We start from the raw sequence: 144,179 nt of genomic DNA on the forward strand, positions 1-144,179 counted from the left end.
AAGCAGTGCATGTATTCTGTTTGGTTTGGTTTTCTTTCTATCTAAAAGCCGCAGCGCATTCTACCAGCAGCTATAACATTTCAGATTAATCCCGTCTACCATCACAAGTGAAGCATTTATCTGAAGAATATTTCCATCAAAGTGTGTGATGATTGATGAGGAGATGTACTGTTGCGGCTTCGGTTTATTTTGATTCATCTATAGGTTTCTAATCGGCCACGACAGCAGATGTTGTACTTTTTTTTAAATTCATGTAAAGCCATGCATAAATAAAGTTTTGAACCTTTTTTTTGCATGAGCTGATATCAGCAAGGTTGTATTAGCTTTTGGTTCGATTTGTGAAAAAATGCCTCGTCAGGAGTCTAAATAACTCAAGGCATTGCCATGACATGGCTCTCCTATCCCGAATAATAAAAATGACATGGTACGGTGAGAAAGTCTCTGTTATGGCAGGGAGTCTCTTCAAATCATCAGTACATGAAATCAGGTCTGAAACGTCAAGGTTAAACGTGATTAACTGTAACGTTACAGCGTTGGGTGAGACTCGGGACAAAGGAATATTCGCTACGCCCTATATAGGCCTTATCATGACAGAGAAACGCCATTTGTAAGTGCCATTTTGCATTCATGTTTTCTCTCTTTACAGGAGAGTGCTTAGATATCTCGGTTCACCAATCCATGGGCCTCTATATACGAGCTTTTAATAGGCGAATAACAATGCTGGTGGTATAAGTAGACGATGTACCATGTGAATTGTGTCAGATTGCTCAGTTCTTGACACACTGAGACAATATTTTTGTTCATCCATCCTATTTTAAAGCAAGGTGACAGACACATCCTGTGAAATTATTTACTGGTGACAATCATATCAAACAGTATACTGCATGCGTAGTATAATTAATATCATTAATTGAATAACATTTCATGATTACGCAAAGGTTTGAATACGAAAAAAAAAAGTGCAGTGTTTGAATACAAGACGGATTCACTAGTTGACAAACTGGAATCAAACGTGTAGTTCTAACATTTTGATTGTCTCTACCGTTGATACATCAGTACTGATTTGCAGCACATTCCACATCACGTGCAAAAATGCAGCCATTACAAGCAGACATTATTTTGACAAGTCACGTGACAAGTTAGCCCAAACCGCCTTTTAACCCCTTCTTCCTCAATCATACAACAAGATCACGCGCGAGTGATAGAAAGGACATGCAGCTGGTCTTCTCGTGGCGGCGAATGGCTTAATTAGGCAGCTTCGCAAGGGATGCGCAAAACCTAGACGTGGGCTGCGGAGGCATTGACGTAGCATGGCACGGTGAGAATAGTGACGCCGTCCGATATGTTGAATTTGGTGTAGTAGATTAGACCTCCAATAATCATGATGTAGGCTGGTATTGTAAGGATGCACACCAGCTTGTCCGGCATGGAGACGCCTCTGCAATTAGAAATAGTTTATACGACGTTAGTGTGTACATACTAAATATGATGAAGTTTTTAGACCATGGATTTCAGACATATGTTTGAAACTCATTATTTTCAAATTCATTTTTGCGAGCCATAGGTCTCACCCACGTGAAATGATCCCTATCAGGAAAAGCAAATAAACACTTTTTGAATTTCATCAAGCTTGAATTCATAACAACAGAGATGTGATGATGGAAAATATTTGAGCTGAAGCTTTTTGCTTGATTGTTTGTTTGTTTCAAGCGATGTTTTCTAACTTCAATTTTAATTTATTTTCACAAACCATTCACATGTAACACAGACCCCTTGTGGAGACAAGTACGTTGTTTTGTATAATTACAAAAATTGAACCAGGTTGATGTTTACATGGAATGTTGTATGGGACCTTGAAAAATCACAGCTTGTTAAACAAGGTCTCCCCCAAATATTACATACATGTAAATATCACATATCAACTTGACACATACCCTGCAAATCCCGACCCAAGACTACCCCCTTCTACCCCCCACCCCCCCCCCCCCCCATCTTTCACCCTCCATGCTATTTATTACTCACGCCTCCATGCTATTTATTACTCACGCCTCGTCCGGATCGTCAGCCGTCTCCAAGAGGCGGAGCTTGAGATGAATGAAGATGGGCGCGATCAGGGCCAGCGCGGTCATACAGATGCCACCAGTGAGTGACGTCACAATAGCGAAGTGCGGGAACGACTCGACGATCAGGAGTTCGACCATGAAGATGAGGGTTCGAAGAACTACTCGCTTCCAGCTGAACTCTGTGATAGGCAGGGCAGCATTTCATGAATCTTGTTACTGACAATGAAAGGAAACCAAAACCCAAACAATTGCCAAAGAGAAACGTGGATTGAGTGAAAGCAGCAACATTAGCCGAACCAAGGAGGTTTGAGAGATGGAGTTTCAACTGGCTGTATATTATTCAAACAGCCCTCATTTTTCTATTGATGCACAGAAGAATTCCACAGGTGCACTTGTGCCTTTGACGATCGGGGTTCCATGCCGCCGTCTGTTTGAGCAATCTGAAGATTCAATAATAACTCTTAACATAATATCGGCTATATTCTGCTTGTTTACTTCTCAAATAGAATGAATGGTCACTTAATAATAAAGCATATGAAACAAAAGTAACTCCTGTCCAGGATTATGTACAGAAGTGTAAACCTGAGCTGTATGTCGTGGAAATATTTGAAACTGTACCCTCACTACAAAGCCGATTTTATCATCTTTCCGATCACTTCCGACAAATGAAACTGATAATGGTATAATTTTCAAGTATAATTCTTTATTCATTTATAATAGATTAGTGTAAAGCACTTAGAAGAATACTTGAAGGAGTGAGAGATAGGAGCCTCCCTGCAGTGATCACATTTATCGATTTCAAGAAGGTCTTTGACAGCATCCATCGGGGGAAGCTCCTAGAGATTCTCAACGCTTAAGGCATTCCTGAGAAACTAGTTCGTGCGATTGATGTCATTTACTCCAAGACGCATGCAAAGGTGTGCTCGCCTGATGGAGAGACAGAGTATTTTGAAATACTGGCTGGGGTACTTCAAGGAGACACATTGGCACCCTTTCTGTTTATCGTAGCCCTTGACTATGCTTTGAGACTTGCCATCAATGGCAAGGAGGAGGAGCTTGGATTTACATTGGTGCCCCGTCAAAGCCGTCGTGTTCCGTCCGTAATCATCACTGACCTTGATTTTGCTGACGATATTGCCTTAATATCATATACATGTACGACTGAAAAGGCAAGGGAGCTGCTATTTGCAGTGGAAAAGGAGTGCAAGAAGATTGGTCTACGGCTCACAGCAAAGAAGACAAAGGTGATGGCATTTAATATCGACGATACCACTATCACAACCTTAGACGGCGCAGTACTCGATGTGAAGAACGACTTCAAGTATCTGGGCTCCTGGATTGCCTCGACAGAACAAGACATCAGGATCAGACGTGGCCACGCATGGAATGCTTTGCACAGTATGAGGAAAGTGTGGAAATCTCAGCTTAGCGACGACATGAAACGGCGACTTTTTGTCACAACAGTGAGTCTGTATTACTGTATGGAGCAGAGACGTGGACACTTACAGCCAGACAAGAGAAAGCATTGGACGGAGTGTACACACGCATGCTCAGGATAGCCCTTAATGTGTCATGGAGTGACTACGTTAGAAATGATGACTTGTATGGTACATTGCCAAAGGTGTCTGACAAAGTGCGTGAGAGAAGGATGCGATTAGCGGGACACTGTGCGCGACATCCTGAGCTATCTGCGAATTCCCTCATACTCTGGGAACCTAAACAGGGAACTGCAAAACGAGGAAGGCGTAAGGCCACTTTGATCAGTGTCCTGAAGAAGGACGCAGGCCTTGATAGCATTAATGACTTATGGACAGTCATGTTAGATAGAGAGGTTTGGAGGCGCAACTTTGTTTATGGAACCCGAGTTGGCATCGGCTGAAGCAAATACATGACCTCGAATAAGTAAGTAGTAGTGTAAAGTCATGTAAACTCGAGTAATTTTGATTTTTATTTCATCACTTTTTGTAAAATTTTTATTCGCACATCCCTGTGTCTGTATACGATATACTGTACCGCTTGTTTTGTAAGAAGGGACGGCGAAAAGTAATTACCATCATAAAGACATATCTTCCTTTGAGAGAGACTAGTCATGGTGCAATGACACATGAATCAATTTATTGTCTTCCTATCTGTGGGGCAGCTCCAGTTTAGCACATACTTCAAATATTTCTGAGAGGCGGCATGAGACATGGGATCAAAGGGAATGAGACTGTTGTTACTCCATTTCTTAAACCTCCTTGGCCGAACACAATGGTGAAAGTTTGAGGAAAATCGGACAATCGACGCATGTTATGAATTTCTAAAGTTTTGGTGTTGGAACCGCTGGATGAGGAGACGACTAGAGGTTATGACGTCATGTGTGGACAACAATATAAAGAAAATAAAAAAGGGAATTCCGCAAAAATTCATTTTCATCAAAATTACGCATTCCATCAACTTGATACTAATATATGTTAAGGGTATAGTAATCATTCCCCTGATTTCTGAAAGCGTTTAGTCAAGTGCTCTTTCATTATGCAAGAAAGGTGAAAGCATGTTGAATTTTCTTTATATTTTCTTTATAATTGTTGTCGACACATGATGTCATAAACTCAAGTAGTCTCCTCATCCAGTGGTTCCAGCACCAAACTTTAAAGATTCATAATTTTTGCTTCGATTGTCCGATTTTGCTCAAACTTTCACTGATGCGTTCTACTAATTAGTACGGTCTGCTATGTCGAAATATTGGATCCCGTGAGATTTTCGTGCCAAAATTGATTTTTTTAGCTAACTTGGTCAATTTGGGGGTGCTGAATCCAAAAAACTTTGGTTCCATTTTTTTCGACCACGTCTTCAGCCGCCATTTTGAATTTCAAAATGGCCGCCATAGCAAACTGTATTTTGACCCAGATCTCATAATGTGCGCATCATGGAAGGTTCAAATTTGATGCAAAAAGCATGTTTATAACGTCAGACATTGTGATACACCATTTCCTGATATTGTAGATTGTTTTGATACAATTTGAGCGCTGCCATGTTGAAATTCAAAATGGCCGCCATAGCTAAATGCATTTTTACCTGTATCTCAGGTTGTAAGCATTATGGAAAGTATAAATTTGGGCCAAAAAGCATGCTTATGATGTCAGATATGCTAATACAAGTATATACATATTTGTTTTAAATGATGGATAATTTTGGTTGGTGGCCATCTTGAAATTCAAAATGGCCACCATAGCAAATGTAATTGGGCCTATATCTCATATTGTATGCATTGTGTAAGGTTCTAACTTGGGGCAAAGAGCATGCGTTTGCTATCATACTTTCTGAAACATCTTTATCTGAAATGATGGTCCAATTTGATATAATAGGTGGCCATCTTGAAATTCAAAATGGCCGCCATACCAGAATGTATATTTTGACCCGTATTTCATGCTGTAAACAATACAGAAAGTTCACATTTCGGGCATAAACCGGGCTCATGATGTTGAACATTCAGATGTACTTTGATCCCCTCCCTAAAATTGCAGATCATTTTTGAGACTGCCATTTTATCATTCAAAATGGCTGCTTTTCAGCTAATATCTGTGGTCGACAAGCAACTTTTAGGCATATCAATGTTTATGGTGGTGTACATTGTACATTATTTTACAAACACAGACACACACACATAATCATATACATTCTGTAATAATGGATTATTCGCATTGGCTGCCACTCATGAAATTCAAGATGATTTCGACCCATATCTGGTACTGTAAGATCTTTACCCTGCAAACTCAAGCATGCTGGAGCACTTTCATGTAGGACCTATGTGTAAGTCAATCACTTCAATAAATAGTGCTATCATTGCATAGGAGGGACTGCTTCCTGTAGGTACACTGCCATGTTGAAATGCAAAATGGCTGCCATGGGAAACATTCCTTTAAGAGCATATACATTTGGGTAAAACTTGTGAATGGGAAATCATGTGATTCCGGTGTCAAAGCAAATGACTTTCAAAAGTGCCTCAATAACTGTGTCTGGGTGACTAAATGCCCCCATTTAGACGATTTGGTTGTAGAGTTTAAATAAACAATATTAGCCGTGTACTAGAAAATTTATTGGAAATTTACTTTAGTTAATGTCTTCTAGGCTCATTCCCTGCATGTGTTCTTAAAGTCACAGCACTTGTATATAGGGCTGTACACAGGGGAGAATTGGTTCTAAATTCTTCCAGAAACAATGACTTTTGCATTTCTTGTCATTATTATGAACATGATAATGAATTATGTGGCCACCGTTGGTGTAGGAAGCTCAAAGCATTTAATTGCACAGTTTATGTATATCTCCTGGAAATAACTACAATGTACCATATTAAATTCCCCTGTATGGTAGAGGCACAAATTAGGTTTTGAAGGTTTACAAGGTTTGTTCTCTGGATGTGTTGTATCAAGACTCTACGAAAGCAAAGCGGGAGATTGTCCAGGTTGAAGTCATCCACGCCCAACTTCTGGAAGGCATGGACTGTGTCATTGGACATTCTGCATGATTCAAGGCTTAGAGAATTCTTGATCCATCTACTCTTTGAGACATCCTCAAATTTTCAACTTCATCCTGTGCCATGAAAGGCATGACCAGGCAGACCTTTGTTTTTCGCAACAATTTGCAGAACATAATCTCTCAACATTGTCAATTGTACTTAATCATCTCCCCTTTTCAAGTGATGGAGCAGACAACATGCGATGCAGTATTAAAAGTAAAGCAAAGATTTATTAGGAGAATGAAAATGTCAGTGTCTATACGTAATAATCATCAATATCTCTGAAATTCCCTGTTGCTCTTGTAGTAGCATTTAATACATGCAACGGAATGAGGATATCTGCTTCCTCATTGTGACGGGTGACAGCCCCCATGGCATCTTTGATGAACCTTTTGTTTCTTTTTTCCCCGTTCTGTGTCAGATGGAATTGATTGATCAGTATTTCAACTTTCAGGCTGATTATTTGGCTCAGTTTTGTGGGTTTCTAAGGCATGTGTATGAAAAATGAACCTTTATTAGTCAGAATGAGGAGAAGGCCATAATTGTGAGATGAAGAGTGATTGTGGTATTACTTGATAGAACAGTAGAACTTATAACTTCCGATAATTGTATCCTCCAGTAATGACTGGATAATGCCAGGTCTATCAGACTGTTGTACCGGTAGAAGTGTTATAAGGAGGTAGTGGTCTTCTTAAGCTTAGTGACTTTTGATCCAATCTTACATGGTGTATTTCAATTGCAAGAGCTGAATGACTGGCCTTTCTCATATTATCCCAGACAGATTTTTTTTAATTCTTTCAGATACAAATTCTTAGTACAGAACATGAAAACATCCATTTTCATCTTTTTCTAGAATATCCTCCTTGAATGTTTCCGATACCTGATTGACAAACACCACGTTCATCAGTTTCAATGCAGTGATAATTTTTGAGATTACCCTCGTGTGATGGAGTTCTAAATTGTTGAGGAATTCTGATGCATCCAAAGTGCCACAGAACTGAGCTATTATTGCTCCTTGGTAGTTTTAGAGTCATTGGCGGTACAGCAGTAAGCATCTTGGAAGTCTTGATAATTGAGGATGACCCAAACAAGGGCAATCAGGAAAAACCTACTCATTGGCATTCCTTATTCATTCTGTGTTATTCCAGAAATACATCCAGCAATTATGAGCTCCCTGATGAGTTGTTTTATTTTGTGGTCAACAAACAAGCTTGTGAATGGGATGCCTGGTAGGGTGACCATGGCATTTCTTGACATTGCGAGACTTTTCCGTGTTTGTCTTCATTCTCTCAAGGCAGCATCAAGTTTTTGAAGATCACCTTTAATCGTATCAATGCTTACTTTTGTACAAATATTTAATAACTGGGATTGAATGTAACTATTGACGAGGTTCCACGAAACCAAATAATGTTTTACCTGAGAGGCAAAAAAAAAATCACGTGTAAGCGAATCACATACCTGCTTGGCGCTATAGATTATGGGACGTGGGATGTAACGCTTATACACGCTTGCCCACACTTATGGGATATGGCATGGGACCCCTCCCCTCCCCCCCCCCCCCCCCCCCACACACACAGTTTTTGCCCCTCAGGATGGCTTGATGACGTCATTGGAACCTCGTCCTTACAGTCTGAATTTATGGTGGCCATTTTGAATTAAGAGATGGCTGTCGTTCTGCGTGACCTGAAAGTGAATTCGGTCTAAGACAATTTTGGCAAATTTATCTAGGGCGCTTACCACAGTATCATATGTTTTTCTTTGGCCACCGTCTTGAATTTCAAGATGGTGGCCTATCTTATGATCGACAATAGGAAACAGCTGTATTGGAACGTTGGACACCACTAGCATGTCTATTACTGAGAATTTGATGCTCCTACAATAATTGCAACATGAGATATGGGTAAAAACGCTATGGCGGCCATTTTGAATTTCAAGATGGCAGCCTATAAATTGTATCAAAACAAGCCACAATATATCAGAGTGGCTGACATCACAACCATGCTATTGCACCAAATTTGAAGCTTCTACAATGCTCACTGCATGAGATATGGTTCAAAATACTGTTTGCTATGGCGGCCATTTTGAAATTCAAGATGGCAGCCTACAAATTGCATCAAAACACTCCACAATATCAGAAAAAGATATACCAGAGTGTCTGACATCACAACCATGCACTTTGCACCAAATTTGAAGCTTCTATAACACTCACTTAATGAGATATAGATAAAATTACAGTTTACTATGGCGGCCATTTTGGAATTCAAAATGGCGGCTGAAGACGTGGTCGGAAAAAATGGAACCAAACTTTTTTGGATTCAGCACCCCCAAATTGACAAAGTTAGCCAAAAAAAATCAATTTTGGCACAAAAATCTCACGGGATTACATAGTAGCCTCTACTAAATGTTGCTGCTTTCACTCAATCCCCATTTCTCTTTGGGTTTTGGCTTCCTTTAATATAAACATGACGTCACCATCAGTCCATCACCAAGGACTCCTAAGACCTGGTAGCGTTGGTACCCAGTATACAATGGAGTGGGAAGGCTGGCCCGGCTCGGATAAATCTATTCGAGAATCCTAGCAAAGAACTGTGCATAGCTTTACCACACTGCAAAAAGTCCGGTATTAAATATGAAAAACCGAGCTGGTGTTAAATTTTCGGTGCTTATTTGTGGTGTTAGATCAACACCTCCGGGTGTCACTTAAAAATATAAGATTCTTTTTTGAAGAGTCTCTTAGTCACTGTTTTTCTCGTTGATTTTGAACTTCAACAAGACGATCAAAAATTTTCCGATAAAATACTTGATTTTTGAAAAAAAAAAGGTGTGAAATATTTACACCACAGTAACACCAGTTGGTGTGGTCTCCTATGAAGCTGGACGGATGTTGTACCATTGACATTAACACCAGCGATATCAAATCAACATGCGGTGTCATTGTTGAATTAACACCAGCGCAGTGTCAAAAATATCACCAGCTATATAGTGTCAAATTAACACCACGAAGTGCCAGGTGAACACTGTTTTCAACACCATCACAACATACTTTCTACACCTGTGGGTGTGGTCCTCTGTTGACATTTGATCGGTGTTAGATTTAACACCCGTGGTGTTAAATCTAACACCGATGTTTTTGCAGTGCACTGATTGATGTAAGTACACACGCGCAGCCGCAGAATCTCGACTAGTCTAGCTTCTGGACTCTTTTTACTCGTAGCGATGATCGTGTACGCGTCAAGCCGTATGAGGGCGTGACACTCGAGGATTGCGATACGCCGAGAACTGCGATACCCGAGAAACCTTCGTTGGGCGCACAGTCTCTCGATTATCGCAATCAGAAAATTTGCGCCCTCTCTTGGTTTATCGCACCAAGGAAAAGGGGACGGAGCCCAGACTAAATCTCGACTTGAGTCGACCGTTACCGATGTGTGTATACGCTGTGAGGAACATTTTCGCCTACCATATGCCTATACCGGGGCTATTCGTGGTTTTCGAATGCCCCTCATACGTAGACAGCGACTGAATCGGGCCACCCATGGATCCCTACACTACTTGGTCTTTATAAGCTACCGTAATCCTTATGCATCTTATTGGCTGAGAGCAAATTTGAAAGTGAAAATCACTGACAAAACACTCAATGAAATGTCCCCTAGAGGTGCAGAGAGTCACAGTAATTGTGTGCAGATCGCCACAATGCGCTTTCAACAATCTAGACGTTATGTTTTGTATGTTCGAGTTTTTATTTGATGAATGCAATACTATTTTGTTCTCTTAGCATATCACACGTTAATAATGACAGCGACAAGGTTGTTTGACTGAAGAGAATGAGTATGAGAGAGAAAGAGGGGGGGGGGGGGGAGAGAAAAACTGAGGGGGTTGAGATGATTGAACCGGAGATATGGCAGAACAATACCTCGAGTTCCTACAACAAAGATAGAAACGGCTGAATACACAACAAACGTAGAATGGCTCATTTCGGTTCATTTCGGTTATGGAGTAACTCTTTAGAATAACAAAATAAGGTCCTTTTGTTGGCACAGCTATTGACTGTGACTGCAAACATGAAATATGTGGTTGTTGTTTTAAATCCATTCCACGTATATACTATATAGACCGCTCCAAGGAAATAGATTACAGAAAGCCTTCTCCTTTGCTATTATTTTATTGTACAAAGCGTTGTACTAAGCACGTAACAAAAGTAAACAGCGTCAGGTCACGCAGGTATTTTAACATGGGAGCTGGTATTCCGACTTAATTGGAAGAAAAAATGAACGAAACTTTGACGTTCTCCCTTTTTCTCTGTTCATACTCAAGCGTGATGGCAGATTTACCTGTGCAATGATAATCATAATTTTCTATGCACACGCACAAACTTCGCTGTACACTATTACACATTATGACGAATAAGCAGGAGCCAAGAGAGAGAGAGAGAGAGAGAGAGAGAGAGAGAGAGACGTTGATTTCAAAGAGATATGACTTCGTCTTACAAAAGGACGAGGGTTCTCAATAAAGGGTATAATAGGCTTCTTTTTGAAAATGTTAGTTAGAGCTTATTTTCATCTTCTTTTTTCACTTATTCATTTCCGCCACTGCCCTTTCCTTCTCTTCCCTTGATTTTCTCGTGTTTGAAGAATGTTTCATCTGTCTGTCTTGTATTCCTTTTTCATTCTTTGAATGTTTGAATTTATATGCAAAGATAAAGGCCAACGTACAGACACTGAAACTTACTTCCTGCTTATAAACCCAGGTGCAATACAACGATATTACTGATAATGATGAATATCTTACCTCATACCTCATATCTTAACCCGTTTCATTTAATGATAATAATAATGATAATGATGGTGATAAATGTAATAATAACAGTGATAATAACAGTCATAGTAATACTCATAATTATTTTTGTTAGTTCATGATATCACTAAAGCATTACTGATCAAGAGGAACAACACAAAAATACTCATGTACAACCAATGAAATATTAAAAGAGGGAGGGAATAGACCTGGAAGTATTTGCAAACACGCATTACAGTGTAGATCATTACATTTTTCTGAGAACACAGTAGGACAGGAATACGAGATCTGTGTGAGGCATCGGGTTGAAAGAGGGACAATTATACTTAACACGTGAATGCCACCACCACCGATACAAAGAGCTCACCGTGCGGAACGTCAAACTTATGCTCCAGCTCGTGGAACAGCGGGTTGTTGCTCATGACGAGCACGGCGACGAAATGGAAGAGGAGGAGGACGGAGACCACGGTCCGGACCGGTCCGGGCTGGACGGCCTGGAGAAGGCTCTCGACGTAGCCGAGTTCGGCGATCGGGGAGCTGTAGGCCAACCAGATGGGGATGACCAACACGTACATGGCTATCACTTGCACTGAATGGGGGAGAACGAATGTCAAGCAGAAAAGAAAAATAACGTCATTAAGGACAAATTTTGGACGACCGCATGCTACTCTCTCACCGATTACGAAAACTCAAACTTAAAAAAACTGCCCAACTTTGACGAAATACTTTATAAGTAGGACGAAATAGAATATTCAGTATACTTTTAACAAAATGTACATAAAATCACTGTCAATGCGGGAGATCAATATGTAAAGGTAAAAAAAAAGATGAAATAAAAAAGTAAATGATTGTACTTGCTTTGATTCACGTAATTGCATTCTAATTTGATTTCAAAGGGTTTACAGAAAATAACGTTCTGTGTACGAAGACATGCAATGTATAACCCTGAAAAAACTACAACTTCAGATTGGAGAGTTTCATCTATTTAAAAATTTAATTTCTTCTAAGGCAATATATGTTATCGCTCGATCAGAAATTAAAACAACAACACATAAACAGTGTAGAGCCCTCGTATATGGTGATATATCTCAACCAGGAAAAAAAAACCCACAAAAACAAACAAGCAAGCATATACATGGTAGAGACCTCGTATATAATAATAATCCTGGTTTGGTAGGCTTATTTCCTCATCACAATGCAGTTCTCGTTCTCATCAACTCTCAGGATATCTTGCTTTCTTTCTTCTCCAATATAACGTAGATAATTTGACTAGAGTAGCATTTGCAATGCAGTTTAGGCCTACACTTTCTTTTTCGTTCTTTTTTTTTTAGATTTCCAGATATCTAATTTGAGTTTCCAAGCAGTATTAACCCATTGAGGATGAGTCCCAAATATATTCGGCGAGTGTCTATGGGAAATGCGGTTTTAGCAATATCACCCCGTCATCAATGGGTTAATTTCGTCAATTCTGTGTCCTGTACGTGCTCTGCGTGGCATTAAAGAATGTGATGTATTGTGTCACAGCAATGTGATTTTGGGCCCTGTTTGCAAAAAAGAAAAAAAAAACAGCTATAATCAAACGTAAGTTAGAAAAACAAAAATAAGTTAGGCATCAGCCAATCAGAACTGAGTATTCATAGACCTATGTTTGAATTTCTGACTTATGTTTCATCGAGACTTTTAAGCAACATGACCCTGGTCATTGGTATTAAGTTCTCCAGGATGAAAAACGCCAGCAGTCCAGGGCGTAGAAACACAATGAACACATAAACCATGGTAAGTGGGTATTTTAGTGCATGCATGTTTATATCTAAATTATAGTAATAAATGTGTTGGTGTGGTCAGGAGCGAACGTACTCCCCATTCCGTTGACCAAGGCCTTGGTGAAGTGTTGAGGTTCGGCCATGTCCCGCTGTATCGTGGGCCAGAGGTAGTGTGGTCCCATGAGGAAGAAAGAGGACCCAATGAGGCCGAAGATTCCACTCCAGCCGCCGTCCGACTTGCTCGAATGGGTGATGATGTGAAGCGGCTTGTTTGACACGCCTCCCAACACGCCCACCGACTTAAGTCCCAGAATGTAAGTACCGAGGAATGTTGCAAACGTTCCCACAGCGGCAATCTCCCTGTAGCAGGGAAAGGGTTTACGAGCAAAGGGGGAGGTTTGAATAAAGAAGAGAAAAGATACACACCTGTCAGTGTTATAGCGTTTCTTCTTCTCGCTGTGCTATCATTCGTGTAAATTATGTTCTGTGCATGTACGCACAATATGCTTACGTGTTCATTTGCACCTAATTGTTGCTTTGATATTGTTTATACATTGTATTTACATTTTGTGTAAATACTAGTATCACATGAACATGTGTTTATTTAAGTATAATTCATAAGTTGGTTATCAAAATTCGCTCTTTAATTATTCATAATTCCCTCATGAACTATCCACGACACACTACCAAAATTGATATGGTTAAAGCTGAACAATGTGTAGGGGCTACAGTTTTATAAGGCGGCTACTGTAAAATGATATATCATTAATCGGTTTGATGACATTCATGGTTATTGATTGGTGAAGTTACGTTTCAGGTTTTGCTCAATGTTAACCCACCTTTGTAAGATTAAAACTTCGTACAGAAGTAAGTAGCACTGGCGGATCCAGAGGGGGCGCACCGGGCGCGCGCCCCCTCTTTATTTTTGTTAGAACAAAAGGAATAAAAACAAAAAATGGGGGTGGGGTGCATGCGCCTCTCTTTGATTTTGTAAAGGCGACTCCCCTTTATGGAATTCCTGGATCCGCCTCTGAATAGGGCCTACGTGTATTCATGAGTGCGTGTGTAATCCCCACACAATAGCCATGAATGGGCAATGGCTAATAATACCACATCTTGGAAGAACTACTAATATAAAATCGTCCAGGTCCAGCGTAGATTAACGTTTTGTCAATAATTCTTACTCGATCATATCAATTACAATATTTATTGATGTTAGGGTCTACATATTTTTAGTCATCAAAAATCAAAAGCCTAAATTGATTGTCAACATCTGACATAAAGCTGAGCATGATATTGTGTATGCCTTGTGTGTTTTGTACATTATGTTGTACCATCAATAAGGTGCGACCATATATGTTTCACAAGCCATGCGCTATAGTAAAATTTACATCAACATCAGTGTCTATTAAACAAAGTCTTGGTATGCAGTTTAAAAGCAACTATGAAACAACTGCATGCAGCAAAGCAACCATTGAATCCCAACACACGTTGTAGAAAATATTTGGTGATTGCTCGATCAGCTTGAAGCTGAAATTGTATACTGTATAGGCAAATTGTAATTGCAAGCGATGTCCGGCATAAATACCGCGCTTTCTAGCTCTTTCCCATCATGTGATTTTATCTATTTGATTCTATTTTGTGGTTTTGCCTTTTGTTTTTTGCTCTTTGATCATACCATAGCTCCTTGGGTCCAGTGAACCACAGCAGAGGACATACAACGATAAATATGATGAGGGGCCAGAGGCAGAAGCTGAACGTTTGATACGGGTAGATAATGGAGAACATCAACTCGGACACGCCCAGAAGAAAGGTGCAGGTAGATGCCAATCCTATCACACCGATCGTGAAGGAGATAACACTCCTGTAAAATGACAGAAGAAAGAAATATATTGAATTTTGGCTGTCACTAAAGTTTGCCGGAAGACCTATAATAATAATGAGTTGTGACTTTCATATATCACCCAGCAGAGCTAGGGACTGAAAATTGTTTGAATTACACTTGCCTGTTATACATTTGCTGTATCTCACTTCTTTGAACATGAACAACCAATACATTATGAGCAAAGTTGCACAACTTGAGCAGAGAGCGGTACTGAGAGCTGACGTCACGTTACCGATCTCCTTATTATATCTAGGTATACACTATTTCCAGGGCTCCCATTTATAGAAACGCATGATTTTAATCACTATATTGGCTTTCTGAAAGTTTTGATGACTATTAACTTTCTAGAAGTTGTGACTAAATATCAATGATCTACGATTTCTAATAGTCCAACTATTTCTTCTTCCTTTTTTTAAACACCCGCTTTTCGGTGTTGAATTCATAATCTCCTATGTTCTTCGCAGAGACCTTGTCGGCAACTTCAGATTGGTATGATAAGCAGGCTGTGCTATAAAGAGTGTTGTCGTTGGGTCAGTGGTGAGAATGTAGACGTATGCCAGTACTTCTATAAATCTGCAATGTGTATGTTGTCGGACACAACCAAGAGAAGAATAGAAATGCCGAGCAACCTCTATACGAAATTTGCGCAACTCAATAGTATTGTGTAGTCATAATAAAATCGTTCGATGCAATCGTCCTTGCTATCCCTTTGCTCAAGTCACGTGAAAATGTCTGGTTTCAATCGCACCATCAATTTTCATGCCCTGGCGACCATGATTCGGACAAGGGGCTTCACCCAAAACGTTATTCCGTACGAATATTCCAAAAATGAACCCATAGGCAGACTGCACGTTCACTGTAGCGTATGCAGAGAAGTTGGAGGAGCATATTTCTGACGATAATTATATCTCATCGACTGTTATACCTGTGCAAGATATACGTGTCCTTATTTGATTTGATGAGCAAATCTTTATACTTTGGCTCAGATGCAAAATGAATGATTAACTTCTTATTGATTGATTATATTATATAGGCTTGACGTTGATAGTAGTATTTGATGGTTCATGACATCGCAGGCACAAACCTTTATGGGTGCTGTTCGTTATTCCGAAGGTTCGCTATCCAAAGGTTCGTTATTCCGAAGGGTCGTTAATCCGAAACACACAAATTCCCTATACCTAGAGGTTCGTTAATCCAAAAAAGAAAAAGGGTTCGTTAATCCGAACATTTGTGCCGTTATTCCGAAGGTTCGTTATTCCGAAGATTCGTTAATCCGAAAATGAAATTCGAAACAATGAACCTTCGGAATAACGAATCTTCGGAATAACGAATCTTCTGACTAAAGAGCTTTCGGAATAACGAGCTGTAACCTATAAGTACTTAGATGGAGAAACCAGAAGAGTGGGATGAGTTCTGATCCGTCATAAATCCGGTTTCTCAAACTAATTATTCATAATTAGCTTACCTTGAAGCCAGTCTAGTTTATTTTTAGTGCAATTTTGCATGAGCTTGGTTCAGTAGAAATTTGCCATGTTTTCTTATATTATTTATCCAATCACGTTCAAAGCCTCACGAACCCCCACGAAAGCCATCGTGGGTTGTCGAAGGTGTTCCACTCCACGAGTAGGAAATAAAAATTGAATTGAATCGTAAGGCTCCTCGAAACAAATAGATACCAACAAAACAAGACAAAACGAAACAAAACAATCAACGACAAAATCAGACACAGTCACAGTCATAATAAAAAAAATGTGTGATATGAATGAACTGCAGTCGATAGCGTTCCCCCTGCTAAACGAATGAGTGCTTATTGTTTGATCTCTACAAACATGTGAACACTCTTTCATGTTATAGACACGATGCATTCCACCTATTCAGCGCTTTTCTGATTGTTCAAAGCACCTTGAGCCGTTCCTGAGTTCGAGAGTATGCAGTAGAGCATGAGACAGTTACAACAAGAACACAAAGATGAAATTGTTCCAACAGATCAGTAGAACGAAAGACTCATGTGGTTTGAATAACAACAACTGCCTTTTGCAGACTCCAAGGCTCACTGAACAATAACACATACAGGGCTCCAGTTTGGGCCTTAATACAGTTATAAAAAAATTCACGATAAATGTACCCCAGTTAGAGCACTGCAGATGGCCATATATTATGTTCACAGACAAACTTGTTATTAAGTGCATTACTAAAAAACTTATCTGGATCCCTAGCTCTAACATTTGGCTTAAAGGGATTGTATAGTATTGATTGAGACCTAACTTTAGGTTTCTAACATTTCTTGATGAGATAATGAAAACCTCTGATGAAATATGAAAGGGCGTATAATTTAAAGGGAGATTCAATGTGTAATTTGATGAAAATTGATTTTGAAATGGCTGAGATATCAAAAACAGAGCTATCCAAATAAAAGGTGGAACCCACTTTTTATCATAGGATTGTTTGCTTTACTTTGTTTTTGGATGTTCGGCCATTCCAAAACGGATTTTCATCTGATAAACTTTGAATTACCCATAGAATAGTATGCTCTGTATCATTTCAAAAGCGGTTTCTTGGTATCTCGCAAAATGTTAAAAGTCCAATCCACATATCCACCAATACCATACCATCCCTTTAAACATAGTATTTCAGATTTACGTATTACATACAGCTTTCATAAAGTTTGTAATTCATACTACCCCGTCGACTATGTTAATACAATTGTAGCTCCTTGTCATTAGACCTACTTCGTTACAGTTCGTGGGCCTATTCTGTTAAGCATATCCTCGTAATCCAAACTTTAATCATGTAAAGTGTATCACAAGGGAAAAATTTAGATGATAATAGAGACAAACTGACAATGAGAATTATTGTATGCTGTACATTGCGGGTTTTTCGTAGCACGCAAAGCGTTTGTCTCAAAAAGTGTTTTGTGGCACGCATTCACTGCTACGCGTGATTATTGTATTTGGATCACATGAACATGGATTAAACGACGATCACTCTGAAATACTGACGTATTCCTTCCCTCTTCACGTCTTTTTCATCAATATCAAAATCATTGTCATTTTCACTTTCTGCGAATTAGATCAGAATTGCTAAGACAAGGTAAGAGTAATGCATCATCTCATCTTCACTCCAAGTCTGCACCGTGTTTGAGATTGAGCACTGGAACACAATATTACCATATAATACCAGTATGATCGAGTGGGACAGTGTGATCGAGGAATGCGCACACCGTGATAACAATGACATTCCCTCCCACGCGAAAGTCTGGCATACTATTTACATTGTACACACCTTTGCATTGATTTTTTTTTAAGCATAGTTTTCATCCAATCAACCAATTAAAGAAGACAATGTAATATACATAGATAAAAGAATAACAATTCAGTAAGACCTGAGATGATGAAAACATCAGTGCTGATATAACACTATATCATACTGATATTGAGCAACCAGGACTGAGAAAAATAACAGGATTGATTGCTCTGATCGCAGGAGGGCATGTGGAAACCTACTTGCCGATGGGGCCGAACGCCTCGCCGGCGAGCGCCGAGTAGGGTAATCGGCAGTCTCGGCACATCTCGGGCTTCCTTCGGCGTAATATGTTCCAGGAGCGACCGAGTAGAACGGCCGTATATATTGCGATGGCCGACACTATTGGGTAGACGAAGAGGCCTGGCCACCCTGCAGACCAGAGTGAAAAAGGGAAACATACACAATTCTTATCAGATTATAAAAGATATTATTATTACATGACAGCACCCCCCAAGATGTTTTCGCCAATCTATTTCAGACGCTTTAAACAATATTATTGTATGACAACACCAGTGGCTTAAACAAAACTAGCTGAACAAGTTACATTTACCTAGCTGTCCGGCACCTACATAGATATTCCATTGACATTGTCTATATTTGGACTTTGTCGACGGTAATGACAGAGTTGCACTGAAAAGTGTACGTTTCCTTTTACACCAACTATAGCACACCAGAAGAATTACATCACCCAAAATCATAATCTTCAAAGTTCAACCAAATATCACCACAATTAGTCATGTAGGCCTACCTGCAGATTAAACAAAAAAGTAAGTATATATATATTCATAAAGGATTGAGCGATGTTTTCCACTTTATCAGTGAGACGATTGCTTGAAAGAAGGGATGTGGAAAAAAGTTACTATGGATTAGCAACATGTGTGAAAATCATCCCGTCCGCTCTAGTATCCAGGAGTAGTAAGAGGCAAAACACTCTGTCCGTCGGATTGGACATTACAAAATGGAGGTCTCACGAGGTCTTGTGAGTAAGTCACAACTCATACACGTATATAGAAGATGCCATTTCATGCATTCATGACAAAGAGCAGAGCGCATAACACGATGAAGTGGTCTCACCCCCCCCCTCCCACACACACACACACACACACACACACACACACACACACACACATCCACCCGGATCCCATGCCATGGATGATCAGCTAGTGCATGATCTGAATAAGGGCTATCCAGCCATCTTCTCAGAGGGAAAATAATGCCAAACGAACAACAGAAGAGCACTTGCAGCATTAACTTTGTTAGTTACTGTGAGGATCTACCGGTAGCTTTCCGTTGAGGTCACTCATTTCGATGTTGAGAAAACCCTTTTTTTGGGAAGGTATATAAGGCTCCTTTTAAGGCACCTTTGGCAGGAGAACTGAATGAGGATGACAGCCACATAGCCACTTAAGGTAGTCACAAAAAAAGGTCAACGTTTGCTTATATTATTTCCATTGTGACTGCCGATTTGATATCGACTTACACCAAAATATCATGCATAGTGGAAGGGGTTCAAGGGATGGTATATTTTTGGTTGACATGGCCGGCTTCAAGTTTCTAGGTTGTTTTTTTTTGTGAGTTAATGAGAAACATCTTTTGAAATATGAAAGAACATACAATTCTAAGAGGAATTCAAAGTTTATTTCAAGAAATTGATTTTGAAATAGATGTGTTATCTAATCCAAAGCAATCCTAGACCCACCTTTAATTAGGATCACTTTGTTTTACTTTGTTTTTGATATCTCAGCCATTTCAAAACCGATTTTCATCAAATACGATTTAAATTCCTCTAAGAATTGTATGATCTTTAATATTTCATTGGTGGTTTTGCAATTATCTCACAAAAAAAGTTAGAAAGCCGAAAATTCGTCTCACCCAAAACTATACCATCCCTTAAGCCGATTGATGTGAGGCGATTGATGAGTTGGTAGGGATGAGGAGATTCACTTACCACTGTCGACAAGCTGGGGCGGGATGACCAGAAAGGTAAGGCCCGACACCTGGCTGGCAATAAAGATGGCCGTCTGGGGTACGTTCATACCGGACTTTAGCTCCTTGTGCTCGGGTGGTGATGATGTTGGATTGCCCTGAATTTGCCCACTGGGGCTAATCGGCTACGAGAGATGAGATCAAGAGGGATTTCACCTTCATTTATACATGTGGATTGAGTGAATACAGTAACAACACATTTACATATATATATATATATATCTATACTCGTATATACAGGGCTCGACACTAACGGTGGCCCGGTGGCCCGGGGCCACCAAAAATGAAAGTCGGGCCACCAAATTTCAAAAAAGGGCAAATATGGTGGCCCGCCTCGGGCCACCAAAATTTTTTGAAAAGTATGTCAATAAATTCGTAACTTTTTACGCAGGAAATTAGCAGTTAAATTTGTTTAAAGGATGGATGAAAAGGACTTAATGAGTGCCTGAGAGTGAGTGTTGCAAGTTTGTTGAAGTTTATTTATGAGTTTTATAATTATGTCCAACTTCTAATTCCTACTCTCATAAAACTGAAATATTCGACTCATTAAAAAAAAGGACTTTTAATGTCTTTTATTTTTTTTTTTCGGGACACCAAATTTTTCTCTCGGGCCACCAAAAATTTGAAATTTAGGATTTTGGTGGCCCCATCGGGCCACCAAACAAAAAAGTTAGTGTCGAGCCATGATATATATATATATATAATTATTTACATTTATAGACCAACTTTGCAGAAGTAACCATTCTCTTAACCTTAATCATGTTAATCAGATCACGGAGATTTAAATTGATTGATTTAAGTAACATATACTTCACGTTAATATCGTTCCAGCTTTAAAGGGGAAATCCAGTCCAAACATAAGTTATTCTGATAAGAGAGAGTAAACAGTACGAGTTCAACGGTATAAATTTGATCGAAATCGGATGAAAAATAAGGAAGTTATGACATTTTGAAGTTTCGTTATTTTTGGGGGAAACAGTTCTTGAACAGTCAATATGAATATGCAAATGGCAAAGTGAGCATGTCATTCCCTCACAACTTACCACATAGTTTGTACATAAGATTTTGAAATTTCCAGTTTTTCATTCAAACGCAATCATGCCCGAGGCTCAAATCCTCATATGTCTAACTGATCACTATTCTGAAGTTATTCAACCAGGAATAACGTCATGTTTCAGACTTAAATGACAGAAACATTGAATTTTCGCATTTTTTTTTTTGTTGTTGTACACGATCAATGGAAAATTGTAAGGGTATGACATGGTTAGCTCACTCATTTGCATATTCATACTCACTGTACAAGAACTGTTTTGCAGAAATTATCAGAACTTCAAAATTTCATAACTTCCTTATTTCATCCTGATGTTAGCCAAATTTTTACCGTTGAACTCGTAAAACTGTACTCATTTTTTATCAGACTAACTTACATTTGGACTGGGTTTCTTCTTTAAATATATGTTAAAGGAGTAGTATATACATCAGAAGTAATAATTTATATACATATAAATGTAATATGGCAGGAGTAATATATACATCGAAGTTTGAAGAAATCGACAAAAGGTTGATACCATGCATTGATTAAAATATTGACAACAATTTGAATATAAAACTGCTGATCATGCGATGGTATACACCCAAATGTCAAGAGGCATTGTGACTTCAAAAGCGGGAAGATGAGTTGCTTTGAAGTGATCCATATCTCTGCAAGGGAGAATGATCACAGTGCAAATAGTCTCTCAGTCGTAGCAATAAATTTGATCTCGGTCATTATCTGCGCCCTTCTAAAACAAAATGAACACTTAATCAGAAACCAATAGCTTTGTTTTTTCATTTCACTTGCCCAGCATAATGTCAATGAAAATTATTTTCCTAATTATACTTACAAAAGTTCTAACTAATGTATTATACATTTTTAGTTTCTCTGACACATCCTACCGTGATCGCATGTAATGCTGATCATGTTTTATCCCAGAGTAATGTCGTGTTTTTAAGATGATAATGATGAACACTTTAACTACATGCTACGGTATTGCTTTGCGCATTTCCTAGAAGAATGCATACCGTATACGTAGTGGCAATATAAGGGTGGCTCTTTATCAATCGACGTTAATGCGCCACGCTTTAACTCATCAGATAGGAGCTGCATGCTTATGTGTTATGATGATACGACATTTGCTCCTGCGACAATAAATTATTATTGCTCCGGTCTAATTTTCTCCAAGAACTTAGGATTAGGATTCGGGTTAAGGTGGCGAAAGGGCTTTTAGGTTTAGTTTCATGTGAGTATTAGGGTTAGGGTTATTATTACATGGGTAAAATTTATATTTGGCTTCCTATAGCGTGGTTATATATTTCATTGGAGGAACTATTGCAGGAGCAAATGTCATGGAATCATGCAGTGTTTAGGCTGCCTTTCTTACACCTACCTGGGCGTCGTCCCTGAATCCATCGTGTTGTGTTGCTGCAAATGTCTTGGTATCGCCCTTAGCGAAGGGCGTGGCCTCTGTAGCTGGCTGGAGGGGAATCCCCGGGTCTTTTTCCTCCACGTTAGCGGCCATGTCGAGCTGGAATGCGGAAACAAGGATTCGAGCGTTGGAAAGATACGGCGTTATACGTGACAGATAATCAAAACTTTATCAAAAACGATTACCATTCATTGCTATGTTTGCTAGATTCTTTAGAAAGAAAATAGCATGACTTGTGATGCTGTTGTGAGTAAGTGCAGGGAGTAGAATGTAATAGTAACGAATGGAAAAGGCACATTTTTTGTCTACTGTTCATCTCAAGTGTTACAGGAGGAGGATGTCACAGCTGCATGGAATATGAATAAAGATGATTTGTAGGGCGTAACAGGGTGCAGAAATAAGAGACATAATTATGTTCAAAAAATATATAATGAATATTCATGAAGTGTTTAGAAATTTGGTTATGTGCAGACTAAAAGGTACCAATAGAGGCCAACACACATTTGGATTGCAGGGAACTAAATGCGAATACAAACTCTAACAGTAACATGGTTGAAGCCCTCGACAGTTCCTTCCTATACTTTTGATCTCCAACTCAATCACTGGCATTTTTGTGGCTATACTGAGCTTAAATTGAAGGTCAAATTTGATCTTCGTTACAGTCATCGATTCTTGATTCCCCCCCCCCCCCCCCCCCCCCAGCCGACATTCTGGTAGTGCAGATTTTATACGTGTAGCTTGACAGCTAAAACAGTTTTCTTATACCATTGAGAATGCTAAATCTGACCTGAAAACAATCGACAAAAAAGCTATTGTCATAGAATTCACTAGCCTTTTGTCAGGGCCCTTTCACTGTATGATGGCTATAACGGATGAGCGAAGCGAGCCCAGTCCAGCTGAGCGCGACAGCGGTGTCCAACCATGGAGCTTACTAGCTCCATGGTCCAACCATGGAGGTCCCAAGGCCTTGGCAAAGGCTAAGAATTTACCGAATTAGAAATAAGGGAATCTATTATATCAGCGTACATGTGCTGATTTGCGATCTTTCCGCATGAACGCTCGATAAGGTCTTCTGAATCTTCGCACCAAAAAAGACCCTAACACTACAAGGGTTAGAATAGTCAAGGAGCTTGAAGTATACTGAGTAGTGCAAGATCTTTTCTGGCACCCACTCGAACACGGGATTCGAAAGTCACGCTTCACTAGAGGTCTAGGAACGAACGTTTCCCGAGCTGTTTCACGGCGTAATAACATGGCACGGTCTGGCTCGTTTCCGACATGCACGGTGTCACCATTAAGCTTTGTGCTTTGTAGCTCAATGGTGTTAAAAAGATAGAGTTCTAACTGGCTGTATTGTTCAAACAGTTGTCAGTTTTCTACAGATGTACAAAAGAATTCTACAGGTGCATTTAACTTTGTGCCTTTGATGATCAACGTTCGATGACGCCGTCGCTGAGCAATCTAAGGATTCATTTTGAACGTTAACATTATAATGTAGGCTGTATTTTGCTTGTTCATTTATTACATGATAAAATCTCACTTAATGATAAAGCATATACAAAAAAAGGCAATTTCGTCTAGTAACATATGGTAAAGTGAAAATCAGAACTGTATCATGTGAACGTGTTTAAATCTGTTCCCTAGTGAAAAGTCGGTTTTATCACTTTTCCAAATAATTCCGACAAATACAACTGATATGAAATAATCTTCAAGCCTAGTTCTCTATCAATAGATATATCAGATTAGTTCCCGGGCATGTACAGTCGAGTAATTTTCATTTCTATTATTCATCTTTTTTTTTTTGCCCAATTTCTTGCGCATCACCAACGTTTATATATATTACCTATCTTTTGCAATTACGAATGGCGAAAAGTAATTACCAAAAAAAAAAAAAAACCCCACATAATCTTCCTTAGAAAGCAGCTGGTGATTACGTAATGAGACACGAGTCAACTGTCTTCCTTTTGCGCGGCAGATCCAGTTTGGCACATGCTTCAAGTGGCGGCATCGAACAGGGGCTCAAAGGAAATAAGACAGTTGTGAATCTATTCTCTTGAACCTCCTTGGTGTCATTGTGGTTTCAATAATTGGATGGCTTTGGTTCATCGGGAGGGATTGAGATCCAAAACCTCATCTATACCAAAGAAAGAAGAAACACGCTTGAAACAGAGGTGTGCGCAAAGCATATACTAACTGCTGGGAACAACGCATGGATTATCGCGTATTATAGAAACTCAGCAAACTTATTGTAACTCTCAACCTAAGTGACTACATTTATATATATATATATATATATATATATATATATGTGTGTGTGTGTGTGTGTGTGTGTGTGTGTGTGTGTGTGCGTGTGTGTGTGTGTGCGTGTGCTTGTGTGTGTGTTTGATACATTTTATGTTTATGAACATGTTAACATACAGTATTATACATAACATAATGAATTATATTATAGTCATAACCTTCTATATATTGAGATATAAGAGAGAGAGAGAGAGAGAGAGAGAGAGATGTATAGCCATCATGTTAACGTAAGCTTTTTTGGACCAATACATTGATCATGACACGTATACATGTGTATAGCACATGACTGTAGGCCTATCATCATCATCATTTCATGCATACGGTGTGTGTGCTGTGTGCCTGGTTCCATCCACTAATTTCCCATAGTTTCCAAGCGACAATATTCCAGAACTCTGAATGGTAAAGACATCTCGACGACACAGACGCACAGAAATATCGTCAACAGAGCTCAGGAAATCCATCTTAACGCGTAATTCAAGCGAATTCTTATTTCTGATGTGTTAGAAAAGGAGTGATGATTGTATGATATGTCATCCACACGCGGCAGTGGATACATAGGCCATTCTGGACTACTTTTTTTTTCTTTGATCAGTATATACACTTTTTTATACAGCACATAAACATTGTTGAATCATTGTATGATATTATTTCATCGACCAAATTGACCCGCATGTGTGTGTGTGTGTGTGCGTGTGTGTGTGTGTGTGTGTGTGTGTGTGTGTGTATGTGTGTGTGTGTGTGGTTAAATCGTTTCACACAGGAGGGGTTGACCAGATTTTGGTCAAACTCAGTCAGAAATTGCAACGCAATGGAAGGAGGTGGGGACCGGGATACTAGTAAACACATGATAATGGGATCAAACAACCAGCATTATATACGCATGATAGGTAAAACCCTGTAAGTGAATGGAGTTGTGTTTTGCGAGAGCCTTCACCTATGACATTTATCGAATCTCTGCGAATTCACTCATAACAATGGATCTAAACTTAACGTCACTTTCACGTTTGCCAAACCATTGACATGAATCATTTTGCTGATCGTTTAACAACTATTGTATACAAATCACTTGTACTTTGCACCCTAGCCCTGCTGATAGGACCTGCTATAAAGATAATACCTGTATATGCAACGGAAAATGTTATATTATGTCTTCTGTGAAGTATATCGTCATATCGATTTGAGAAACAACACGCGGTTTGTTTGGAAAATACACTACATCATAATAGTCAATACTACTCGATAATACCCATTGCACCTGAATGAATTGTGATGGTATGTAGACACCGACAAAGTATACAATTCAGATTTTTGTAGTAGGATGACGCCCTTGTGAGGAAACTGTACACTGCAAAAAGTCCGGTGTTAAATTTGAAACAACGATGTGGTGTTATAGATTAACACCTCCGGGTGTCACGTCAATATATAAAATTGGGGTGTGTTTTTTTTTACAGTTTCTTAGTTACTGTTCTTCTTGTTGATTTTGAACTTCAACAATACGGTCAAGAATTTTCCGATAAAGTACTTGATTTTCGAAAAAAAAAAAGTGTGAAAACATTTACACCACAGTAACACCAGTTGGTGTGGTCTCCTACTGAAGCTGGGCGAGTGTTATACCATTGACATTAACACCAGCAATATCACATAAACACCATGCGGTGTCATTGATGAATTGACACTAGCGCAGTGTCAAAAATATCACCAGGTACAGTGTCAAATCAACACCACGAAGTGACAGGTGAACACTTTTCACCATCATCACAACATACTTTCTTCACCTGTGGGTGTGGCTTTCTATTGACACTTAATCGGTGTTAGATTTAACACCCATGGTGTTGAATCTAACACCTATGTTTTTGCAGTGTATCATTCTAAAAAATACAAGTTATTTCTAAATGAATATTACTTTGGTTTTAAGTATAAAAAGCTGTATATCAATACCATGATCAAAATCAACATCATATAGTTGGTCTGTGTGCTGAAAAGAAATTTGAGGCTAATATGCTAATATAAACATAAACTAGAGTGAATGGCTGCAGCTATACATGGATAGAAAATTGCAAACTGAAATTACTATAGACGTTAACAGCAGATGAAATACGATCATAATACGCCATATAGTTATAAAATAATGGTAGATGTTTGGGAGTCAAGTTTTTGAAAAAGAGCTAGGTCGGGACGTTATTTAAAGGGGCATTCCAGACGATTTTCATAACTTCACATCATGTACCTCATAAATCGACAGCTCCATGTATAGATTTGTGGAATTTTTTGTAGTCTTTGAGCAGAGAAACCAATAATCTGAAAACAATCTTAAACAAATTACATTGAACAGTGTTGATGACATAGGAGTCTCACGTACTTCAGAAATGCAGCGGTGTAATGTATAGCAGTGTAAGGATTATTACCCACCATTTCTTTCTATTTCCCCCTTTCTTGTCCACCTCGGACTCACTACCTTCCTCACTACCTTCCTCACTAATCTTTCTATCTACTTATCTCTTCTTCCCTTACAAGAGAGCTGCCTCGTGATTGTTAATGTGCGTCCTTGTGTGTGCATGTATGTGTTTACTGTCTGTCTTTTTGATTGTCTTTTTTTTTCAATTTGATTTTCCCTCTTTTTTTTTTTTAATGAGGGGACAGCATACTATAGGCCTAAGCTCTGCTTTTTAGCAGTCCCCTCCATTTCCAGCAATTTTTTTCTGATTTTACCATAATGATATCACATTTATTACTTTTGTATCTCTGTTAATAATTTACCTGTGTCTTTATTACATGTTATTATGTTCATCACATTGTGGTACCGATTTCGTGACAATATCTGCATATATGTGAACATTTCATTGTATTCCTAATTATTTTGTTGGAAATGAAACAAATAAACTTTAACTTGAACTTGAATTCCATTACAATACCGCTTGATTGACAAGTTCGCCTGTGTAGAATGTATGCATGCTTTCTTCTTTTGTTCTTGAGCCCCAACTCACGCATTCTTATGTTGAGGCTTGTTCATTGCAATTTGTTATAAATTTTGAATACATTCTTATTCCTCATCCCAATCACTATAAATTCTGAAACTCCGTACTCAGGTAATTTATCGTCGTTCAAAATATCCTGTAAAAATCTGAAAATCATCCGGAGGGTCTCCTGTAAGTGGATTGCTGCAGAGGGACACTGATTCATAAATTGACTATATAGTTTCTTAAAATGGCAAATGTTGAGAATGTTGTCAAGTGAATTACATGAAACAATGACCAACGGAATATGGAGAATTCAAATTTTGTTATTCTGCATTCAACCGGATGATGCTCAGTGTGAAAAAAAAGAAAGAAACGTTCGCACCATTTTGTCTGCATGATGCACGTGACTTTCCACAGAAATTAGACAGGAGTATACAGATTGTGTTTTCCAGCTGTTCAGCGATACAGGGAATTTCATGATTGATGGGCATAGCATATGGAGATGCCTATACTGAAATCATTTAGAGACGTTTTGGGAAAAAGCCCCGTGATTTTACGTCTGGAATCAAGCTGTAGCTCCCTGCTCCAACCTGCACCAGCTGCATAGTGACAATCTTTTGCCATGAGAATCAAACGTTCGGTTCATACAAACAGAATGTTTATGAAAACATGAAATTAGTCGTGCGCTTTAGAAAATGTTTCACACAGAAGTAACAGAAACCAAATGCGTTATTTTGCAGGTTGTAAGGTCGGCGTAGCCATGAACTAGAACACCCTGGGAAAGTGTGTACGTTCTCTCTAAAAAAAAATCGAGTGAAAATTTTCACTCTAGAAAGAGTGAATACAAAAAAGAGTGAATTTCGAGTGAAATTGGAGTGAATTTTGAGTGAAAATGCTCATTTTCACTCATTTAGGAGTGACGTCAGGAATCACTCGAAGATTTTGGAGTGATCCCTGACGTCACTCCAAAATGAGTGAAAATGAACATTTTCACTCAAAATTCACTCCGATTTCACTCGAAATTCACTCTTTTTTGTATTCACTCTTTTAAGAGTGAATATTTTCACTCGATTTTTTTAGAGAGTTCGTAATCATTAGGTTTTATTGTCATATTTCTTTTTTTTTAAAGCTAATCCTTAATATAAAATACAAGTGAATGATACAGTGGAGGTTCACTATAACTTAGCGACTATCATAATTCAGCGGGAGTATATCCCGAAAGGGAATCTTTGAAATAGGCAAAAGACATGAGCATGATCCAATTTTAATAGTGCTCATTTTGAATACGTATGATACTGGAATAGATTAGATGGTCACAAACAACTTAGTAGATGTGCTGTTGTATTAATAAAAGCTGCTATAGGGCATGCCATACACTAATAACTGCCTCATCATTTTCATTGATGTGATTTTATATACATGCCACTGTTCTTGAAGCAGTTCCATGCATAATAATATGGCACCTTGTTTCTCATACTCCAGAAACATGTTTCCTTATTCAAATAAAATAATATTAATACAAGAAAGTACTTTGCAAAATGGATACTACTGTTCTGTTCTTCCCTAGGATCCTGAAATAAATTTTACATCGGCTTGTATTAATGGCAGTATGGGATTATTCTATTTGATGCAATGTACATGTACATTATTTTACAACAATGCATGAATTCGGGAATTGTTATCCAGTCAGCGTCTTTGTTTTTCCTAATAAGCTGGTGAGATTTATTGTTTTGCTCTGGTGGTCATGCATCGTCTGTCATTAAGTAGACAATTCTTTGTCAAAAAAGGGAAAATTCTTGACTGAAGAATTTATGTGTGGAGGACTGGAAGCCATCGAAATATAACAATCAGTGAGAGTGTCAAATTGTAGTTTTTTACTCAAGATTCATTCGGGCGTTTAACAACAGCCACCATAAGGCCCGTGCACTCATTTACTGAGTACTTCATACTCCTGCCCGGGACTTGCGCAGATGTTTATCGAGGAATCCGACTTCAGAGCACTGTAACTTATGGTAGCCATAACTGGGGGGGGGGGGGGGGGGGGGGGGGGCTTCAAAAGAACAAAAGCACTTTCAATGGGTTATGCAATGAGCCAGGTGCGTTGATATGTCAGTGCATAAATTATCTGTTGTTATAAGCATGCTTGAAGCCCACAATTAGAAATTACCATGGAAAACAGTACCCAAACCGAATTGGTCTATAGACAAAGTATCATGTTTAAAAATAACAGAGACTACGTACCAGTAAATACATCCAACAGAAGGATTAGCCTGAAGAATTATTTCGATTACAGCTCCCAGGTGTTTTGGGGCCACACAATCATGTTTGCATCGATACAAGTATGCAAATTCCAAACCATGTAGAACACAAGATTTGCCTTCTCTCATAGACAGGTTCTGTAATGTATTCAGATATGAACTATTATAATGCATGCTCTGTTCAGAAAAGTTGCCCTTAACATACCTCCATTCGACAGAGATTTTCTCTCATCGGTCACTCATCGGAAGCAAAGTTTATTGCTTCGGGCCACCAACCGAAGTGTATCGGATCGCAGTCTATGAGGAATCCGACCTGTGTTGGTAGACTATTGGGTCAGTGTTAGGCATGTCCGATGAGGCAAGATCTCGCGATGAGAATCACGCGCGACATGTCCGACACTCACCTGATACTCGACCAATCAAGTCGGATTCATCAGACTGCGATCCGATACGCTTCGGTGGGTAGCTGGAAGCAACAATCTTTGATGAGATAAAATCTCCGTAGAATATCTGGGGTATAACAATCACAGACCTTGCCGGAGGCTTACCTTACCTAGCTATAACTAGGCAAATTTAGTGAGCAGGTGAACGAAGTATTAATGCTTGAAATGTTTTACTACAGGTTGTTCGAAAAGAAACATCTATAAATTGTAATGAATTGCAGAAACGGTCTATTGACGGAGGCAATTCAAGCCCTCCACAGATTCTCGCAAGTCATGAAGAATAATTCACACTCAACTCTCTTTACGACGTGTGTGTTAACATAATCGCCATGTAATGTATCAAATAAGTACTCTTTGTATAAAAAAAGCGTGTAAATTAAATCTGTTCGACTGGACTTACTTGTGAAAATCACGGAGAAAACAGTTTCGTGACTCGTCCGAGTCACTTCTTCAGCTCTGTCTGGCTGGCGAGCATTCACCCGTGGAGGGTGAATGGGCGATGTTACTGCCTTTATTGTCTGTACGTCGAGGAATTTTTCGGATCACCGACTTGTATGTTGGTGAAAGGTTGTGTCGGAGTCCCCCTCCCCTGTTGAGTGAAGGATTTTCCGCATTCACATACACAGCTTCACGGACTCCTCTTTCAAACCATCTGGTTTCCTTGTCAATGATGTCGACCTCTTTGTCTTCAAAATGGTGCCCCGTGTTCTTCAGGTGGGTGAACACGGCCGACTCGTTCCCAGCGGAGCTGGATCTACGATGTTGGTAGAGACGTTTGTGGAGAGGTTGTTTGGTTTCACCGATGTAGTTTTCTTTGCAGTCTTTTCCCTGACACTTTATCCTGTAAATTACATTGTTCCGTTTGTGTTTTGGGATTTTGTCTTTAGGATGAACTAGTCTCTGTCGAAGAGTGTTGGTCGGCTTGAAATATAGAGGAATTCGGTAGAAGCTGAAAATCCGTTGGATTTTCTCTGACAGTCCTTGGCAGTATGGGACTGAAACCCCTCTGCCTCGTTGCTGGGTTGTGCTACTGGAAGCCCTGTCTCTGACGTCCCGTTTGCGAGGGTGAAGGGCTTTCTCAATGCTCCAGTGTTTGTAACCGCAGTTTTTCAGGACGGTTCGTAGGTGTTGATGTTCCTTTTCCTTTGTCTCTTCAGAGGAAGGGAGGTAGGATGCTCTGTGAAACAGAGTTCTTACAACTCCAAGTTTGTGAATAAGTGGGTGGTGGGAGTCGAACAACAAGTACTGGTCTGTGTGTGTGGGTTTGCGATAAACTGAAGAACACAAGGTGCCGTCCTTGTTGACCGTGATCAAGCAATCCAAGAAAGGGAGACTGTTGTCCCTGATGTTCTCCACGGTGAACTTAATGAACGGATCACAGTTGTTAATGTGCTGAAAGAAACTGTCCAGTTCGGTAGACTGTATCTTGACCCATGTATCGTCAACGTACCAGTACCAGTGGGAGGGCCCTGTTCCATTAAATGAGTCTAGAGCTGATGTTTCAAAGTGTTCCATGTACAGGTTGGCTAGGACTGGAGATAATGGGTGAGCCCATGGCACAGCCATGCTTCTGTTTGAAGAAGGCGCCATTGTACACAAAATACGTTGTGGAAAGACACAGTTCTAACAGCTGGCAAATTTGTTCTGGGCTCAGTTTGGTCCTTTGATGTAAGCTGGTGTCCCTGCTCAGGCGTTCCCTTACTACTTCAATAGCTTTGTCAGGAGGTACACTCGTGAACAGTGCGGACACATCAAAGGAGGCAATGGTCTCATTCTCCTCAACCTTAATGTCCCGCACTTTCTCGATGAAGTCCCCTGAGTTCTGGATGTGATGGTCCGACAAACCAACTAATGGGCTCAAGATGGATGTTAGTTGTTTGGCGATGTTGTAGGTGACACTATTAATACTGCTGACGATAGGTCTGAGGGGTGTATCCGTCTTGTGGATCTTTGGGAGACCATAGAAGGCTGCATGGGATGTCATCCCCAGGGTAGAGACTGTAGTACAGTGGTTTGTCTATGTGACCCCCCTTCTCTAGTCGTTGTAGGCATTCAAGTGCTCTCTTCTTGAAGGCTGCTGACGGATCTCGTTTGAGCCGTTCATAGGTGCTGTTGTCGCTCAAGAGACTGTTAACTTTCTTATCATAGTCAGTCTTATTCAAAACCACGGTACATCTACCTTTGTCTGCTGGTAAAATGACAATATCCTTATCCTTTGAAAGTTCCTCGACGTACAGACAATAAAGGTAGTAACATCGCCCATTCACCCTCCACGGGTGAATGCTCGCCAGCCAGACAGAGCTGAAGAAGTGACTCGGACGAGTCACGAAACTGTTTTCTCCGTGATTTTCACAAGTAAGTCCAGTCGAACAGATTTAATTTACACGCTTTTAGCATACTACCTGGATGAATCAAAATCTACATCGATATACTCTTTGTATACCAAGAGTCAATGCCACATTTTATACATACAACCATAAACAATAGAGACAAATGGATGTGTGTGCGGAGCAATTTTATTCCGGTCAACTACACTGCATGCAGCTGTATAAGTTAAAGGAGAAACTAGCAATAATAATATACTCAGTATAGTAGCATGCGACTATACGGGGATGCGCATTGTCGTCTGTGCATCAAGTTGCAGTCTTTTCCCCGGCTATTGATTTCATTATCATCAGAATCGTGTTCTATCAATGATCTTGCGTAACACTATACCAAGAATATACAGCGAAAGGGTTTTGCAGGGAGAGGTACACAACTTAATTATGCTCGGAGTCACACTTTCATGCGATGAATTTTACGGCCCACAGCATCATTCGCTCTCATTTTAACAAGGTAAAGCCCCACAGAAGTGTCGGTTATGACCTTAATGCGGCATAATTTAAGCTACGTCGCCGCTCTATCGAAAATCCCTGATAATTATGACTGATGCCATATGGCCGTTTAGCCTACTCGATAGTATACCACAGCACGCAAGATATTATGTAAACCGGTTATCTATTAATATAATGATAATGTTTCAAAGCTATGTTCTTACCGAGCTGTATGCAAAATTAATCAATGTCCAGCTTCTCGTTCAGCCTTTCTCATTATTGCGCAGTAAGCCCGAAGAAGACAAAGGAGAAAAACCGGTTGCTTGGAGGTTGATACTATATCCCCTTATCTCGTAGCAGTCGTCATCTCACGTACGAAAATACCGCAGGAAGATCCTTTCCTACGGCGCCTTCAGCTGGGCGTCGTTTTCACCATCAAAAACGCAGCAAGCAGCAAGCTGGAAAAAAGTGTGATGTCGCCAGATGCGCGGTGTAATTTAAGGTCTCGAATGGGGGATTGATCGCAGGCATTCGTCACTGTGGGCTGTGTGCAAATGTGTCGCGAAGCCGCGAAGGATCGACGACAGCGCGCTTGTGAATGCGATCTTGTGTGTGTACGTGTGCTCCCGTACGCGTGTGTGTGAAAGTGTGTGTGTATCAAAGAGGTTCTACAGAACCTCTTTGGTGTGTATTGATTGCACGCTCGGGCTCCCTTAGCTCGGTGTGTGTGTGGTGCATGTCCCTTGTCTGTTTTGCTTATTCACCTGCTGTGTGTTCCCGCTGTCTGCAGGTGTGTGTATGTGGCCAGTGTGTGTTGTGTGTGTCTTTCTCTCTCCCTCTCCCACTTCACGATTTCCGTTGCTCAATTTTTCACTTATAGCAGGGCAGATATGTAGCAAAAATTGGTCGAAATGCTCACATCCGGCGGAAAGTATGAAATTTTGCGTAAGGGGTATTTTGGGGCGCTGATTTCAAATATTGCCGGATCCAAGAGATCTGACCACGGGATCGGCGGCCATTTTGAATTCCAATATGGCCGCCATCACAAAACAAATTCAAAGATCCCCATCTTTAGTTCTGAATGACCTGTGGCACCAAAATTTGGTACACATGAGCGTTTTGACACATTGAATTTGATGACAGATTGATTTGGAGTGTCTGACAAACATCGAATGGGCGCCATTTTGAATTCCAATATGGCCACCTCGACGAAATATTCAAAATCCTTATCTCGATTTCTAAGTGGTGAGTGACCCTGAAATTAGGTGTAAACAAGTATTTTAACATACTGAGTTAAAATATTAACTGATGTGATGTGTCTGACAAACGCAATGCGTTATTTTGAATTTCAATGTGGCAACGAAGACAAACATTACGACTAACATTCACGGGCATGTCAAAGAGTGCAGCAAAAAGGAAGCATAATGCACCTTTCACTGACGTCACAATGTAAATACAGCAGCGCGCACTCTATCAGTGACAAACGCGCGCTCAATCAGGTAGCCTAATAATTTACAAACCCGAGATAGAGATTTTCAACACTCCAACATGGCAAATATGTATAAAAATTCAAATTGGCTGCCGTGCAGCTTGTCAGACATATCAAATAAGTGTTATTGAAGTCATCATAACACCATGCTTTTATATATCAAATTCCAATGGCTAATGTCATTCAGAACTGAAGATAGGGATCTTTGACGGCGGCCATATTGGAATTCAAAATGGCGGCCGACCCCGTGGCCAGATCTCTTGGATCCGGCAATTTTTGAAATCAGCACCTCAAAATACCCCCATATGCAAAATTTCATACTTTCCGCCGGATGTGAGCATCTTTTTCACATATCTGCCCCCACTATTATGAATGGACATACATTTTCTAGTCAGGTTCCCTATATTTGCGTTTATTAGTATTCATTATTAAAAAGGGGGGGAATAGGCCCTACACGCATGTAGAAATACTGTATGTGATATGATATCATTTTTTTTTCTCTCTCTCACTAGGATTTTTCTTATTGTCATACACACAATGGGCCTATTCATCAAAATGAATCCGTAGTCATAATGATTGATATCTATTCAACAAAATGCACTTTGGAACATACTGTGCAATGAACTGTCATGTCACAAAACAATGGCAACATGATATGAAAAATGTCTTTTTATAAGCAAACACCAGGGTTTTTCCTGAGACACTTGCAATATTTTAATACTATCATTTCTTGCATACTTTTCGTTGTTGTGATACGTGTACGCCATAATTATATTTTTACATGAATTAAAACGTGGTACTATGATAATTATCTTCATTAATTTCCTTTAATACAAGAGTATAGTAAATGTAATTTCTAACCCCGTATAATCATCAAACCACTCCCGCTATTACTTCGCGCCATACATTGTCTGCGTGTAATCTCACAAAACATGCGTTGCTTTCCCTCCGTTCATTTCTGTGCAATCTCTTATGTATACTTGTGTACCAAAGTGTATGCAATATACTTAGCTATAAAACCACTTCATAAAGTGACATCTTGATAATGATCTCTTCTTACGGGGCCGACAAGAATGACAGCTACTCTTCTCTTCTCCAAAGTTGGTACTAATGTTGTATTTGATATGACTTTGTGTTTGTGTTTTCTCTTTGTTACCATGTGTGTGTGTGTGTGTGTGTGGTGTGTGTGTGTGTGTGTGTGTGTGTGTGTGTGTGTGTGTGTGTGTGTGTGTGTGTGTGTGTGTGTGTGTGTGTGTGTTTAATTCCAATCATATTTTGTATTTGTTTGTTGCATGGCCCCTTGGCACAGCAGTTCGGGGTAAGCTGAAAGAGCTACCCTGCCATACAAGAAAATCCTATGAAATAAATCGATGAATAAAATGATGCAATAAATTCAAATCAAATAAGAAAAATCTGTACCATGAGATGCTTTTAATTCTTCAGTCATCTTAAAAAATGATCACCCTATCATTCGTTTCAAAGCTAAATTCTAAGGTAGCGGGGGTCGGTTGCTCTACAGAGTTTGATTTTACCAACTGATCGGAGGGCACCATGACGGTTAAAACTTTGCAATATCAATTTTTGGCTTCCTTGTGATAAGCCTAAAAACGCTCTCATAAGATCTATTAATCAAATGTTATTTATTCGTCGTTATTTTGATGAAAAAAATTACGAACATTACGATCTGTGCCATGTTTTAAATTCTTCAAGGGTGTAAGTGTAATAAACACCTCTATAGATAACAAACAAAAACAACTTCAACAAAAAATATTCTGTAAGTCATCACGTGCATGATAGAACAACTTAGTATGTTTCGTCTAAACGTATTCTATCTAGATGCAAGTAGAATGATTTATGGAAAATAATGCGTTCGTTTCTATTACATTTATCGGAAACATCTTAATACAAACAGACAAAAAATTAAAGATCAATTTCCATAGTCCTTGTTCAGTTGTTATTCCCTTCACTTCAAGATAAAATTTGATTTCTGATATTTTGTATCATCGAAAGAACTAAGGACTTTCATTTTTAGTTAAGTCACTTGAAATCATTTTGTTCTATATAATTACCATGAATATTGATTCTCCGATAGAGTTTCATAGTTTGGCAAAATGAATAGGTCTGAGAAGCTTCTTATTTTCCAGAACGACAAGGGGAAGATCATTGTAACAGCTCAGGCTTTCGAGTTGATGCCATGCCTTGATTTTAGTTTTATCTCCATATGTGACAGTGAACCTCAAAACGAACATAAAGTCGCACACACTGATTTTGCGTGAGGACTGAAAATAAGTGAAATGGGTCAACCTAGCCGAACTTGACTTTTTCATATTTTCTGAAAGAGCGGGTCTTCTTTTACATTATGCTAAAATTTGGTATCATAAAACGGGCAGGAAAGTGTGTTTTTTGAGCAGTTTATATCAAACATTTTTGGTAGAATAGTGTGATTAGGTGTGTCTTTAGAATCCCCTTTTCATTTCTGAAAAACCTTGTCCACACTCTTCACTTTCAACTCTAATAACTTTTGACAGGATAGTGCCAATGCTTTGAAAGTTGGCGTTAATTATTGACAGAATGTGTTAATGAGGCATGCTCAATTTCAGTTTAATCTAATAATCCCTTCATTGTTGGTACTCTGGTGCTTTACTTCCTGTTTTTTGTCCCATTCATCGCACAGCCTGCACGGTTTGGTAAAGATTAAGCGCTTGAATAGACACTGTACTTCAGAGCCTCTTTTCTCAGTTCACACTTTTCCTGAGTTTGTGCTTTCTTTCCAATATTTAGATAGGTTAGGAGAGTCCATTTGATTTGAGTTATATATCATTTTAAAGCTTAAAGTCTGCTCTTTCAGAATATGGTCTTAACTAAAAATTCATGTCTGGCGACTTTTTGTTTGTTTTGAGGTGCAGGGTCACATATGGAGCATGATCAACTTCACCTGAATCTGATAATCCCTGTTTTATTGTCGCTCCCAGCGGTTAACATCATGTTTGTTTTTCGTGTGTTTGTTTTCTTTGTTTTTTGTCACATTCATTACACAGCTTTCATTGTTTGGTAAAGATTCATAGATCCGGTCTGTACTTCTGAGCCTCTTTCTGAGTTCTCACTTCTCCATAGTGGTTGTTTTCTTTCCAATGTTTAGATAGGTTAGAAGAGTCCATATTAATTAAGTTATACATCATTTTAAAGCTTAGAGTCCGGTTTTTGAGAATCTGCCCTCAAGTAAAAAGAAAATCCATATTTTAGTTGGTTCTCACACATATTTTATCTTCTTTAGTGTATAGACTTATGAACGAAGGTCAAGTCATGTTGAGATGGATAATTCATTCTTAAAGGCGATGATGCACTTGCTCAGATATTTCATTTGTCAATTGATAATGGCATATTCTTTGAGATTATGATATTGGCTAAAGTGATTTACCTAAAGCTAATTCTTGAAACACATCACCATGTAGTCAACTGGCAAAATGAAACATGAAGACATGGTGAGTACTTACATACTGTGACCCTGCTTCACAAAACCAACAAAAAGTCGCCAAATGTGGATGTTTTGGTAAGGGTATATTTTGAAAGAGCAGACGCTACGCTTAAAATGATGTACAACTCAATTCAAATGGACTCTCGTAACCTATCTACATTCTAGAAAGAAAGCTAGAGAAAAGTACAAACTGAAAAAAGAGGCTCAGAAGTACAGGGTCTATTCAAGTGATTTAATCTTTACCCAGCCATACTAGCTGTGCAATAAGACAGGATGGAAACCACTGGATCAACAACAATGTCGAAATTATCCAATTCAGCTGAAATTGAGCATGCTTTATTAACACATTATCCCGAATTCACGAAGGTGGTGCAAATGAAATCCTGGTTTAAACCATGGAAAAAAACCATGGAGCGCCAAGAGCTGCGCGGAATATATCGTTACGAAATTGGTCATTTCGTCGACAAACTGACCGTTTCGTTAACGAAATTATCATTCCGTGGACGAAAAATTCATTTAGTTACAATAAATTGTCATTTCGTTACAAAATGATAATACATTATTTCATCGATGAAATGACTGATTTCGTAACGAAATATTAAATGCGACACTTGTCGCTCCATGGTTTTTATCCATGGATTAAGCCATGGTTTCATTTGTACCACCTTCGTGAATTCGGGCCTTTTGTGTCCATGATTGATACCAAGTTACAAAGCAATAGCGTCATCCTTTCTAAAGTTTATATATTTGAGAGTAAAGAGTGTGTATAGGGGACTCTATAAAGCACACATAATCACACTATTCTACCAACAAAAAACTCAAGGAAAGCCGTTAAATGAAATCCTGTTCAATTTATGATAAAAAAATCTAACATTATGTAGAAGACTGGCCCTTTTAGAAAGTATTGAAAACTGAAGAAACCTATCACTTACACAAATAGTTTTTTGTCCTCACACAAAATCAGTGTTTGCGACTTTTTGCTGTTTTTTGCGATGCACGGTCTCAAATTGAACTTCAGATGAATTAGTAGAGTATGAATTTATCAAAGGAATAATTTGTCAAAGGAACAACTCAGTTTTCCCACTAACATACTGTATATGTGACCCTTCATCACAAAACCAACAAAAAGTCGCCAGACATGGATTTTTAGTTAAGAATAGATTTTGAAATAGCAGACTCTAAGCTTTAAAATGATGTGTAACTCAATTCAAATGGACTCTCGTAACCTATAGGCCAACGGATTGAGGCTGAATTCGGGGGTCAATTGGCATCTATCGTATAACAAACAAATTTTGTATTTTTTTGAAAGTATATGTCTTAACAAACTTACCAGTAAAATTTACCCAGAATTTCTGCGTCGGAACATGCCCATGACGTCATCAACATGGCCACCCCCAAACCAGAAAAATGAATAGGAATTTTAGAATATCTCAAGTGTTCATTATACAACTGACATTTAATCATGAGATAAGTTGTCAGGGTATGTATTTCTTATTTCCTGCCTTTCTTCAAGCAAAATTGGGCCCATTTGTGACCTCTTTTTCAAAAAATCTGAGCCCAAATTAGGTCATTTCTATGGCAACTTTATGCTGAAAACAATTTTTTTTTTCTCAAACAAAAAATGTAACACCCTCTCAACGATAAACACCATTTTAAATTTATATAAGTATGTAAATTTAATTGACTGGAGTTGAGACCTATCCTGTGAGAGACCATAGCTACCATGGTTACACTCAAACTTGCCTGTAGCCATTATAACACAGCTGTCCAGATATCACAATTTTCATTACTAGTGGTGTATTATGTATATTCCATCTCAGTAGCTGGATTTTTTTTTTTTCGTTTTGCATTTGGCACAATCATAAGACAAGCTGACATTTCGTTCAATTAGGCATAGAACATGGTAGATTAAGTCAATTTCTCATGAAATGAGACCCTCCTCCACCTCAGCCCCCACTCCCAATAGAAATGGTTAGTTCATGGCTGTTCCTTTCTTGCAGTCCTGTAGGGTGTTTCACCAAACTTCTCATTGGTTTCAGTTTCACTTCACTAGTTTCAGTCTCGCTATCTCACTTTTCTGATTGGTATGTTTCAGTCACGAGGACTTGCTATTATTAAAGTGAAACTGAAAACACTAATTGACACTGATCTCACTGAAATCAATGTTGGTGAAACGGGTCTTGCATGGACTTCTGTACGATACCAAAGCAAGCTCATTATACTCGATGGACTACTACAACAAATACTGTACTTCTGAAAGAAATGAAGCACTGTTAACAAACTGGATACACATTAACCAACATGTTAACCGGGGGCAGATTTTGTCATAGATCACATTAGTCCAGTCAAAATAGGGTTTCACCCACTACTAATTGCAGTAGGAAATTCCACTGCAGTGCTACTTATTATGGGCTCCCAAACACCATACTCAAAGTCCCAAGAAATCCAGTGGGGCAAAGTGGCTAAATGTCCATGATATGCAAATTGGCTCCCATTATGATGAAAATACAGTGTTTCCATGAAAACTATATTTCTAGGTTTTAGGTTTGGAACACCGAGAGTGTTGAAATCTATGTTTACAAAGTCAGTTAGTTCGATGCAAACATTAACCATGTACATAGTCTGGGCCTCATTTGCATATGTATGCAAATTAGCTCCCATAGACCTAATGATAAAAATATTGTGTTTCCATGAAAACAATGCTTCTATAGGATTGAGATTTTAACATCGAAAGTGTTGAAATCTATGTTTACGATGTCAGTTAGTGCGACGCAAACATTTCCATGTACAAAATCTGGGCTTCATTTGCATAGCATGCAAATTAGCTCCCCTAATGATAAAAATACAGTGTTTCCATGAAAACAATGCTTCTAGGTTTCAGATTGGAACACCGAAAATGTTGAAACCTATGTTTGCAATGTGAGTTAATGCGATACAAACTTTTCCACGGATATGATCTGGGCTCCGAGCCAACGGAATATTCTAATGCATCAAAGTGCCCGATATGAGCATATCAAGAGTGTTCAAATATGATATTTCAGTTTCTCTTCACCAAAAACAAACTTTACAGTCTTAGTAAACTATCATGAATAATATCATAAAATTGGAGTTTGTTATCAGACAGATAATGATAGCTTATCTATAACTACGTAGAATCAAAGTACGAAATTAAACAAGTGTCAACATCTAAAATTTGCCTAATTTTGTAATGAATGAACTCTATTTGGAGGGTGGTTTGCTCGAATCTTGATGATTCATCTCTTGCATCCTTGAGGGTTTTGAGATATTGAAGATGGCACAGTAAAAGGAAACCCTGTGGGTAGTGCGCAAAGTCACCCCAGTCGATCGTATTATCACCACGACCATTTACACAGCATGCATCAACCAACGCAATTTCCGTTGTTCTAAGCGTACAAGATTTTATTTTTAAGTCGTTTGGCTGTCTGGCAAAGACTCTTTTATTTCCATGAAATAGAATTGGCACTGACAGAGACATTTTTCTACAATGTGTATAATTATCTTTTAAAAAGTGGTGCACAGTCAAAGCGACTCGTAGGAGGTACCCGAATTCATCCCTATACCCTCACGGCCCGGTTCAAAACATAATTATACACACGTAAATACAGATGTTTGAAGCGAAAAAACTCTGTGCATAACGTCCTTTTCATTTCATTTCCATTGGAATTCAGTGGAAGTTATAGAAGAAATTTTGTTCTACAATATCTATAAGGTAAAAATGGTTCACATACGAAGACAACCACGTGGAGGGTACCCAAAATTACCCCACCCAAAGGCAGTCTAAGACATGCAATAATCATGTGCCGCAAATACGTAGTTATGTTCTATGGGGGTCCTTCTGGTCCTCTACCAAACAATTTTTTTTTAATGAAATTAAATGCAGTCAACAGATGATATATTGCTCTGCAATTTTGACTTACACTGACATAGTTAAAGTGATTATCATTCGAAGGGAGCCTACTATATGGGAAGTGCCCACCTTAATTGCCTCTATACATGACCCTTTGTAACACAAATATCAACGCAATTACAGTCGTTCCAAAAGTGCATGTCTCAAAAAAAAGTATTTCCTTGAGTTTTATGACTATCACTTGAGTTTTATGTTTATGTATAATTATCGTATGGTGCTATAATCATTGTAAATTCTTTTCATTCGATATAGTTTTACGCACCTCATTTTCTGTTACAAAGAAAGTGATGTCTATCTGTTCTTGTCGAAAAATGAAATAAAGATTAAATTGAATTGTATTGAATTGGATTCCTGCCATATCAAGACACCTTTTTTCTATAAAAATTGCCGGGGAAGAGATAAAATAACAACATTGATCTACAATATCTTTGCAGTCCAAAGGGTTCACTTGCAGAGACCACCTTGTGGGAGGTGCTCAAAGTAACTCCATGCATCCTAAAGGCGATGAAAAACATGCAGTATACAACCGCGAAAATGTTCCATAGTTACGTACCTCTGAAAAGCTCTTCCGCCTGTGTAGCACATACGCTTTTATTTTCGTAAAATGCAATTAAGGTGATATAGGAGACATTGCTTTACAATATCTATTTTGTCAAGCCCTTGGGAAGTGCCCAGATTACCCCTACCCTGACCGTCGTGGTCCCAAAAGAGATTAACAAAACATGCATTATATGCCAAAGCAAACTCACTTGTACATGCATGTAAAGTCGTTTTACCTAGTGGTAAATAAAGATACTTTACTTTTCATGATTTTTAAACGGTAAAGACACTGCTTTACAATCATCATAATTAGTCAAAGGGGTGCACATTCAACGGCAACCGAGTGGGATGTGTTCAAAATCATCTAACCCCAGGGCAATATAAGAAACGTTCACTAGCATATTTATAGCAAAAATATGTTTCAATTTTCCATGCCTTCACATTGTCCCGATCGTTACAGTTTTACAGCAATTGCCCTTTTGTTTGTAAGAAATGCAATATAATTACAAAAAGAAAAATGTTCTACATTATCTACATTGTCAAAAGGGTGAACATCCAAAAGCAATCCCTTGGAAAATGTCCAAAATTACACTGCCGATCAAGACCCGTAATTACATCACACGGATATTATGAACGCAAATACCGACGTTCTTTCGTGCATGGTTTTAGAAGTAGTTCCAGCAATACAGCTACACACTTTTATATCTATGAATGTTGTGGAAATGATAGGAGAAGCGTTGCTTCAAAATATCTATTTAGTGGGAGGATGCACATTAAATGCCAATCCTGTGGGATGTGCCCCCAAAGTACACCACCCTCATGGCAATATAGAAAACATTGAATATTATTAACGCGAATACACTATATGTTCCAAACGTACATGTTTTCAAACTTCGATCGTGCCGTACATCAAGGGCACTTTTGTTTTCAAAAATACGTTGTAGTTAATAGAGGAGACATTGCTCTACAATATCCATATCGTCAAGAGGGTGAACATTAGAAGACAACCCCATGGGAATTGTCCAAAGGTACACATACGCTCAAGCCACTTAAGACAAAAATAGATATTAGCAACGCAAACACCGTTGTTCTAGCGTGGATGGTTTGAAAAGTAGTTCCGGCAATATAGCAAATACACTTTTTAACAATGAAAAGTCATGGAAATGATAGAAGAGGTTTAACTTTGCAAGATCTATGCAGTGAAGAGGGTGCACATAAAATGGCAATCCTGTGGTATGTACCAAAAAATATTCCACCCTCACGGCAATATATAAGACATATAAAATCATATACTGCGAATATGTATATGTTCCAAACGTGTATTTCTTCAAAATGCCATCGTGCCGTATAGCAAAAGCACTTTTGTGTCCAAGAAATACAACTTATTAATAGAGGAGACATTGCTCTACAATAACTATATTGTCAAAAGGGTGAACATTCAAAATTAATCCCTTGGGAAGTGTCCAAATTCACACCTAAGCTCACGCCCTCTTGTTACAGAACACATATATTAGCAACGCAAATACATGTACCGTTGTTCTAGCGTGAATGGTTGTAAAAGTAGTCCCGGTAATACAGCAAATACAATTTTCATCGATGGGAAATAATGGAAATGATAGAAGAGACTTAACTTTACAGATCTATACAGTGAAGAGGGTGCGCATTAAACGGCAACCCTGTGGGATGTGCCAAAAATACTCCACCCTCACCACAATATAGAAAACATTATAATATCATATAACGCAAACATATATCTGTTCCAAACGTACATGTTTTCTAAATTCCATCGTGCCGTATAGCAAAGGCACTTTTGTATCCAAAAAATGCAACCAATTACTAGAAGAAGCATTACTCTACAATAACTACATTGTCAAAAGGGTGAACATTCAAAATTAATCCCTTGGGAAGTGTCCAAATTCACACCTAAGCTCACGCCCTCTTGTTACAGAACACATATATTAGCAACGCAAATACATGTACCGTTGTTCTAGCGTGAATGGTTGTAAAAGTAGTCCCGGTAATACAGCAAATACAATGTTCATCGATGGGAAATAATGGAAATGATAGAAGAGACTTAACTTTACAGATCTATACAGTGAAGAGGGTGCGCATTAAACGGCAACCCTGTGGGATGTGCCAAAAATACTCCACCCTCACCACAATATAGAAAACATTATAATATCATATAACGCAAACATATATCTGTTCCAAACGTACATGTTTTCTAAATTCCATCGTGCCGTATAGCAAAGGCACTTTTGTATCCAAAAAATGCAACCAATTACTAGAAGAAGCATTACTCTACAATAACTACATTGTCAAAAAGGTGAACATTCAAAGGTAATCTTTGGGGAGGTGTCTAAATTTACACCTACGCTCACGGCCTTTATTACAAAATACGGATATTAGCAACGCAAATACAGTTGTTCTAACGTAAATGGTTTTACAAGTAGGTCCGGACAATGCAGCAAATACACTCTTACATCAATGAAAAGTCATCGAAATGATAGAAGAAGATTTACCTTACAAGATCTCATGATAAAGAGGGTGCTTATTGAAGGGCGACCCGGTGCCGTGTGCCCCCAAAATGCCCTTTGTAATCCTCTTGGCAATAATAGAAAACATATATCATCTTATAACGCGAATATACGTGTTTCAAACGTACAATTACAATGCTGTCGTGCCTTATAGCAAGGGCACGTTTGTTTCCAAGAAATGCAATGTACTGAGTAATCAATACAGATTGTCACATAGTTCTTTACCTCAAGTGTGACATCCATATTAGTTTATTTTGATAAATAGAATACACAAGCAAAATGACACTTGACAGATATGTTGAAATTGCACTCTCATTCCATTGCCTAAACCTGATTCCGAAGCTCTTTCTCGTTACCATGGAAACAATTTCATTTGGTGACCATGGTTGCCCTTACAATGAGTTGAGTCATCTAGTGACTGGATACTTTTACTGGGCACCTACATATTTGAAAGTTATTAAGCTTAATTTATAACTATTTGCGTAGAAAGAATTACATTTTATCATTTAGGGTTTTTTCATGAAAGTGCTACCATAGCAATGACTATATTTCCCCCCTATTAAAACATGATTAAGACGGAACTTGGTTTGGTACTTCGCTGAAACCAACAAGACACATAAAAAAAAAACAAAAAAAAACCGTATATTTGTACATTCTTATTATATTTCAACAAATTAAATGAAAATTATTATGAAAATTTGTGTTTATTTCTACTACGTCAGTGTAAGGTTGCTATAGAAACGCTATTGGTATGCGTACAACTCACCAGCTCAACTGAAAATGAGCATACTTGATGGCTGATGACCTGAGGTACATGAGAAATAGCATTACTGTAGCTAGAATCACTTCCTTTCCGAAATATTCCATTTTTATTATTAGACATGTCGAAGTGACAATTACTCCAGCAAAATTGCAGTTCTTAAGAAGCCATTTTGAGGACGTCATTTGAGCATGTTCCGATTAGAATTTCTTGGGTAAATTTCATGTGGGATATTGTCAGGATGTATACTTCTTAAAAAAAAGATAAATTTGCTTGTTATACGATAGTTGCCAGTTGAGCCTTTTTTAAGCCTCTTTTTGGCCATCGTCTGCAGGCCTACTATATCTAAATATGGGAAAGAAAGAACACAGTCTGGAAAGTGTGAACTGAAAAAAAAAACAGGCTCTGAAGTGCAGGGTCTATTCAAGCGCTTAATCTTTACCAATCCATGCTAGCTGGAGAATTCATGGAACAAAAACAGGATGTTGACCACTGGAGCAACAACAATGAAATGATTATCGGATTAAGCTGTGATTGAGCATGCTTCATTAGCACATTCTACAGATCATTACTGCCAACTTTCAGTGCAGTAGCATCATTCTTCCCAAAGTTAATGTAGTTGACAGTGAAGAGTATGGACAGGGTTTTTAAGAAATGAATAGAGGGCTGCATGACAAACGCCTAATCAAGCTATTCCACCAAAAAGTGTTCGAGAAAAACTGCTGAAAACACAAGCTCCTGTTTGTTTGATGATCCCAATATTTAACACAATGTAGAAGAAAACTTGCTCTTTCAGAAAATATGAAAAACGCAAGATTTGTAAAGTTGACCTATTTCACCTATTTTCAGTCCTCACACAAAATCACTGCGTGCGGCTTTTTGTTTGTTTTGTGATGCACGGTCAAAATTATTATAAGGCAACTTGCACATCTGAATGGTTTACAGTTCCTTTGATCACAAATCAAAGAGGAGGACAAAACTCTAAGGGCACAAATCAAATCAGCAGAGCGCAATTTAGAAACACTTTGCTGCGTTTCCTTCCATGTTGTTGGGAGCTCTTCTAAGCGTTCCGTTTCCCCTAGCACACGTATGGTACGACACGGTATTGTCACTTGAATCCACCTTTGAATATCATAACACTTGCATTGTGTGCTGTGTATCGTGTGCCTCCGGAACAAAGACGTCAGGTGGAAACATGAAATACTTATATGCAATAAAATTGAAAGCTGAAAGGCACTGCGTTTCATCGTGTTGAGCGGGTGTTCCTGGCAGCACTAATTTGTTATACAAAGTAAATATGTCATAAGTTGTGATGTGGAAGGGAGTGGAATAAAAAGGTATCGTATAAAAGTAGTATATACTACAAAACAGTTTCTCGTTAGACCTTGGAGTCCACTTTTGTTATGGGGGATTTAATTACAATCTAAATCCAAACCTATTTGCTCTGCAGTTATAATGCATGATTTACACTGACAACGATCCTTTCTTCACCCTCATGATTATTAACTTCACCATTATAACGATGATCGTCCCTGTATCAATCACTTGTGTAGAGAAAAGACGAATGGCTGTCAGGGTGCCCCAAGTTCTGATTGGTTGATCAAACCACATCTGATAGCTGGCAGCATTCATTATTTATGAGGAAGCGGCTGAGCGGGGTTTTGGAGGGGGTTTGCCAATATCGCTTTCATTCCTTTTGGGGCTATGCTAGGTGCTAGAGATTAGTTTTGTCTCATACCTCAGCCACGGTGTTTTGTCAACACAGACTTGTTATAAAATCCATAAACATAGTTAATTTCAGGCATTGAATAATGTACTATCATTTCAATTTAACCCGTTCCATCCGGCCTAACCTGGTGGCCTGTATATTAAGTCTGTGGGGATTTCAGAATTCCGTATCGAATGGGAGGGGATTGTGCATGTACGTTTTTGACGTTTATACACCTTATCATAATATCATCCTATGTGCAGGTTTTCCGAAGCTACTGGAACGTTTTCCTAATTTTACTGGTCAACCGTCAAGGTAAAATTCATGATCGTTCTTTTCTTTTCACGCATTTGGTTACGATAAAAATCATGATAATAATTCCGACAGACATAAATTGAAGTTTTACATTGGTATTTGACATTGACTACAATTCAGACAACAGTGATGATTTCCACGAACATCATATGTGTTGCATGCAGTGGGATCTCTGAATGTAATGACTAAAAATACTACTTCCAGTCCTAATAACACGTGTTTCGTTGGACATTAATTTTGTGCAACAAATATAAATACATCATGTTTATTTATGTTAATGTCTATGTGCGTGCACAATGGATATAATATAGTATGACCCTGCACCTCAAAACAAACAAAAAGTCGCAAGACATGAATTTTTAGTTAAGACTTTAAGCTTTAAAATAATGTATAACTCAAATCAAATGGACTCTTCTAACATATCTAAATATTGGAAAGAAAGCACAGACTCAGAAAAAGTGTGAACTGAGAAAAGAGGCTCTGAAGTACAGTGTCTATTCAAGCGCTTAATCTTTACCAAACCGTGCTGGCTGTGCGATGAATGGGACAAAAAAAAAAGGAAGGAAACCACCAGAGTAACAACAATGAAGGGATTATTAGATTAAACTGAAATTAACGGTGCCTCTTTAACACATTTTGTCCATAATTAATGCCAACTTTCAAAGCAGTAGCACTATCCTTTCAAAAGTTATTAGAGTTGAAAGTGAATAGTGTGGACAAGGTTTTTCAGAAATGAAAAAGGGATTCTAAAGACACATCTAATCAGACTATTCTACCAAAAATGTTCGAGATAATCTGCTTAAGAAACACACTTTCCTGCCCATTTTATGATACCAAATTTCAGCATGACGTAAAAGGAGACCCACTTTTTCAGAAATTATGAAAAATTCCAGTTCGGCTAGTTTGACCCATTTCACTTATTTTCAGTCCTCACGCAAAATCAATGGTCTTCTTTTTTCATTATGCTAAAATTTGGTATCATAAAACGGGCGGGAAAGTGTGTTTTTGATAGCAGTTTAAAACCTTGTACACACTCTCACTTCCAACTCTAATAACCTTTGAAAGGATTGTGCTACTGCTTTGAAAGTTGGCATTAATTATGGACAGAATGTGCTAATGAGGCATGCTTACTTTCAGTTTAATTTGATAATCTCTTCATTGTTGTTACTCTGGTGATGCACTTCCTGTTTTTTGTCCTATTCATTGCACAGCCAGCACGGTTTGGTAAAGATTAAGCGCTTGAATAGACACTGTACTTCAGAGCCTCTTTTCTCAGTTCACACTTTTCCCGATTTTGCGCTTTCTTTCCAATATTTAGGTCCATTTGATTTGAGTTATACAGTTTACATCATTTTAAAGCTTAATGTCTGCTCTTTCAGAATATGGTCTTAAGTAAAAATACAGATCTGTCGACTTTTTGTTCGTTTTGTGGTGCACGGTCACATACAACGCTCAACCCTAATTCTTCCTCCCTAAATCAAAAACAAACAAGAATACAAAAAAAAAACAACAGACAGCAAATCAAAGCAAAACAAAAACACACAAAAAACCAAAACGATGGACAATAAGTATATTCATAGAATATCAAAACTGTTATAAACTATGGCATTTATATGAACATATCAGGTGTGATAGCGGGCTTCAATATACACTATAGCTTATTAACAGATTCAGTCAAACCGGCTCATTTAAAGTAGACGCATAAACTTGATTTTCCATTACAACACTGGGTAGTATAGAGCCTTGATAGATATATTACATACGCATTGTAGAGACAGGTCTACTCGATAATGTTTCTAGTTTCAACTGGATGCTCCTTAAGTACTACGCGAGCAACTCTTTCTATGAAATAAAGGGAAATCAACCAACATATAGGTGCGCTGACTTTATTTTGGTCAGCTGTAATTTGCTGTAGGCCCGCTGTATAGGCCTTCCTGGAACTAAGATTTGACGAGTTTTACCGCAAAACGAGATAACTCCATTACTGTTTAGTTGAGATATTTGTGATTAAAGCTGATAAAATATCAACAACAACAAAAATAATCAGAAACTATACCAGATGTTTTTAATAACACATTCGCAAACGTTCCTTGTTATGTCACAAGTGAGGTATTACTGCAAAGGTTTGATTTTGCTCTACCTGATGATGGAATTAAGACTTTGAAATATTTATAAATGGTTATTTTTTGAATATTAAAGCTTATTCTATTAAATCTTATTTTGCAATTAAACTCGTCATATGAATGTCGTAGAGAAGGATAGAAAAGATTTAAGGAATTTCAAACTGGATTTTGAATTGAATTCAAATTAGAATTGGGACATATTTCAAAAGAAATAAACCACCTCAATTCTGTTATAATTTTTTAAAAGCAATAAAAGGTCCAATCGGCTTTACACAAAGATAAATACTGTTACATGTACAACAAACACAATGGATCCATATGAAGAGTTTGTTTGCAAAAACCGATAAGTCCATATTTGCCAAATGGAGATATTCATGCCGTCAAACCCCCGTTTGAGGCGAGACCCCATCGCCAAACGAAGCTGATGGGGTGCTATACCACCCTAACGATTCCTAGTTTGAGAAGTTGGAGTAGATGTATTTGCCCACTGCAAAATAACTTTCTACTCAGGCGTGGCAAACCTGGAGGCCAACCCAAGGTTTAATGACTGCAACAGCTGTCATATTACGTAAGAGCATGATAAGGATATCTGCCTGTGGCAGACCATTCAAAGTGCACTCAATTTTTATGCCTCCGCCACGAAGTGGTGCCGGAGGCATTATGTTTTCGGGTTGTCCGTCCGTCCGTACGTCCGTACGTCCGTACGTCTCTACGTATGTCCGTACGTACGTCCGTACGTTCGTCCGTACGTCCGTACGTCCGTCCGCTTTCGTTTACGCGATAACTTGAGTAATATTTACTGGAATTTTACCAAACTTGGTCCAAGTATGAAGTATGATGGGGCAATGATTTGATTAGATTTTGGGTGAAATCGGCTAAAGGTCAAAGGTGAAAGGTCACGATCAAATCATGAAATTGCATCCGTTTACGCGATGACTCAAGACTGGATGGAGCAAATTTCACCAAACTTTGTTGGAGGATGATGTATGATAGGACAATTACTTGATTAGTTTTTCAGTGAAATCGGACAGAGGTCAAAGGTCAAAGATCAAGGTCAAATCCTAAAATTTATCTGTTTGCGTGATAACTCAAAACTGGATGAAGCAGCTTTCACCAAACTTGGTCCAAGGATGATGTATGATGGGACAATTAGTTGAGTAGATTTTAGTGACATTGGCAAGAGGTCAAAGGTCATATGATCAAGGTCAAATGCTAAAGACGTTGCTATTTCCCCCATATCTATGCAATGCCCGCAGTTATTTTCTTGAAACTTAGTGTAGACATGTACTACTGCGTAAAGATTCTCCAGAGAGAGTTTCATGTCATAAGGTCAAAGGTCAAAAGGTCAAAGGTTAGGTGAAAATGTTGCAATATCACTTTTCTCGCAAGTGGTTCAATGTATCTTCATGGAACTTGGTAAATATGCATGTACTGACTGGCAGGGATTATTTAGGGAATTTAGGGGTCATGGGTCAATAGTCAGGGGGTCAAAGGTCAAGGTCAACTCCTCAAAATGTTACTATTTCCCTCATATACTAGTTTATGCAATGATTGCATTATTAGTTTTAAAATTCAATATATGTACATGTACTTAATGGAGATTCTCTTGGAAATTTCCTGCCAGAAGGTCAAAGGTCAAAGGTTAAGGGTCAAAGGTCAGGTTTAAATGAAAAAAAAAAGATATATTTTGTACTGTAATTACACTCTTTCTTCATACCTTGGAAATTATGCTCAATGCATAAACTTATAATAAGGTCGGTCAGAAGTCAAGTAAAAATTTTCAGTTCCCCAAATATGTGTACCTGCACTCTTTACTAGACAATTATAGCAAACCCAGATCATGGAAAGTGAACTTTAAAGATATTTCTGACATATTGGAGAAAAAAAAGGCGTTCAAAAATTAACTAATTGCCTATGTGATTTCCCATTGATCCATGTTACTTGTTATACATTCACAGGTGTACGACAGCACCTTTAACAATAATGATCTTCCTGAGCAGTCCCCCCCCCCCACCACCACTTCTTCCGATTACCCATTTTTAAAAACGCCACAATTCCCACACATTGTTCATTGTCGTTTAATGGGAGTAAATGGGGAAAAAAGACAATGCAGCTTGTCTACTGATCACATGCTCAAACAATGAATACGCACTTGTATGGGACTCTGCTGATACCTCGGATGGTATGTGCTGGTAAAAACTAAGACACACATGTCAATAAAAAAAGCAACTTTGAATAACTTCAATATTTTTGTTGGGGGGGGGGGGTTGATGAGGGGAGTGGGGAATGTTTGGGAATATTACATTTGTGCAAGTTCCTCATCCTCACTATGCAAGTTGATACCAAGCACTCAAATACATGTATTTAAGATTGCTTTCTGTGAAAGCAATGACTATACGTGTAGGAAGGGGGGGGGGGGGGGAGGGGTAAGCACACCGAGTTGAGGAAAGTGATGTATCACATACGCAAACTAGATTGATGTGAGTCATTCTCAGCATGTACGTTGTCCAAGCATTACGCCCGAAAGGCACGCTCACTGTTGACACGTGTACTGTTGATTTTTTTTCTCCCCCTTTCTGCATGTCCTCCATCATGCCTGTTTTGTGTGGAAAGACTCTGAAGGGTTCGATTTATAGCATTAGGTTTTGCAAACACATGCTTGTAGTTAAGTTATTATTGGTCATATGCAAAGTGAGGTACATTCTGATATGTGTTACAACATTATATTTATTGTACTTATGGTAATAGCATTCAAGTGCATAACAGAATTTTGTTTTGCGTTCTGAAAGTTTTGCATGTGATTTTTTTAATGCATATACGCTTTTGATTAAAAAAAAGAGTTACTCTACTAAAAAAATTTTCCGACTTCCTCACAATTAAATGTACATGTACATTGTAGGTCCACTCCAAAATTTGTCAGAAAAAAAGTGTCCAAATTGTATTGCATACTACAATGTATATGAACAATGTATGTGTGTAATGGGGGCGGGGGGGGGGGGGGGCACAATGTACTGGGCATACAGTACCGGTACCTGTCCTTGGCTCCTAGCGGGTTTAAGAAGTTCAAAGTCCAGAAATGATGTTTCCTTGTGTCGAACCAAGTACAATGTGATGTCAATCTTCCTGTTCTTCTGCCAAAGTTTTGATTTATCATTAAATGAGAGGCCTTTTGAACTTGGATCTTACCTTTATCTAGGTTTTGTTGTCTTATTGTCTAGTTGCCTTTAGGACAGCTTCATGAAATTTTGAGAGGAACAGAGTTGGGTGTATCCAATCACTTATAGATTTCGTGTCACATTTCAAATTTTGTTGAGACTGCCTTTAACGACTGTGACAGAGCGCTGGTACCAGGGAGGTGGGTGGGAACAATTTGTAGTGATATTAATAGTAATACCCCAGAAAAGGGGTGCCCCTTCTGCTTCCAAAGTAAACAAGAAAGAACATTATCATTTTGTTACTCGCCACTGCAATCGTGGCTAAATAAGATGAAAACAACAAAACAGGTTAGATAATTATACAGAAGTAAAGAGATCAATGACCAGTCGCATGTACTGTAATTGTGTCTTTTAAGCTCATAGAAGTAACAACAAATTAATTCATACATGAAAAATGTACAAGTTTGTACATAATAACTCTGCTTTGTAATGCATTACACAGTAGCTAGTGGTGCAATTTAAACGTGGGATATTAATTGACCAGTGTAGTTTGCATTTAGTGAAAGATAATGTAACATATATCTTTACCTTCTTCATGTCACATGTAAACATTTTATTTTATTTAATGATGTCAGTGTCCATTTGAACTGATACATTGTATTGATGTGTAATCATAATGAGAACACAAATATATTATTTGAAGTAACAAAATCTCACAGTTGCGATGAGACTTTGTGAATAAGTTTTGTACTACCTATATATTTGTTGTCATGGTTTCTTTCCCTTTTTGTTTCCTCAAGGTGTTCACCCTTGATTTAACTGTCCAGTCAAGTGAAAACATGTCAGATAATGTAAGATTGTAATTGTAAAAAGACAGAGACGCTATTATGAATAACTGGTGTTCGTACTACTTTGTTCACATATTAAACAACATGTTATGATATGTTTTTATCACAAGCAAGACATGTTAATAAACTGTTCTAAAAACACAGAAATGTCAAAGAAAAAAAGAAGAAAAAAAAGATATTTCTGACAAACCTGTCATTTCGATATTTTGACAGTTATGTGAAACTGTCATCACACATTGTGAAGACATTGTACTATACACCTATTGGGAGAATCATGCATTATGGCGGAGGCATCAGTCGCCATAGCGACATTTCTAGTCTCTATTCTTTCTCAAGTTTTAGATTTGATATTCTATTGAGAAATTCTATAGTCATCCGTTTTGAATTTCGAACGAAAAAAATTGACCGATAAATAACGAAAATACAGGAATAAGAAGGAGAGCATTGTAGAAGTTTGTCGACACACACACGCACCATGGAGCTACATAGCCCATGCCAAAACCAAAACAATCTCCTCCTCTCGCAGGTGCCCCCCCCCCCCCCCCCCCCCCCCCCGTGGCGGTGACTGATGCTTAGATTAGGCCAGGGTCAAGAAACAGGTGTTTTATATCTTGGGTTTTTAAGTCCTTGATTACCAAGATATACACTGGCATTGTCTACGGGGGTGTAGCTTCTTCAAACGAGAGATTTGCCTCATGTTTGCGATTAAAGGTCAAGAAAAATAAAGAGAATAATAAGAAAACTTTGCTTCTATTGACCATAACTTCAAAAATATACCTTTATGTATGTAGTGACCAATATATCATTTAAACGATATTATTTTGTACTTTATGACAGAGATCGTACTTCAAAATCTTCAAAAATGGACTTATCGGTTTTTGCAAACAAACCCTTCATATTATCATAATATTGAACCATACAGAAGAAAAGATTACATGGCGATATGACTGAATTACGATAATTTTATACTGTATTTGAGGGACTGAAGTGTACATGGTGTTCAAAGGTCGGCTAGGTCAAGAATACATGGTTTATTCCATGAAATGTTTATTCCAAAACAAAGTGGCTTAGCGTTAACACCTTGCCTATGTCACTATTCTTGCAGATCGCTGAGTTATTGTCCATCTGAGGTGAATTGTACGAAACCTACTTTTTTCCAGCTTCTTGATTTGTAAGGTTTCTTTTTCACATCGCTGCAATCTCTGTTGAGCACATTCTTTCCTGCATTCATTTCATTGAATAAAAATAAGAGATGAAAGGCATTGATTGCTACGTTCATTCAGCAGGATCAAGTACATTACCCTGCAAAGGACATCGTGGAGACGTCTCTGCGACCACCACGTGACGTAACCAGCAATACTCTAGTTGCCAACAGGTTGCCCGCGAAGTCTCCAAGCAAATAAGAACAATCATTTTAGGGGGTGGCCTAATTTTGGTTTAGGAAGAGGAAAACCTCTATTGATATGAATACTTTGTGCTTTTCTGTTTAGCTTCAAAGACATTTTTAAGGATAGCTATTGAGTCTCTTGACACATTCTTATCTTACAGTTGGTTTGATTGTTCATTTTTTTCTTTTGATTCCTTAGATACCTATTGTGCAAAAGGTCACATGTGTCCAAACATCAAGCAACAGTTAGAAAACATGTGCCCTAACATCACCGTTGGAGCGAACGGCGAATATGTCAAACTCACTCCTAAATACGTGTCACGTGATCATCCCCTTAATGACGCATCGATTCCACAAGAAGTCAGAGGAATGGAGAACTTCTATTGTGCTTACCCGGGTATTGTTGTTTTTGTTCTACGTTTGTATACCGTAGTAGGCTGTGATGATAGATTTCTACTTCTCACTTACCTGTACTTGTCCGTCTGTAATGCCTGCCATCTTCACCTGTCTGTAAAGATACTTAGGATACGGAGATTTACTTTAATATATAAACACTCGGCTCTCATTTCTTGACTTATGGCGGTAGTACAATACGGAAACCTAAGCAGGTGAACTTTAACCCTAAGAGGACGAGTGCAGAGTATAGTCGAGCAAGTGTCTATGGGTTATGGCGTTATAGCAAAATCAGACCTACCCAAATGGGTTAAACACCATTAAACAGACAATCAGACAGGAATGGCGGTCCGGGGGGGGGGGGGGGGGGATCACACCGGATAGCTTGATGGCCTCTAACCCTTCTGTCGCATACGCAAAATGCAACCACCATGGCATTTATTTGGAAATCGACCAAACAAAAAATTATATTACATAATAGTCATGTAAATTACATATGGCCAGAGGAAAATAAAGTCGGATATCCGACTTCAACAGTCGAGGACCCAAATTTGCAGGGTTACAGATTAAAAGACCAGCAATTCTTGGTTTATTGATACTCGGAGACCTCCTTCAAGCAGGCCATTACACCTCTATGCACATGAACAATCGATTATAAACTTATATTCCAGTGATGAAGAACCCTTTAATAAAGCTTCCTGATTCCTGCTATGTTTCTCAATAACATAATGCCCTGCGATCCACCATCGGAACTTTAAAGTAATTCTATTGATAGTATACTTTACTTTCTCTGCTGTTCCACAAACTTTATTACCTCCGTCAAGGAGAAAATATGTGAATAGATGGTATAGTATTGGTTGAGATGAGGACTGAGCTTTTAACTTTTTGTTAGGTATCAAGAAATCACTCATAATAGTACAGAGCATACCATTCTCAGGGCCAGCGGAGCGTTTTCAAAAGTGTGTGTGTGTGTGTGTGGGTGGGGGGGGGGGGCACTTCCAGGTTTGATAAGGTAACAAGCAAAAAACAAAAAACAAACAAACAAAAAAACGTCCTCAGCTCATCTCTCCCCTTCCACTTCCGGGTTTCTTCAGTTGCCAAGCAAAAAAAAAAAAAAAAAAAAAAAGAGATAAAGGGCATTCATGGAATAACATAACCTTACCGCGATCACACCCCAAGATCTCTATCTATTTCTTTTTAGTGCCACTTACGTACTTCTGGGTTTAAAAAGTGGGGCGGGGGGCAAAGTGATGACACCCTATGTATTCCTTTGTATGGTGCACAAAAAGTGTAGGAGCCCGAGCCTCCCTAGTCTAGCTTCTGGACTCTTTTTACTCGTAGCCGTGATTGTACGCGACAAGCCGTATGAGGGCGTGACACCCGAGGATTGCGATACCCGAGCTATTGGGCGCGCAGTCTCTCGATTATCGCAATAAGAAAATTTGCGCCCTCTCTTGGTCGCACCAAGGAAAAGGGGACGGAGCCCAGACTAGAGCCTCCCCTTCCCGGTTCCGCCTGCCATGATTCTCAGAGGAATTCAAAGGAGGAAAGAGGAAAGCAAATTTCATAAAAAAGACTGTAATAAAACGTGGGTCCCCACTTTTAGGATCACTCTGTTTTGGATATCACAGTCATTTCCAAACCAATTTTCATCAAAGAAACGGTGAATTCCTTTTGGAATTACATGATCATTCATATTTCATATTAAAATGTTTCTCGTTATCTAACCACAGGATGTTAGAAGCCTTAAGTTAGGTCTCAACCAAAACTACACGATCCCTTTAAAGCAGCGTTGCTTCTTTCTGTCTGCTTGTTTGCATTATACATTAATTATTCTCGCCTGAAAGCTTCATCAAAATTCATCTACGACCTTTTTGAGTTATTTTGCAAACAAACAGACCATGGAACCCTTTAGGGTCCATGAACAGACAGACAAATACACCAACGCCGGCATAAACATATTCTCCTTGGCGGTGGAAATAAAGATGACGGAAAAGCACAAAATGGAAACCATGCATCATCTTTTTTTTTTTTCTTGCGGACTCCCGCGGATTCCTTGCCGTCAGCAGAAAATTTTACAAAACAAACGGGGGAAATGCGAGCGACACGGATAGATACGACCAGATGCGGATACTTGCGCCCACTTGCTGATAATCTTACGAATCATATTGATACGTAACTTGTTTTATCGACTTGCGTGAACTTCCGAGTACTTATGAATACTTGCGGAGAGTTGCGAATATCTACTAAGAGTTGCGGATATTTTCGGATGGTTACGGATAGTTACTAATTGTTAAGAACAATTATGGAAAATGTAGTTTTCTCTGACGATGCCTGCACAGTCAGGGTATTTATGACAGCAAGGTCATCACGTATCGGAATGTCTTATATTGTACACTGGGGGAAAACTAAAATTAAGTCACGTACTAGTTGTGAAGACTTGTGGTATTGCTTTAATTTGTATTACAGCAATAAATGAAAAAAAAATGAAATTTCGAACTTGAAGTTTGCATTTGAACTGTGCAACTCAAATATTGATATACATCATACATGTACAAAGTTCATAGTATTGATCGATAAGGTAAATCGATCGATAACAATAGAGTAAGAAAACATAATTTACAGTCATGAAATAAAAATACTTTGGTCAAGCTGTGATTGTGAATCGATATCCATGACTTAACTGGATTATGTTTAGGAGACTTAATAATGCCCCCCTCCCCTACCCAAATACAATATAAACGATGGAACAGACATCCCATGGAGTGGCCAAAGTGGCTAAGCCTATAGACAATAAAAATCGTTCTCATTTTATAATAGTTTATTGCTATCCTACACCCTTCCCAATCAGGAAAGTAAATAAATATAATGCTGTCATCTCATCCCCTACAAAAATACTGACCTTTTTTGGAACAATGTGCATTCAAAGACTGCAAGAAGAACAGGTTTATCAAAATCGATGGTTAACCGATGTTAGCTGTATTGGTGGCATCTAAACTTTCCATTTGTGGGGAAAAAAAACTCGACCATTCAGTTCTGCTTCCCTACCGATCCGACTGTGTTGTAGTATTCCTTCAGGTACAAGCGTTGTAGCCTGAAAACACGGGTGGTGTGGTTTCCCATTAGCCTCTGTTCCCATGGGAGTGGAAAATGGAAAACGTAATTGTCTGTACCATCCGTAACTGTCCGTAAGCGGACCTAAGTCTTGTGATATACGTTAACTTGAGGTTGATTTCGGATTTTTTTTTTCCCGGATGGTCTGCGTCCAAGCTACCGATAGTTACGTTCAGTTACGGATAGTTAAGTTAAGTTACGGTTACTTGCGTAAGTCTGCAGCCGTGGAGTCCCTTTGCGAAGTTTTAAACATTTCAATATTTCGCAGGTTTGGGGCCGTCATTTTGCGTTTCTTTACGGATGAGTTACGGACAGTTACGTCTACATACTGCCCCTGTCACACTTTGCCGGATATTTAAAGGCAAACGCATGGGAAACGAATGCCGATTTTTTGCATCCATTGATATCCGTTTTTTCATGTCCTTTTTTATCCTTTGGATTGACGTTTATATTCCCGTGGTTTCCGTCGGAGCGGCCAGAAAACTATGTGCATGCACAAAGTTTTTCCTCGCCAAAAACGGATAGCGCGATCCAACCCTTGTCCTATAGTTGCACGTTTTCTCCTGTGTCTGTACAGTACTTTATCGTTTTCCGCGCGTTTCCATCCGCTAGGCCTCCAGTAAAGTCCGTTGCTGTAAGAGATGGAACGGATGGAACGGCTATGTACAGCACATCAAACGCATGCCCACGGCATAGCCACATGACAACTACCGGGCAAAACGCATGTAGTCACGGATGATAAACGGACAGGACGGCCATAAGTGACGGTTGCAGCATATCTAAAGGATACCTACAGCACACCCACACTTTATGCGACCCTGCATCACAAAACCAACAAAAAGTAGCCCGACATGGATTTTTAGTTGAGGGCAGATTCTTAAAGAGCAGACTCTAAGCTTTAAAATGATGTGCAACTCAATTCAAATGGACTCCCCTAATCAAACTAAATACTAGAAAGAAAGCACACATTCTGGAAAAGTGTGAACTGAGAAAATAGGCTCTGAGGTACAGGGTCTATTCAAGCGCTTAATCTTTACCAAGCCGTGCTTGCTGCGCTATGAAAGGGACCAAACAAAGATGTACACCATCGAAGCAACAAAAATGAAGAGATTATCAGATTAAGGTGAAATTAAGCATGTTCTATTAACATATTCTGTCCATGATCACTGCCAACTTTCCAAGTAGTAGGGTTATCCTTTCAGAAGTTTTTAGACTTGAAAGTGAAGAATGTGTAAAGGATTTCAAGAAATGGAAAGGGGAATCTAAGACATACCCGATCATTCTATTTCCCCCCCCAAAAAATGTGTTGTAGAAAAACTGCGGGAAACGCACGTTCCCATTCATGTGATGATCCCAAACTAAAGACTAATGTATCAAAGAAAGATAGCTCTTTTAGAAAATATGAAAAACTCTAGATTGACTTTGTTGACCTATTTCACCCTTTTTTGAGTCCTCACGTAAAATCAAGGGGTGCGACTTTTTGTTCGTATTGAGATGCACGGTCACATTATCATTTGATTATGAACAGGAAATGAACCTGATGTTTAACGAATATCTACCATCATGTACCACCCTTGCTACAACAGACTCTCGCAAGGGCATACTAAAACGCCGTATGACGTCTCCCTTCTCATTTAATGCCTCTCTGTCGTTATGAACTGCCACCGGTTCCAAGCTACTTATATTGATACAGGGCAGCATTACCGCAGGCAGATCTGAATCTGCATAATGCCAGAATGGTCTTCCAGAAGTATATTGCCGCCTGAAAGAGGAAACGCAAGTAACAGAGAAGTCAGGTATGGTCCAGAAAGTGGCTTGGTCCTGAGAGACGTAGGCAATTTGGTTTGTATGACCAATTGTCATAGACACAAAGGCGAAACAAATTCAAACTACTTTGCTAAGTCTTCCCGAATATACCATGCAAATATTGTGTTTCATGTGAGAAGGTGAGAGGCACATCAAAGACAAAAGCAAAATGCATTATATGCTTCAAGGTCGGAGGGACCATCATATGGGGGAAAACCTTCTAACCCCTCTGTGACAGGACATCTAATCTTTCGGAAAAGCAAAATTTTTAGTTTAGTATCATAGCTGTTGGAAAAATGTTGCAAATAATGAGGAACTGCAGAGATCTGAACAAATTGAGGAAAGCATCATTACCACCTATAATACACTAGTTGTAGCTTTTACCACCAAGAAGGGTAGCCTTGATCAGTTCGCTATCATGGGCCGATGAAGCATATTCAATGTCACTGGGCATCGGCTGAGATAAACTATTGGATATTCACAGATTAAAAGTTGTGAGTGAACTTCGAGTTAAAAGTGGGAAAAGAGTAGAAGCCATCAAAATTAAAACCCACAATGTAGGTTCGAATAGCATTAGGAAATTTAAATGAGCCATCTTACTGTGCTGCATTTGATTTGATGTATAACAAAAACTGTTTGAGAGGAAATAAAGACTGCTTGAAACCTTGAGTCAATGTCCAAACTGAAAAAAAACAAAACATATTCCTGATATTGATATTCTAAATGCAGTCAAATGTTTTTTGACTTCAGGATCTTCAAATACAATGGACGAGTTCATTGAAGAATATATGTTTTTTCTTAGAGAAAACAATGTTGATCCAGCAGCTGTTAATCATCATTAAAAAAATAAAGACGAAATAAAAGAAAAAAGAAAAAAAAACACAGATTGACAGAGGAGGTTGAATATGTGAAGTAACCCTGGGCAGGCTTGAAAGTGACTTCGTGTAAAGTGAGAAACTTTTAGGTAAATCTGCATGTAAGTGATATTTGGGACCAAAATGAAGAAAGTGGTGTCAAAGGTCTAGAAACTAGTAGCCACCACATTGAGGAGAAAACTAAGTCTTGGCCTTTGATCCCTTTGACATATTGATGGAAGCTGATGAGATGTGCAGTTAAGTATAGAGGTAGAGAGGCAGAACCGGTCCATAGTAGTGGACGCTGCAAGATCATGCGAATATTCATAGCCCGATAGCCGTAACGTCAACGGATGTCTGACGTCCGATACACGTTTCATGCGTTACTCATTTGTTCCTCGTGTGTTTTGTCCTGTGGGCACGCGGTTCATGTGAATTCGTTTCTTATGCGTTTGCACGCCTTCCACTGTCCTGTACACAAGCGCCCCAGGTGCGGTGTTTCTTCGTTTTAAACCGCGCATGTACTCTCCTTCAAAACGGAAACCTTACACTTTCTCCACCGGATTGACGATTTGAATAACGGATGAGCAAAATATCGCCCGTTCCTCTTACGGTGGGCCTATTCATCAAAGTGTGACAGGGGATTTAAGGCACTGTGTAACTGGGGTATAACAAACGTCCAGCCCTGCGAATGAGCTTGTGCTTTGAGCGTGTGAATGTGTGTGTGTGGGGGGGGGGGGGGGGGGGATTAAAATGCATGTAGTTATTTATGTCTTTTCTACTATTTCCTCTCCAACAGCTTGCATGTCCGACCCCTGCCCTAATGGAAAGACGTGTAATGAAACGATGGAAGGGTACCAGTGTCTCTTCGCCTCACCGGCCGTAACTGACAACACATGTACATAAGTATATGAATGTTTTACATTTATGAAGGCTCGACTTATCCTGGTGGTCCAGTGTCACCACTCTTTGTTTTTATCCGAAATGATATGAGCAAGAATTTTAGAAACGTGTACATTTTTTTTTTCTTGGCTGCATGTATTTTATCTATATTCTCTGCCAGCTTCACAAGATAGTCTTTAAAACCAAATTGAGTCCATTTTATGGCCAACGATAGTCATTATTAATTAACTATAACTTTCCTCTTTCATTCATCCGCAATATAAAAAAGTTTTACCCCTATAATATCTGAAACATACCCCCAAATTAGTGGCAAATGCAGCAGCATATTTGCTAAGAGATTTCACACTTTATTATAACCTGTGAGGCTTGTGTGTGTGTGTGTGTGTGTGTGTGTGTGTGTGTGTGGTGAGCGCTTATGTGGGTGTCTTGCACTATGGCTGTGATCCTCACCACGTCTACGCGGAACGTCAAGGTATGTTGGGGATCTTGAACTGAGCAGTGCTGAATTCAAGGAGACGTGCCTATTTGGTGCTTAACCCTTTAGAAAAAAAGATGTACACATACCACCGCCTTCACACAATCAGACTAAATAAATGATATTGACTTACTGGCATTTTTTTTTTCAACAAGAAGAATTAACGCAGTTGCAGGGAAAGCAAAAAAAAAAAAAAAATGAAAGCTGAGTCAGGTTCCATGAAACACCTATTGTTGAAAATTTCCCGGATGTTCCTTCCAAGAGTAAATATGTTACTAACGGTTGAGCGAAGTTCAGCTTCTAATCCTAAAGGAGCTAAACAATAATTTCTCCTTCAAGGTAGAGAAATGTAAAAACCTCTCATCCCGTAGCTTCTGTCGTCTGAGATCCCTACGGACAAGCGAAAAAGAACAAAAAGAAATCACAAGCATTTACATAAAATCAACCGCTCAAATGCTTATAGAGGGATTGCAAGTTCATATGAGATTCCAAAGTGCTTCAATTTTTTCGAAAGATAAACTTTCTAGATCTAGTGTAAAACATTTACATATACGTTATTATGAAGAAATAATAGCAGTTCACAGAAAGCGCTTCCTCGCCAAAATCGGACATCGGCTCTCGATCTAATTTATGATAATGATATGCAGAGACGTCGTAAGTAGAAAACAGCACCGGTGACCCGCATCGACCTAGCTAACTGTGTATACACTTCCCATGCGAATCTCACATGAAATATTTTACTCTGAGGATATTTTTTTTCTCTCTCTTTCTGGCAAATTAAAGCAGTTTTAATGTGATATGCTCCGATTTCTACAGTACGTTTAGGAAACCATAATCTTCAAAAGGGACCACAATAACAGATTCATAGCATTATTTGATGTTCGTGACATGCGGAGTGCAAAGCTGCGTGTGGCCAAACATTCTTTGGTATTCTTGGAACACTTCAAAAATGAATGTATTGACTAATCTATAGCCATGAAGAGGAGACAGGTTTCTCCTTTCGATTAAAAAAGTCGCAATGCACGCGCCGAGGAGCCGAGGAGCTATTTTACCAGCTAATTTACCAGCTAATTTACCAGCTACAGGGGACACATTTCTTCGAAATTCTCGTGCACCTTGCGGAACTGCTACGATACACTAGAATATTAATAGTGCTTTTGGCTGCGGATTCTGAATTCAGAAGAATGGACACATTTGAATTTCACATTCAGCCTCAGCAGCATGACCCCGCTCTTCGTGTGTAGTCCCGTCCATTTGTCTTTGTGCGCTGTGCCCTGGAATAGTGATATACAGTCAGTGCACCGTGTCTCAGCTTGGCACTGTGCTGTGGAACCAGAACTTCACGTTGGAGACGAGCAGTCTACCCCATCATGCCCCAGCCTGTTCCGTCACAGTCCCCTCCCTCAACGAGGAAATCAACTGCGCTTGTTTGTCAAGTAATCAAGGAGCTGTTGAACAATGAAGACTACATCAATATGCTCAACAGTGTAGTCAGCAATGCAGTCGACAAGGCCTTCACTAAACTCAACAGCCGTGTTGAAGTGCTTGAAGGTCAAGTCCATGATCTCCAAAATGAATGCGACAACAAGTCACACCAGATCACAGTTCTCAAGAAGGAGATAAGTCAGCAGTCAGACCGAATCCAAAATCTTGTCCAGGGTCAACTCGACCTCGAGCAGTACTCCAGACGTAACTGCATCCGGATCTTCGGTGTCAGAGAAGCAGCAGGGGAATGCACCGACAACATACTGTGCGACATTGCTCAGAGCAAGCTAGGAATCACCATAAACCCAGCAACAGACATAGACCGGAGCCACCGCACAGGAAGGAAGAAACCTGAATCGGCCTCTCATTCTCCCAGACCAATCATCGTCAAAATGACCTCGTACAAAAAGAAGCATCAAATCCTCACAGCAAGAAGAAAACTGAAAGGAAGCGGTATCTCCATTCATGAAGATCTCACGAAGCACAACGTCGATCTCCTACGCAAAGCAACACACCACCAGAAAGTGAAGAATGCCTGGTCATCAGACGGTCGTATCATAGTCGAAATACCTGCCTCACATGGGAAAACGATCAACAAAGTAATCAGAAGTGAAAGTGATCTGGCCAGATTATGACTTCAACTTCTCAAAGTCCCCCACCTCCATGTATGTATCCTGTAAGTTTTTGTAGTTTTTGTAAGAGACAACGGGCTCAAGATAATATCTGTTATTTTTGTGCAACCTCTAGTTCCAGTCGCCTGAGGGCATTAGAAGAAGATGAAGATGGTGTATCTGTACTTGGTACTGAAACAGAATATTTCATTCCAAGTGAATTTGCCTCTATGATGAATGGTACCTTTTCAGAAATGTTTACGTGTCTGCATTTCAACTGTGGAAGTTTGAAGGGTAACAGTGATAACTTTATATCGTGCATTAATTCCTTGAATACTGAAATATCTATTATTGCTGTATCTGAAACATGGGCACAGGGAAATGAATCCCCTCAGTTTACGTTGCCCCAATATAAATTCCTCGGAAGGGGAAGAACAGATAAGAGAGGTGGAGGTGTTGGTATGTTCATTAATAAAAAATATAATGTTAAACAGAGATGTGATTTAGAGGTTTTTGATCAATGTATTGAGTCAACATTTGCTGAAATTATCAATTTGAAGGATAAAATTGTTATTGGCGTGGTATACAGACCCCCCAATCAATCTCTTCAATCATTTCTTACTGGTCTACAGCCAACATTACAGAATATATCTCGAGAAGGTAAACATTGTATCCTACTTGGTGATTTTAATGTTGATTTATTGAGTTCCGACAGTTCCACTCACCAATTCTTGGACTTAATTCTTACCTCCTCATACACTCCTACTATTTTTAAACCAACACGTGTAACAAACCACTCTGCAACCTTACTTGATAATGTATTCATTAATCGTCCTGAAAATGTAGTTAAGTCTGGTATATTGATTTCAGATGTGAGTGATCATTTATCACCCTTTGTCATCTATCACCTTGGCCGTCAGCAGGTGAGCACCGAAAAGGAATCATCCACTTATATTTACAAAAGAATGATACATGAAGAGGGTATGACAAATTTTTTTTCATTGCTCCAGTCTTATGAGTGGAGCCACCTGGAAAATATTCCAGACATCAATGAGAAATACTCTGTTTTTATATCTCATTTTATGACCCTGTACGATGAGTGCTTTCCTATAAAGAAACTTGATAAAAAAAAATATGAGAAAAAACAAACTTGGTTTAACAGCCATCTGAAGAAGTTGTGTAAAAAGAAATACATTTTGTACCGTAAATACATCAAGAATCCTACAATGTACAGAAAAGAGATTTACGTCAAATATAGAAATTTTGTGAATAATGAAATACGACGTGTTAAGCGGGAATATTATCATGGTATTTTTGATAGAGTAAAAAATGACCAAAAAGGTACATGGAAGGCGATTAACGAAGTCTTGAATACATCGAAGTCTAAAACTACATGTGCAAGTATTATGAAAGAAGGTGTTCTGATTGAGGATAAAGAAAACATTGTGAATTTATTCAATGATTATTTTAGTAATATTGGTTCTGAGTTGGTTAGAAATATGCCCCCGTGTTCTATGAATAATGATTTTTCAGAGTATTTAAGACCGAGAGTATTACATACTATGTTTTTTAACCCCATTTCTGAATCTGATTTGATTACAGCTGTATTAAGTATAAAGGATAATAAGAGTTCAGGGCATGATGGCATAGAAGCATTTATTGTCAAAAAATGCATTCATTTGATTGCATCCCCATTATGCCATATTTTCAATACTTCAATTGAAAAAGGTGTTTTCCCAAGTGATATGAAAATCGCAAAAGTTATCCCAATCTTTAAATCTGGGGATAAGCGTCTTTGTTCTAATTATAGACCAATTTCTATTTTGTCCATTTTTTCAAAGGTTTTCGAAAAGTTGGTACACAAACGATTGATCTCATTCTTGGAAAAAAATGCAATCCTGTATCAAGGGCAATTTGGTTTCAGACAAGGATATAGCACATTTATGGCCCTTTTAGAATTTGTCAATAATGCTACTTTGGCTTTTGAAGAAAAAAACATTGTAATTGGATTATTCTTAGACTTATCAAAAGCCTTTGATACTATTGATCACAAAATTCTGATAAGTAAAATGTATCATTATGGAATTAGAGGCAATGTGTTAAACTGGTTTGAAAGTTATTTGTTAAACAGAAAACAATATGTGTTTATTGATAATCATACTTCACAATTTCAACATATCAATGTTGGTGTCCCACAAGGATCAGTGTTAGGTCCATTACTCTTTTTGCTTTATGTAAATGACCTGGCTTTTGTAAGTGATGTTTTAAAGCCCATTATATTTGCTGATGACACAAACATCTTTCTGTCAGGCAAGGATATCCATGATATGAATGTTGTATTCAATGCAGAACTTGAAAAGGTGTATTCCTGGTTTTTATCCAACAAACTCACTATTAATTTTGAAAAAACAAATTTTATGATATTTAGACCTCAGCAATTACAGCTAGATACAGCTTTGTTTGATTTATCCATTAATGACCAAAAAATAAGTAATGTTAAAAAAATAAAGTTTCTTGGTGTCATTATTGACGAACATCTCACATGGAAAGAACAAGTGCAAAATATTTCAGGTAAAATAGCAAAAGCAGTGGGTATTTTAAACAGATTGAAGAGTTTGCTTCCTCTTCGAATTATGTTAAATATTTATAATACCTTGGTTTTGCCACATCTTTCATATTGTACTGTTGTATGGGGAAACTGCTCTAAATATCTTTTGGACAGATTGCTTGTTTTGCAGAAACGTGCAGTCCGTTGTGTCTCAAACTCTCACTTTTTAGCTCCAACAAACCCTTTGTTTGAGAAATTGAAGGTTTTAAAGGTCTTAGATTTGTATACATTGCAGGCAGCATGCTTCATGTACAAATTTTCTAGGGATTTACTGCCTGATGTTTTTAAAGAGTATTTTATTTGTAATAACAAAGTTAATTTGTATAGAACTAGAAACTCTGATAAATTGTATGTACCATTTTACCGTCTTAGCCTGTCAAGAAAGTCAATAAGGTATACAGGCCCAAAAATATGGAACTCAATTACCCCCAGTTTGAAATCATGCCCCACCATTTCATCATTCAAAAGACAGTTTAAGTTACAGTTGATTAATGCATACCGGTATTGTTCATAGAACTGTACTGTGTCTATACAGTGCACTGGCTGATTCTCGGCATGTGTTGTTCTGTGTTCTCTGTTCGGGCGCCTGCTCGGTGACCTTCACCCCGGCGCGCTGGCGGGGTGCGCGCGCCGGGGTGGGGGTCGCCGGGCGGCCGCCTCGGGTGGAGGATGTAGGGTGGTACAGGTTGGGAATCGCGCGCGTGCCTGTGGTGATTATGATCGGAGCCTTCTACATTCATTGTACAATGTATTACAATTATTCTTTTACACTACTCAGTACATGTATCGTAATGGAGAGCTCTGATCATGTTGGAAGTGGTGCGCCCTCAGTGGCGGGGCGCGGCTCACGATATTGCTTGGCATAAATGTACACACTGAAGAATCACGATTATACAGCTGCACACCATATTCAATGATACTCGGTATTATGATGATATGTATTTTTTTTTTTTTTTGTCTTTGTCGATTCTTATAGAATATTATATGCTCAAACCATATATATATTTCTTAAATTGCATTCAATGATAATTCTTGCCCATTTTTGTCCCACCCTTTTTATGGTTGTTTTTGGTATGTCGTGGTTCCTTCCTTTTGGATGTGCTTTTTTTTTTTCTTCTTCTTCTTCTTCTTGCCCCTATTTATTGCAAATCCAGTTCTTTTTTATGCGACTCATGATTTATGTAACAGTGTATAACGACATACAGTTTTAATATTGTATATTTGCTCAGGGGATCAGCCTCGAAAGGCCAATGGCCTACTGCTGATCTCCTCCACCATTTATTTTAATTGTTATGTCAATCTGGAACACACACTTTTTAACTTTTAACTGTGATTATGTATTTATCCAAAATAATTTTTGGTTTGTCTGTATATGTTAGAACTGATTGATTGTGTATTTATATGTTTTTACCTGAACTGTGGAAATAAACTGAATTGAATTGAATTGAAAGGTCAAAACTATTCACTTACTACAGCAATCAACGGTTTAAAGTACCAACAATCGCATGTTCTACGCAACGAACTCTTTTCATCGCCAAGCCCGGTTCTACATTAAATTTTAGTGTTATACAGTGCTGCGGTACGCCCTGGTCAGGCCCCCTTCTCACTAGGAAGGCAACCATGGCGACCATGGCGACCATGGTGATCTGTGAAAAATTTACAAATCGTGGCACGATCGCCGTCCGTCTCCATTTTGGCCTCCGAAGAGATTATTAGACGACGGTTTCTCCATGCTCAACCTGCGCTGTAGGCGATAGTGCCACGATGATAATACGACTCTGCCACGTTGTTGCCACATTTCTAGGCCGACAAGACGCGCTGCTTCGCCGATCGAACCGACTTTATTTCTATATTCGTACGCTTGTCAAGACCTCGTATCACAACAGTGATATGACTAGAGCGACAGTGATACGTTTACGCCGGGCTTATGCTACCATCTCAAGCGATCGGGGTATAAAATGGGTTTCATGAACGAATTTCTTCAGTCAAATGTGAGTGTCAAACCAACATGGACATGCAGAATATGGTTTCACCCATACATCTTAGCATTCTAGAACACACCAGTTAGAACCTGACCTCGCATTATTATAAGACATCATATCAATTAAAGATAATAAACAGTTTTGGTACCTCAAAAGTTTCCTTGAATTTCCTTGTCTTAGTTTGTGTTTCAGGACCGGTTACAGTACTTTTCATATTACTAACACTGTGAGACTTACTCGCCCCAAAGTGCTCTCATGTCTTAGTAATCATGCAATTAACTGCGACCAGCAGCCCCATACGCATAGCGACCAGCAGTCCCATACACATAGCGTAATCGGACTTCGCATTGTAGCATTCAGGATCATGACAGATTTAGTATCGCAGGGTAAATGTCAACTTAAAATCCCCAAAATTCTTCAATTTGAAGACTCACCAATTAAGTTGAAGTACACTGTTAGAAAAAAATCAACAAGGTTGTTTAAAATTTTAAACAACCACAAGTTAACCGGTGAATCGCTCAACTGTTGTTTAAAAATTAAACAACACGTATTTGTTTAAACTTTTAACCCTTTGTTGTTTAAAAATTCCAAACAACTGTTGTTTAAAAGAAATTTAAACAACTGGGTTGTTTAAAAAAGTTGTTTAAAAATTTTAACAACTGTTGTTTAAAAGTCATTTTATACAACTGGGTTGTTTAAAGCAAATATTAAATATTCATGTTTAGAATTTATACAGTTCTTAATCCCATATTACTGTACAACTCACTTGTATATAAGCACAATAACACAAATGTTTATTTTTTGGCCAATTATATATTTCAGCACATTTTCACTGTCTATATCACTGACATCGTATCATTAGAAAACCTTCAATCGGTCAATATGTCCATCGATGTGCAAACTTATTACAAATAACAAATTGAGCCAATCAAGAATTGTCTCATCCATTTTCAGAATATATACAAAGTAACAATTCTTCTTAACAGTTAACCTTTGACAAGTCGAAGTTCTTGAGAACCGAGAAAAATGTGTCGACTTGCGCGGATTTAGTAAAAATATGCAGTTTGACTGCAGAGGAAAAATCACGAGCTTTTGTTTTGCTTGAGTTAAGTGATTTCCCAGCTGAATTGACCTCGACTCATCTGAAGCTTAGTGTATTGTCAAATGTACATTTTGATTCCACTTACATACAAATGGGGCGCTTAACGCCGTAAAAATCACATTTCACAATATTTCAACTAAACTGCAATGGCAAATTGAATTTGAAACATGCAATAATTAAAGAATTAATTATTATGCATAACATGGATGTGTTCAGCTTGACATTATCTATACCTGTGCCACATTGAATATTTTGTTGCTTCATTTCTCATATTGTGTGGGTGCATGGGGACCATCAGTTGCCCTCAGATGGGTCCAAAAGGGCTAACTGAATGAACAGTACACAGAGAATGTAATTTTTCAGAATGCTTTTACAGTCCAATGCACACCTTACAGACACATTATCCAGTTTTATAGTGATCATACCCTGAAAAGACAAGATAAATCTTGAATGAGTCTTATTTCCTGGAATAATTATCTGATCTTCTTAGAACCACTGACTTTGTTCTTGAAGTGTTTGTCACTATTACATGCGCTTGGAAATCTCATAAGCGAAGCATAAGGGAATGGCCCTCTAAGGATTTGCTTTTCTGTCCCAATACTGCACTTTGTTGTCCCACTAAGAAAATATTACTGAAGGTATTGCACTACACAGCTTCTCTATTAACTAGATCATTTTTAACAATGTTCAATTTGATGTAACAACGTTTTGAATCATTTCAGTTGCAATGCTTTTGGGGAACATCTGCAATAGTAAGTCAGGGGTTATTAGATTATATTTCCTTGACAGTACAATGATGACTGCAAATATACTGCAGATGGAGAAACCATTCACATTAAGAAATAAGTTTTATCTCTTGTGAAAATTCTACTCCATGCCTATATTCAGCATATCTGAACAGACCAAATAACATATACAGTGTATTGTAATTATAATGAAATTTACTCCTGTTTACTGGTGTAATTTGAGAAGTCATACCTGCTACCAACACATACAGTTTTTTTTTTCTTCATAACTGGGATGTGCCAAGTACAGCACATCTGTCCAGCAAAGATCATCTCTGTCACTCCTGTGATAGAGATGGCAGTAATGAAGATTACTCTATATACAATGAAATAAATCTATAATGGAAATATACATTCTACGAAACAGTTCATCTTGAATTTTATGAAGGCCACATTCAGTACAGAGTGTCACCTCCATTATGCTGAACAGATATGAGGTTTTAATTTTACAATTGCTATATTTCTGAAAATTGACTGTCATGCTTCAGTATAAACCTGTGAAGATCTTGCCCAATATGTCATTAAGTCACTACTATGTAAAATACCCTTTTTAATTCATTTCTAGCCCATCTTTATCACAAGTTTTCAAGGGCCAACATTACCCACTAATAGAACAATCTTCTCATGACCTTTGATCTTTCCATGTGACATGTATCCATTACTTATTGAGTTATAAACAAATAAAACACAGATATCAAACCTTTGCTTTGTCGAACGACCTAAAAGTCGACTTTGTCAATTAAACTTCTGATGACCGTGAAAATCTCATTCTACGCATCTATAATCTTCCTGATTTGAAGAGTTCAGGTATGTCCTGATCTCTCTCACAGAATTGGACGTCACTTTACCAGGCATTTTGTACACAACTGTCTCCAAGAACTGCCAGGCAGCAAAACATTGAGCCTGGTAATCTACATCTAGGACATAATGCACTTTGAATGCACAGTCCACAGCCTTTGTCAAAGTTGGAAACAAGAATCCCTGTCTCTCTACAATAGGGAGTTTTCGCAAGCACAACGCGGCCGGGAGTTAAGCGTGTCGTGTGCGAAATGTGCTTCTGCACATGATCAAATCTGAGGAACGTCCCGTCCGGGGAAAAACGAGTACGGTACTTGGCCAAAATAGCGTTCGGTCCCGATGCTGGGCAGGAGTGAGCCAGCCAGTCAGGCACCCAATCAGCGATCTTGTCCCCACGCCTCCGTCCTGTACAGGAAAGCGAAACTGCATAGATATGGGGACGGGAGTCAGAGTAGGGGGACTGTCACAAGTAATCGCTTCCTCGTATTCTCGGTCTTCGCGTCGTGTAGCGAAAACTTCCTAATGACAAAGGTCTGCAGTGGCTTCTTCCAGGATCCTCCCATCAGCAAGATGAAGGGCTGTGATCTCTGCTTCCTGTCAATTTGTCCAATGTAGAAAGCCAGGTTTGTGCCCTCCTGTAAAATGAAATAGAAGTGGAAAAGAAACATGCATATACATCTCGATAAAATCTTGAAATAATCTACGCAGAAGTGTTGGGTTGAGGCATTGGTATAATGAAGTCCATCAGAACAGATATATTTCCCACACCTCTCCAATGTTCAAGGTAGAGTTCATGATAAAGTGCCTGGCCAAATTCTGCAACATTTCATTTGCAAACATATACCCTAAATTGGGTATTTTATGTAGTATATAAGATCCATGTATTACATTTTCCATTCTTGCAAGGGTTAACCATGACCTGGCTGAATGAATTTTCAACTGTGTGGCCTATGGGAACTTCTGAAAGGCAATTAACTTTATTGCTGGCAAGCCCAGGCAAAAAGTATTATCAAACAAAAACTACTTCTGAATTGCATTTCATTATTTTGGGTAAGTTACTCTTTCCAATACTAGTAGTATAACAATTTTGTCCACTTACATTGTAGGAACATTAAGGAGTATGCGAGGTCTTTTTTCTTTTTGATATGGAGGGGGGGGGGGGGGGAGACACCCTGTATCACATTGGATGTATATGATTGGTATGTGATATATTTCCAGCATCTTGCTGACTATAATGATACCATAGGTCAAGTGCAATATTTGTTAATGAATGGAATATTCCTTATTGGCAACATTTGGGACCAATTTTGCATATCATGCGAATTTTTTCCCCTTTCTGTCAAAATGAAAAGGACATATGGACAAGTGTGTGATTGAGCAGTCAGGCACAAAATAAAGTAGATATGTATGTTGACAATGTAATATAAGATTTTTTTTTCATTAAAAAAAATTATTGTGATTCACAGCATACATTAGCAACATAGTAAATTTGCATAAATATGTAGAATCCATTGACTAAACTAACAAATGAAACAGCATAAACTGGGAATTTCTGTAACTATGGACCACAGCTTGATGATTTAATTCTATATTTTGTATTGCAATGTCAAAGTCCATCTCATCATTTTAATGAGAGGGCAACACATCACTTGTTTTAGAAGATTAGCCTCCGAACAGTTAGGTACTTACAGGTTGAAAGTCGTAGAATAACTCCAACGACTCCTGAAAGGAGCACTTGCCCCATACCCTCGCAGTCCAGCCTCGGCAAACTAGCAGCAGCATGCTGAATGCAAGCGTCTCAATGCAAGCGTCTCTTTTTCCTCTGTGGAGCAAAATGTATGACACAGGGGGAGTATTTTGAATGATAAGTACAAATATGCCCTTTAAAAATATTAACACAGTCAAGGCTGATAAAGAGAAATGCTGACAAGTATCAGCTCATATTCAGATGCTAGCTTATGTACTTATATTGTACTTGATTGCAACCAGGATTACTAACTGTGTGTGTGTGTGTGGGGGGGGGGGGGGAGGGGGCTGATTTAAAGTTGTTTGGAGGGTATTGTAGAAAATACTACACATTTTGAATGAGGGACAGATTCTGGCAACGGCATTTACTACCAAGACAGGCAAGTAATTGTGGATTAGTAGAGCCAAACTTGTAAGGCCAAGCATTAGAATTATAATGCTGTAATAATCATCATGCTATTCTACAAAGCAGCAATCAGAGTTACCATGAACTTGGATGAAAGAAAGTTGAATGGTGTTGACAGCCAGTGCCTTAATAAGAATGATCTTGCACTACTGTTAAAGGGTGTGTACAGTTCTGGTCGAGGTGAAAATTTAGCTTTTAACGTTTTGTGAGATATTCAGAAACCACTCTATGAGATGTCAAAGAGCATGCAGTTCTAAGGGGTATCAAAAGTTTATTCGATGAAAATCGGTTTTGAAATGGCTGAGATATCCAAAAACAAGGTGAAACAAAGAGATACTAATAAAGTTGGGGCATGTCGCCTTTTATTATTAGCACTTTTTTGGATATCTCAGCCATTTGAAAACCAATTTTCATCAAATAAACGTTGAATCCTTCTTAAAATTACATGCTCTTTCATATTTCATAAGAGGCTTTTCATTATCTCACTTAGGAATGTTCAAAACATGAATCCCTACCCCAACCAGTACTGTACAGTCCCTTTAAGTGCTTAACAAAGACTACTGTAAAACATGATATATTCGCGGCATGAATTTTTCGCGAATTGGAGCCGACGGCCTTTTTTGCGGCATGAAATTTTCGCGAACTGCCACTGGCATTCAATGCACATAGTGTAGACAAGAACTTTCGCGTGCATTTTAATTTCGCAAATCTTGGCGCTCGCGAAATTCGCGAAATTAAAATGCACGCGAACATTCCTCTTTTTTCAGTATAGCAATATGAATGACATTTGGGCTTTTGCAGGAGGTTCATGTCATATTCTGGCATTGCATAAAGCAAGATCAGTTAATATGCATATATCTTAATTAGATTAGCAAGAGCAAGGGATGTTCAAGGTCCAGTGATTTTTATTCCAAGTAGTAGGAAAAAGAATGCAAAAACTTTAATAGTTCAAGACTTCTCTGTTAATGTTATCCTATAATGACAAAAGCTTGATTATCATGTGAGTTGATCAGGCAGTGGAGAAGAAAAGGGGAATGGTAGATGAAGGAGGTAAGGACAAACCGTCCAGAAGTTTCAGTGTATATGAACTGTGTGGCCGTGGGGTGCTATAATGTGAGAGAGGGGCAGCAGACAGCCGCTCCCAAATAATTGTCCAAGCTGTTGTTCCAAGGGGCGAAAGAAGCTTGTATGAGCACAATTAAAGATGTTCTGAATCCACATGTCATCTCTTGAGGATTCAGTTCCAGCAGGACGAGGTCCAACATGAGCTAAGGAGGGACAATATCTGCCTGACTGGCCTGCCAGAGGGGGCTGAGGAGACAGAGGAAGAGCTTTAATACTGAGGGCGAGTCAAATGTTGCCAAGGAAGTTGGCTTAGACATTTGGAAAGAGGACATCTCATCTTCATGATCTTGTCATCATCTTGGGGAAAAGGCAAGAAGGAAAGAGCAGGCAGATCAAAGTCCACTTTATTGCAAACAAAAGGAACAAACTGTATTCTGGGCATTCTAGTCTGAAAGGAAAAGAGAACATGAAAAGTGTGTACATCAATGAAGATCTAAAGGCATGCAATGTGTCACTCGATCAGTGCATGATAAATGCCAAGGAAGCTCATGGTGTCGAATCGGCAACAAAACCAAATACGGGAACATGACATGCAAGTTGAATGATGGACAAAGCAGAGTCATCAAGAGCCCAGATGATCTCTTTGATATTGGCTTTGAAATTACAGACCCACTTCAGTTTTTGCAGGTTTTTGTGAAAGTCTTAGAAATTAATTAACAAGCATTGAATGAATTTCTCGGTCTAACAATTTTTTGATAGTCATGTACATACTGTAAGTATTTTGTTAATGTTGTTAATAAATTCACCTCAACTCAAATGCAAAAAAGGAAAGGGTGGTACTGGGGCTGTAGATTAGAATCTCTACACAGAGCAATACTATTTAAAATGTACCTTGGGAAAGGCCATCGGTGTCACCCGTGTGACGAATAAGTAGCGTTTGCTACTATGGACATCTTGATTCCCCATACGAGAGTACTTTGTCAGCATACATGGCCATGCATGCTGCAAACATCCTGTCTTCAGCCATGATCTCCTGGCTGAAGTCTTGCTTGATCTGTACAAATTAGGGAACAAGATTGCATTTGTAATCATATTAAGGGTGACCCAGAAAGAATGCTATTTAAACCAGATGGAAAAAAATATAATACTCAAGTTGATAACAAAAACATAAACGATGGAGTGAATTATGCATGATCATTAGCTTCTGCAAAAATGTTCATTATAAACATTTTTCTCACAAGTTTGTGTGAATTTGCACAATGTGCTTCGTTTGGCATGGAAATCATGACAGACTGAGAAGAAAGCTCCTAATCTTTGCATAGAAACTTATTCGAAAGTGACAAAAGTGCCAGAAGTTGGTTCCAAACCACCTACCTACACGAAACAAATAGAACTCTACTAAGGTGGTATATACAATGTAGTACAGGCATTAAGTTTACGTGTGGTGCATAGACTATATTGTGCGTTAAAAACACCACAATCTGTTCTTTGTCTTTATCTTCATTTTCTATAGGGGTTCTAGGCCTTTTTTTCTACTGGAAGCTTACATAGACCTTAATTCATCGAGCATCATTGATGGCAATGATGCTCAGTAAAGAATGAATTGCTCCAGCAAAAGTAGCAGAACTTAACTTGCACTTTAGTATTGGATTTTAGGGGGTTCGTTATGTTTACAGTAGATTTTTATTGTACGGTTGGACCTACTACTCATCGACCGCCTAATGTCTATTTGCTTGATAAGAATATTTAACACTGAAATTCATGCAAAAAACTTGACCTACGTGATTGAGAAAATCCAGAGCTATATAGGCTATCAAATGCCTTTGTTCCCTTTTCGATTCGAAGTTTCAGTGCAAAAATATCGCCGTCGAACTTCCGTGGCCTCGTTTCAGCTCCCCGCGGTAACGCTCCTTATTGAGAGCGACCGCTGTTTTTGCATTGACAATACACGCAAACCGAGTTGTATTGAACACCGTGTTGTACAAAGCTTTTTAGAAACTTTCACAGACATTACATTACGATTCGGTGAAAACATTCATTCAAAATTTTGTCCTTGATTAAAACCATAAACTTTGTTAATGAATGGTGAATTTTCGCGTTTTCCCACACCATCCTCATCAACAGTCGAAGCCAATCCATTTTTATGTGCTTTGCGTGCAGTGAAGTGTATACTACTATGCGTTCAGTGCGCCAATTAATACACGGTCGGTTTATTACAAGAGGGTGGTCGTAGGGCTATCATACAGCCGACCATGGCATAAGTTCTAAATTATGAGGTAGGAAATAATCGAGACAGGTAATTGTGTAATTGAACTTAGTTAGCACTAGCAGTCTGAAATATAGGCCCTAGCCCTTGACTAGGCCCTAGCATTACCTAGCTAGGCCCTAACCGTCACGTTAGACCCTATGCCTAACTAACTTGTTAGATTTCTACATCATCGAACTCGGACACTGCGCCTATAATTGTGCATGATGTGATACGGTGCCTGTTGTACTAGTGTTAGTGTTAGTGTTACAACTTTACACTGTAGAATACTGTACAACGATCATAGGCTACTGTTACTGTGTCAACAATGGGAATATTCCGTACGCTGATTTAGATGATTAGTTTTTGTAAAAGAAATTCGTATTTTATGTGAAGTTTTGAAAATGGATGTAGGGATTGAATTATGCAAGTGTTTATACAAGCACGAGTTGGTTGAAAAAACATAATGACAAATGTACGTAGGCCTACCGGTACAGACGACTTAACGTTAAGTTTGTTAGATCTAACGTTACATGCATGAAGGCAGGCGTAGCGCAGCCCGGCCAAGAACCCAAAGCGTGAGCCGTGACTAGCTTCATACATCATGCAAATTACAGATGGGCATGAAGCGATGTAACTATCAGTTAAATAAATAAATACCTTGGAATGACTGGCAAAGTTCTTCTATAGCTAGACCCCATTTGCTGAGAATGTTCGTGACTCCATATAGCTGCATTGCAGTCATCGTCACCGCCGTCCATCATGATGAATAGCCGCGCTACTGTATAGCTATACGTACGTACAAGTACGTACATAAACGTGATGATGTACGGTTATGTACGTGTGTGTGTGAGGCGCGGTGGCCGCCCGGCGGCGATCGATTGCGACGAAGGATATATGCAGGCCCGCTGATTGGTTCATGACTATCACATGACTTTTGCCCATCAATTTCTGAACAACGTTGTTTAATTGCTTGGATAATCATTCCCAATTGTTTTTAAACAACAGCTGTTTAAGGCAATCTCAAGCTCCAATTTTCTATATTTAAACAACATTGTTTAGAATTTTAAACAACAATATTTTAAACAACGAAATTTTACACAGCGTTCTAACAGTGTATTGAAAACAGGCTCCGGGAAACGTTTGGTTCTGCCTATAGTCCGGGAGCCAGCGGGGGTCAGCCTAGCTGAAAAGGTTACCAATTTTTATGTGTATAGCAATTTAGTACATATGCCCCTGAGTATGGAAATGCACGTCTGGCTGGTCATCGGTGGTGGGTGTGGCCAGGAGGGCCACAAAAAGGACCCCCCAAAATTAGGCTAGCCTAGCTGGAAAAGTAACCCCATGAAAACAACTGGAACTTGTTCGTTACACTTACAGGATAAATGAATGACCATTGCCAGACGTTTTAAGTGGTGGGGGGTAGCCGCCAGACGCTCTTAAAGGCCCAACTCCAGCTAGGCTAGCCTAGCTGAAAAAGTAACCTCATGAAAACCACTGGAACTTGTTCGTTACACTTACAGGATAAATGAATGACCATTGCCAGACGTTTTAAGTGGTGGGGGGTAGCCGCCAGACGCTCTTAAAGACCCAAATTTTTCCAGGTAGGCTAGCCTAGCTGAAAAAGTAACCTCATGAAACCCACTGGAACTTGTTCGTTACACTTACAGGATAAATGAATGACCATTGCCAGACGTTTTAAGTGGTGGGGGGTAGCCGCCAGACGCCCTCAAAGACCCACATTTTTCCAGCTAGGCTATAGCCTAGCTGAAAAAGTAACCTAATGTAACCCACTGGAACTTGTTCGTTACACTTACAGGATAAATGAATGACCATTGCCAGACGTTTTAAGTGGTGGGGGGTAGCCGCCAGACGCCCTTAAAGACCAAACTTTTTCCAGCTAGACTAGCCTATATATAGCTGAACAAGTAACCTTGTGAAACCCACTGGAACTTGTTCTTTACACTTACATGATATATGCATGACCGTTGCCAGACGTTTTAAATGGTGGTGGTGGTGGGGGGGGGGGGGGGGGTAGCCGCCAGACGCCCTCAAAGACCCAATCTTGCCAGCTAGACTAGCCTATATATAGCTGGAAAAATAACCTCCTGAAACCCACTGGATTTTGTTCTTGTGATACACTCAAAGGATAATTGAATGATTGTTGCCAGACAATAGCCGCCAGACGCCCCAAAGACCAAACTCTTACCAGCTAGGCTAGCCTAGCTGAAAATTAGGAAAGTAACCCCATGAAACCCACTGGAACTTGTTCTTACACTTACAGAATAAATGCATGACCGTTGCCAGACGCTTTAAGTGGTGGGGCGTAGCCCCCAGACGCTCTCAAAGACCCAATTTTACCAGCTATAAGGTTCACATATTTCAGAAATGATAGCAGTGTAATTCCATAACAATACCGCTTGCTTGCGAGTTCACCTGTCTATAATCTATGCATGCCTTATTCTTTTGTTCTGCTTCCTTGAGCCCCAACTCATGCATTCTTATGGTGACTCTCCCATGTCATCATCCTTGTTCATTGCAATTTGTTCTATTTTTTGAAAATATTCTTATTCTTCATCCCAATTATCACAAATTCTGAAACTCTGTCCTGAGTATAACTAATTCATAGTTGTACAAATGTAAAAATCTGAGAATCACCCGGAGGTCTCCTTTAATGGGGGAGTTTCTTGAGCGCACAGGGAAACATGCTTTGAAATATCAATAGGGCAAGTGTTGAGACGAAATACTGTAGAAATATGAGAATATACAGTGCTGTGGTTTTGGTAGAAGAAATAGGGTATCTGTATTTGTCCTCAGTGATAACCAAAAAACTTATTAGGAAAAAATGATAGACATCAAAAAAGAATTGCCCAATCAAACATGTCGAGATTTTTCTCAAACATCAGTGTTCTCATTTTCTTTGCAGTGTAAAACAAAAATAAAAAAACAAAAAACAAAAAAACAGGGCCGGGTACAGTATCCGGATGGAAATTGGTGGGATGGACGTAAACCCGCGGGTATTATAACATACTGACGTGAAAAAAAAAAAGACCAAAAACTACTTTCTTTCTGTGCCCTGGGGAGAAATATTCATCAGTTGCATTTTGGAAATGTTGAAAATCACAACTTTTGATGAAATTGTCAGTATCTCTTCTTATATGAAGGCTTTTTTTTTATAATTAAGTTTCTTTCCTCTATGACCATGATAAAACAAACCCCTGATGATTAAAACAAAAGACAATCAAAACTTGGTAAATGAACTCTTTGGACATTAGCAAAAGGGAATACATTAACATTTTTTGCAAACACTTTATACAATTGTCTAATACTCCATCAAGCTCATAAAAAATACAATTCTACTGCAACAAGAAATCCATTCAGTAAGACTCGTCCTCGGTGTACATAGCTTAAAATGCCAACTTTTAAAAAATAATTCCCCAGCTCTTAAATTTACTTTAAAAAGGGGAAGTAAAGCTCAACACCTTTGGCCTATGACTCTTTAGGTACCGTATCACCTTGCGGTTGAGGAGATGGGTAAAGAAAAATTATTAACGAAATAAAACTTCTAGGAACATGCTTCACATGACCTCACCGTTTTCTTCTCTTAAGAAAGAAACGAAATCTGAAAATTGTTCAAGAGTGTTTTTGAACATAGTACATTGCAAAAGCAGAAAAAAATCAGTGTTTTTAAGAAACATAACTCACAACAACAAGGAATTCCTGTCGTGTCTAGTATTGCACGTTTTTGGTTTGGAGGGTTTTGGATGCTAACATTTCAAGACAAGTTTATGCTCCGGCACTTCAATGAACTTAAATGTAAAGTAATGGTCAACCTCCCTTGCCAATAAACTCAACATTTGCTATTCTTCAGTAAAGCATATGACAGAAACATATGAGAAACATGTCTAAAATTCATATGAATAAGCTCACAGCAACAACAAAAATATTATGTTGCTCACAGCAACAACAAAAATATTATGTTATCTATAAACTAATACTGCATGCACTTAGTTTCGAGGGATTAAGATGCAAAATGTTATGACAAAAGCCCCTACGTGGCTACCAGCAATTAAACATCCTTCAACTTCTTTAGCAAATGAGCTCATGTGTATCATCTTCTTGTTGAGAAGACGAAGATGAGTAATGATAAAATAACCAAACTATCAACTTTCCTTAACATGTTTTACATGAAATCATTATTGCCTTCTCGTAACGAAATTGAAAAAACCAGAACATCTGAAATTGTTCAAAATCGCTTCTTGATAACGATGAAAGCAAAGGAAACTTAGTGTTTGTAACCACTATGACACGTGTCTACAGATCTGTCATGCTCATAAGAAACGTAACTCACAGGAATATAATTTTATACAGTAAGTACTTGGTTTGGAGGACATTTAGATGCCAACTTTTCAAGAATAATACACCAGCACTGACATCAACTGATGAAAAAAAAGGAATGCTCAGCTTCTTTATCCAATTAGCTCATAGGTAATTCCTTGTAGTTGAAAAAAAAAACCCGAGTACACATAAAAATATAGACTTCCCGTAACATATTGTATCACAGGTCATGATCTCCACATTTGCTCCTCTTAACTTAAAAGAAATAAGTATATATTTAAATTTGTTTTAAATGACCTTTAAACAATATGAAGAAAAAAATTATGTGTCTGCAAAGGCTTGACACGTGTCTAATGCTGGGTCACGCTCATATTAACCGTAGCTCACAGGAACAAGGAATTCACGTGTTGTGTATAAAATAATACTGCTGAGAGGGTGCAAAGTTGAACCCTTTATTGAGGGTGCGAAAATGTTCCCTTGGGTACATCTTTCCACCCACACTAAGTGGTGCTAGATTGCACCTCTTCTTGAGGGTGCATCTTTCCACCCACACTAAGTGGTGCTAAGTTGCACCTTTCTTGAGGGTGCGATCTTGCACCCTTTACCTTTCGGCGCACCTTTGCACCCCGTGTAGCCTTTACATCTTGGTGCAACTTTACATCCTTTCGTGAGGGTGCAAGGAAACACCCAAAGTTCCAAGATTGTGCCTTGTTTTGAGGGTGCAATCTTGGAACTTTGGGTGCTACTTTGTACCCGCAAGAAAGGGTGAAAGTTACACCCTCGGGAGCAACTTTGCCCCCTTGAAAAAGGCGCAACCTCGTACCTTTAGGTGCAACTTTACGCCCGAAGGATGCAAGAATGTACCCTCTCTTGAGGGTGCATTCTTGTGCCTTATTGGTATGATGTTGCACCTATGTGGTGCTTATTCGCTCCATGACTGCTGCAAAATTGCTCCTTTAAAGGAGCAAGTCAGTGTCACTGCCTGCTCCTTTATAGGGACAATATTGCCCATCATCTCAAGGTGCAACTTAGCATCACATAATCGGATACGATTTAGTTCCTTAACTACTCTAAACCTTGAATAGTGCGAACTGATGTAAGCCTATTTGCTCAGTATATAACTTATGTTGTTGTTGCACTCTGCAAAGTAAATAGGATTAGTGTAACTTGGATCTTGAGAATCATGAAATGTGTGTGCGTGTGGAATTTGTGAGTTGTGAAAATGTTAATGTAAAAGTTAACTTAGTTGTGTTTGAATATCATACTGAAACCAAAAATTTACCCAATTACCTTTTCAATAAGGTGAGCACTGTATCTATCAAACAGTTAACCTTCTCGGCAAGAGTATACATCTGCATGAAGGAAGAGGTGAAAATATGATATGCAGTTGTCTGGATACGTTTTATTCAAAACGTTCTTGAATGCGTACTTATTCACATAATATATAAGAATTACATCTGCTTCTTACCAGTAGTCAAAGCCTCTAAAACAAGAGCATGCTTCTTACACTTCTAAAGTATACACCATTATCTTAAAAACAAAATGTAAGAGGATTTAAGAAGCTGTTTGTATGCATTCAAACGAATCCATATTTCTATCTAAAATCTAAAACGTGTCTTGTAAAATGGGAATTCGTTTTATAATGACGATGCCAATTGTCTTAAAGGGATAGTACAGTTTTGGTGGAGATGAGAATTGGGTTTTTAACTTTTTGCGAGATACCAAGAAAACACTTATGATATAGTACAGAACATGCCATTTTAAGAGGAATTCAAAGTTTATTTGACAAAGATCGGGTTTGGAATGACTGAAACATCAAAAAACAAAGTAAAACAAAGCGATCGTAATAAAGTGTGGGTCCCACACTTTATTAGAATCGCTCTTTTTTGATATCTCAGCCATTTCAAAACCAATTTTCATCAAATAAATGGTGAATTCCTCATAGAATTACATGCTCTTTCACATTTTATAAGAGGTTTCTCATTATCTCACCAAAAATTGTTAGAAACCTGAAATTAGGTCTCAACCATAACTGTACAATCCCTTTAAAGTCCTTATCACGACATGTCTTGGAGTTCACGCTTATTGAAAACATGAGATTCTTGGCACGTAGATTACAACTATGGTTTAAAGAGTTAACTGAGATACGCATACCGTATACGGGCATTTCGATGAAAACATTTAAATACAAGGTACTGTAAATGATATGAAAATCAAACTTGATACCAGCCCTTATCGGCAACCAATACAGACTATGGAGGACTGCAGTTATAATTGTGTTCAGATATTGTTTTGGGTGATACACGCATGCCGATTGATTTGGGATCAATTCGAGTCCCTCGAGCTGAGATTCCGGAACTGCAATGAGCAAACCATCATTATGCATAACAAAGTGACTGAGAATAATGCATGCACCAGTTTCTGTTTCGTTGTTCTATACACAGAAAGTTGTTTCGTTTTCCAATCCTGTGCAGGCACACAGAGATTTACAGAATTCAATCATCTTTGGCTATAACGCCATGGTCGAGTGCAAAATGAATGCAGCTTAACCTGTAGTTACTGAATAGGGGACTACTGTATATTCAATTTATACACTATTAATCGGATGATAGAACCTGTCAAAGAATAAATTGCGGATATCATATACCATTGTCAAATTCACTTTCTGTTCTATACATAGTATCAATGGAATGTTATGAACCACTTCAGCATTACCAATCATCATAATTATTTCCCTGAAACGGCTGCATTTGTATGAGCGGGAAGAGTTTGGCATCGTACATAGCAAGAGTCGTGACTACAAAACTAAATAGGGCCTACATGTATTACACAAGGTTTTAGGACACTTTGAATCATGCCCCCCCCCCCAAAAAAAAAAAAAAAAAAAAAAAACCCAAAACAAAACAAAACAAAACAAAACAAAACAAAACAAAAACAAAAACAAAAAACAACAACTTAGTGAAATGTTGTACAATGTATGCCCTACTTCCATTAACCTATGATCTTTGATCTTTGAATACATGGCCCGCATTTTTTCAACGAATAGGCATTTGGATGCAACGTAGGTATTATATAAAAGAAAAAATGTTTTAGGAAAATACATTTAACCACTTCAGAAATAATTATGGAACAAATAGCAAAATATTGACACGTTCACTTCTTCCGTAATGACATGACAGAAAACTTTCCTCACCGAATCGTTCTGCCGTAATTCATGAGCAAGTCATGGATATAAGTATACTTAGTTCGATTAAAAGACCTAGTATACATTGAGTCATTGCAAAAGCATTTAATGAAAAGTATGCTTCAGAACTACATCATTGTCATTTATTCTATAACACTAATAATATAGAGCTACTGGTCCGCCATATTGCCTTACAGGTCGTTGTCCTCCTACCACATTTGTTTAGCAAATAAGGCACAGAATTTAATTGTGCACTTGTTGCCAAAGACTCTAATCTTCTTTACCGCTATTCTCAGACATGTATGCTGGTGCTGTATGAATAAGAAACGGAAGCTTACAAATATTCACCATCTAACAAGGCAAAAGCGAAGTGATGTCTCGTCCACGTATATCGACTTTGTGATTACAGAGATTTTCAAATGGCATAGGCCTATTTATAGTTCATTGACTTTTTGACTGTTGTCGTAGTCGGACTTCACCAATATTAACACTTGACAGCAATCATTAGATGATCTGAGGAGTGAATTTGATGGTCATATAGCTCAAAAGTGTGGAAAGTTATTGAAAGAACACCAGAATACTATGTCGACAGTGTTTATCAGGTGAGATACAAACATAGAACAAGTTCCAGTGGGTTTCAGGAGGTTACTTTTCCAGCCAGGGCTATAGTCTAGCTGGTAAAATTGGGTCTTTGAGGGCATCTGGCGGCTACCCCCCCCCCCCCACTTCTTAAAACGTCTGGCAACGGCCATGCATATATCCTGTAAGTGTAAATAACAAGTTCCAGTGGGTTTCATTAGGTTATATTTTCAGCTAGGCTAGCCTAGCTGGAAAAAGTTGGGTCTTTAAGGGCGTCTGGCGGCTACCCCCACCACTTAAAACGTCTGGCAATGGTCATTCATTTATCCTGTAAGTGTAACGAACAAGCTCCAGTGGGTTTCATTAGGTTACTTTTTCTGCTAGGCTAGCCTAGCTGGAAAAAGTTGGGTCTTTGAGGGCGTCTGGCGGCTACCCCCCACCACTTAAAACGTCTGGCAATGGTCATTCATTTATCCTGTAAGTGTAACGAACAAGTTCCAGTTGGTTTCATGAGGTTACTTTTTCAGCTAGGCTAGCCTAGCTGGAAAAATTTGTGTCTTTAAGGGCGTCTGGCGGCTACCCCCCACCACTTAAAACGTCTGGCAATGGTCATTCATTTATCCTGTAAGTGTAACGAACAAGTTCCAGTGGTTTTCATGAGGTTACTTTTTCAGCTAGGCTAGCCTAGCTGGAGTTGGGCCTTTAAGAGCGTCTGGCGGCTACCCCCCACCACTTAAAACGTCTGGCAATGGTCATTCATTTATCCTGTAAGTGTAACGAACAAGTTCCAGTTGTTTTCATGGGGTTACTTTTCCAGCTAGGCTAGCCTAATTTTGAGGGGTCCTTTTTTTGGCCCTCCTGGCCACACCCACCACCGATGACCAGCCAGACGTGCATTTCCATACTTAGGGGCATATGTACTAAATTGCTATATACATAAAAATTGGTAACCTTTTCAGCTAGGCTGACCCCCGCTGGCTCCCGGACTACTATAGTCCCTTTCTTTTCGAATTGATGACTGAATGTGACTCGGTCGACAGGACCTTGGGAGAGCTACATACATTGAATACTACAGCCAGTGTATGGGAACACATCACATGCGCACAAATTTCAAATCCATGAACGGATAAGATGTTTGTGTGCGCATGCGCTGGCCGTAGTATTCAGTGTATGTAGCTCTCCCAAGGTCCTCTCGACGGAGTCACATTCAGTCATCAATTCGAACAGAAAGGGACTATTGGCAGAACCAAACGTTGTTCGAAGCCTGTTTTCAATACTTCAACTTAATTGGTAAGTTTTTGGATTTTAAATTGACACTTACCCGCGATACTAAGTCTGTCATGATCCTGAATGCTACAATGCGAAGCCCCATTACGCTATGCGTATGGGGCTGCTGGTTGCAGTTAGCTATGCGTACAATGGGCTGCACGCTGCTGGTAGCAGTCAGTGGTTTCGTACAATAGTTATCGACGCGGTACCGCAACGGCTCTGGTACGAAACCATTATTGTATGATTACTAAGACATGAGAGCACTTTGGGGCGAGTAATTCTCACAGACAACGTACTTTAACCTGAAACACAAACTAAGACAAGGAAATTCAGGGAAACTTTTGAGGTACCAAAACTTTTTATCATCTTTAAAAGGGTATAATGTATGTGTGTTTGTTTGTTTTTATATCAAAGATCGGGCTTACGAGGAAACCACAAATCGTATCCAACAATGAAATAATTTTATGAAGATATGTTTGAAAAGATTACAACTTAATTGACTCGCATTGACTTTTAATGGTAGGCCTATATGAAAACAAACAATATTTAATAAACACAGTAGATTCGTACTTAGTGTGCGTGGAAAATGTATTTTATGCGCTTTTCTTTTAATATATCCATCTTCCTGGTCTTGTATATCACTTTCTTTCGTTCATGGTTGGTGTCTGTTAAGTAACACAGTGTACTGTAAAAATAATAATTTTCATAGTAACCGGAGGGCCAAACCCCAAAAAGTCGCTTACTTAACGAGTGAGTTGCACTCTCTCTACAAACTAAGTAGACCATGCTTATTTTCAAGTTTTTATTGTAACAAACAACATTCCACTGGTATACCTCAAAAAATTTGTTGCGAAAGCCTCCAAATCCAAGATGGCGTCCAAGATGGCCGCCATATTTACTGAATTTGTTATTTGAAAGATAAAATTTGATTGAAACATCAGACTTCAACAAATTTGATGTCATATGAAAGAGAATAGAATTTTCTACAAGTTGATATCATTTTTCTGGGTTATTGTGATAATTTGATTGAGATTTTAAGGAAAAAACACTCATTTTTTGATATTTTTCTGAAAAAAGGAGATTAATGAAAATGCTTGATTCAGCATAAATCACAGAAAAACTGAAGGATTATCTTTAAACGTTTCAAGAATTTTGTTTGACATATAAATAATATTTGGAGAAAATTAGGGGTCAGTACCATTTTCGGTTCAGGAGTTATAATGTCTCAAACTTGAAAACTCACTATGTAAAAATGGCCACTTTAGTTATGACCAAGACCTTGTTGGTCGTAAAAAAGCGGAAGGAACGAACGCAGTTGATATGAACAGTTGAATATTTCATTTCATTTTCATTTCATTTCATTTATTTCCACATCCTGACAAAATGAATACATAACTACAGTGATTTTTCTATTACACAAAATGTACAACTAGTACTCACTTGTTGCTGATGTTCTGTCTTTTCAATGCTGTAAAACATTGTAAAAAAATACCGTTAGAATCCGCCCTCGGGATTTTATTTTTTTGTATTCCAGCAGGAGATGCAGTTTTTCTTTCTTTTTGGACTCTGATATGTGATTTTCAAATAGTTTGTTCATTATTAATGAAACCACGCTCCGCAAAAATTAAAGAATATATAGGAGGCCTATGTTTGCATATCTTTATTTTTTAATTTTCAAAACATGTCTCGATATCTAAGTATTGAAAGTGTGACACATACAAGACATAACAATGTCATGATCTGCCAAGGCTCTATTTACTGCCGTTTAACTTGTCATTGATAATGTACCTTTAAAGACTAAGCGCACTGAGTTAAGACTCTCACGCCAAATAAGGCGTGACAGAATCTACAATTAAGCAATTCAAATGGTCCCTCGACGATATCTTTTTTCCTTTTTTGATTGAACGATTTCTAAACGAGAAGAAGAAAAAACGGCATTAGTGTGCTCAAGACTGGCCAACTTCAATTCTGAACCTGCAAAGCCCCCCCCCCCCCCCCCCCCCCCCGTCGTGTCATCTTCGTAAAATAAGTCAAATTTGAGAAGATGTACACGCAGAAATACAACTATTTAGCCCTTCACGTAATCCTTTGTATTTATTTCGCATATTTTCGACTGAAAATTGTCTCAATAGTTCCTCAAAAATGTCCGGCAAGTCGTTAGATTTCAAATCTTTTATTGAAAATGCTGCGTAGTAAGGGAGGCGTGATTTAACTCACCTCCTGTGCTGCTATCATCCCCATCTCCTTAGCCGTAGTCATGTTAGAACACAGCGATGATGCAGAAGCTGAAAACTCTAACACATAACACATTAACCATTCACGTCGCCTTGAAATCCATCTGAAATGTTCGGGATTTGTTTTCCCTTTCTTTTCGACTGATAATTATTCAATTACTCCATAACAATTACACACGAGATCATTGAATTTAGTTCCAAACTTGAAAAAAAAAATCTCCCACAACTCCGACATCTGTTTATCTCTATCCCCCACATTGAAGACACAATTGAACATTCCTTTGTCTTACATCGGATTGAGAATGTTTGCACCCCTCCCAGCCCGTCTCGATTGGCACCAGATGATTAAATTTGAGTTGTAAACAAAGTTACAGATTCTCTTTTGTAGAAAAAGGCGAAGACCCGGCCTCCCTCACTTTCCTAACGATTGGTCGCTTATATTTCGCGTATGATCTTCTCTCAAAATCATTAACACATTATTGTTGTCCTTATGCAAGAACAAAAAATCAATCCGTATCGATAATTGCTAGCAGATCCTCAGAATCACGGACAATCGAAGAATGAAATATGCTAAAATACGTCAAATGCTCGAATCTGGGTTCGAGACGCCCTTCCATCATGTGTCTGTGTGTTAGCATGGGGGGGGGGGAGGGAGTGGTTGTGCCCTTGATCGTGTCAACGCAAAGAGACAGCAGAGGCTTGTGATTGGCCACAATGAAGAAAGATGTATCAATTCTATAAATGTATCGACTCCAAGTTATGAGATTATAAAACTGTTGCATGATATTCCCCTATAATGTAATATAATGTAATATAATATCATATCATATGATATAATATAATATAATATGATATAATATAATGTAATGTAATATAATATAATATAATATAATATAATATAATATAATATAATATAATACAATATAATATAATATAAGTAGCCTTCCACACAGCGGCTGGTTTTGCTGTGGTTATAGTTTAGTGATACAAAGGGGCAAATTTCCAAAGCCTTGTTCGAAATCAGAAAAGTTCGCATTGTGAACTATGTCGTTGCAGACCTACTTGACGTCATTTGTATAATTCTACCTTCAACATTTTCGGCAGCGTTCCCGTATACTCCCTGCGAACCCAATAAATTATCAGACGCAAGAAAACACTGCATGTCTTTCTTTGGAGGAACTCTGCCATCGCCGAGAAACAAAACCTACCTCCTGGATCTACTTGCTTTTGTCAACCGTACGTGTGGCTTCGACAGCATGTGGCTGGATTGTCGCTGCTGCTGGCCAGCTAATGAGACCATGATGGAGAAGAAGACACGGACTAAAACCGGGGAATGGATGTGCAATCTTCCTAACGAGCGTGAAGCTCGTCTTCTAACTTCACTCTACAAGGACCCACTTCCAGGTAGTCATTATCTTTCTAACATTACATAACTTTGAATGCGCGATACCAGATCATGCACGACAAAATAATGTGAAATGAGCTTGCGTATTTTTTTTTTTATTTCACCGGGGCCGAAGCGAAATTGTTTGAGGGCTATCTGTGCAATTGGAATGTGGACTCTCATATTGACTGGAGTAGTGCATGCAAAAGCATGTACCATTCGTTACCGTAAATAGATGATACGTTTAGCATAATATAGATGATACGGTTAGCATAATGTAGGCCAAGGAGATTCCGAGTGAATAAATCAACTAGGAATGTTTTACATAATAAACATAATTATGATACTATCAAAGATGAAGTGACACGTTTGTTGCAAAATGTCTTGAGTGTATACTTTCCCTCAACTAGAACCCTGAGGAAGACCGGGCCGAGCCTGTGCTGAGCCTGGCATAATTTTCACTCTCAAGAGGCCAATTACCTAACCTAATATTGCACCCCAGAATTGCAGAGATCGTCACATCATAGGATATGATACGCTGCTTCACTGTTTTATTTTGTTTTGTTTTGATTAGTTGCTGCTGCTCTTTGCATTGATTGCCAAAATTGTTTTTGGATCCAACTTATCATCGTATCATCTTAAGTAAGATACAGTACTCTCCGCGTAATCGGGTATCGCTTAAACGGGTACTCCGTTTAATTTGGCAGTAATATGAAAATCAGTTCCATTTCACATTAAAATTACCTGATAATCGGGTCGCCTCTCCGCATAAATGGGTAAATAATTTCTTGTAGTCTAATTTCTACCCACATTTTATCGCAGATATAACACTTTAAGAATTATGAATGTCAAATTTTCCTCGGCTAATCGCATTCTCTGCTAAATTTGCAAAGAAGACTGATCATTTGGGGAGTGATTTAACATGAAAACACATGTACCAGTACCGACTTGCCACGCGTAAACGAACATTGCACATGTAGCTTGCACTCACAATTGAATAGACAGACGGGAGTTGAACACACTTGCGCTCCTCCCTTGCTCCGCAACAACATTCACAATAAGAGAAGTTTGCAACAAAAATCAGGCCATGTACCACATCCATAATTTTGCGTTTCCCCAGTCACTTCTCGAAAAGTAACCAGACGTTCTACGTGACTATATGTGACCGTGCACCTCAAAACGAAGATAAAGTCGCACACACTGATTTTGCGTGAGGACTGAAAATATTAGTGAAATGCGTCAACCTAGCCGAACTTGACTTTTTCATTTTTTCTGAAAAAGCGGGTCTTCTTTTACATTATGCTAAAATTTGGTATCATAAAACGGGCAGGAAAGTGTGTTTCTTTAGCAGTTTATCTCGAACATTTTTGGTAGAATAGTGTGATTAGGTGTGCCTTTAGAATCCCTTTTCCATTTCTTAGAAACCTTGTCCACACTCTTCACTTTCAACTCTAATAACTTTTGAAAGGATGATGCTATTGCTTTGACAGTTGGTATTAATTATGGACAGAATATGTTAATGAGGCATGCTTAATTTTAGTTTAATTTAATAATCTTTTCATTGTTTTTACTCTGGTGGTTTACTTCCTGTTTTTTGTCCCATTCATCGCAGAGCCAGCTCGGTTTGGTAAAGATTAAGCGCTTGAATAGACACTGTACTTCAGAGCCTCTTTTCTCAGTTCACACTTTTCCTGAGTTTGTGCTTTCTTTCCAATATTAAGATAGGTTAGGAGAGTCCATTTGATTTGAGTTATACATCATTTTAAAGCTTAAAGTCTGCTCTTTCAGAATATGGTCTTAACTAAAAATTCATGTCTGGCGACTTTTTGTTTGTTTTGAGGTGCAGGGTCACATATAGTGCACGCAAACAGACGTGTTCATTTCGGAAAATACCTGCGTGTTAGCGAGGAGTCTAGAGTCAAACGACAAAGTTTTCCGAAGACATTATTTGTCCATAAAAAGAGTGTAAATTATTGCTGGTGACTGAGCAATAGTGTAAGGTATGTATAATGTGCCGTGCAAGCACGCGTGCTAAGCATACAGTGAAGGTGTTTGGTGCAGTCTACAATGCATGTACATACACATTGTGTGTGTCAATTATGAATGAGACGTGTTCTTCTGTTAATCGGGTACTCCGCTTAATCGGGTAAGAAACGCTCTGCCCGAGCCTACCCAATTATGCAGAGAGTACTGTACACGCAATTTTTGTTTGCAGATTCGACAGGTGTAGGCTAAACATCCATTTCGTGGCATTTTCGCTTGACCTTTAACCCCATGACCACAATCTTTCACTACAGAATCATTGTGCAGCAATACATTTACCTAGTTTGATAAAGTTATTTTATTGAGTTATTAACTTCAATTTCTAAAATTTTGGAAAGAATAGTATATATCCGAACTGTAAAATTTTTCAATATGAGTAATATATTTACGAATTTTCAATTTGGATTCAGAGAAAATCACAACACCACCCACGCTTTACTTACCTTTGTGGAAAAGATTACACATGCACTTGATACATTTTCGCATACAATAGGCATCTTCCTGGACTTTTCAAAGGCTTTTGATACGATTAATCACGGTATACTTCTTTCTAAGTTATCCCATTATGGTATTCGCGGAAAAGCCTTGCAATGGTTTACGAGTTATTTATCTGACAGATTTCAATATGTACATGTGAACAATTTTGATTCTTCTATGAAGAAAATAGAATGTGGTGTTCCGCAAGGAAGTTTGTTAGGCCCACTGTTATTTATAGTTTACATTAATGATTTTTATAGATCTTCAGATAAACTCTCTTTCATATTATTCGCGGATGATTCCAATCTTTTTTTATTCCCACCCTGACCCTCATACTTTGATTAGTACAGTGAATGATGAATTGAAGAATGTCTCACAATGGATATATGCAAATAAATTGTCACTGAATATTGAGAAGACAAAGTAAATGTTTTTCAGTAATTCTTTAGATAGATTACCAGGTAATGTTATATTTGACACTACTCCTCTAGATGAGGTTTCGTCTATTAAAGTGTTAGGTGTTTGTGTTGATAATAAGTTATCATGGAAGTGTCACATAAACAATATTTGTAAAGTAATTGCACGTAACATAGGCATAATGAATAGATTGAAATATTATCTTCCTTCTTCGGCTTTGATTACGCTTTATTCAAGTTTGGTATTGCCGTACTTGAATTACGGAATTCTTGCTTGGGGGAATACATATTCGACATTGTTAGATAAACTTTTTCTACTGCAAAAGATGGCGCTCAGAATCGTTTTTAACCTTCATATCCGAGCACATACTGACAAGCTTTTCCTTGAGCACAAAATTCTGAAAATAAAAGAGTTGTATTTGTTTCAACTTGGTCAATTTATGTTTAATTACAACTGCAATCATCTACCCAAAATATTTTATTCTTTATTTCACCGTAACAGCCACGTACATAATTATCCCACTAGACAATCTAAAGAATTTCATCTTCCCTTAGTTAGAACTGTACACACTCAAAATACATTTGTTTATACTGGACCCAGATTCTGGAATAGCTTAGATAATGATCTAAAAGAATCTGTGAAGTTAATTACATTTAAGTATAAACTCAAAAAATATTTGTTTTCTAAATATACCAGTTAATTCTGTTCAATGAAAAAACCCGTCATGTTTCACTTTTCCTTGAGATTTTGTAGTGTGTCCACAGACCTTTTCCATCCCTCTCCTTTTCCTTCTCTTTTCTTCCCTGCTCCTTTTTCCTCGTTCTTCGTTGTCCAGTATCTGTCTGAGTGCATTTCCTCAAATTCTGTTATTTCTGTGTATTGTGTTATCATTGTTGTTGTTGTCGTCGCTATGTTTTTTGTGGCCGATTGCATATCTTCCTTTCCGTTCAATTTTCCTGGCACACCTGGCCCCATAGTGTCTGTGCCACAAATGTGATATGTTATATAGTTTATATGTTTGCATCCTAAAATACTAGTAAGTATTGTTCATAGTATCAACATCATTATATCAATGAGTAAAATGTACAATAGTATATAAAAGAATTTAAAATGAACATGTCTTATTGGTATAACAAATTGGTGCTGTTGTTGTTTTGTTCCAGTGTTCCACGTTTTACAAGCGTGGCTTTTTTAGTGGAACACTGTTTTCCATCATTGTGATTATTTACTATTTTGTTGCCATGACAAAGTGCATTGTTTCTTTTTTACGACATCATTCGTGTATAATATACTTTATATTGTATTGAAAAAAATCCTTTATCGGACGAGTGTAAGAGAAATGGAAAAAAAATGTATCACTTTGGATTATGTCAACTTTTTCTTTTCTTTTCTTTGTGACGATGGAAATAAATAAACTATTGAATTGAATTGAATTGAATTGAATTGAATTGAATTGAGTAACGTCCAGGGTATACAAACAGTGTAATATAAGCATTAAGAAGTAGAATTCTAGCATTTTAACCTATAAAACCTTTGATCACAAAAACTCCCAAGATAATCACCATCAGGCAAGGTATGAATATGTGACCGTGCACCAAAAAACCAGCAAAAACCAGCAAAAAGAAATGGGTAAATCTTGTCTTTTTCTGTTTTTTTTTTCTTCTGGAAGAGTAATTCTTCTTCTGTGTGATTCTAAAGTTTGAGTATGTATGACCGTGCATCACAAAACTAACAAAAAAGTGCACCCCATTGAATTCATGTGAGGACTCAAAAAAAAAAAAAGAGGTGAAATGGGTCAACCGAGTCAATGTTGAGTTTTTTATATTTTTTTGAAAGAGCTATCCATCTTCTACATTACCTTCTACATAAGTTTGGGATCATAACATGAATGGGAAAGTGTGTTTTCAATTTTTTTTTCTACTACCTACTTTTTTTTGGGGGGGGGAGGGGGTAGAGTAGAAGGATTAGGTAAGTTTTCAAGGCCCCTTTTCATTTCTTGAAAATCCCTTGCACGCTCCTCACGTTCAAGTCTTATAACTTTGGAAAGGAGACCGCTACTGCTTTAAAGATTTACATTAATCATGGACAGAATGTGTTGACAGAGCACATAATCATAGCCAATTTCAGCTTAATCTGATAATCTCTTCATGGTTGTTGCTCCGGTGGTCTACATCCTGTGTTTTCATCGGACAGCTAGCACGGCTTGGTAGTAAACAATTAAGCACTTGAATAGACCCTGTTACTTCAAATCCTCTTTTCTCAGTTCACACTTTCCAGAGTGTGTGCTCTCTTCCCAATATTCAGAGAGGTTAGGGGAGTTCATTTGAAGTGAGTTATGCATCATTTTAAACTTAGGGTCAGGTGTTTCAGAATCTACCCTTTAACTAAAAATCCATGTCTGGCGACTTTTTGTTTTTGGACTTGGGTCGTTCTTATATTCAGGTCTTCATTTGTTTACACCCCTAACATTATGGAAAAGTTGAATTTGCTTCCTCATTTCTTTAAATTCTTTTTGGTGTGACTTCAATATGGTAGGGAATATAAATGTATTTCTTTTTAATCATAAAGTAGGTACAAGAGATATAGCTCTTCCAAGGAGCTTTGGAAATAAACACATTTGTCAGTGAAAAGTCAAATGTATGTAACTTTTCCTCAAAAATGAAATTTCTTCATAGGGTCATCTTGATGTTATCTTCATATCATTGAACTGCATGCTGTAATCTTTTCATCCAGTCATGGCGGTATTACATGGAAATTATACAATCCATAACTTTTCGACGGAATGTCCGGCTTTCCTTTAACTTTACATAAAAGTTTTATTAATTGCTGCATTCTCTCAGTCCACATCATGTTCAGGAAAACTTCCCCATTAATTTGAATATTTCAAGCATTGTACTCACTTATTTTGTATTGTGTCATTAGTCGACTTCGAAACACATTTACTTCCTACCGTTCAAAATTCAATATGATTTGTATGCACTGATTGATACAGTTATCGTAATGAAAGAATCGTTTTAGAATTTCTTTTACCACCATGTATCAAATCGTGTTTGTTTGTATGTCTGTTAATTTTTATGAACGTTTTAAGATACAAATGAAATTAAATCTGTTCTGTACAGATATGATTTTAACTTTGCTTCAACTTCGACTGTAACTCCGTTCTCAGCTTTTGCAATGCATTCGCATTCATCAAATTGTTTCATAACACAACACGTATTCTCTTTTTTTTTTCTGTGTCGTTTGCTCGCAGATAATTTCCCAGTCAATGCGAGACAGAAAATCCTAGCGGTGAGGAGCAATGCCCCCAGAGAAGATGTGGAATTTGTCGCTGTTGGACAACAACCAAGAGGATTTGTATGTGTGAACGATTGAGGGCGCACTCGATGTCGATGACCACCCCCTCCCCCCCCCCCCCATCTTTATCCCGGTGACATCGTAACCTCTTTTTCACCGAGTAGGCCTACTCTCTGTGGATGGAGACACTACCTAGTCGATTTTACCCTGGGGAAACAAAAATAGATAAAATGGACGGGAGATATCTTTGAAAGACAGCACAATTTTGGCTTATTGTCATGGAAACGTGAAAAAAAATAGGTAAATGTCTTCATGAACTGATACAGTAATAAAAAAAAGCAATTAAAACAAACAAAGTAACAGACAAGCAGACAAACGGAGGAAATAATTCAGATTCCCAGCAGTAATTATGACCAAAATTACGCATTTAGGCTATGCCATTAACTCTTTATGTGCCACGTTCGCACGTCCGACTCAGTCGACGGCGTGCCAACTTCGCATATTCTGCTCAAACGCACAAACCCGCCCAAACCGATCGATAAATCGCCAAATGCCGCAGTACAATGAAAGCGTTTCTCGTCCTTTCGTTCCTCTCACACATAGCTTGCATTTTATGTTGCGATTGACTATTCAAGAGGTGTTTTCGCAACGGATATGGGTGAAAATTCTAAGCTTCTGTCACTATTTGTGTGCAAAAGCCATGGCTTTACATTGATATAGCTACTAGTCATTTCAAAGAAAACCAATTACAGATCTGTCATACCATTTACATTAAAGCTATTAAGCTTGTTATTAATTTTTATCTACAACTTTAATCACTATGTGTCTATCTTAACAGAAATCTACGGAAGTAACATAATTTTTTTCTCTCAAAGCATGACAACGTTCGTGTCTCAGAATAATGTGTCACACAGAGGATTTCCGCCATGGCACTTCAAGAGTTAATACATTTAAAGGAGAGTTCGGATGTTCATAACAACGTATTTGTAACTCCAAGGTTACACAATTATACTTTTCTCAATTTACTTTGTTTTGATTATGCCACCTTATTCTCTGTCACAAAAGAAAGTGAAATGTTTATGTTCTTTTTCGAAAAATGAAATAAAGTTTGAATTGAATTGAATAGATAAGTCCAGAGTGTATAAGCGTTTGAACATAAACGGTTATACTGGATACAGAGTTTCAAAATTTAGTGGTCAGGATGTGGAATAAGAACGTTATCAAAATCAACAAATCACAATGAACGAGGACGTTTACATAGCAGCTTCACATAAGAATTCATTATAGTTATATGACTGTTCAAAACAGCAGCACAAAAGAAGAAACTATTCATAAGTTCCACACAGATGAAGATGTTCAGCAAGTTGTATTATAATAGCATTGCATTGCTACAATACTGGAATACTATGTGGGCCTTATGTCACGATCCGTGACTGATCATTGTAAATAATATCTTGGGTTTTTCAGAAGATTGGTGTGCTCCAGAACTACTATGAATTCCACAAATCTGCAACTACCTGACTGGTATGTCCCTTAAAATAAGTGTGTCAATGCATGTCCTCGCACTGTTGAATACCTGAATAGAAAAACGACCCAAATCCATTTTTTTTTTGCCAAATTCAGTTTCACATGGCATATTTTAGCTCATGCATCGACATATCTTGTATGTAAATTATAAACACTAATTACCCCCGGAAGTGTCTGAAATGAATGAGTGAAATCTTGTATGAATGCAAGAATGACCCAAGTCCAGGACTTGGCTCATTGTTACCTTCAAACACAAAATGAACATGACTTGGTGGACAATGATGACGAGTTAGGTTGGGAAGAACAAAAGAATTGAGTTAGAATGTAGTGAAACAGAATAAAACCAGGAGGCTTAGAACAATATGGAAAAGGTACAAACATTGCGAAGGAGCCAAGTTCTTGCCATTTGAATAACACAACATTATTAGGGAATCATGTGGAATTGTTCTTGTTATCAGTGTGCATTTTAGTAATAGGCTTATGCATGGTCTACATTTAGGAGTCACTAAAATTGAAGCAATCAAGCTTTTTTACTCTCTCATTGTCTAAATTGCTTTGGAATCAACAATGAGAGAGTAATATTAAATTCATCTGATTTAATGGGATGAAAGAATTGCGGGATGATGACTTCATCGCCTAATGAAATAGTTATGCATACGTAGATATCAACGCCGCTCATGTTTCTTCAGAAATGACGTATAGCTAAAAATTCCTGAACTTAATATTGTTGTACTTTCATTCTTTTTTTATGTAGAAATCAATTCGAACAAGGAATTAGGTTCATCCTTTTGAAAGATTTATTGAACTTCGTCGATTTAAATGAGTCGCTGAAAGATATGAGAAAAAAAAAGAACCTTCGATGTCCTTCATCATTTTGAAGTATATGCAAAGCATCATTCCCCAAACATATCTGCAATAATTAAACAAAATAGACAGGATAAATGTTTTTGCATAGCATTAAAAAAAAATTAAAAAAAATTAAATTCAGAGCGGGATATCAAGTCATTTCAGTTGTAGATTAACTTTACAGAGAATAGTTTTCAATCTTGAATTTCTATCACGATAAACATTGGATGTGGTGTCGAAGATCTCTTAAGAGGAAGAAAAGTGCGCATAAGGCCGGTTTAGCAATACATGTATAACCTTTACGGTTCTTATAAAAAAAAATATTCGATTCCTTTGAAAAATGGTTTCCTTGTATTAAAGTAAGCAAACTGCATGTATATATCAAAATAATGCTTAGTGTCAGACTAATATATATACCTGCAAAAAAGAAGAAGATATTATATGTATATAAATATATACAGTGTACATTATTTCCGACACTATATGTGACCCTGCATCACAAAATCAACAAAAGGTCGCCAGACATGGATTTTTAGTTAAAGGCAGCTTCTTAAAGAGCAGATTCTAAGCTATAAACAAAATAAAGATACCTCAATTTAAATGGACTCCCCTAACCTATCTAAGTGCTAGAAGGAAAACACACACTCTGGAATAGTGTGAACTGAGAAAAGAGGTTTTCAAGTACATGATATCCCCACGCGCTTAATCTTTACCAAGTCGCGCTAGCTGTGCAATGAAAGGGACAAAACACAGGATGTAGACCACCGGAGCAACAACAATGAAGGGATTATTAGATTAAACTGAAATTGAGCGTGCTCTAGGTAAAAACACATTCTGTCCATGATAAATGCCAACTTTCAAAGCAGTAGAGTAATCTTTTCAAAAGTCGTTAGACTTGAAAGTTGAGAGTGTGTAAAGGATTTCAAGAAATGCAAAGGGGACTCAGACACATACCTGATCATTCTCTTCTCCCCCAAAAATGGGTTGTAGAAAAACAGCTGAAAACATACTTTCCCATTCATGTTATGATCCCAAAACAAAGAATAATATAGAAGGAGGATAGCTCTTTCGGCAAATACAGTGTGAAAAACTCAAGATTGACTTGATTGACCCATTTCACCTTTTTTTGAGTCCTCACGTAAAATCAAGGGGTGCGTCTTTTTGTTCGTTTTGTGATGCACGGTCACATAATATATTTATCGTGATGAGCATAATCTATTAAACAAAAGATACAGTTGCTTGTCAAAGAAAATAAGTTTTGGAAGACTGTTCGATCTATATGGTTGTGTTAGGGCAAACTATAACGTAACGTCAACAGGGTGACACATCTTTTGAAATTAAGGAATAACATTATTATCATTCGTGTGATTATGATATTCAAGAACACGACATTCAAAACGGTAACGAATATTCGTGCCGATTAAACGGTACTATCATTAAAAATCGTAGTTTAGCAGATTCAGCGATTCAGCGAATTTGGCAATATATACAATTTGAATTTATCTGCTTAAAAATTGTGCTCATGGTATTGAATGCCATAATAATGTAATTAGGTTATTGTCTGGTAAGATGGCGAGTATTATAAGTAATTCGAATCTTTCGTGTATATATCATGCAACCAATAGTATGCAATGCAATCTTTGTGATTGTCATACATTCTCCTTATTGCAATTTCACTTCTGAACTGTTTTCTTTTATCGTTGTCGTTGTTGTTCAGAACTTAATGCGTTCGGGATGAAGATAATGAGATTTTGTTTTTATTTATAGCAAATCACAATGAACAACTATGGCAAACAGCGATACAACATGACATACAACCCAATATAATTGGGCGCTCCAGGAATCACACAACAAAAGAAGAAACCATCCATAACTTCTACACATATCAAGTTGTTAAGCAAGTGGTATTCTTATAAAACTGCATTGCTACATTGCTGGGATAGATATAATGCAAGAACTGTCATGTGAGCCTCCTATTCATTGTTCTTGTTCAGTGTTATATGTTAATCGTGTTATCTAATATCCTTTTGTTTAGAAATATTTGTTGTATAGTATAGTCGAATAATAAAAGAATAAATCCCACGCCAAGCATGCATAGTATCTGAAACACATGTTTTAACTGTGTTTTTCGATTAGATTAGTTCTAAAAAGATAAACACATGCTGTCTGAAACTAGCAACGTCAGTCTGAGCTATGTCATTTATCCACAGAAGAAAAGGGAACAAAAAGGAATGCACCAGACTCCAACCTGTAATCAGATCTTAACCAATGTTGCGTTCCATATCGAATTCCCATTGAAAATGTTTTAATATTTCCAATTTTTTTTTGAGAATTATACTGCTGTGACAAATCTTCACGCTTCATTACATGGAATATAGTTATAGCTGTGTTCACTGAGGACAGTAGGAGATGGTGTCACCTTATATAACGTAATTTGGTGATCAATGTTTTGTAATATGCATAATGTACGACGTATTACGAAAATCATTTCTCACTTTTCATCCTTATCCATATCCATATCAATGTCAGTGTTATCTGATGTATAGTTTTTGAACTTTTAAGGATCAAAAGTGGTTTTATGTGCGGTAACGCAATGGTCAAAATGTAATGTGCAAAATTGAATGTAATAATATTGTAAAGGGCATAATGAAATGTACACACTGTATATGCATCCTATCGTATGTTACTTAGATCATTAGACGTTTTCACATCAGCCCGATATTTCGAAATAGAGCGCTATTTTTAGAACCTTGTGCAATGATTTTATGACCCGATGACGAAAAAGCGCGCAATATTTTGAGAGTGTCAATAAAAAAAAAAACACCCGTTGAAACTTTGAAACTATTAAAGCTCGAGGAATTTTCCAAAATAGCGGGATGATTTGCGAACTAACGAGCTGTTTGATAATATGAATTCGCATCACTTTTAATTAGCGCGATGCATTCCATCATGCCTAGCGTGTGTGACCCAACCGATCGAGGAAACCTGCACAAAAATCGCGGGTATTTTTTTTCAAGTCTCGCGCTCTACCGTGGCAGCTGTATGCTTAGATATCGAATCAAGCTAAAAAAAATAATAATAATAAATAAATAAATAAAAAATGGACCATTTCCTTTCGAGCTGATGTGAATAGAAAATGAAATAAGTACATTGCGACCGCATTGGCCTGATGTAGAGCGCATTTTGTTTCCAATATCTATAAGATAATTTCAACTCATATTAGGTGTAATCGTTTTCGTTTTTGTTTTTGTTTTTGTTTTTGTTTTTATCATGTAGTAACCAAAACTGTTCAACCTTTAGTTCAAGAAATTCTCCGTACCACCCACACCTTGGACAAAATATTGACTAAATGTGACCGTGCACCTCAAAACGAACATAAAGTCGCACAAACTGATTTTGCGTGAGGACTAAAAATAAGTGAAATAGGTCAACCTAGCCAAACTTGACTTTTTCATATTTTCTGAAAGAGCGGGTCTTCTTTTACATTATGCTAAAACTTGGTATCATAAAACGGGCAGGAAAGTGTGGTTTTTTTTAGCAGTTTATCTCGAACATTTTTAGTAGAATAGTGTGATTAGGTGTGTCTTTAGAATCCCTTTTTCATTTCTGAAAAACCTTGTCCACACTCTTCACTTTCAACTCTGATAACTTTTGAAAGGATAGGGCTACTGCTTTGAAAGTTGGCATTAATTATGAACAGAATGTGTTAATGAGGCATGCTTAATTTCAGTTTAATCTGATAATCCCTTCATTGTTGTTACTCTGGTGGTTTACTTCCTGTCTTTTGTCTCATTCATTGCACAGCCAGTACGGCTTGGTAAAGATTAAGCGCTTGAATAGACACTGTACTTCAGAGCCTCTTTTCTCACTTCACACTTTTCCTGAGTTTGCGCTTTCTTTCCAATATTCAGGTATGTTAGGAGAGTCCATTTGATTTGAGTTATACATCATTTTAAAGCTTAAAGTCCGTTCTTTCAGAATATGGTCTGAATTAAAAATTGATGTCTGGCGACTTTTTGTTTGTTTTGAGGTGCAGTGTCACAAATGACTAAATAGGCAATGCGCGTAGACTGAAAATTATTGATTCGAACGACCGGTTCTGTAATGTATTCGGATTTAATGCACGCGTTATGTGACCCTGCACCTCAAAAAAAAAAAAAAAAAAAAATGTCGCCAGACATGAATTTTTAGTTAAGACCATATTCTGAAAGAACAGACTTTAAGCTTTAAAATGATGTATAACTCAAATGAAATGGACTCTCCTAACCTATCTAAATATTGGAAAGAAAGCACAAACTCAGGAAAAGTGTGAACTGAGAAAAGAGGCTCTGAAGTACAGTGTCTATTCAAGCGCTTAATCTTTACCAAACCATGCTGGCTGTGCAATGAATGGGACAAAAAACAGGAAGCAAACCACCAGAGTAACAACAGTGAAGGGATTATCAGATTAAAACTGTAATTAAGCATGCCTCATTAACACATTCTGTCCATAATTAATGCCAACTTTCAAAGCAGTAGCTTTATCCTTTCAAAGTTATTAGAGTTGAAAGCGAAGAGTGTGGACAAGGTTTTTCAGAAATGAAAAAGAGATTCTAAAGACACACCTAATCACACTATTCTACCAAAAATGTTCGAGATAAACTGCTTAAAAAACACACTTTCCTGCCCGTTTTATGATACCAAATTTTAGCATAATGTAAAAGAAGACCCGCTCTTTCAGAAAATATGAAAAAGTCAAGTTCGACTAGGTTGACCCATTTCACTTATTTTCAGTCCTCACTCAAAATCAGTGTGTGCGACTTTATGTTCGTTTTGAGGTGCACGGTCATATATATATATATATATATATATATATATAAATTTGCCCTGCCTGCGGAAACTACAGGAGGAAGCAGGTAAATGAATATTCTTTATTACAAAGGCCTTCTCGCTGTATGATGGTGAGCGAATACGAAAAGAGTTCATACTGAGTTATACAGCGTTCGCCCATTATAGTCGTCATACAACGAGAGAGCCTTGACAAAAGGCTAGTGAATGAAATGCTTTGTTTCTTTAGATTCCAGGGGCCCTTTAATCCATGACGCCAAGTCTCAGGGGGTCATTCTCGAGCGTCTTAATGAATGTCCTGGAAAAAAAATGCATAACTTTTAATAAATTACAGAAACGGTTTACTGACAGAAAACACATGTTTGTTTGATTTTTGTTTTGCTTGGATGTGTGTGCTCTTGCGTATGCAAGCACGCACTTTTGTGTGTAGTTGCATGATGACGAGGAATCTTGCGGGAGCACATTAGAGTATCATTATCATGTATGGACGTTTTTGTACTTTACAGTTTGAAGTTTGCTCTCTGCGGATGACATTGCTCTTTACATGAGAAGGGCTGTTAGAGCATTATTTGCCATATTTAATCGTAATTTCAAATGTCCTTCATCTTGATTACAGATAGAGTCTTAAGCCCCTTCTAAACAGGCAACAAAACGCAGGGAAGTCTCGGGGTAGCCTCCGACGAAGATTATTCCCCGGAGAAGACTGTGTCTGTTTAAGACGCAACACAGTGGACAGCCTCCGGGTAGCCTCCGGCGAAATCTCACCTTTCGATCGACCAGGCTACCCGGCGAGGACATCCACTAAGACGCTCGAGGATGACCCCCTGAGACTTGGCGTCATGGATTAAAGGGCCCCTGGAATCCAATGCATGTTGATTTGTGTCGATTTATGACACCCTCAACATCATTTTTGCGGTGAAACGAATATCTTGAAACATTCCATATATATTTTTGCGATTTTTTTTTTTTCAATGGGAGTGTGTGGGTAACAGACAGACAATGATCCTGGCAATGGTCAGGATTAAAATGTTCCATTACATATTCATGAGAAATGCAACTATCACAGCTATCAATACTGAAATACAAAGTATGCAAGCACTTAAAAAAAAAAAATCTTACTTTTTTTTAATGTGCATGCATTTTACCCTTTGCTACAAATCAACTAGCAGTGCCCGGGGCAATCCATCATAAATTATTGATAAAGCATAATTATGCCTTGGTGCAAGAAACCACAAGCCAAATCAGCAGAGCGGTGAAAAAGTGATATTCGTGGTATTTATGTCTATTGTTTAGGGTAAATGTGAGCACACACTCACATACACATCATTGGTTTCAGTGTAAAGCTCAATTTTTCTGCAGAGGGTTCAAACTTGACCAAAATCTGGAACTTAACTTTAGATCAATCCTGGATTTCATGAAACTGATCATGCTCTCATACTAAAAATCCCCTCCAACTAAATTGTATATTATTCGGCTGTCAATGACAGTGTTATCCGATGTATACTTTTAGAACTGTTGATGATCAAAAATTGGAAATGTTCTGTTTTGATTTGTTTTGTTTTGTAACACCTAGTATAGAAACTATGGAAGCAAAGAAGGCGCATTTGTTACTTGGTTATGCATGTTTTCAATATTTGTATTATCATTATTATTATTATTGTTATTATTATATGAACTTTATGAAAAACGTACAAAGGTTCGACTTGATCTCTTAAGGACCGTCCAAACCCCACGTTTGTTTTGTTTTGTTATTTTTCCGCCACATGCATACACTCGCGAATTCGTGCCTTTTGTATAATCACTTGACTTTGGCACCGGTGCACGCTTGGTTCTTCATTCAGCTCTTTTTGATTGATTGTTTGTTTGCTGGTTGTCAGCACTGTCATAATTCATGGCCCGATGGTTATGTGTCGTTTATATTGTTGTGACTACCACAATCTTTAATAGCATTTTCCTAAGAGTATCATACTTATATGATATACTATTATACTTATATATTATACTTATATATTATACTTATATACAGCACTGCCATGATTCATGGCCCGATGGTTATGTGTCGTTTGTTTTGTTGTGACTACCACAATCTTTAATAACATTTTCCTAAGAGTATTATACATTGACTCTAGTCATATATTGAACAGTTGCTGCTATTCGCTCTGACCCCCCCCCCCCCCCGCCGCCTCTTCATTGTGCCCTTATCATTTCTTATCCATTCAGCATGGTCAGCAGGGGTATGAGTTATCGTCATCCCTTGATTCCTTCCCTTTCTCGAACAGCTGAAAAGAGTAAAGCTTCGTGATGACCTCTTCCGTTCGGATTCACGTCACGAGAACGACTCCAACCAACTATTCATTCTATGAGTTATATACACCATTATACATTTATGGCATCAGGCAGACATCATGTCAATATTCTTGCCTTCGAAGCGGCGTGAAATCATGTCGGAAAGACTTGTAGAGTACAAAACATCTTCAATGTCTGTAAACTTTAAAAAGTTATATACCACAGGTTTGATTTTACGATGAGACAATGACGAAATAAAGTAGTGATCTATGCAAAATGCCATCGGTAAATATTTGCGTGGTAAAACATATATATATATATTTTTTTTTCGTTCACCATTGTTACCACTACCTGCACTTTTTATGTAGCACAATGTTTGTTTTTCTATGTGCCAATGCTTCTGACATTCTCTGTTTTGAGACAGCAAAGAATGGTAAAGCATACAATCGTGTATATTCTTCAACTCAATCTCAAGTCAATCTATAGAAAATGCCATCGGTATATATTTGTGCGGTAAAACACACAAACACACACACACACACATATTATATATATATATATATATATATATATATATATATATATATATATATCGTTCACCATTGTTAACACTACCTGCACTTTCTATGCAGCACAATGTTGGTTTTTTAGGTGCCAATGTTTATGACATTCTCTGTTTTGAAACAGCAATGAATGGTTAAGCATACAATCGTGTATATTGTTCAACGCATATGTTACAGGAGGGTAATATCACAGTGGGAATATGAAAAGAAAAATGTGATATTATTTGTATTTATTTATTTTTTTAAGGGGTGGGGCTTAACAGAGTGCACAAAGATGAATGCCTTAGAATGTTTTTAGAATATTTCTTATGAACCATTGAATGAGAAGAGTAGATGTAGATAAAAAAATAAACATTAACACCTACCATCCCCTGGTCCAGAACCCCCCCCCCCCAAAAAAAAAAAAAAATAATAATAATAATAAATAAAATAAATAAATAAATAAATAAATAAATAATCAAAAATAAAAAAAACAAATGAAACAAAACAAAAAACATGAAAAAAAATAAATTGATAATCTATTGCTCTTAGACCATGGAGATGATTTCGGTAACTCAGTATTAGAATTTCTTAGAAGCAACTGGAAATCTAAATCGCACAAAAGACACTCGGCAAATAGAATATAATGCAGTTACGAACATAGATGACTTTGTAATATAATTTATATTCACTAAAAATAGTAGCGGTCCCAGTATCGATCCTTGTGGGACACCACATTGTATAGGTAAAACTAATATACGTACTGCTTTCTTTTTGATAACTTATCTTTGACCCGTTCTAGTGGAATGCCACGATCTCCATAGCATTGTAATTTGGTCAAGAGTGTCGAATGACTTGCTTAGGTCCATGAACACACCGATGGCATGTTTTTTGTTTGTTTGTTTGTTTGTTTTTTTTTGTTTTTGCTCAGCTAAGGCAGTCGACACTCTTTCGTACAAACAGTTTGCAAGCAAGACTCTTGTCAAATAAGGCCAGCCTTTCGTTTCGAACTCGAGCTTCATTGCCTCCTCCCCCCATCTCCACACACACACACACACACACGCACACACACACACACACACACAACAGTATAACTCTCTAGGACTTCCTTTGAAGACCGCTTCCGCCTCAGTACATTTCTGAAAAAAAAAATAAATAAAAAGTAACAAGATTTTAATGATTGTCATTTGAATGCAAGATGAGTAGGATACTTTGGTCTTTATTAGATCGCGAGTGTAGGATTCATTGGCAGTATGCATTTGTTTTCAATTTGAAGGGTTTGTTTGCAAAAGCCGATAAGTCCATTTTTGAAGATTTTGAAGTACGATCTCTGTCATAATGTACAAAATAATACCTTTTACATGATATATTGGTCACTACATATAAAGGTATATTTTTGAAGTTATGGTCAAAAATAGCAAAAATATTCTTATTATTCTCTGTATTTTTCTTGACCTTTAATCGCAAATGTCTCCATTTGGCAAATATGGACTTATCGGTTATTGCAAACAAACTCTTCATTTCTAGGTCAACAGTTTTCTGATTCGTCTGATTACCCTACAAACTAAGTGGCCTAGATGTGCAGAATCCTTTACCCGGCAATCTTAAACCACGTAAATTTAATATTCACTCACTGAAGTGCATGCTCTTAGTATGTAAATAGAGTCTGTATAAAGCTATAATGTTAAACCAATGCAAGGAAGATGCTTACAGCATGTCACTATTAACTATCTACTCTTTTACACTTTGGCCTATGTAGCCCCTAAAATGGCCCAAACTTAAAGGAATAATTTACAAGGGCGCCGGAAGCGTGTGTGTGTGTGGGGGGGGGGGGGGGGGAGAGGGGGGGGGGGAGGTGGCAGTTTTTGCCCCCCCCCCAAAAAAAAAAAAATAATAATAATAATAAAAGTGCCCCCTGTAACAAATAATTAATCACTTATTTAAAGACCAAAATGAACAATAAAGGCATATTTCTTGTCTAAATGTTTTCAATTTCATAACTAAAAATACAAAATGTTCGCCCCTAACGGGGCGAAAATTATAATATACTTACAATATACATTATTATATCTATACAGTAAAATAGTATTACTTATGAGTAAATTTAGTGCATAAATGGTAGCTTCGTGTCCTCGAGTGTGCCCGCTGAAACATACCTTTGGTAAACCTTACATTTTTCATTTTCTTCTTTGCTTTCTAGCAGCATAAAAATAGTTCTTATTGTTCGAACGATGCGATCACGTTTAAACGTTTAATGAGTACATATCAAATAAATGGCAAAGTCAAAGTGGCTCCCTCGCTCTGCTCGTACTCATAGTTAAATGAAAAGTTTTCATAAGTTATTGTCATAGTCCTTCGCAGTGATTTCTTTTACTATGTTTGATTCCATAGAAATTTAATTTAAAATGCTCTATAAACGCGACTTTTATACTCTGTTTTAACGAAAATCCCCCCCCCCCTCTCGGTCTCTCACACTGTCACATAATGTACCCCCGTATGCTATGATCATAGTCCTTACAACTGATTTTTTTTTTCACTATGTTAATTCCCTAGAAAAGCTTTTTAATGCTCTATTAACGCGACTTTTATACTCTGTTTTTTACAACAAGTCCCTGCCGTGGGAGGGGGTATCCTCCTCCCACACCCTCCCCCGCTCGATCGCTTCGCTCCCTCGCCGAGGATCTCACACCATCACATTACTATGTACCCCGTATGTTATAATCATTGTCCCTCGCACTGATTATTTTTCACTATAGATTGATTCCTTAGAAGTTTGCTTTTAAATGGTCTATGAACGCGACTTTTGTACTCTGTTTGACAAAATCTCCCTACCTTGGGGGTTCACGCCCTCCCCCCCCCCCCCCCCCGCTCGCTCGCTTCGCTCCCTCGCCGAGGATCTCGCATCGTCACATGTGCCCCCGTCGAGATTTTGCCCCCCCCCTCTCCCCCCCCCCCAAAAAAAAACAGAAACAAAACAAAACAAAACAACAACAACAACAACAACAACAACAACAACAAAACAGAAGTGTTCCGGCGCGCTTGATAATTTACCATTTGCAGATAAAACAAAAACCCGACTTCAGTGTTTCAAAATAGTTTTAAAATGCCAGTTAGGGATAGAAACAAACAATGTTTTGAAATTGTAATCAGTATAATCAATCTTAAGCATGCGTAAACATACAATATGTGAACAAAAAATATCAAATTGTTACATTAACGCAAGATAATAAAAAGGGGGCGGTTCAGGTGTAAATTTCTCCAATGTGTCTCCCTCTACAAATGAAATTGTTAACATCGCAATTGCTGGTCTGTAAATCAACAAATATGTCAGGCAAAAAGAAAACCAGTTGGATTCTAACCTCTCATCTACTGCTTTCCAGGCAGCGACACTACCACCAGGCTGTCCCTGGTAGCCGGCAGTGACATGATAGACAAGGGACGATACCCAAGCTCCGAATTACCCGACATTCTTAGTTAAGTAGTCCAAGGCGGACAAGGTATATTAAATAAACGAAAGATATTATTCAGAGGGGTGAATATTCTGGTTAAATTTATTCATTGTGTCATCCTCTACAAATGAAATGTGCTAAGATCGCAACTGTTGATCTGTAAATTAACATCATTTGTGACCGTGCATCACAAAACCAACATTTGCACGCATTAATTTTGTGTGAGGACTGGAAATAGGTGAACTGGGTCAACCCACACAATCCTGTGGTTTTAAGTGCACGTCTTTTTCTACGTTATGCTAAAGTTTGGGATCATAAAGGAACAGGATATTGTTGTTTTAGAATTTTTGTAGCAGTTTGTCATTAGGTATAGGGTCCACTTTTGATTTCTTGAAAAGAAGAAAAAAAAACTTGTATACACTCTTAAAGGATGAAGGTACAGCTTCGGAAGTTGGCATCAATCATGGACAGAATGCCTTAGTAAAGCATGATTAATTTCAGCTCAATCTGACATATTTTTTTTTGGTTGCTCTGGTGGTTAACATTCTGTTTTGTCCCATTCAACGCACAGCTAGCACAGCTTGGTAAAGGTTAAGCACTTGAATAGATCCTGTACTTCAGCGACTCTTTTCTCTGTTCACACTTTCCGGAAAGTCTGCTTTCCTCCCAATATTTTGATAGGTTAGGATAGTTGAAATGAGTTATACATCATTTTAAAGCTAGTCAGCTCTGTGTTTAACCAAAATACATGACAGGCGGCTTTTTGTTGGTTTTGTGTGCAGGGTCACAGTTGGATAGGCAGACAAATTGAAGAAAGTTACACCTGAATAAATTTGCTTCTAGACTAAACCGTTGTGGTTTGTTGGGAAAATGTATTATTTCTCCGTAGATTTTAAGCTGTATTGGTAAACTTTTATACAACCTTGCATCACAAAGCTAATAAAACGTCACCAGGCATGCGTTTTCCCTTCAGGGAAGGTGCTGAAAGAGCAGACTTTAAGCTTTTAAATGATGTATAATCCAAGTAAAATGGACTCTCCTAACTTATATATTAAAAAGAAAAGACACACTCAAGATAGGTGATTCCCTAAAACAGAGGCTCTAAAGAATAAAGTATATTCAAGTGTTTAATCTTGAGAAGCCGTGCTAACTGTGCAGTGAATGGGACAAAAAAGGATGCAAAACTCATCAGCAATAGCAATGATGGGATTATCAGATTATGCTGAAAATGATCATTGTCATTTAACATATTTTATCCGTGACTAGTGCAAACTTTTAAAAGCAGTAGCATCACCTTTGCAAAAGTTATTAGAATTGAAAGTGAAGAGTGTGTAAATGTTATTAAGAAATAATAGGACACCAAATTTTCTAGCAAAAAAAAAGTGTGCTAGAAAACTACTAAAAAGAAACTCCCATTCGTTTTATGATTCCAAACTTTACCATAATGAAGAAGACGTCTTGCTCGTTCAGAAAATATGAAAAAAAAAAAAAAAACTCAAGAGAGATTAGGTTGACATATCATAAGTATTTTGAGTCCCCACACAAAATCAATGCATGTGACTTTTTGTTGGTTTGTGATGCGCGGTCACATACGATAGGACGTTATGTGATACAACTGGCCAATACATGTGCCTCAAATAAAACGCGAACATTTTGATTTTCTTTTTTGAAAAGTCGCTGCTGCTAATAATAAACAGTACCTTTAACGTGCAAAATAAAATGAACATAGGAAATACGTGTACCATCACATGCATAAACTCATTGTTTAAACACGCACAAACATTCATTACCATTATTTTTTTTTTCACTCTGTAAGTAAAGTTACTCGAGTATTTCTCTCATTTGCAGTAGTGTATAACAAGTATTTTGGTTATATCACCCTCGTAAAGAGTTTGCTTATAAAAACGATTTCCTGCATTTCTGTTGCTTTAAGTAGTGTTATGTTGTCAAATTTGTCTTTATTAAACAGTCTGTGCATGCATTCTAAACTGGAATTTATATACATTGCGACCTCTACCTGTAAATTATTATACATTTCCATATAAGATTCAGTAACTTTCTGATTTTTTCTGATTCAAATACAAATTTAAATTTATATTCATTTCATCAAATAGACTTAAAGAATACGTACAATGTGTGGGCAAAATGAAGAACAAAATGAAAAAAAGATACTCTGATTTTTTTTTTAAAACATATTTCCATATATCCATATGTTGATACAAATTGAATAAAGATTGGAATTGGAGGTTCCTACTTAAAAGAAATGCTTGTACAATCTGCGATCCTCAATTCGTATTTTTTGTACTGTTGGGGGTTAGCACTATTTTCATGCTAATTCCACTGATCATAACTTTTTTACCAGTTTCTTAATATTTCTTTAACTTAAGAGAAAGATACCACAATCATTGGTTTTAGGAGGATTGTAGCATTGTGCCTTACGACCAATAGGAAAATTGAGCAACGTTCACAGTCTGCACCAGCATATGAAAGTTTCATTAGTTGATTAGCACTTTATTCACGCTGACATTTCGCTTCAAAAGGAAAGCTTCCTCAAAATTAATTGGTAGTTAAATAACTGATGAAAGATACTGAAAACATAAATCTTCATATTTGTTATAAGTGATTTTATCATCGAAATGGCTCAAGGGAATAAGTGTATTATCTCTAAATTTTTTAATGCTATATGTGTGATATGAAAACGTTCATATGGGTAGAAAAAATGTACGGATAGCTGAATATTTGGACATGAACTATTTCCCTCTGTGAATCTTATAAACAGGGTTATAGTAGTAGTGGCACAAAATTTGTAATTGCCATCCTATTTGTAACTGTTCCTTATTATTGATAAAATGCAATTTTTCTGTGCTCTCACAACCATAATTTGGGTGATTAGCTATTGACAGTGGAAAGTGGACGGAAAAAATATAGACATTTCTAAAATCACTTCATGCTCCTCAAATTTCTAAAGCAATCCCTACCGCTGCCTATGCAGCAGTACTTCCCTGTAGTTTCTTACGTGGCAGAGACACATACACTTATTCGTTAAACATCTAGGAAGGATGTTACCTTTACAGCATAAAACAAAAATGTTATTTTTCATATCTGAATGAAATATAATGTTGTCGTATAAAAGTCATAGTTCCTCATTGTGGATAGCTCTGCGGTTTCTTAATAAAAATCAATAAACGTTGAAAGCATTCAAAGTAGAAATAAAAGCATGAATTCTGAGAGTAGATGATTTGTTTAGAATCGTAATGTAATTTTGAGTAAATAGCTTCCTTTATTCCGCTACTGAATTTACCATTTAAACTCAACATTTATGATGCATTTTTATGAAGAAATTTATATTATGGAGTGAAAAATGTCTTTTCTGTATTGTTTGTTTTTTTACAAATTTCGTAATTGTTCGTCACATGCTTGTTTTCCATACTAATTTATAAAAAGAAAGCTTCCTAATAATCAATTTGGAGTTTTATGATTAATGAATGAAAACATTGAAAGCAAAGATTTTTTAGTGTTTTATGTATGATTTTGAAATCGTAGTGGCTTTCACATAGAAATAGATTTATTGTTCCTAAACCCTTTTTTATGATCTAACATGTGTTCTAATAGTGCATATGTCTATCCATGTACACACAAACTTAACATTGCCAGTTACCATCTACTCTCTTTCCCCCCCCCCTTTTTTTTGGTATTATTCAGCACAATGCATTGTAGCATGCACGGTCTGTCAAAATATAAGGTATTAATAAGTGTTCAGACTTCCTATAAGAGATCGTTAATCCCTTTTTGGAATTGTTCTTTTCATGGATTTTTTTTAAATTAAGAGTTAGTTTCATTTTGTGATAAGAACTTTCCGGCATAGTTCACACTGCTGCATTTAACAATGAATGGGGGAAGGGGGGGGGGGGGATAGGGTTCACTGAGGCCTGTACATCATATCACCTCATCAAACACTTAAAAAAAAAAATAAATTCGTCCTCATACAAAGAAGGATTGTAGAGTATAAAGTGGTGATTTTGACACCCTAAAGAAAAAAATTAATTTACCCTACAACGATACTTTATGGAATTTTGATCCCTTTTTAAAAAGACATAATAATCTCTGGAAAACCGGAAATATTGATAACCTCTTACATTTTTTTTTCGGATTTAGATACTATTAATGCTAAAATGTGTTACATGCGTGACGCTGAAAAAGGGACCCTTTCCCTGCTTTCGGGTACACAGAAGATACTGTCCTCAATTAGACATAACCCCCCCCCCCCCTTTCGACGTTGCTCCTGTAGAGTTCCTGTAAGTCTGTCGTCTGGTAATATCATCATGGACATAGGCTCACTACTTATCAAGGACTATGAACTAAAGCCTCTTTGATCCCAGCTTCACCGCCGGCACTTGAAAATGTGCATCTTATTGAGTGCATTCAGACATTTGGCAATACCGATTGGGTTAAAAAAAAAAATAAATAAATAAATGAATTTTAAAAAAATGAAAAAAATAATGCTTCCTTCACTTTGGCCTGACTTGGCTGGTGTGCCTTTTCGGACTCAACTACAATTTAATAAACACCAAGTATGTGAAGCATACACATTTTCCTTTGAGAATTTCGCAACTAAATGACTATTTGTGACCGTGCACCTCAAAACGACATAAAGTCACACACACTGATTTTGCGTGAGGACTAAAAATAAGTGAAATGGGTCAACCTAGCCGAACTTGACTTTTTCATATTTTATGAAAGAGCGGGTCTTCTTTCACGTATGCTAAAATTTTGTATCATAAAACGGGCAGGAAAGTGTGTTTTTGTAACAGTTTTTTCTCGAACATTTTTGGTAGAAAAGTGTGATTAGGTGTGTCTTTAGAATCCCTTTTTCATTTCTGAAAAACCTTGTCCACACTCTTCATTTTCAACTCTAATAACTTTTGGAAGGATAGTGCTACTGCTTTGAAGGTTGGCATTTATTATGGACAGAATGTGTTAATGAGGCATGCTTAATTTCAGTTTAATCTGATAATCCCTTCATTGTTGTTACTCTGGTGGTTTACTCCCTGTTTTTTGTCCCATTCATCGCACAGCCAGCACGGTTTGGTAAAGATTAAGCGCTTGAATAGACACTGCACTTCAGAGCCTCTTTTCTCAGTTCACACTTTTCCTGAGTTTGTGCTTTCTTTCCAATATTTAGATAGGTTAGGAGAGTCCATTTGATTTGAGTTATACACCATTTTAAGGCTTAAAGTCTGCTCTTTCAGAATATGGTCTTAACCAAAAATTCATGTCTGGCTACTTTTTGTTTGTTTTGAGGTGCAGGGTCACATGTTATCCTTTTGATTTTAGACATTATTTACGTAGATGTATGACAATTTGTCAATCCGCTGCAATCATGAAAGCATCGAAAACTTTGCGTCAGAAAATTGGTTATTACCAAAATGCGTCGGGCGGCCTGGGGTTATCTGTGGCCGCTTTTCGTCACGATAAGCTTCAAGATGTCTTCGAAGCAATAAGGAGACGTGCTCCTCGTCGTTGGATTCCGGTAATACCACCATGCGGATGGAGTTCCGGATAGAGAATCTTCCACTTTTGTTAACCGCCGAATTATACTTCATACCGAAGATCCTGGGCTTTACCTCCTTCTAAAGCTTTTCCGTTCGTCCTTCAGGTGCTTCTTCTCTTCCATGTCTGTAACACTCGTGCTCTCTAATTCGAATAGTTGTATGCTTTCAAGAAGAAGATTCCGCGGCTATTAATTGTAATCATACACTGACTTGAAGTTCTTTTGCATATCCCCAAAATACCACTCTCAGTTGGGCTGGTTGGTCAAGTTCCATCTGCTCTGGTGCTTCTACTTGACATTGCTACTTTGGAGGTCGCGGAGGCTGTTTTGGTCTTCAAAGTACACTTGACATCCTACTTTGCCCTTCCTGACAAGCTAATTCTTTGATAATTGTTCAAGAAGGGAATATTCAAAGAGCCAAAGGGTGATACCCAGTACTTTTTGGGGAGTTGGTAAGTTACTCAGGAGCGATCATGTTATGTGCTGCTACGGAGTGATCAATATGTACTAACAGGTAAGATCAAAAGTCACAATAAACATTCAAAGCAGCTCATGTCTGATTTATTTGTAAATTAAGACGTTGGACATTGCCTGCGTAAGTGAATGTGATCGGTTTCCTCTGTCCCGGCAAAAGATCGACTTACACGCAGATGTCTGCATGTGCAGCGTATTAAAAACAGCCAATGTGATGTTCTAATAATTCGAGTAGTGGCGGATCCAGAGAGGGCGCATCGGGTCGCGACCCTTCTTCATTTATTTATCTATTTTTCTTCAAAAAAAGAAATAAATAAAACGAAAATATGGGGAGAGGGGCGTGCGCCCCCTTAAATTATGCAAAGGCGCCTCCCCTTTACGGAATTTCTGGATCCACCCCTGTCGAGCGTGGTGGAGTCAGGGAATAAGAGACAGACGACAAATCACTTGCAAATTTAGTTGACCACTGTTCAATTCATGCGCATAATTAAGATAATTGTAGCTTGAAAAGACAACAGGGTTGCATGAACATCATTGCAGGGAGTGGAACTGTACAAGTGAACTTGTCATGCAGTTTCATGCAATCACGTCATAATAATTTTACATGCCTATGTAAATTTCAACAGCTTTAGCACTACAGTTTCAACAAGGCCCTGCCATGGTTAACTTATCGCGGGCAATGGCGTTATAATATGCAATGATCTCACAGACGTTTGAAATACAGGACTTCCCATGTGATAGAATAAACTTGTATCCATATTCATACTCATATCACTCGTCCATGGATCATACAGCAACAACGAACAGATAAAACGTGATCTTTAAGCAGCATCCTTAAACTGGGATGGATCCAGGAATTCTGTAAAGGGGGAGGGACAACTAATATTTCTTGTGGCAATCCCGGGTTTCATTTCATTTGTTTTCTTTTTATTCTTTTGCTTAATAGGAAAAATAACCGGGGGCTTGCGCAGCTTGCGCCCTATCTGGATCAGCCACTGTTAAAGACAGTTTTGGATTTGTAATGACTGGACACAAAGTTATGATTTTGATCTCTAATAGAACTGGCAGCTGCAAGAGATTGTGGTTCCATAGTCAGATCAAATATGGTGTGACGTCATAGTAATTTCCTATGGGGGAACAAGTGGGTTACAATATCTGTTGACTGCCATGTATTTTGCCAGCTGCTCCCAGAAGTAGACCTGCCCTTCAGGGCCTCGCGGCCACACGAGGTATGCCCGATTATCACTGAGGAATAGACGGATTAGAAATGGCAGGTCGGCGTCCGGGATGTCTTCCAGAAACACGAGCACAATCTTTTCCATCTGGACCTCATTAACATGATCCAAGGCGAGTCGAAATTTGAGAAGGAACATGTGATTCTTGAGAGCATTTGCGCTGATAAGAAACACCAGCTTCAGGCTATTTTCAACAAGTAGGTTGACAGAATCCAGGTAGTACATCCCAAGCATTAGGTCATCATCTCCAAAAGCAAGTCGGTCGTATTCGGGAAGGTTCTCTTCTAGACCACGTCGGAAGATCTCATCCGCCCACTCTTCGTCCTCATCATGGAGGACAACATACAAATCGTACTGGAAAAATTCCCGTTGCTCCTGCGGGATGATTTCCCGGTAACCAATAAAATGGATCTTGCAGAGAAACATCCCATACCTGATTTTCCAGCGATTATGGTAGATCAGGATCAGAACAAGTGTAGTACACACAGTGCTGGCTGCCACTGAGAAGTAGAGAACAAACTGTGGGCCACACTCTGCAACTGGATCAAAATCCCACAAAAGTTTTCCTGCAGCAGACTTGAACGAACCGTCGTAAGAACATTTGGTACCGGCAATATTTTTAAGATCAATAGCCTTTCCGGTGATCCACTTCGGTAACCATTTCAGGGAACAATTGCAAATCCACGGATTTTCTGACAAACTAAGCACCAACAGAGTTTTTAGTATAGGCTCAAAGGTTGTGAAATGTAGTGTGACGAGACTGTTGGATGTAAGATCTAATCGAGTTAGGTTCACAACGTTTCGAAACATATCGTCTTGCAAGTAGACTAGATCATTACCAGCTAATAAAAGCTCGCGCAGTTGAAATGTATCATTTAGGTAATTGTGGGGGAAAAAATGTAAACGATTGTTACTTAGGCTGAGAATTTGCAGATTGAAAAGCCCGTCAACCAGCGGAGGTCTTATAGATAAGTCGCAATAGTGTAGGTATAGCTCTCTCAAACTGCTCAGGTTTTTGAAGAAAATGTCGGATATAACTGACATGTCGTTAAAGGAAAGGTCCAATACACGTAATTCAAACAAGCCGTCAAAGGAAGATACGCGTTTAACTTTATCCCAAAGATCAACAGCGGATATTTTAGTATAGCTAAGGTTGATATTCTGGAGAAGAGGGGCGTTTCTTTGAAATGTTCCGGGGGAAATCATACCTCGTTGGATTACCTTGGCTCCGAGAAGGTCTAAGACTTTCAACGCGTGGGCATTAAATTGAAGTACAGTTGTGAAGGTGCAGGCAATCATTTTAAGAGTATTCAGTGCTTGTAGATCCGAAAACGAAACGCTTGTTTCTTTGTTAAACTTGTTGTGAGATAAATCTAAAAAAATCAGATTTTTCAGACCGTTGAAAGCGTGAGTTCCAATTCGTTCAAAATTATTTTCCTGGAGAAGAAGTGATGTGATGAGATTCGCAGTCCAAACATAATTATCTACGTTTATGACAGATATATTGTTGGACTCTAGGTTCAGCACTTGCAGCGAAAACATACCAGAAAAATAGTTGGGTTCAATCACTTCAAGTCGGTTGTACGCAAGATCCAGTTTAGAGACGTCGGTCAAATTTTCGAACCCTCCTGGAATGAGTTGTTTCAGTTCATTCAAGCCAAGGTTTAGCCAGTCAAGTTGTTTTCCATGTAATGCACCGAATAGCCCAGGTCGTATGGAGGTAAGACCTATGCTTCTGATACTAAGGGAAGCTATTGTTGAAGACGCCCCTACGCCCTCGAATAGGTGACGGAGCTCTTTCTCTGGTAGTAGTATTCCGCTCATATCAAGGTCTTTGACTTTGAGGGACGAAATGGTGGCTGGGCTGACGATGTGTATTGGGTTGTAGGACAGATCAAGAAAACCTACAGTGCAGTCCATTACAAAAGCACGTTCAGAAAGATCTGCCAATTTGTTGTGCGCAAGTGGCATAGATTCAAATGTTACGTTATCGCAGTTCGTCCAGTTGACGTTCTGCAAAACGTTCCAACGTAAGTAAATGTTGGAGATCGGGGCCATCGCCTTAAAGAGATCGTCAGAGACATATGCAAGGTTGCTACCCTCTAGCACAATACTCGTAAGGTCAATGCTTGCAAACATGTCCCCTCGTAGCACCGGAAGAAATGGGTTGTGCGACAGAATCAGAATGTGCAGAAATGACAGTATCAAGAACGTGCCGCTTTCTATAAACGAAATGTTGTTTTTGGGAATGGCTAGGTAACGCAATTGTTTGTAGATCAAGAATGATTTATTGTGTAAAGCTGTAATCTGATTTTCACCCAATTTAAGAACCTCAGTGCTGTCGGGCAGGTACTCCGGCACCGAAGACAGTCCCATGTCCTCACAGGTAGCACTCCGAGATTCAAGATTGATTTCACAGTTCATCGATCGATCTGCTGGGTATTCCGTCTTCACTATAGTGAAGGTGATGACGTTCATTAGAATTAATCCGGCGATTCGCGTCTTGTAATTGAATTGCATGTCTACCGCTGTTGTCACTGTGCCCTGCACTGATACAAACAGAGAGAAAAGGATTAAAATGAGCAGTACTATCATCACATCCCTGTGAAAACTCTGTTTGTTTTTCAATATGTGACCCTGCCACACAGAACCAACAATAACCACACAAAAATAACCAGATATGGATTTGACGTTTAAGGTAGATTATAAAAGATTTGATATCAAGCTTAAAAATGATGTATAACGTAATACATCTAAAGAAAGCACACAAAAGTGTATACCTTAAAAAAAGCAGGGGTGGTACTCTGAAATAATGTATAGTGTCTATTCAAGAGCCCAATCATTATAGAATCTGTAGTCTGCGAAATGAATGGGGAAAACAAGATTTACAACTGCATAGCATTAACATTAAGCAAAGGATAAAGATCACATGAGTGACCGTTTGCTAGCCCTGCACAAGCAATTTAAGGCTAGTGCTTTCAACATTCAAACAGATGTGTTTGAGCGGAAATTAACATTTTCCTGACATAGCAGGAATGCCATAAGATTACGCTCATCAATGTACACACGGACACAGACAGACAGACAGACAGACACACACACATACACACACACATACACACACACACCTGTAAGCTGACAAGTACAGCCTAATTTCCATTTTAACTGCCTGCTGCTTATAGTAGCCCGAATCTGCAAGGTTGCACTCGGAGAGAGGCAGCTTTGCTCTCCTCAGATGTGAGACATCCTATCCGTTTCTATTCACATTTATACCACTGGATATTTCCCTTGTTGAATTTAGCTCAATTGAATTGAATTGATGAGGTTTGTTAAGTGAGAATAGGAGCCCATAGGCTAAAATACACTCATTTTACAAACAATCTAAATATTACAGTGATACACAAATAACAAGATGTTTCCATAAAACATTAAGAAACCATACTTACAATCATATCAAACTAAAAATATATGTGACCATGCATCACAAAATCAACCACAATTTGCCACATATGGATTTCTAGTTAAGAGCAGATACTAAAAGAGAAGACTCAAAGCTATAAAATGATGTACAGACTGTATAACCCAATTCAAATGAACTCTCCTAACCGATACTAATATTGGAAAGAAAGAACACACTCTGAAAAGTGTGAACTGAGAAAAGAGGCTGTGAAGTAAAAGGTATATTCAGGCGCTTAATCTTTACCAAGCCGGGCTATTACCTGTGCGATGAATAAAAAAAGAAAAAACAAAAACAAAAGCGGTTTCGAACCATCGGAGTGATTACAATAAAGAGATTATCAAATTAAGCTGAAAAGGAGGATTCTTTATCAACCCATTATGTACATGATTAATCTCAACTTTCAAAGAAGTTGCATAATCCTTTCCAAAGTTATTAGAGTTGAAAGTGAAGAGTATGTACAGGGCTTTTAAGAACTGAAAATGGGCTCTATACCCTATTGAAAAAAAAAAAAGTGTCCTGCAGTGTGTTCACATTTTGCTCACATTACCGACTATGTGAAAACGCTTGAATTTAACAGTGTAAAGAGATTTTACATTGTGTTTACACTGTTTCTAACTATGTGATACACTGTGTTCTTTCCAGCAGGGAAGACACACCCATAAACACTATTCTACCAAAAAAAAAAAAAAAAAAAAAAAAATGCTGAAAACATAATTTCCTGTTCGTTTTACGATAACAAATTCCAATATAATGGAGAAGAATATGTGCCCTTTCAGAAATTGTGAAAAACTCAAAATCGGCTAGGTTGACCCATTTCTCCTTTTTTTCAGTCCTCAGACAAAATCAGTGAGTGCGACATTTTGTTGGTTTTGTGATTAACAAAAGATTATCTGTCCGACACTCGATTACAAGAAACACAAAACACCTTAATCTGAGTGCAAACAAACAAAGAGTTCGGTTTCAAAAAGTACTACGTCCATAATTTCAAGTTCTGAGGAAACGTGATTTTGTTATTATCATATTTAGCAAGCTCAAACCGGAATGATATTTCCCCCTATTATACTGCTAAATGTGACCGTGCACCTCAAAACGAACATAAAGTCGCTCACACTGATATTGCGTGAGGACTGAAAATAAATGAAATGGGTCAACCTAGCCAAACTTGACTTTTTCATATTTTTTGAAAGAGCGGGTCTTCTTTCACATTATGCTAAATTTCGTATCATTAAACGGGCAGGAAAGTGTGTTTTTAGCAGTTTATCTCAAACATTTTTGGTAGAATAGTGTGATTAGGTGTGTCTTTAGAATCCCTTTTTCATTTCTGAAAAACCTTGTCTACACTCTTCACTTTCAACTCAAATAACTTTTAAACAGGTAGTGCTACTGCTTTGAAAGTTAGCATTAATTATGGACAGAATGTGTTAATGAGGCATACTTAGAATAATTTCAGATTAATCTGATAATCCCTTCATTGTTGTTACTCTGATGGTTTACTTCCTGTTTTCTGTCCCATTCATCGCACAGCCAGCACGGTTTGATAAAGATTAAGCGCTTGAATAGATACTGTACTTCAGAGCCTCTTTTCTCAGTTCACACTTTTCCTGAGTTTACGCTTTCATTATTTAGATAGGTTAGGAGAGTCCATTTGATTTGGGTTATACATCATTTTAAAGCTTAACGTCTGCTCTTTCAGAATATGGTCTTAACTAAAAATTCATGTCTGGCGACTTTTTGTTTGTTTTGAGGTGCAGAGTCACAAATGATACAACACTAAAACCACTCTCTAAGAAAATCCAGGTCCGTATATTGATTTCCAATGAATTAATCATTTTTATATTTTTGTGGATGTAGTACCATTTGAAACCGAAACTGGATGTAGTACCTCTTGAAACCGAAATTTCACATACCAGAGATATAATCAGTGTGATGTTATGACATGTTTCGCGGATTTATATTTTCCAGCAATGGTGTTGATGGGAATGGGTACGAGGTCACCAGGGGGCCTAAGTAATTGACAATGCTCTGCCCAATTTAGCAGCAATAATAACAAACCAATGTGCACAGTTAATGCCCCGCTTTTCCCTTGCTGACCAATATTTTGAATGAATGATTGTCATTGGTCATAAGCATTTAATCAATGTTCACATGCTTCAAATGTTCTGGATCCATCGAGCATGGGGGGGGGGGGATCCATTCATGCGTAAACGGTTGTAGATGGGGAGGGGTCGCAATATCTCATTAGGTGATTTCTCTCTTCCCTGTTCTCCTTTTGCTTTTCTCTCACGAGCTTTATCTCATGATTTCTTTTGTTTTTCTTCTTTGTAGTAAATTTTTGGCTATTTTTCTCTCTGTGAATTCTCCCTTCACGTGTCTCAAGAATACTGTGATAACCTAAAAGCTGATAAAATCAAGACCATCGATGAGTGATGTGACCAAATAAAGCACTGTTGGTAGGGATGTCAGAATGTCATGCCATGGTATACATTCAACAAAGTAACTTTGCTTTTAGACTACTTGTCACACAATCTAATTAGCTGTGCACCCATCTATATAAGGCATAGTTCATACCTACAGAGTGTTTGTACTTAATTCCGGGGACAATATGGCTCAAACTCAACACCCTAGCAGTAAATGCACAGTACCGGTAACTAAAAGTAAATGCAGTACGTGGGACTACATGAAATTCGCGTAATTTCTCCAGTCTTTCCGCCGTTTCTCCTTAAAGTTTGCTCTTGTCTACTGATTTTAATTCGTGGTCCTCTTCTTGGGGTGATTTCTTTTGTCAATGGGTTCTCCTTCATTTTCCTCCATTGCTTGATGAAAATGTAATGAGTTTTTTTCAAGATATTTGTCAGATTTGCGTGGTGATTTTAACAGAAAGCCCAAAATCCAAAGGCCGACTTCTATTGTTTACAGATGAAGTCAGTATACATTGTATATACAATGTTAGCGGGTTAAGTAAATGCTGTTCTCTGATTGGTCAATTTCCCGACGATGACATTGGAGTGGATGTAGTACCTTTGAAACCCAACTAAAATGGATGTAGTACCTTTTGAAACCGAACTGATTTCTAAATGTAATTTTGGCACACTTTCTGTTTGGAAATTCAGCTCTTCGTTCGTATAGGTGTAAAGAGGTCCTAAAATGAGTACATCAAGATCAAAAAGTGCATTTTGATGAAAAATGGATGTAGTACATTTTGCAACTGAGCTATTCAAATATACATGTATATGTATTAATATGTTAAGTAAATACTATATAATGATACATGTATATATATATATATATATATATATATATATATATATATATGTATATTATGTGTACATATATGCATGGGTCAGAATTTTGAACAATGTTCAATTGAGCCAACATAACGTCAAATTTAAAAAGAAGGAAATTCTCTCAATCATCTATCTTACCTGAAAGAGTATAATTTAAGATTTAATATGAACCAAATTATGCTAGGCTTTTCCCAGAGGAACAAGTTTTTATTCACCGCGGAAGTTTACCATGTCCAGAGCAGCGAACGTCCGTGAGGAATAATACTGCACATACATACCATTTGAATACAATTTAACATAGCTTGCAACGATCTGATTTAGTTCAAAATTGTTACGAAGTATTTTAAGGGATATGTGTAATAATGGTAGACAACTGATAATTTAACCAAATTCGTTATTCCTGTTGAAATATTACTCTTTCGTTAGACACTTTCTCCAATTTACGCACATTTTACAGAAACTCAATATTTCGACCTCTTATTTCACTTCGCTTTAATTCTTACTCCCAAATACTAAGATGATTTTTTTTTAAAGATGTATCTGATCTAGGCAGTTTCTATAACTTAACAGACATAGCATAGTTTTCATAACAGAGGTTCGCATATAGCTCGGAACAAACATTCGGAACAAACAAGATATTGAACAATGCAGATTTCTGGTTAAAGCAGTTTTCTGGAGTTGGAAACGCATTTTGTTCATAACAAACGGCGATTTCATGTCGATAACAAACTCCCCTGCAAAACCCATAATAATTATTACCAATTCTTAATTATAAAAGCTTGTTTATTTTTTCATGCTGAGAAATCACAGAAAACACTTTTTCCATCTCTGGTAGATGAACAATTTCAATTTCAATTTCAATTTCAATTTCATTTCCATTTCCATTGAATAAACAGAAAAAATATATACAATACATTTACAGAACAAATTTACAACAATTTCAAAGAAAACGTACAAGTGGTCACGAGTAACAACAGAATTTCGTTTCTAAGGTATATACCTAATACAAACGTACGTGTAATCGTACGTGTAATCGTACGTGTAAACGTACAAACGTACGTGTAATCTCAGTGACGTAGTCCATCTGATGAAACATCACGCCTTGTCGCTAGTATGTTCTATCAAGTAAATCAGTGAACTCGGTAATTATAATGACTACCATTTGTAAATTTACACTTCAGGTTAAAAGAATCAAATGAAATTGTATGTATTGTCAGTTGTAAGCTGGTCATCGATATCCTCTGAAAATTGAAAATATATATATATATATGTATTGTCCATACTCATTGCTTTCATTACCATTACCCAAATAAATTGGATGATGTTTCTGACAACATGTTTTATTATAACTCTAGACGTCTTAACTGTTTGCTTATTAACCAAAGTCCGTATAAAATAAAAAAAAAAACATGGGAGAAGATCGCTTTGAGAGTTGACTGATTTCAAGAATTTAATGCTCCCATGCAATCGCGATAAAGTGCACAATAATTAGATGGAACACAAGCGTAAAATTGCAAATAAATTTTCAGCTGTTTCTTCATCATGATCACATACCGCCTCAAAAGTTCTGAAACTACTGCTCTAAGCTCATTGTTTACAATGAAAAACTTTCCTTTCGTTATTTGAGCTAAAAGTTTTAAAAAATAAAAGACACTTTCGAGACAAGTTATCCCTATTGGACGGATTGTTTACGTCACGGACGTTCGCTAAAATTGTCACGGACTTTCGTTCTACCACTAGGGTCATGTTTCAGGGTGGATAGCTAATCGACAGAGAGTACGTAGCCTTCCTAACTCTTCCAACATTTTGAGAAGTTATTTCCAATGCAAATATTTTTTACACCCTTTCATCATATTTCTCAGAGAGGGAATAGGAGGTGGATTTTCGAGAGAAAATATACACTATTTGCTTCGTATTCGGTGAATCGTATGGTCCAAAAACCGCAGACGAGCCCCAGTCAGCTCCAACCATGGCATGCAACTCCTCGGCCAAAGAGCAAGAGGTAAAATGTACCTGCTCCATCAAAGCAAGATGGTGCCCCACTCGATAACGTTTTGATCATCACGGACGTGTGTTTTGTTGTTGTTGTTGTTTTTTTGGTTTGTTTGTTTTAAGGAGGTTCGTCTAAAAATAAAATTTCGGTTCGCATTTCTTTATTAGTAGATAGCGGACGCACGTCTGTGACGAAAACTGAGTATAATTTTGCATAAAATGTGACCGTGCACCTCAAAACGAACATAAAGTCGCACACACTGATTTTGCGTGAGGACTGAAAATAAGTGAAATGGGTCAACCTAACCAAACTTGACTTTTTCATATTTTCTGAAAGAGCGGGTCTTCTTTTACATTGTGCTAAAATTTGGTATCATAAAACGGGCAGGAAAGTGTGTTTTTTTAGCAGTTTATCTCGAACATTTTTGGTAGAATAGTGTGATTAGGTGTGTCTTTAGAATCCCTTTTTCATTTCTGAAAAACCTTGTCCACACTCTTCAATTTCAACTCTAATAACTTTTGAAAGGATAGTGCTACTGCTTTGAAAGTTGGCATTAATTATGGACAGAATGTGTTAATGAGGCATGCTTAATTTAAGTTTAATCTGATAATCCCTTCATTGTTGTTACTCTGGTGGTTTACTTCCTGTTTTTTGTCCCATTCATCACACAGCCAGCACGGTTTGGTAAAGATTAAGCGCTTGGATAGACACTGTACTTCAGAGCCTCTTTTTTCAGTTCACACTTTTCCTGAGTTTGTGCTTTCTTTCCAATATTTAAATAGGTTAGGAGAGTCCATTTGATTTGAGTTATACATCATTTTAAAGCTTAACCCGTTGAGGACGAGTCCCGAGTATACTCGGGCAGGCGTCTATGGGAAATGCGTGTTGTAGCAAAATCAGTCCGTCCTCAACGGGTTAAAGTCTGCTCTTTCAGAATATGGTCTTAACTAAAAATTCATGTCTGGCGACTTTTTGTTTGTTTTGAGGTGCAGGGTCACAAATAATGTTACAGCCCATGTACAGCCAACAGACGTACAATTTTTGCAGGATATGTGTGGAACACCAAATTTTCGAATACCTTACAGTTGGAACAACAAAGTAGAATTTGTACCAGCGATAGAGACCTGTTGTTCTGTTTCTGTTTCTGTTGTGCATTCTTGTCTGCTATTTTGTCTTCAGTTTGTCAGTCTTGTCCATCCCGTTTTGTCCTGTAAACGTTTTCTTCAGTAGTTGTCTTTTTGTCTAGTCCTGTTTCATGTTTGTTCGCGTCTATGAAAGTGTATATCTCGTAATCTAATTTTCAGTGGGCTTCCAGACTTCTTCCACTTTGTTATTTTTTGTATCTACGATGATTCAATTTATCTTTCCATCGATGTTCTTTTTCAGAGGGGCCCACATACTACAAGCTCTGTCTTTTTAGTGGGTCCCTCCATTTATCGCACTTTAAGCAACGGTATACACGTACTTCACTTTGATCACTTATTTTTTTTTTTACTATACAATGTATGATTACTATAGGTCTTCAATTGTTGTACAGTCTTTTCATTTCACTATGTTCTATTTACCTTATTCTCTGTTATTAAAAGAAGTGAAACATTATGTTTTGTCGAAAAAAGAAATAAAATTTGAATTGAATTGAATTGAATAGAAGTACCACAGACGTTCGTCTGTTTAGGACTTTGATGTTTCAATTGTTCTCTGTAATTTTATACGTGCTCATAGAGTTCTTATAATTTTGTGGTTATACCGATATGTTAGATCCAGAACACGGTCAAATAATAGATGCCACGTACTTTAAAAAGTCTAATCATTGGTTTGAAAAACAAAAATTATTGTGAAAATTGCATTTTTAACGTATTTTTACGCTTTAAAGATAGCCCTTCCCTTTTGCATTCCTTCCCAAATAGCAAAGAACATGATATATTCTACCAGAATGACAAGACTGCTTTAAATCTATAACATTTATGTGATATTAGACGGTTGTTAGCCGTTAAAATTCAAATAATGCACCAACCGCTCACCGTAACGTATTTTGTGTACTAGGCACAGCTGCATACATAAATCCTCCTGTGGTTGCAATAATTATAGTTATACTTCGACCAAATTATATGCATAATTATTAAAGCTGTCAGCTAGAAATGAAGAATTCACTAGCTTCTCTTTCTTTGTTGTCCATAGCAAATAACAACACAAAACTTACATGAACTATACGTGCAACTAAATGCATCACACTAGACTAGTAGTTTAGATTTGTAATTTTTTCGTGAATATTCAAATATTAACGGTCAATTTACTTAACAAGTAAAAGACCCTCTTGAGATCAAAATTTACAGCAGGTTTCCAAATAATGTTTTTTTTTTTTTCAATACCCAAGTGTTCTCACCAATTTTTTACAAATTTGCATGTGAAAGGGATTGGCTGTCTTTAAGTCCTTGTCAAATGCAAAATATCAGTCAAATGTAAACCAATCAATACATTACCTCAAAGGAAATTTACCGGGCTTTGAGATGACATGAAAGAAACTGGTTTCTTAGGTCATTCTGGCGTGTTCTAAGGGAAAGAGTGTCAAAAGGTGCAAAAATTGGCAATTTTACGTTGTTCAAAATTCTCATCCATATTATATTCATACATACAGGCAGGTGAGGGAGGAGATATTATTGTATCAAAATGCAAAGTTTTCTACTTCTTAAAAAAAAAATTCGGTTAAACCATCCCAAATCTCACAGTTGTTTCATCACATTTTATTTGTTATGCTAAAAAAAATGAAGTAATTATTATGACATTTAAAAAAATGTTATATATACACTACTTACTGTGTTCTAATTTCAATAACAATTTAAAAAACATGTGCAACATACATAATGCAGCAATCATAAGTTTCTTATCTAATCATATCAAACTCTACTTGTAAACATACACCAAATACACTATATTACAATCATACTGCACTTATCACATGCATAATATGTGACGGTGCATCACAAGCCAACAAAAAGTCACAGACACATTATGATTTTGTGTGTGGACTGACAAAAAGGGAGGGGGATAGATTAACCCAGCCAATCTTGAAATTTTCATATTTTCCGACAGACCATTATATTAAAGTTTATCATCATAAAACGAACTGGAAAGTGCGACTTTTAGATTAAATGAAATATCATCTAAAAAGAATGACATCACACGAAATCGAGTGTCCAAAGAATGGAAATGAGGCCTGAGAGTAGAGCAGTGGCCAAAATCACTTGAATTTGAACACAATTTCCTTAATGATTAATATTCAATTGCGAATCTGATGAAATTTGACGGGAAAACCTATATTCATAATAAATATGAAGCTTATGGAAATATAATTAACATCTTTCCTCTTATATTTCCTTTCCATAAAAAAGGGGGTAAATCACAAAAGGTTGAAACCAACTGAAATATTTATAAACCACTTTGGTAAATCGTTGAAGACCTTTACTTTGATAATATGTAACCAAATTTATTAGTTTTTATTTTTCTGAAGAATAACGTATAAATCACGGACCCTGAAGGAATCGCCGGTGTTTAACTGTTATTTTGAAAACGCGTGTGCAAATTTGGCATCACAAATCTATAGCAATCAGACTGGTTTTTATCCAGACCCTGTGAGAAATCCTTATTTTGACACCCGGTAACTAGATCTTTTCAAATTTTGAAGCCCGCTCCAATCCAGTTTATCATTATTCATCAACAAGATTGTAAAATGATGGGGTAAAAATAACCTTCATACACTGTAAAAACATCGGTGTTAGATTTAACACCACGGGTGTTAAATCTAACACCGATCAAACTTCAATAAAGGACCACACCCACAGGTGTTAAAAATGCACTGTGATGGTGTTGAAAAGTGTTCACCTGACACTTTGTGGTGTTAATTTGACACTGTACCTGGTGTTATTTTGACACTGTACTGGTGTTAATTCAAAACTGACACCACATGGTGTTGATTTGATATTTGCTGGTGTTAATATCAATGGTTTAACACCCGTCCAGCTTCAATAAGGGACCACACCAGCTGGTGTTACTTTGGTGTAAATTTACTTACACATTTTTTCAAAAATCTAGTATTTTAATGTAAAATTCTTGATCGTCTTGTTTAAATTAAAAATCAACAAGAAGTGCAGTAACTAAGAAACTCTTCAAAAAACAGTTTAAAATTTGGAAATGACACCCGTAGGTGTTAATTTAACACCATAAATGAGCACCGAAAATTTAACACCAGCTCGGTGTTCACTATTTAACACCGGACTTTTTGCAGTGTAGGTTTTCTGTGAGTATCGAGGAGGTGATGTTCCAAGGCGCAACACCCTGCCGTTTCTGCACCTCAGCTGAAGACGCAGCTGCAAGTGGTGTCGCAAATTTCATAGATGGTTATGTCGATTACATTTAGGTCACATGAAAGTATCATCAACAATGGCATGGAGGGGGCACTAATGCCGTAATCTCGTTCTCCCTAATTATTACAGCACCTCCAATTCCTGTCGACATGCAACATGCATAATGAATTTAAAAAAAATGCGCTGAAGCTTCTTTTTTTCGAGGGGGGGGGGGAGGGGCTTGTTAGTTGATGAAACCGTAAAGTGGCACGAGAAATGAAAAATGCGTAGGGGAGTTTGCTTTTCACCTGATTGAAGCAAAAAGTGATCATTTTTTTCTAATATCTGAACCCCCCCCCAAAAAAAAAAAATAAATAAATAAATAAAAATAAAAAATAAATAAATAAATAAATAAATAAATAAATAAATAAATAAATAAAAATCCTACTTACGGACCGGGAAGTCTTGCCAGTTTAATCTTTGGTTTATGATTAGATAATGTAAAACATTTGAATGTTGGCAATCACAATATTCTCACATCCTCGAAGGTTTTGTCGGGAGGAAAATTCTAAAGAAATGAGGCATGCAGTAGCCTGTTGCTTTGTTATCCAAACAAAGTTTATCTTACTTGTGTCAGATTCCAAGAAAGAGTTCAAACGAACTCCGAGAGGCCGTTGACAATTAGTGGAGATCAGGCGATCGTCAGAACTTCAGGCGAGAAAGCCTTTGAGTCAAGTCTGTACACAATCCTTTATTGAAGAATTACTTGTGATATCGTGACCGATAATTGATCCGTACCAGCATGCACCGCACGCACTTTCATTACAAACCCAAATAATCCCAGTGACCAACTAAAAAAGAGAAATTAGCCAATTAGTGGAGGGTATCAATCGTAGCCGGAGTGATTAAGATTCCTGTACAACGACAAACATAGCAGACTATTTTCAGTGCTATAAAGACTACGACGAATGAAAAGTACAGATTATGCGCAATCAGCGTCAGAGTAAAGTAGGCACACTAGAACACTTCAATGTGTCTTGGTTAATTGATTGCCGAAAGTAGTCCGAGCAACGGATTGCAATATCATTAAACGTCAGCTACTTAGGCACTACAAATGACAAATCGACGCAATTAATCAAATTGAAATTGAACAGAGCGATGTGTTCCTATTGTGAATCACCACTGATGATTATACCATCAAGATGTCTTCGATGAAGAGAATAGAAGCACAACCTCTCCTGAAGTAGCTGTGTAATAATGATGTAAGTTGAGAAGAAAAAAATAGCTACCTTTACATCCACAACTCCGCATGGCACTTTCGATTTTTGAAAGTAATAACTGACACATCTCTTTTGAAATCCCGTTGAAAATTAATCGAGTGATATGTTCAACATTAATAGTTTATATTTTTCAAGGAATACTTTCATGATAATAATGGGGAGGACTTGCCGACAAGCGACAAGGAACCGTCACAGTAGTGTGTAATTTATGAAAGTAAAACAAAAGTAAACTGTCAAAAAACAGATCCACGAAAAAAAAAGCAGGAAAAAGTACATATATCAGCGGGGCTAAACGCATTGCATGAACATAAGTGCAGCAGATATGTTCGTCTTGGGAAGCCCTTTCCTCCTGTGAGGTTCATCTAAAATGGCTTTGATTCCACAAGTTTCAGGTGCTATGATAATGATTTTTGTCCGTGGAAGAAGTTGTACGACACAAATGGTTTGAGGTGTTCCAGTGACACGCCCGCAACGACAGTGTTGCATTGCTAGACCTGCGTGGCCTATCATCTTGAAAAAATGAAACATTTACACATAATGTATTGAAATTTCCTAGAAAATGCGTTATTTTGTTTTTATCCAAGCCCACTTGGTGTAAATCATCATTAATGAAATTATTACAACATTCAACAACATTTCCACCTGTAAGGGTCCTATGATAACATAGTTTTTAGTACGTTCTAATTTTATCCAGAAACAGTCTGTATTCTGTATAGGTAAATTATTATACATAATGATGCACAGGATAGAGTGCGTTAGTGTAGGCGAGTAGTGCACTCGAGGGTATTTACAATTGTGAAACAGGCACTACATTGTAAATACCCGAGAGTGAGCTACGCCTCCACTAACGCCACGAAATAATCCTGTGCATCATTTGTTTTATAAAATGGGTCGAAAATTCGAAAACTAACAGCATTTTTCAGCGTTTTTCACGTACCTTTATGGGTCAAGACGTCCGAAGATGTTCGTGTACGCGCGTCGCACTCGGAAATCCCGCACATACAGTATAGACGTCTAAGTATATTACGGGGGGTTGGGTTTCCGGACACTAAAGTTCCCGCATGAAAACTTACTTATTTTACATAGAATATGCACCCTTTACCTTAAAGACTTGATATAGACTCCTCATATAGGCCTACTAGACAACATACTCTGAAAACGGCGTGAGAATTAACCTGCTAAGTCGTTGGATTTGCCCTTCAAAGTGACTCCATGTACGCGTCCGGTCCCACAACGCTTGGTCTACTGTACTGTACAAAGTGTAGAGTATACGTCCGGCAGCCCGAACTAGAAGTTGTTTACAGGATTGACAGCGCGTATGCATGCAATTTATCAAAGGAGCCGCCGCGCGCACAGACGATCGGAAATAGGATTTAACACGCAGTGCAATGGGACTAGAATAAAGGAAGCACATGTGACTCATCTCAGCGCTTCCTATTGGCTACATTCTTGAACCCATTTTATAAACGTTTTTAACATGTATACCGAAATGAGTATATGGCATAGGATCATTTCCGGGATGACAGCACAAGGGTACAACGGACAGTTATACTGCCGCGGAGCCTTTGCCTCGACAAAGCAAATCGATCACCACATAATGTATGATTAACAAGTACTTTATGATTTCACAAGGCATGCTGCTCTTAGACAATGCCATGTAAGATTATATTTCATAGACATTCATCCTACTAGCTAAGGGCAACTCTAATCAAGACGTGATTTCGTCACTGCTATGCCGATGTAAATGCAAGAACCAATAATCTCATTGTGCAAATGTACATAACGTAACAAATGCACATATCACGGGCATCACTTATGTGCACGATGATGAAGACTTAACCCTTACTTACCTGGGCTATTTAGCGAGCTTGAATTCCGGGGGGGGCGGCATTATGCCCCCCCCCCCCCTTTAGATCTCGGCCGTTGATCGCGCGATCGCCACAAAATTTTGCATGAACATAAAGCCAGATGTAATCTACAAGACTGTTTAGTTAAAATTTAAAAAAAAAATGCATTTTCTATTTTAAATTAATCAATTATGCAAATATATGCAAAACCTAATTTTCGTCTGTAATTGGCTTATAAAAGCTTATCTAATGCTGATGTTTGGTGTAAATATTCCTAGTGACATTCCGAACATTTGTTTGTAAAAAAAAAATTCAGTATCAAAATTAATTTCTTATTTTTTTATTGTTTTATCAGTTTTTTAATGTATTTCCTTGTTTTTACGAACTTTTGTTTTTTGTATTTTTAGCAGAATTTGTCATACACATTTTTCGAAGCATAATTATAATAAAATCAATTGATTTCAGCCATTAAAATTAAAAATATGAATCTTTATATGAATAAATTGAAAAAACACAATTTGTATTGACTTTGTACACAAAATCACGTTTTTGAGCAATTTTGGGGTAGACGATAATTTTTTGAAGGGGTGTGGCTTCGGAACGGTATGCCCGGGCGCGACAGATTTGGTCTCAAAAGTTGCGCGAGACTTGAAAGTAAAAAGTCAGCGAGCTGCGTGCCGGAATGGTCGCGGAATTTGTCGAGGGGGGGGGGGGCATTATCACCCCCCCCCCCCTCCCCCAGGTAAGTTAGGGTTGAGGGTTAGGCAATTATAGGTTTCAGTCTCGTTTATATTGATGCGAAAAACAGCTACGTCCTATCGAATGTGACCGTGCATCACAAAAGCCACCAAAGGTCATACGCATTGATATTGTGTTAGGACTGAAATAGGTGAAATGGGTCAAGACAGCCAATCTTGAGCGTTACATGAAATTTTTCTGAAAGAGCAAGTCTTCTTCGACATTATGATAAAGTTTGTTTCATAAAACAACAGGAATTTGTGTTTTTAGCAGTTTTTCTCCAACACTTTTTTGTTGTTGTTGGAATAGTGTAACTTCGTTTGTCATAGAGTCCTCTTTTCATTTCTTAAAACCCTGTCCATACTCTATACTTTTCTTCCAATATCTTTAGAAAGAATGATGCTACTGCATTGAAAATTGGTTTTGATTATTTTCAGAATGTGTGCATAAGGCATGCTCAATTTCAGTTTAATTTCATAATCGCTTCGTGGTTGTTTCGGTGGTAAACATACTGGTTTGTTTGTGTTGTTTTTTTTTTTCATTCATCACACAGCTAGCACGGCTTGGTTAGGATTAAGCTCTTCAATAGACATTGTACTTCAGTCCTCAGTCTTTTCTCAGTTCACGCGTTCCAGTGGGCGTGCTTTCTTTCCAGTATTATAGGTTAGAAGAGGCAACTCGAACTGAGTTATCATACATCATCTTAAAGCTCAAAGTCTGCTCTTTCAGAATCTGCTTTAACTAAAATATTTTGTCTTGCAATTTTTTGTTGCTTTTGTGATGCAGGGTCAGTATTGTGATATACATTTCGGCGTTTTTGATGTTTGATAGGATAACCATGCACAATCATGATAAAACCTACCAACTAGAAATATGTATTTGTACAATATGTGGCATTAATGACATGGGGAAAAAAACATGAATTTCAGGGTGGGGGCACTTTCGTCACGCTGTCGAGAGCAAGGTTTCAAATAATGAACAGCGCTATCTATGTCAACAACAATTATAAGTCAAAGAAAAAAAATAGAATGTGGCAGTTATGTCTCGCAACAAGGAGAGATACTACATTTAATCATTTGATTGCATGTTCTTTCGTCATTACAATTGACTCTTCATGCCCCAGCCCCCCCCCCCCCACAAAAAAAAACAACAACAACAACTATGTATCACTTCAAGTTGAACATTTTTGAAAATTACAGAATGCTATTTTGATGGGTTTGCCCAATATTAAAGATGATAAAAAGTTTTGGTACCTCAAAAGTTTCCCTGAATTTCCTTGTCTTGGTTTGTGTTTCACGTTAAAGTACGTTGTCTGTGAGAATCACTCGCCCCAAAGTGCTCTCATGTCTTAGTAATCATGCAATAGTGGTTTCGTACCAGATCCGTCGCCGTACAGCGTCGATAAATATTGTACGACACCACTGACTGCGACCAGCAGCGTGCAGCCCATTGTACGCATAGCTAACTGCGACCAGCAGCCCCATACGCAAAGCGTAATGGGGCTTCGCATTGTAGCATTCAGGATCATGACAGAATTAGTATCGCGGGTAAATGTCAACTTAAAATCCCAAAATTTCTTCGATTTGAAGACTTACCAATTAAGTTGAAGTATTGAAAACAGGCTTCGAACAACGTTTGGTTCTGCCAATAGTCCCTTTCTTTTCGAATTGATGACTGAATGTGACTCGGTCGAGAGGACCTTGGGAGAGCTACATACACTGACTACTACGGCCAGCGCATGCGCACACAAACATCTTATCCGTTGATGGCTTTGAAATTTGTGCGCATGATGTGTTTGCATACACTGGCTGGATTTACGTAATACGTTAGCACGCACTTTCCTGTCCATTCAGTTAGGCCTCATTTGGTATTATGCAGTGGCCAGTAGAATGTGGCGATCACGAACTGCGTGTGAATTGTCTGAAGTAGGATCGAATTTTTCCCGAGACCGAGTTAGTCTGGAGCCTTCTGGAATAAAAGTCGGTTTTCCTACTATTATCAGTTTTCTCAAAATACTCAAACCCGACTCATCATTCCGGCAAACCGCGGCAGCCAGGTAAGTTTCTTAGTGGACTCTTTCGATATATTGCAAGAAAAAATGAAGTGGTGCTAGACAGGTTCTCAAGCACTTACCGAAACTTAGTTTTCACTTTAATTGCATGATTACTAAGACATGAGACCACTTTGGGGCGAGTAAGTCTCACAGTGTTAGTTATATGAAAGGTACTTTAACCTGAAACACAAACTAAGACAAGGAAATTCAAGGAAACTTTTGAGGTACCAAAACTTTTTTATTATCTTTAAGCTATAAGACAAATTGGACTTGTGCGACATCAACTTACAGGCGGTGTCGCTTTTTCCCAGATAGTTAGTCAAAATAAATATAAATGTACGATAAAATTGGTACTTTTTGCGCCATTCCGAGGAAGATGAATTTCGAATGTTTTTAATTCCGTGCCATTAATTACGAGAACTTTGTGGATGTATGTATGTACTTATTATAGCAGATATTCATGTACATTATATCTAAGCTTTGTTCTGGAAATGCTCAAATGTTTCACAGTAAATGAAACATGTCATGGGTTCTTTATTATCAAGTCTCTGTAAATTATTCTTCTTACATCATGAAAGTCGTGCACCAATCCTGAAGGGATCAACATTGATTCAGGAATCAAGAAATGTTTGTGGAGCCTGCCCATCACTGAGCATTGTATTATCATAATTGTTCAGCTTATTGCGTTCGGCATACATGTATGACAAGCATAGAATGGTACAATGTATACTATTATCACTCTTTCTCTCTCTCTCTCTCTCTCTCTCTCTCCCTATCTATCTCTCTGCATATCTTCTGTATGGTGGAAGGCACATTACAAAATACGCATTGTGGACAATAAAACATTCAGTCAATTCAATTCCATTTAGGTTAAATGCCGAAGACGCTAAGATTATTTATGTACATCAGGTTTTATTTACGATTTTTTAAAGTGACATTCTGTACAATATAAATCCATCTAAGATGAAAGAATGGTTTACTAACTTACAATTGAAGTTATCCACTTCTTACATATTGGAAACATTACATGTCACATTTATTATTATTCTTAAGTTACATTTATTCTGTATAGGTTCAAGTACTTGCGTTAAACAAATCATTTTTACAGCAAGCAATACACAGTAATGTTGTTTTCAAATCTACTGAATTTTTAAGTTAATTTTTTCCGTCCAACAGTGCAGTAAATCTTGCAAATCCTTAATTTGACAGTCATTACGGCTCGCAGAAGCATGACATGTACATTGGATTCATATTTTATTCAAATTAATTTTTCAGTTTTTAATGTCATTTGTTTTTCAACTTGGATCAAATTGTAATCATGTTATAGCATAAGGTGCTCTGCTAAATTACGTTAAAATTGCCGAGTTACACTGTACAGACTTGCAAAAGCATTCAAAGTTTATGCAAAGATGGTTGGTCCACATAGGTCATTTTTTACTCAAACACATCTCTGGACAAATTATTCCTCAAGACATCTCTAGTCCGAATCATCAGTAACATACATCTTCAAAGCCCCTACATCACTAGTCCTAATATTCTCGCAGGTCAAATACAATGCCATCTCAAATTCACCCTTGACCTGTGACCTTAAACTTCCTCTTCATCCATCGACTTCAAAACAAAAATGGTGTTGTGATATGAATAGAAAAATAATCGAAAAGAAACGGGTATGATGCATGATGGTGAGTCCGTTATCAAAAAGAGTAATGTAGAGTGCGTTATTCTTGGTGGTTTGTCGATAAGTTATTTAGAGGCAAAAAAAAAAAATCATTTGATAAGGTATTGAACACATATTCAATCTACAAATGATGATCAGTCTATTGAATGCACAGACATTGTAATATCCTGTACATCGACCAGCAAAGAGATGACAAGGTAAGGGTCATTCCATGGTGCAGTCTACACAGGTTACACCATACCACGATTCTTCAGTCTTAAAGGCAGCCCATCGCCATCCCTAATGGTCCGTAAACTCCGAACGACCGAAGTTTGTGCATGCAATTGCGCAATGGCAGACTCGGTGCTATATCCATAAACGTGTGGGACAATGCTGCCTTTGAGACACGTGTGTGTGTGTGCATGTGTGTGTACGCATCATACACAAACATTGTCACCGCGAGCTGCGGTGATTGGAGGAGAGAGGCCAGAAGACGCGCGTGTGTGTGTGTGTGCATGTGTGTGTACGCATCATACACAAATATTGTCACCGCGAGCTGCGGTGATTGGAGGAGAGAGGCCTCTTTTGGCCTCTCTTCATGCACATGCGCACTGAGTGTGTGCGTCCATTTGGAAGCTCATGTGGCTCGCTCGGACAGCCATTTTTGGTTTGAATAGGAGATTAGCACAGAGAGCGCTCTTGTAGCCTACGCGTTTTGTTCGCTGACCCATTGAGCCAGCGCTATTCTTATTCGGGGTCACTACATTTGATACAGAATGGGGGAGGCAGCGTGTTGCGTTCGTCTCCGTGCCGCACAAACCACTCGCCACGACTGAGTGCCTTTAACCAATTAAAGGACAAGTTCACCTTAATAAACATAAGGTTTGAGAGAAAGTAGCAATATTAGTAGAACACATCATTGAAAGTTTGAGAAAAATCAGACAATCCATTCAAAAGTTATGAATTTTTGAAGTTCTTGTGCAGTAACCGCTGGATGAGAAGACTACTGCAGTGTACGATGTCACATGCGTACAACAATATAAGGAAAATGTAAAGAGAATTTCACAAAATTCCATCTTTTGAAAAAAGTACACATTCCCCTGACTCGTTACCGACAAATGTTATGGGTAATATTATTCCCCCTGCCTTTAGAAAGAGGCAAGTCAAGTGCTCTTTTATTATGCGAAAAAAGTGAAAATATGTTGAATTTTCTTATACATTTTCTTTATACTGCTGTACGCAAATGACTCACAAGCTGTAGTAGTCTCCTCATCCAGCGGTTCCAACACAAAAATTTTAAAAATTCATAACTTTTGCATCGATTGTCCAATTTTCCTCAAACTTTCACTGATGTGTTCTACTAATATTGTTGCATTCTCTCAATCCTTATGTTTATGAAGGTGAACTTGTCCTTTAATGACATTGCGTCAAATGTCTCAAGTTTGTTTTTGTTTTTTAATTCATGATCATGCATCGATCATACACAAGCGCATTAATACATAGATACACTCACTATGTCGAAATTTCAGAGTCTAGATCATTGAAATGTTCATGATTCGTGTATCTGCACCCCCTGCGGCTACCAGGAATAGCCTGAAGGTGGTTTGCTGCCTGTGGTAAGCAGGAGTTACCGTTTGTATTAACCTACTGGTTTGGTAACCACCCAAATTACCTTTAATGTGTTATGATTATAATACATTGAAACTAATCAAAGTCTTCTATGAAGAATAGGAACTCAAAAGGTGTGTAGGTTCTTCTTCTCCTTTTCTTTTTTTCTTTTCGGTTTTTTTTTTTGTGTGCTGGGTGTAAATCACCTTGGCAGTATTTTCTCACAGGTGAATATGAAACTTCACGAATCAAACGAGATTTTTTAAGCCTTTGACGAATTGCTGTATTGTTTCGCTTCAAAAATATGCTACGAAAGTAGGTTAGGGTTGAAACAAAACAGTTTAAGAATAAATAATATATTCGAAAGGGAACGAGTGTGGTGCATAATGGTGATCCTCTTATCAAAAAGAGTACTATAGAATTTTGTTGTTTTATTTTGGATGGTTTGTAGATTAGATATTTAAAGGCATAACATTATTTGTGACCGTGCACCTCAAAACGAACATAAAGTCGCACACACTGATTTTGCGTGAGGACTGAAAATAAGTGAAATGGGTCAACCTAGCCCAACTTGACTTTTTCATATTTTCTGAAAGAGCGGGTCTTCTTTTACGTTATGCTAAAACGTGCAGGAAAGTGTGTTTTTTAGCAGTTTATCTCGAACATTTTTGGTAGAATAGTGTGATTAGGTGTGTCTTTAGAATCCCTTTTTCATTTCTGAAAAACCGTGTCCACACTCTTCACTTTCAACTCTAATAACTTTTTAAAGGATAGTGCTACTGCTTTGAAAGGTGGGACTAATTATGGACACTATGTGATAATGAGGCATGCTTAATTTCAGTGTAATCTGATAATCCCTTCATTGTTGTTACTCTGGTGGTTTACTTCCTGTTTTTTTTTTTTGTCCCATTCATCGCACAGCCAGCACGGTTTGGTAAAGATTAAGCGCTTGAATAGACACTGTACTTCAGAGCCTCTTTTCTCAGTTCACACTTTTCCCGAGTTTGTGCTTTCTTTCCAATATTTAGATAGGTTAGGAGAGTCCATTTGATTAGAGTTATACATCATTTTAAAGCTTAAAGTCTGCTCTTTCAGAATATGGTCTTAACTAAAAATTCATGTCTGGCGATTTTTTGTTTGTTTTGAGGTGCAGGGTCACATTTGTTAATTGAACACATATTCGATCTATAAATGATGATGAGTCTATATTCATCATTTTTTAAGACATCAAATGCATAGACATTGTCATATTCTGTACATACAAAAGACAATAACAAATCTCTCTGTATTACTGCTGGGAGTTTTGTAAACTGCTTCAGTGTAATTTTTACTGTTTGCATATCTATCTCAGTAAATGAGGACTGTGCGCAAACCTTTTGAAGCATTGATATGCAGTAAAACTGAAAGTTAACATTTTGTGAAAAAGGAAAATCCGAGAAATCATGAGGTATAAAGTGCATGTTTCATGATTAAACTTAGTTTAGAATATCACCCATGTTCAGTAATATCTTCCCGTTATCTTCCCATAATCTTATTATTGAATGAGCGACGAGCTTATAGAATGCAACAAAGTGAGAAATAATGACATACATTTCGCTTCAGATAAGTGATGTTGACTTGATTAAAGAAGTAAATATTCATACATTATTTTTACGAGCAAATTCAACTTGACAACAACTGAGTACAGGAGTCGAATGTCTATTGACTGAGCCTAATCGAAAGCCAGATTATCACACACATCAATATTTCATGAAGCAATTTAAACAATTAAAAGTAAATCCTATTGGATAACGCAATTATTGTGCACAAAGGTGTTTAATATGAGAAGTACATGTATATCACAGCATTCAAGGAGAGGGAGACGAGGAGGGACAGTGATAGCAATAACATAAGGATGTAAATGGGAAAGAGGGTCATAGACAGAAAGCAACATGAATCGGGAAATTATCAATGTGGCTGTTTCAGTGATTAATATGAATCGCTGATTTTTCATAACATTATCGTACGCACATATAGGAATTTCATCTGCAATTAGTGTGATTAGTATAAGGTGTTGGGAACTCCAATACGGGCTTGTCATTTATCTGCGAAAGGCATACCTTGACGTTACTCCTGTACAGGTCCTGTGAGTCATTCATATCATGGACTTAAGCCTGTATACTACGATTATTGATTATGAACGGATGTCTTTCTTTGATCCCAGTTTGCACTTGAAACTGTACATCTTAGTGAGTACATTTACACATTTTTGCAATGCCGATTGGGTAATTTTGTATCGTCGCTGACAAAAAAAGAGGAATCTTTAAGGCTTCCTTCACTTCGCAGCGGTGCCTATTCAGACTCAATAACCTTAAAACAAACACCAAGTATGGGGAGCATGAAATTCTTCCTTTGAAAATTTTTGCAACTAATTGTTTACTTTATCCTTTTCATTTGAAATTATTTACGTACATGTATGACAATTTCTCAATTAGCTGCAAACCTGAAAGCATAACAAACTTGGGTCAGAAAATCAGTTATTACTGAAATGGGTACTTGAGGCTGCACACGTAAAGTTGCTGAGTTTATTGTAAGACATGCATATCTTCTAACATACTGTCCATGTTTACTCTGAAGCAATGTGCGACAAATGGGTTATTATTATTATTATTTATTCGGCTTTCATTCACACATTTCATAGTACATATTTCGAAATCAGAACATACACTGGAGTGGTAAGGGTGCACCAGGTTGGGCAGCCCGGGTCTGGAAAGAGCCAACTAAATGACTTGGGCCCTCAGGCCATCCTCCCCAACCCACCTGGTGCATCCAAAACAGTCAGCTTACAATATAAAAAGATACAAATTTCATTAACAGGCATACATTTAAACAAAAGCAAAAACAAAACAACCGTTTCTTTGTAAGTGTCAATTAAGATATGTGTAACTACCAATCTTTCTTATTCCATTCAAATATCAGAGGGCATTTTCTACATAACAAAACTAAGAAAGAAGGTTGCATTTTGCAATAATGAAACTACCTGAACAATTATTTCCAAACTGTTGTGCATGCACTTTTCTTGATCTAAGACAGTCACTATCTACTGTACATGTAGCCCGACCAGACGCCGTGCTAGCATGACGGTGTGTAATACACATATTTATTAAACCCCATACACATAATCTACTAAACCCCTCAAACACGGCCACACAACAACAAAACTGGTGAAATTTCTACATTCTTATCACAAATTTTATGAATCACTCACGTGAATTTAGATGCTTGGACTATGAGCATTGTATTTCAGTCCATAGTGATCCCTCACGCAACATACATTGAACAAAAAGTCCAATCTTAACCCAGAATGCTGTGATCATCGCTGGTTGATTCAAAATAAATAAATCTTTCCCAGCTTTGAAAGAAGCAAATTGCGCTGCTAGAGTTTGTACATCCGCGCGGTCGATAGCGCCCCCTTTGCCCAGTGCTGCGCCGACATTTCGAATCAATTCTGCAATATCTGCGATTTCTACAGCGTACAGGATTATAAAAAGTGTCTTTTTGGTAAGTTATAAAATATGTACAGTATGTCAATATCAATAGCTGAAAATGGTAGCTAAATAAATAAAGTTTTCATCTTATGTAATCTTAGTAATCTTAGTAACAAATATGGTGCAGAAAAGTGTCGGCGCTCCGGAATTATAAAATGCAACCTTCTTTCTTAGTTTTGTTATGTAGAAATAACTGATTTTCTGACCCAAGTTTGTTATGCTTTCAGGTTTGCAGCTAATTGAGAAATTGTCATACATGTACGTAAA

General features: G+C 37.9%; 1 protein-coding gene and 1 pseudogene across 1 annotated transcript; both read right to left on the reverse strand.

Moving 5' to 3' along the window:
* Positions 1-324: 324 nt before the first annotated feature.
* Positions 325-34,031, reverse strand: LOC139718849 (uncharacterized). The gene is made up of 9 exons (XM_071630314.1): positions 33,751-34,031; positions 22,716-22,853; positions 20,252-20,414; positions 18,504-18,672; positions 14,794-14,979; positions 13,210-13,475; positions 11,720-11,941; positions 2,047-2,242; positions 325-1,438 (listed from the first exon to the last, which is right to left on the reverse strand). The coding sequence occupies exons 2-9, from the start codon at positions 22,845-22,847 to the stop codon at positions 1,279-1,281; spliced, it is 1,494 nt and encodes a 497-aa protein (XP_071486415.1). The 5' UTR covers positions 22,848-22,853; positions 33,751-34,031; the 3' UTR covers positions 325-1,278.
* LOC139718831 (uncharacterized) lies at positions 23,604-56,289 on the reverse strand (annotated as a pseudogene).
* Positions 56,290-144,179: the final 87,890 nt, after the last annotated feature.

The sequence above is a fragment of the Diadema antillarum genome, unplaced genomic scaffold (assembly GCF_040938485.1).
Source record: "Diadema antillarum isolate AM-2024a unplaced genomic scaffold, OU_Dant_1.0 scf00000100, whole genome shotgun sequence".
Classification (NCBI taxonomy): domain Eukaryota; kingdom Metazoa; phylum Echinodermata; class Echinoidea; order Diadematoida; family Diadematidae; genus Diadema; species Diadema antillarum.

What these genes read in the sequence shown, in the direction of transcription:
- LOC139718849 (XM_071630314.1), bottom strand. Translation starts at nt 22,847, where the DNA reads ATGGCCGCTAACGTGGAGGAAAAAGACCCGGGGATTCCCCTCCAGCCA. An exon ending in GATTCAGGGACGACGCCCAG is followed by an intron (nt 20,415 to 22,715) that starts GTAGGTGTAAGA and finishes CATCTCTCGTAG; the next exon opens with CCGATTAGCCCCAGTGGGCA. An exon ending in GCGTTCGGCCCCATCGGCAA is followed by an intron (nt 14,980 to 18,503) that starts GTAGGTTTCCAC and finishes GTCATTTTACAG; the next exon opens with GAGTGTTATCTCCTTCACGA.